The following is a 144,179-nucleotide window of genomic DNA, read 5'->3' as shown; positions in this document are numbered from 1 at the left end:
CTCCTCCTCCTCCTCCTCCTTTGGCAACACAAACTTCAATACCGAATCAACATAACTCTGGTCATCCGCACACTTCCTCCTGAAAAATAAATCAAAGCATTGATAAATAGTGTTAATCCATGTTACGATCCATAATACCCTCATCCCATTCCCACCCCACCACCCCCTAACCCCGCCACTCGCCGATCCTTCTCCATCCTCAAGAATAGTAAGAAGTGGTAATCCCAACACATGTTCATGCCTAGATTAATGGACATCGAGTGAATTTACGTGTCATTAATGTATCAGAACATAATTTGTGCACCAATATATCATCTCGTCAAAAAAGCATGAAGCGTACAAGTTCCCAGCAAGCCTGCTATGTTATATATATATATATATATATATAGATAGATATATATATATATATATATATATATATATATATATATATATATATATATATATATATATATATATATATATATATATATATATATATATTTATACCTGGTGGTGTTAATACGCTTTAGGTATATTTGTTTTATTCAAAAGAGCTTCCATGCGAATGAAAAGTGAAATAAATATGTAAACGAAGACAAAAAAACAAAACTACAACAACCAAACGAACATTATAATAGGGATAAGAATTAAGACAACCTTAACATATATCATAAAGCTACAGGTAGGGTTTTAAAAGGGGCGAAGATAGCAACAGGATGGGTGGGTGGGGAGGGGAGGGAGAAAAAGGAGAAGGATGGTTGTTCATCCCCCCTTTCATCATTTAACTAGCTCACATTTGTCTGAAAATTGTTTCATATTAGTTAAATTAAACTCCAGAAATAGTACAGTGAACTATACATACTTTGTAATGTCAGTGACATACCGGCTATTTTCTACGTCCTCCTATATATTTTGTAATCCTTACCGTGCCTCTACTGTTGCTCCCACTTTCTCTCAGGATATTACTAATAAGACCTTCACCGTGGCAAAGGATATTCACAAGATAGCTAGCGGAAGCTGTACGTCAATGGATTAAATTCATACGTCCACTGTAGACGCCCAGGCTTTTAACATGCTGTTGATTTACTAGTGTCAGTAATTCCCCTCTAGCTTCAAGTTTCGGAAACATCGAATTTAATTGAGAGTTCGAAAAGATTCATTGATCACAAAAACGAAAATTATACAAAAGTCCGGGTCAGCTGTCGGGGAAGTACCAGTTAAAACCAGTGGTTCTTGCGTTCAACAAAGGGGTATTCAGTTACGTATAGTATCATCATTACCAGTACCGAGACTCTACAGAAGACATCATGAAGATTGCCTTGTTCCTCTGTTTGGTTCTATTGCCAATGTGTGGTGAGTGATTTTGTTAATCTGGGTATATTTATGTTTCTGTTGGTTGTACATCTCTTATATCTATATTGTCAATCCAATAAATATTACATGATTATACGTGATTATACCATATCTACTACAGACTTCTTTTTCTTTAATTAAATTTCAAAGGATAACAATACTTTGCAAGTAAGAACAGCTATAAATATAACCAATTTCATAGCTATTAACATCAATGTTGTACAGTATGAAGAACTATGATATAATTAACTTCATATGTAGCTTGTATAGCTTTAATATTGTCAACTATTCGTGTGAAAAGCTGTATATAAACAATGCTGAATATGTATCTATATATACATTTCAACTGACTGCGATTTCAATTATATATATATATATATGTGTGTGTACATACATATATGTACATATGTACATACATATATATATATCAACATACATATATATATATATATAGCCGTTTGTCTACAATGTAGCTATAAATGTAGCTATAATGACCAATTTCGTATCATATGAATGTATACTTTATAGCAGATTCCATATACCCAACCGTCATTATATCCAGTAACACCCATAATACCAACAACCTGTAAAACCCTCCAGCCGTTACATCCACTTTACTGGCTAATCCCTTCAAGCCAGTGTGCTATTGCGATTACTTAAGGGTTGGGGTGTGTCTGTGAAAAGTTGTGAGTCATGCAACGGTGTGAGCGTGTGTGTGTTGGGGGGGGGGGTGTGGGGGAGGGGTTCACATAAATGTATTGGATTACTAATGTCCCGACAATTAACTAATTGAGTGATTTGATCGATTAGTGTTGTTTGCGGATAGAGGAGGTGGGGTGGTGAAGCAGTGAAGGTATATGATGGTTACCAAACCACACAAACCATTAGTTTGAAGGTTGTGGGTTTATTATGTCCGGACATTTTGGGCCTAAAAAACAATAGGCTGTATTGCTCGTAATACCTGGCATTAAATGCTTGTGATTTCCATTAACTAAAGCTAATCACGTATATATAGGTGGATGGAAAACACAAGTAAAATACTATTAATAGAGGATGTGTGTAGATCTCTGAAGGAAATAAAAACAAAACGTTATTATAAGAAAATAAAATCCACATTGAGGACTTCAGCAACGGTACCTACGTGGGATAATGGAGGTGCTTATGTCTTATATTTAATCATGGTTAAATCCCCCAATGTACCTCGGTATGGAAGGATGACTTTTTGTTTTGTTGTAAATAATTGATTGATTGATTACAATCAAATAGTGAGAAGAGTTGGTACCAAAACATTCTATAGATTTTGATAAAATAAAACATACAAGAAGTGTTTATATTTTTGTAGTAAATCGTGAGGTCGAGGGGGTCAGAGGTCAAACAGTCTGCATTGATGCATTGACACGTAGTTCTCTAATGAATGACGTAACGATGTACAATTTAGTAATTAACTGATAGAGTTGCATATAGATGTATATGAAATCATTCTTTTAGTACTCATACGCTTTCAAAATGTTAAATTGTTATACTCAAATTATAGCCTTTCCTACCCGGCGGATTTCAATATATTCATTTTTTTCCCTTCAAGAGTTGAAGCTTGCATCTATAATCTGTTTCAATGATTCACAATACTTGAAAAATACGGACTGCGTTTGGTTAATTATTTCAAGTATTAGTTGATTGCACCATTGTAGGGGGAAGAAGAAAATTAAAAAAGAGTTGTATGGAACGAACGCACTTCCGTATAGTGATCGCACTGTATAACTTTTATAGGAATATCAGGAACTTTTTAAGTTAAACAGAGAAGAGACCATGCAGCTGCCTGAATACTTTTATTTTCATATCCTGTCCCTCAAAATCCTTCGACAAAAAAAAAACACTAATTTCTGAAGGGTCTTGTTCATCAGCATCAGGAAAATATTCATTATACCTCGATTTTCACGAGACGAAAGTTGCGTGTATGATGTAGACAACGACACAAAAATTAACATAATTTCCTATAAATCTTGCGAACCATCTGTAAGATATTTATAAAATCCTAAACAATGCTTCCTCGTGTTTAGTCAGCCCAATTATAATAGAGGTACCGATCAGTGTGAGTGCTGTGACTACTTCTGACCTTTTCTGTTTCCGTGAACGGACAAAACAATTTGTGATTCCTAACTTAACCTTCCTCTATTGATTAATCAAAAATGTGAACGGTTACCGGTACGTGATATGCGCTGATTTTAATTGCGGTTAATTGCGGTTTACATAGTCACGAAGTTCGCTATCTCTGAGGCAACAGCAGGGTCGGACTGGTCGTAACGGTGCGCCACAAGTTCCGAACAAATCCGTATACAGAGCCTCTATTTACGTCTCAGGGTCCGAACCCCCGAAGGCGCAACGAGGGTGGGGCGAAGAAGACGCTGGTATATAGTCTGTTGTTTTGTCCAGTAGTTGTCTCGTGCGATGGGCTAAAAGGCGCCTTTACATTTCAAGGCCTCAGCGCGAGTGAACCGGTAGCAAATTATACTTTGTCAAAGATTGTTTGTAATGTTGTTCCACTACTTATGAAATTTGACCTACGCAGTATTATTCATAACTTGATTTGTTTGATCCAATTATGATAGTTGTTTAAAAAAAAAGCATTTCTATAACCGAAAAAATTAACGAAAACTTCATAACACCTTTCCATCATCATGTCATTTTGCCAATTATGCTTTTTTATATTTCCAACCACATCAATCAAATCGACATTGATGTACTGAACGAAAGTGAATTAGTCCTTTCACTTCCTTTTTACAGTTTAAAAATAAAATTCAGTTTAAAGTACTGTGTTAACTAGTTTCTGTGGCTTATAATGTTGCATGTCACATTAATGGATGGCAATTATTTTCGACTGAACAAGATTAGTGTTTCAAGGAAAAATATTAATTTCGTTACCTGGCTAATAATATTCTCAGAAAGTGAGTACTACTAAAAGATTTACTTTAAAGCAATGGCAATAGATATTAGTTTGATTTTTCTGAATGTATATCGGAGGTTTAGGGTGGAAGGGATGGCGGGGTAGAGGTGGAGGTAAAGGCTTAAATGTGACATTTCATGATTGTTCGTGGGTAGTATGTTAAATAGTGTGCGCTGTTGTAGTCATGAGCGCTGGTGACCAGGTCGGACTATTAATTTTTGGAAACAAAATGAATCCCTGCATCACTGCACTTTTCTCCTTAATATATACACTTTATCCCACGTTTCCCCGGCCCCAATCCCTGGCCCAGAGGAGTTCCTTCTGAACTACTCTCGTCATGCTTAGCTGTTGTTTGTAAACAGGAAGGTATTAATATATCATGTTATTTGATTGTATACAACCGAATATGCTAAGAATTACTGTCACATTCGTCACATTAAGCAAATTCAAGTCAAAGTAATGGTGACGTCATCGTAATAAAATAACTGTACCACTCGAGAAATGCTGATCACAGACATGAAAATAGGACGCCAAAACAACGCTAGACAAATAAACTGCCGTAAGAGCAACAAGAACGTGTAAATGAGATACGTAGAATTCCGTTGTTTTGTACAATTCGTCGCGATTGCATGATGTGGGCAAGGGATATGTCTGACTACATACCACGTGTCTGAAGGCGATAGAGGGGGGGGGGGGGGAAGTAGATGTTAGTGTTGCCAGTATTCTGAACTGTTGAAGTATCTGCGCACATGCATAAGGTTAACAAGAAGTGACCATGCACCTTACTCGGGTCTATTTTAGTCCCACCATTTCCTTGCTTTGATGAGGTGTAATTGTTCTGATGGGTTAAACAGGAGGGCTCCCGACCCCTCCCCCTACCAGAGATGAAAACTCTTCCTAGGTAGCGAAGTCAAGGACATATAAAGCAGTCGCAACATGCATGACGTCACAATAGACATAGATGGATATACAACCAATGACTGTCTGATAATGTCATATACTTTGTTTTTCGCTAAATAGATCTATGTCGTGCAACACGTGATGCAAGTCGACGTAAACTTACTAATTTCAAACGGTTACGTGTAGATTGAAAATTACCAAGATAGATTGGATTTAATCAATCCATGTGACTCACTGACAGTCTGATGAAGGGACAAATATGTGAATACTGCCATACTCATGTAACAGCCAAAACTATATATAGAATAATTTCGTTGCTATGATTTTCATGTACACAGCTTTGGCGCAATTTCCTCAGTCGAGCGTCGGTGCTCAGCCAGGCGGTTCGTCCAACAGCCAACAGCAAGATTCGGCGGGAACAGATTTACAGACGGACGATAGTAACGACGATACAGATGACAATGACGATTCCGATTCCGATTCTCAATCAAGCGGAATGAACTACGGTACTAGCTCCAGTAACTACGGTGCAGGCGGTCCGCAGCTGCTCAGTGGCGGTGGCAAAGCTGGTGTGGCGGTTGTTGCACTAGTTTGCGTCGGAGCGGTAATAGGGGGCGTGGCTTTCTTTCTTATAAGACGAGGATAGATGGATAGCTGAAACCCCACAGACAATTAGTTTTTTGTTTTTCTTCTCTCGGACGTCCAATTTTGAGAGAGACTTTTTGAAGATGGACATGCTGACTTGACAAAAACCAAATTGATATAAATATAAATATTATAAAAAAATGAACTAACGACTTTATTTGTATATCCATTTAGTTAGATATATTTATAACAATATTACATATAAATCTATACGAATGGTCACAATAATATATGATAGTAAGTTATATATTATTGAATATCATGTATTCAAAGAATGAAATTTATAATATATTTTTGGATACTTAGCGTTTGTTGCCAAATGCCTAGTCGCTATTGCGTTTGTCTTAATGTTTTGTTTTTGAACCAAACAAATTTTATTTTTATTATGTAGGGTTACGTTAATACTTCATTGCATTAACTGATATACTGGTAGTTCCAAATAATCCCCTTTTCTCACCTCCTCCTACGAAAATGTTTCTAATGATTTAAATTTCAATGAGGAAAAAATCAGATCACATGGTTGTAATTTACTTGTTTAGGTTTTTTAGTGTTTTTTCCAGTCAAATATTTTATTATTTAATTTCAATATGTTTACTAATATTTGAACATTGAAACAAAAGTTTTCATATGTTAAACAGTTTTAGTGCATGACTCAAAGACTTAAAGGAATGTTATAATCTTTCCTGTTAAGGACAATGTTGGCCGGGATGATGCAATATCTATTTGTAATATATAATGATTTGGAAAATGATTAAAACGTGAAAAGTGATTGGTAACTTGATCAAGTATAAAAATCCACCTTGGTTTCAGTTGTCTTCATCGATAGTCATTTCCCAAATAGCTAATATTTGGTTGTTTACTTTGTAGTAGTTTCAAGAGAAACTTTCATGTTGAGAGAAACATGTATCGAATTTACAGAAAGGAGATGTTATCTCCCTTTTGTCTTATGTTCTCATTTATGGTTTTCTAGTTTTCATTTTTGGATTTATATGAACTCAACAAACGGTTAAGCAATCTTTAATTAATGATTGGGCAACTCGTTGAATAATGAATTCCAAAACAATATACACAAACCGTTCATTCTGACCAAACATAGAAATATAATCTTGGCAAACCTATCATTTCACACAATTGACCTAGCTGCATTAAAGCAGATCTCAAAATAGTATACACATGCAACCTTTCCTCTCAGCTCTATTCTCGAACACTGCTTAATTTCCCCCGACAAGTTGGAGAAATGAAAAATCTCACCCACACCACTTTGCTGGCAACTATAGAGGTGACCTCACCGAACGCACACACAATATCAAACTAGGAAGGCACCTCAGACGACAAACCCCCTTTCATACCGAGCCCTGTGCTATAAGTAAGACTGGACGATTAATAAACAGCCATGGATAAGCATTTACACGGCATCTAGCAATAAACAATACCCTCATGCATATGCATGACATTCCCATGGAAACCACCAATTGTTAATACCCTCCTTATAATATCGTCAAACTCGGTTATACGTTTCATTTATGACATCTCCATAAATGTTAACCTAAAGATGAACACATTTGTTCGGCTTTGTAGCATCGAATACACTGCAAACTTTCAAATCACGTCCTTCTTTTAGACACCGCAGTATAGCCATGAAAATTGTACAATCGAAATATGCTAGTTCATTACAACAAGTGCAGGTACCACAATATAGCCAATCAGTTGCCCGATCCACCACAATGTTCTTACGTGTGCTCAGACGTATGGATATAGTAGTTCTCATGTGTAGTATCTGTTCCCTTTCGAGGGGAATGGTGATACAGGGGACTGGGGTTGAGAGCGGATCAGTCGTTTGGTAGTTTGGTTTTCGTGCCCAGGTTCTTTCCTGGGCGACTTTTCCTTAAAAAAAGTATGGTGATGCACACCTGACGATGATCATACAGTCACAGTCCCGATGCAGGGGAACTGGGGTTGAAAGCGGATCAGTCGTTTGGTAGTTTGGTTTTCGTGCCCAGGTTCTTTCCTGGGCGACTTTTCCTTTAAAAAGTAGTTCTCGGTTTATGTTCCCCTATAAGGGGAATCGTGATACACACCCGACGATGATTACACAGTCACAGTCCCGATGCAAGGGCACTTGGGGTTGAGAGCTGATCAGTCGTTCGGTTGTTTGGTATTTCGTGCCCAGGTTCTTTCTGGGTGACTTTTCATAAAAAGTACCATGACCTACTGGTACCACTGTGACCCTTATCCTCAATGCTGCAACATGGCCCCAATCCTCTTACATCAAGACTGCGGTCACGGGATCGTAAGGATGCCATATACCCAAATGCCATATTAGTGGAGTGTTAGCTCAGTGGTTAAACGCCGGTGCCTTCCAATCATAAGGTCCCCGGTTTGAGTCACTCCAAGATTAATGTATGTCGTCCAGTTCCAGAGTTGCTGACAATTGACAATTCATAATCATGGACGTTAAATATGAATGTAAGAGACTGACTTCGGTCAGCTTGCAGCTTTGATAAGCCAATGATGGCTTCTTCGCGAGTTCCTGCTTGCAGGAGGACCTTAAATACATACAGATGCATACATACATATACCCGATGCAGTCTCTCATTTCACAAATACGAAACCTTCTTAGAAAACTAGTGTTAGTTTACGGTACTTCAAACCGTAATTTCAAGTACGCCTTCATAATAATATTCCTTTATAACTTATAAAGCGCCTTATCCAATTAAATATTAATGTTCTAAGGGCGCTGTAGAAAAAAAAGGAAGTAAAATACAAACGAAGAAGAAATAAATAAGATAGAGATATATTCATATTTAAAAAGTACAGAAAAGTAACACACAGACGAAAAGCTAAAAATTAATATAATATAAGAGTTAAAACCCGCAGAAACAACACAAAGAAGACTTAAAAAAAATACAAACAGTTAGCAAAAAGCAGCTTTAAAAGAGACAGTTTTTACATATTTCTTAAATTCATGAATGTTTTTGGTACGCTTAGCTCCCTGAAGCAAACTGTTCCATAACGTTGCAGTACATCTATTAAAACGTCGATTTTCATAAGTGGACTTAACTGTGGGGAGCACCAATAGAGATTTGGATTGGAAACGATGAGTCTTGGATGGCTGGTGCCTATGAAGTTGTTCACCGATGTTAACTGGGGCCAAAACGTTGAGAGCTTTATAAGTGTACTAAAAAATGAGACCTGCAATGCACTGGCAGCCATGTAGGTCATGTATAGAATGTGTGCATGACACTAGTCGTGCTGCACAATAATTCTGAACCCGTTGAAGACGACTGACGAGTGTTTGAGAAAGGCGAGGGAGTAAGGTACTTTTTAAGAAAAGTCACCAGGGAAGAACCTGGGCACGAAACCAAACTACCGAACGACTGATCCGCTCTCAACCCCAGTCCCCTTGCATCGAGACTGTGACTGTGTGATCATCGTCGGGTGTGCAGTAAGGTATTACCATAATCTAATCGTGAAGTGATCAGAGAATGAATGAACTAATATCCTACACACATCAACTGATATTAACTTTCTAATATTGTACCAATATTGCGGATATGGTGATATGTTAGTAGCAGGATTTAACAACAGAGTCCACATGCATGCTTTTGCATGGTAAGGTGCATATCTAGGTGAATACCTAGGTTTTTAACAGACGCCACCGGATGTATACTATTAACCTCAACTTGGATACTTGTATCTCTGATCGAATTGGCCTGTGACTTTAGAGCAAACTGTTTTCATGACAGATTTTGCGCATGGTCGAGTAGATTTGTGTGTGAATCCCCATATCACAGTCTACGCCTATATACAGCAGCAACTGCAGAAAATTCCATTAGAAAAGAAAGATGAAAAAGTTTATTCTTCCTTACTTTCCACTTTAAAGCCAGAATAACCGATATCAAATCGGAGGCATTGGAAGCAATAACAGTAGTACAATATGAGTCTGTTCGTGTGTGGAGGATAAATACTCACCCTGAAAATGGGTTTTTTAATTCTCTATAGCGCCATGAATTACTGAGCTTTTCTGACGGTACAGTTTCATTGCCAACCGTGACTTTCAATGGCTCGTTCATGTAAAGTGCATTTCATCCTGTATTGCAGTTGTTAAGCAGATTACAATTTACATACTATTGGTCTGTCAATTGTGTTCTAGCAGAATGCTGTTATTATTAATGTTTTTGTATCGTCAGTGCTTCTAACACGGACCGACTATTAGGTTAGGAGAGCGGTTCGGCGCAAAAGTTTAGGCCATCGACCCAGGAAATTTCACACCTAACAGATACCATTCTACCTTGATGTTAAAAAACATGACTTGATCGATCTTCGTCGACAAGTTCCGGGAAACTGCGAAAACATTACCCGACGTATGGAAAAATCCCGCGATTCATCGAAAATAGTTTGCCACCCACGTTTGGGGTCGCACTACCCACAACGGTTTGCGGACCATCGGTCCACGATATACACACAGAATTACTGTATGGCATTTTAGTGACTTTAGTGTATGTATTGCACTTACATGATTTTAATATTAATATTCACCAATGATGATGTAGATAACAAGAAAAGTTTTCAGATCTACAAAAGAATTCTGTCGTTTTACCAGGTCTTGCATGCACACACACACTCTATACACACTTGCATCCGACCCTCCACTTAATTACTGTTCTATCTCCTTAGTGACGCCGTCCACCTGTCTAAAAGCAGTCTAAATAGATTAGCTGTATAGAACACAAGAGCAGTGTTAATTCCCGTATGAATGTAAAATTAGATTTGATTTTTGGTTGAACCAAGCAAAACCACATGTCCTTGAAGGAGATGTTCCTTCAACTATTAATATAATGGTGAGTGAGGCTGCGATGCCTATAGCCTCATTCTGTATATATAGCTCGTTATTTTAATTCAAAATATCCCTTTTACGTCATTGACACTGAGTCCCTAAAGATAGGACACAGAAGGAAATGGAACTTGCTGCAAATAAATTACTTAATTGCAAATATCCTTGTAATGAATTTAGCAAGCAAGCAAAAAATAAAAAATAAATAAACTAGCAAGTAGGCCTAAATGTGCATCAAAGAAATAAACACTTTCGATATTGCTTTCATTATAAGTCATCGATCCTTATTTTGCGCACATTGGGGAAGGTAAACAAAGTCTGCTGATAGGCGGCGACACACTTGGACACTTCTACGTAGGCCTACACGCAGGCCAACTGATCGAGTGTATATAAAGGCGGTGGCTGGTTTTAGCAACAATGAAACATAGCATCTAGGATATCGTGGAATCCATGGAGCACTGACCGGCTTATGTACGATGGGACTTTTCATCCAGGCGAAATCCAAGTTTTACGCATCTGAGATGGTTTTCCAAAGTATCTTAATAAAGTCCAAACTTGATCTAAGCCTGTGAACTGGATAGCGACGTGAAGTGAAATAAACCATTCAGCTTATCCCACATGCATAGCCTATATGTGGCTGCTCATATCGTAATAAACCATTCGGCTCCTCCCACTTGCATATATGTGGCTGCTCATATCGTAATAAACTATTCGGCGTCTCCCACCGACATGCATATATGTGGCTGCTCATATCTTAATAAACCATTCGGCGTCTCCCACAAGCATATATGTGGCTGCTCATATCGTAATAAAACATTCGGCGTCTCCCACATGCATATTACGTGGCTGCTCATATCGTAATGAAACATTCGGCTTCTCTCACATGAACATATGTGGCTGCTCATATCGTAATAAACCATTCGGCTTCTCCCACCGACATGCATATATGTGGCTGCCCATATCGTAATAAACCATTCGGCATCTCCCACATGCATATATGTGGCTGCTCATATCATCGTACAACAACTGCAGGCTTTCCACGACCGCTGTTACTTGGAGTGTGTCCATGTTAGTACTCGTATGATGTAGTGTAGTTGCGTGTACTCGGACTCGTGGTTTGGTACTCGTCCTGGTGGCATGTTTCATAATTAAGTACAAATACAAGTACAAGATTAGGTACTCGTACGTAGAGCTTGGGGCCCCTTTCTCATACTTATACCAAGGGGAATCGTACTTGGTGTTCTCGTACTCATGCGGTTGTTACTCGTGCTACTATAGTGGGATGCAGGGAGTATAACATAGCAGTTCCATAGGTTAAGTGAACAACATCATATCACTGGGACCAGTCTTTTATAGTAGTGACATCCGTCTAAATTTAATGTAAAAGAAAAAACGGAGGGGGGGGGGGAAGAGGGAGGGGGGTATATGATAATACAAATAAATAACGAAACGGTAGAACACATAGTTTGGAGGTTGATATACACACACCATATGAATCTTGATGTGTATTTATGTAGAACTCGGAAAGTCAGTTTTCGTAAATTTGTGTTTGAATGTAAAATGAGGTAGGTCCACCGGTAAATGCTTAAGTATATGCATCTGTACATATGTCCAGTAAAGATATGACATTAGCTAATTGTATCTATAGTTGTGTTTTGTGTACGTATATTATATGTCAGTGCACGTACGTTCTGCATGGTGGAGAGGCTCATACCTATCAAGGCTAGGACTATACCCGTGATAAAAACATGTACACGCTACATCACCATCTCGCTCTTTACCTGTCCATTACCTGACCCTGGCCTTGCTCATCTGGATCAGGTTACTCTCCTCGAATCAGCCCCTCCCTTACCCGCCTCTCCCTTCGTCCCCTAGCAAATGGGGAAACGGAAGTATAAGAGTATGAACGTACGTTGGGATATTGTGAATGTATTTTAAGTATCTGAAAGGCACTTGGCAAAAACATTTCTTGTTTGTATTATTTTGGTGCTGCACTCAGATACTGTTATAGTTTTTCCTGGAAAATGCAGTGAAAAGCAGCCCTCAAAACTCAGATTACTGGCGAGTCCTATACTGCTTATGCGGCACTTTTGACACATTTACAGTGTTGGGAATTTGTCGCAAATAGAGGATGTGTCGAAAATTCTAGATATGTTAATAGACTGAAATATTCTAGGCTTAAGTTATGACCTAGGATAACCTAAGTTAGACCAAGGGCAATGCCACGTGCATAGGCCTAAGTAAGCTTAGGCGTAGGCTATTTTCCTAGTATTAAATTGTTAGTGACCCCAGGACATCATAAGTGACCCTCATGCCATGTTATTCTGACATGTGGATCTATCGTTAGGGATAAAATTTTAAGTAAAATGAGGTGGTGATAATTGTTGTCATTAGGCTTTAGTCATATCGCATCCGGAAAGGACAGCCGTAGCCGGTCTAGGCTAACTATATCCAGGGTCCAGTGAATAACAATGCAGCAGCTGAGCAGACGACACTAGTAAAGTAATTGCTTCTACTATCGCTTCCTAAGAATCAACTGTGAAACTGCAGTCCACTGCCACATTTTTGACGATTTTGGCACGCCAATGCAGCACACGGTATCAACATTTCGAGTGATTTATGTCAACTTTATCACTTTAGTTATGTCAAAGACGTAGTGTTTGTATTACAGGCCGGTACATTCTTGCCGTACAAGCAAAACGCCACCAGTTGGATAAGTGGCTTCAGTATATGTCGCATGATGTCATTCTTCCTACTTCAATTTATATGATATTATCTTATGTACAGGATGCAGACTTTATCCGTGAACCTTTATTCCTCAGTGTCATATTAATTATTTGTCTCACCTTCCCTGTAATTAGCTACATCAATAGAGCTTCCGGTACGACTGAGACAAGATAATTACTCTAATGGTTTTTTGAACGATATACTTTTATGATGCTATTTATTCAGACAAGAACAAAGCACAGTGCAGTTTTATCAAGTGTCATGATTCGGTTACAAAATAATATACTTGCAAAACTTCACATTATAGGCTACTCCAACAACTAAATTTGTTTTCCTTTAAATGGAAATAGATATAAACATCCTTAGAAAATAATTGAAGTGTATAACAGGGGTGTTATGCTCTATTGGTATGTGGTACATACGATCAAATAACTTCATCATTATTAAACAAAGATTTCAATCGTGTCTTTTAATTGCATAGCGAATGCAAATTACGTAACAATTTATTTCTTCATGTGAACTGATTCAAATAAAAATTAGCAAATTTCAAAGTTCCAAGAACTCAGGAATCTTCTTTTTTTTTTTTGGCGAATTCTTATTTTGTAGTTGCAGCTTGGTATTGCCTAATTTTGTATATTAGTATCGGGTAGAATTGATTATTCAACAATTTGGAACTGTCCATTATCTTATTGAAAGTTAAACAGTTGCACTTGCTACATTCGGTGAGAAAATACATGAGTCATGAATTCGTGTAACTAAACAGATCCTAAGTCGAAATTTTAGCGACTCTGATAGACGTAGCGCTGAATCCAGGAAGAAATCCCCCTCCTCCCTCCTGAAAATTTAGCTATAAACATAATTTTGATCATAACAAGGGCCTCTGAATGAGTTTTGTTATAGTTTATTGTATGCAATTAGCACATTCAATAGGGCCAGTTTATACATGGAACCATGGAGCTATTTATAGCTCCATGATGCAACATACCTCTCCAGAAATAGGCTTCAAAGTTAGCTTGTCATTTTCAACAAATGTTTCGACACATATGAATTGTTTGACATTGAACCACATCAGTTATTATAAGGGCTTTGCATTTGTTATACGTTGCTAATTATTTCAGACGGTTGAATTCAAGGTTAAAAGTTACATATATAAACATGAAAGGGAAACAGAAGTTGCCTGTCCTAACTACATGTGGCGTGGACCCAATGACTCACCCAAAACTTCACATACACAGTAGGGACTTGATAATAATTAAGTAAGGCACCTGTGCATTATAAACGCCAAAGAATGCAGAAAAGAAAAAAAAAACATTTATATCGTACGATACAAGGTCAACAAATATACTAAACAACCACTTCCATGATTTCACTTATAACGTCAGAACATTTGATCTAATTTGTGACCTGAATTGAAAGTACAAAAGTTCGCATATATTCATGCTGACATTGGAATACGTTAATAATTCAAAATGGCGCAGGTATAGAGGTCTTGTCATATGAATGCATATATGGAAATGAGATGTCTTAGCTTTTTATTTTTGGGGGATTTAATAAATTGCCCGTCGATCTGAGGAAATGGAATAGGATTATTTTATTTTTAAGAAAGTATTCTGAATGCTTTGGGAAAGAATAATACTTCTACCTATATACGTTATAAGACCTGCAACCATGCAATCGATTAGCTAGTCGCAAATATTGGGATCGGCAGTTCAAAGCAGGCATAGTATAGCAGTTTAAGTCGCGTGACATCACCAGTGATAACAACTCAAATACAAAACCTTCAACCGACGAATACGGTTAATTCCATCGTTCTGCAAGTGACACGAGGAATTTGGTATAGATCCAGTTGTTGAAACACTCCTTTCTACAAACAGCAACTTGATTTGCGGTAAAAGCCTTGCTTTAAACACACCCTCCCGGGTTGTAGAATTCGGTTCACTTAGATCTAACACACCGAGACCACGCATGTGTCATAAACATAACCAGATCAAATGTTAGCGTATAGATTCTGAAATGATTTGACCATATATACAAGAGACTATAGACGTTGACACCAGGTTCCTGTTTGTTTTATTTTGTCTTTCTGCACAATGCAAAATATTCGGTTGTTCTTTATCTGTTTATAGTGCCAGGTTTTGAGGATGGTAATCTTTCCTGACAAAAGACAGTTGCCTTTGATAATGGAGAGGCCAATAATTTTGTAGGGGTGCAAGACTGTAGTCTCAAACTGCAGAAAAACAACAAGAATGCTGGGAATTAAGAAAATGTTTCAATACGTTTTCACTTTTTCTCTTAAATGTTTTTTACTATGAGTTGCGTTTAAAAACATGTGTATGATACTTTTGATACAAATCATCTTTTCATTCCCCTTTCATTCCTTTCCTCCAATATATTTTTTTTTCAATTGCACGATTCTGTTCTTACTATATAGGCCATTACTGGAGAAACAGTTGCAGCTCCTTATTCCCAGACTGCCGGCTGCAATTTGTCCGTTGTTGTCAGAATGTTAACCTCCATAGTTTATTCAAGAGCTATATTGCATGCAAAAGAACCTACCATTGAAAAAAAAATGAGAAAACTATTACCAAGTGAAAATTGCTGTACAGAGCACCATGTCCCGGGGGGGGGGGGGGCGGGGGGCGGTTGAAGTATAATGCTATAGAAATATATATATATATATATATATATATATATATATATATATATATATATATATATATATATATATAATTGCAATATGACGTATATTGTATGAAGCCTTATGTTATCATAGCTACCGTATGTAATGCATTAATGACGCATAACCTGCAGCTATACTGAAAGGGTATTAATATTGCCTCCAAAGGGAGGTTTTGATCTAGAAATACTCTGAGAGCGAGTAAATTGTAAATTTGCTGAACTTAGAACATGAGTGGCAATTATTCGACATTGTAGCTTAGAGAACTTTTTATGGGGTGCGCGGGAGTGGGGGGGGGGGCGTGGACACTGATATTGACGGTGAAGGGACTCGTGATACGGCACATGACGTAACGCCGTCACGATCACATGGTAACGATCTTACTTTTTAGGCGACTGGGGTTGAGAGCGAATCAAGTTGTCTTAGGTTGTCTGAGAAAGTATATATTGTTGACTTGCAAAACTACTTGCTGTCATATGCAATAGTGCCTTAGTAGGAGAATTAATAAGCTGCAACCGCATATTAATCAATCACTGTATTTATAACATGACGCGCCAACCGATTCAATTCCCAACCGAGCAACTTCCATTAAGCCCAAACGTGAATATTACATTATTCCCTATTGATCTTTGTCCCGTTCTTCACAATACATATAATATATATTATAATAAACGATCCTCTCGCCAAAGTCAATCAAAAAAAAAAGTTTCACTTCAACAATGTGGGCATGGTTCAAACAATAGAGATGATTTGATAAATTAAAATTGAATTGTTACATCATTATGCGAAACACAAAGCCGTAAACATTTCTCAAGTTTGTTTGAGCAACGTGCATAAACACAGCGACACATGCCATGCCAACGAATATGTGGTCGTTATTTTAGTATAGCCGCCATGTATCTTACTTCCTTCTACAATAAATCCTCTAGAGAATACATTGGCTCTTGATCTAAGAAGGAAGTCGATATAACGAATTACTATTCAAATATAGAAATGAATCATAAGTCTTAATTTAACTTTTCATAATTACGACTGTACATAGTTTTCCCTTGGCGTCATTTTTTTTACCGCCGATAAAAAATATCCATATATTTTTTATGACTACATTTAGGATAAAGAAATATAAAATGGAGAGGTGATCAATATTCTTACATCTATTCATCCGTCCAGTTCTCTTTTCTCCTATATTTTGGGGCTTGTAAATGTCAATTCCATCCCCTGACCATTTCAATTCCCCTAGTTTCTGCAAGAAGGGAAATGTTGCCAGTATTTTTAATCTTGTAGGAAATGAGAGGAAATTATATTTAATGAAGAAGGATGGGGATTGACAGATAAAATGATGACTAATAATATTTCGTTTGTATTCATTTCACATTTCTTTGGCCCCCGGTTAAATCTTTATTTAGACGGTTTTTTCGATTCGCGACAAACCTTTAAATTGTCGGGAACAAGCCGGTATCGAGCAGTCATCACCTCAAGTCTCTACTGTAAGGAGTATCGAAGAACACTGAAGAGTTTGTCTCAATCTTTACAACTATAACTGTCAAATAGACACCAACTGACACCATGAAGACCTTCATCGCTGTTCTTGTACTTTTCGGTAAGTTGCAATGTTTTCCTTTTTAAATAGAATATTATATTGTTTCTTGTTTTCCGATTTGCTAGTTTTTTTATTTGAATATTTCAATTTCGTTTCATTAGTTCTAAATTGAAGCATTTCAATCATTAGTTTGGTATTGAAATTCATTAGTTTTTGTTTTAATTAAAAGAGTTAACTAAACCTAACATACGCTGCAAGCTAAAATGGTGTCATGAATCGAATCCATTTCTATGCTTCTAATTCCAAATCTATTATTAAGTGATGTAAGTAATAGGTATTGCGCAGACGTTTCATTTGGATCATTATTGTCGATTTCATTCAATGGTTTAATCCCATTACTATAGTGCTGATTACGTCTTAACTTGTAGTCAAGCCTGATTTCAAAGGATGAAGAGAAAAAACAAATTGACAAATGTTTGGATTTTATCGTTGCATTCATTAACGTGTCTGGACGAAAAAAATGAATCGAATTATTAATTACTTTATTAACACTAATATATAAATATTAATACACTTAATAACATTATAAGTAAAAGTATCTGGAAAAACTTGGTGTCTTACTTTGATTTATAATAAATGAAATCTTACTTTAATTTTTTTTTAAACCCGGATGCAGCTGGGTATTTTTTTAAAATACTGAATCAGTGATAAAACGAAAATAGGACATGAACTAGCTGGAATTTCTCTCAATATTTAAGAAAGAATTGTTTGTTACTGACAAAGTTTCACATTTCGTCTTCTGTTCGTTACTAATGCGAAACATTATTTCTAAGTGAAACGATTGTTGACTAACTTTACCACACTCAATATCTGGGTCTAAGAAAGGGAAGGGGGAGGGGGTATAGACACTCTCCCACAGAGAGTAATTTTGAGATTTGGGGAAAGCAGTGCTCATCAGGAAATGGTTATAAAATTATCTCTCGAATAAGAAAAAGAAAGTGTCAGTTTACTTTAAAAAGAGAGAAAAGAACACAACAAACCGGACAAACTTTACAACTTCTTAAAGTTGTGTGTACAAAGTTAAAGAGGTTAATAGAGGCTAAAAGAGGTAATAAATTGTATACAAATTGTAGAGTTAAACTGAACAATATTTGATACCTTGGTATATACCCCTCTTGTCCCTCCAATAGCCCAAGTCCACCCAAGAAAAAGTCATAATGATTGTTCAAATCCTTCTCAATTAATGTAAATGTTGTTTCAGATTTTTCAATTTCAAAGATGGTCAATATGACTGTGCATTTACAATGCTAACTTCATTGGATTTCTAACTCTCTCCGAATGGATACATGATAGACATTGATATACGATTTGTTACAGTTATTCATAAAACACTCTCACACATTTTAATGACCGTATTTCCTGTAACATCAGACATCCTCACACAAAATGTCATTCAGCTTAGGCTAACGCATGACGGCTGCTTCATTGAATTAATATACCGACCCGGCCTTCGTAATATCAATCAGACCATTTAGATAACTTCATATATGTTGAAATGTGGCTATAACATTACTATGTCTCACAAAATGTTTTATTTTTCTTTGCAGCTTTGGTAAGCGCATTGGATGCCATGCCTCAAAAAATCATCCATGCAGGAGGAAATGCTCAGAACTCCGGAGAGGTGAGACCCGATTTACCACCACAGGTTGTTGGAGGTGCTGCAGGCATGGCCGGAGGTACCAGCCAAAATCACCCCAATAACCCGGGTGCAGGCATCATCCACCATTCCAGCTCATCTGGATCATCCGGCTCAAGCAGTGGCGAATCTAACAGCAACAGCGGTGCCCAAGCAGGCGGTGCCACTGGCGATATGGCCGGTGGAGATGGCGATACTCCAGATGGCACCGATGCCCCAGACACTAATGACGTAGATGGGTCTTCGGTAGGAGGTGGTGCACCTTTCGTAGCAGGGGGAGGTGTTGCATTCGGTGGAAACGGTGGACAAAAAGGGAACGCCGCTGCCTCATCAACGCCAAAGCCTAATGCTGCCGCACCTGGCTTGATCGTCTCTAATGGTTCATCGAGCGGTGCTGCGGTGGCGGTGCTCTGCGTGGTTGGTGTCGTCGGTATTGCTGCCGGTGTCGGTTTCTTCATCTACAAGAGGAAGTAAATATCAAGCCAACCAACCACAGCCAACCATCTACCATGCATGACTCAAATCCTGATGACCTACCAACTGAAATGACCACGGAACTAGAAAATGCCTATACGGCATCAAAAATATAACCCAACCTGAACCCACGTACCGGAAAGCGCAAACTGTTAAATTGAAATTACATCAAATGTCAAATGTTTTGAACTTTAAAGCAACAGGTACTTACATATATATGTGTGTGACGGGGAAGTTAAAGTGCAATATTATATATACAGATTAAAAATTTCGGTTTGGTTTTAAATTAAAAGAAAACTCAGAAAAGAAATGACAGTTTTTCACTCAAATATGAAAGTTTTATCGGCCACGACAGGAAAACAAACAAACAAACACATACTTACACACACAAATAGGCTACATTACCTGTTTACTTGTAAAGTAATGATAGTTTTTACCTCTGTTTTTTTGTTTTTGTTATCATTGACAGCAAATGTCATACCCCTTCACTCACACCTTCGAAACGTCTGGCACGTTTCGATTTTAGCACAAGTTTGTATGTAAATTGTATTCAGTTAATGACAATCTGTGACGTCATTAATAACTTATGAACATTATTCCGACTTGTTTGTCTTCTTTGTTTCATTTTGTCTCCCTCGCGATGTGAAAAGGACAAATGTTTGGAATCGGTGCAAAAAGGGGACACAAATAAAAAGCTTTGATTCGAGAGAGAGGAGAGAGAGAGAGAGAGAGGTGGAGAGAGAGGCGGGTGGAGAGAGGGGGGAGGGGAGGGGTGGTAGGGGAGGGCAATAGCATATTCTGGTGACAATGGGGCAAATACCAAATGCAGAATGGAACATGTTCATACACCCACCCTACCCTCAGAAAAGGGTTGAGACTGTATGGGTATCAGTCTCTGACGCCCTCCGGCAACGACCAACTCACCCTTAATTTTTACTTTTCCATTTTTGGAACCATAGTAGTATATAGGTGTAGGTTTGAAGACACGTGGTGGGGATGGAGAGGAATCATCATAGAGGTAAATTTTTCTTTACCATTACAAAGGATCATTTGATACAGGGTATAGATGTGATGTAGAGGGTTAAGGAGAAGGCTATCCTTTTGATGACTTCTGAGGTGTAGTCCGGTCTCACGAATATAACAGTAAAGCGTAACTGGTAACAATAGCACTGCAGATTCCCAACAAACGCTTTACACGAAGATGTCAGAAGCTTATCGGAGTCGTTCCCACTCCTGTAAAGAAAACAACAAGAAGAAGAATAAAGACAGTAGAATGCGCGCAGGAGCTCTAACCGATTAATTCACTTTTATAGTAGATTAATGGTAACCAAATGTAAAATTCAAGTCGATGATGACGTCCGGGCCGCAATGAACGTTAATTCCATACAGACTAGATATACAGAGAAGAGGGCATTGCTGCCGGGGACGCAGTGTTGCCGGTTGAGGATATAGTGTGGCGGCATGCCGGCATCAGCAATTCCAAAGTCGGGTGAGGTGGAGTAGGGGAAGCAAACAGTTTGTGGGTATGGGAATATATTTTGGAAGTGTAAAAACGCACTTGCAAAAGTCTACATCACGGTGAAGTTTAGGGGACTAGAGACACGTCCCGCCGCCCCACCCTATCACACGCTTCACCGGTGAACCAAAATGTGAATTTATAACTAAATATTCATCTTATATGAAATTCAAAATCGTGACAAAAATTTATGGTCAAATAACCAGGGTTTTACATTTCTCAAGACTGATGTTGATCTTTGTCGAAACCGACTTGCATTGACTATAGCTGAGCATCGTTTCGAAAAGTAACGAAAGCGGCAACTTTTTCTATAATTAGAACTGTACACTATTATTGACTGACATCGGAGGTGCAGCCCACTCCCCGAAGCTCCAGTACTTTCATAATAGTTCTTGATCGCCTTTGTAGCGATTTAGGAGCGCAAAGATACATGTCCGAAAGAAGAATTACACTTAGTAAACTTTCTCTGGAAATGCATCTCAGGGCCGCCCTTATGGAAAGCCATTTTAACATTTAATCGGGAATTTGAGATATCTTAAATTGTTTCTTATTTTAGATATCTAAAATTCTATTTCAGATATCTAAAATTAAATTCGAGATATCTTAAATTTAATTCGAGATATCTAAAATTTTATTTCAGATATCTGAAATAGAATTCGAGATATCTCGAATTCAATTTCAGATATCTCGAATTCAGTTTCAGATATCTCGAATTCAATTTCGGATATCTCGAATTCAATTTCAGATATCTGAAATTCTCTGGTATTTCGAGATATCTGAAATTGATTTTAAGATATCTGCAATTATTTTTAGATATCTTAAATACATTTGAGATATCTGTAATTTAATTTGAGATATCTGAAATTATTTCGAGATATCTGAAATTCCTTATTAAATGTTAAAACGGCTTTCCATACGCCCTAGTGAGGGTGAAGGCGGAACTCAAGCGTATCCAGGCTTTTTCTCTCGTAGCGATTTTAAAATACAAAATACATTTCAGAGAGAAATTCAATTTCTAGGGAATTCATTACAAAGCCCTTGTTGGGGTCCAGGGAAGAAGCCCCCGGAAGTTGTTGAATTTTGAGAAATTTCTTGTTCTCTCGTTTGAAGAAACGCTTATGTCAGAGAGAATTTAATTCTGTGTAAGGTATCCCAAGCAGCCCAAAAAGTTACAGTGCTATCAGCGACAGTTCTCTTGTAGGTATTTTAACAAATACAGTCGGAGATTCCAAACTATCCGAAAACTGAAAGAATATGAGAAATATTAGTTTTGATAATAAATTTTTATGAATAATAAATGGTCAAAGGATTGGGGGGGGGGGGGAGGTACAATGCAAATGGTGTTATTTCCATAACCATATTAACTACATCTGCTATATTTGTAAAGTATAGAAGTTAACATGTTGCCCGGTGTATACGACCCTATGAGATTGTGTAGTATGTAAGTCACTTGAAAGAAATTCTGAACTTTTTGGGGATGACAGATTCTCACTCCCCCACCCCTCCCCTGCCAAACGTACGTGACTATGTAAAGATAGTCGGCGACTGACATCATTAAATTGCACAGACAAAATGGGTTATTATGAACTTACTTGCTCCCCATAATACCCAGTAATACCCCATACGATACTATGGGCGGCCATTTGGGGGAAAAAATACAACGATGAAACAAGAGACAAACAGACAGGAACAAAGATGAAAAGGAACGATAATAAGAATGTAAATAAACGACATGACTGCACGAACTGATGAAGGGTCGACCCCACGATTGAAATTTTTCTCCATAAATCAAAATGAACGTTGGGACAGAATCAATACGAAAATTGGGACATAATCAAAACGAACAGCCTCGTCTGCCTTTGCCCCGGTTAAATATTCCTGGTAGGCACAATGATAACAGGACGATTAGCCCACACAGTTCATTGACCCTTGTGAAGCACGGTGCAGCGTAGTTGGACAGAGGTGTCGTGCATACAAGATGTCGTAACTACATTACGTAAAATAACACGGTCAAGGTAAGCAAAACAGCGGCATCTGTCCTTTTTAGTTCATAGGCATTCGTTCATTTCACGTGAACGTTCGTTTTGATTTCGTTCGAATGTCCTTTTGATTATGTTACATCTTCGTTTTTATGGTGACGCTTGTTCTTTTTGTTCTGAGCACTTGTTCGTTTCGCGTGTGAGCGTTCGTTTTGATTTCGTGCGAATGTGCTTTTGCTTACAACTCATCTTCTTTTTTCTGGGCGATTGATCTTTTTGCTCTGACAATTGGATCAATTTTGTCTTTCCGGTGCTCCTTGTTTATCCTTCGGTTGTATGTGTTTGATATATTTCGCTACATGAATCCATGATTGTCTTTCTATTTGTCTTTTTAAGTGCAGCCTTTCACAATTTTAACATTGGTATTACATATTTTTGTTCCATTTTGCATATTTCTCCTTTTTCAATTTTCTTTCTTCTTTATTTGTTGGTGGGGCTTATTCGCAGGGCAGCCCTGCGAATAGCCAGACACATACACCTTATTCGCAGGGCAGCCCTGCGAACAGCCGGACACAGACACCTTATTTGCAGGGCTGCCCTGCGAACAGCCTGATACAGACACTTTATTTGCAGGGCTGCCCTGCGAATAGCCAGACACAAGCATCTTATTTGCAGGGCTGCCCTGCGAATAGCCAGACACATACACCTTATTCGCAGGGCAGCCCTGCGAACAGCCGGACACAGACACCTTATTTGCAGGGCTTCCCTGCGAACAGCCTGACACAGACACTTTATTTGCAGGGCTGCCCTGCGAATAGCCAGACACAAGCATCTTATTTGCAGGGCTGCCCTGCGAATAGCCAGACACATACACCTTATTCACAGGGCAGCCTTAGACTGGGTTAACGGGCTCAGTAACTTTTGGGGCTATTCGAGTTTGCTTTTGGGCACCAGCTATCTTTTTGAGAGTCTTAATTGGGAGCCCCTATATTTTGAGGAATTTATTGGCCTTTGGGATACCTATCTTAATGCTGTTAGGATTGGTTTTGGGAGCCTAGGGCCTTAAGATTGAACCAGTCTAGCATTAGTACCGCCTACATAAAAAATGTCATCCCTCATTTTCACCTTTGTTTTTGCAGAGTGACTGCTCATTTGCATGTAAAGGTGTGGGAGGGGGAGGGGAGTGTCACACCCTTGACCATATTGGCTTTCAGGCAATGTCGGCTTTTGGGGAATCCCAAGATAAGCTCCCTTATAATAATTTTTTAAAAGTGAACTGCTGGGGTTCCAAAAATTAGCTTATGAAGTGGCTAAGACTATTTGGGCCTAAAAGGTTGGCTTTTTCAAGGCCCCAAACTGACTGGTATCAATAGCAAAACCTAATAATAAACCTATTTTCAAAATCGTCACAGCCCTGCGAATAAGGTGTCTGTGTACGTTATTCGCCGGGCTGCCCTGCGAATAATCACTTCGTTATTTGTTTCGTCGTTGTATTTTTTGCCAAAATGGCCGTCCATACTATACTGGCTACAAATGTCAGCTGTAGCTAGTTTAACTTGCAGCAAAAAATACTTTCGTCAACATTTGACTGATGGGAGACTGGGAGTACGCCTTTCATTCCTAAATAGTTGATAACAGATTGGCTCTATAATTGGGTGATTTTTCTCAAAAAGAATCTTACCACGGTAACTTTGTGTCCTAACTTCGCGAAGGTTAGGCCCACATTGTTATTATTAATACTAAGCCTAGCCTAGTATAACTTAAGTGTAAGTTTGGTTTGGCTATAGCCTAGGCACAGTCAAGACCTGTAAACTTTGTATTCAGAAGCGCTTTCATGAAGTATTAACTCTACGTGTGTTGTGAGGCAGGTGAGGGGGGGGGGGGGCGGAGGGCAGTGGGATATTTAATCGTCTTTTTGTTAGCATTTGAAGAAACAAAGATTAAAATAAGAATCTATGGTTTACTATATAGTAAAGCACTTGTATTGGTTGGTCACAGGCCTAGTGCAGTTTATGTTTGTCGAAATTTATTTACTTTCTCTGTTTCCTACCCTGCTCTCTACAGTATAGAGAGGATATACGATGATTTGGCGTCCCAATTTTCACACATCATACAAAAATATCATGCTGTATCGTCCAAACTCAATCTTGTCTCATATCCAAACATTACCTCCCAATATTGCCTTAGACACCTTTCCTAAGGATGAATTTTTTTGGTGGATTCATGATTAAGTGTATATTATGATGGATTGATATAAATGCTTTGCAGTCTATTATCTCTTTTCTCCTCATTGGTCTAGAGCTGTGGTATGGTATATACCCTAATTTTAACCTACCTGTAACATCAAGTTTGAACATACCAGGAGACTGGATTGGTGGGCTTTCAAGTTTGAGGTACCTGTATATACTGTACTGTATACATGTATGCATTGAGGCAGATAGTATCATTGCCCCAATTACTGTATGATGTACAATACACACGTAAAGCCTGTATCTCATAGATTTTTAAACTTGCAATGCCTTAATAGTAGTCATATAGCAGTCTGTACTTATGTTTGTTCTCTCTTCTTCTAGAGTTCTAGATCACAGACACGACAGGATCATGTCAGCAGATTTGTCAAAGTTACATAAAACATCAAAAAAGACAGTGGTCCTTGGCTGTTCTGGCAGTGTCGCGTCTATTAAAGTGCCTGGACTAGCCTGTCTCTTACAGTCAGCTGATGTGAGTTTATGTACATGTATGAAAGATAGAAAGTGCTTGATATCCTTCAGCTGTAAAATCACTGCCTCTGAAATGAATCTTGGAATATTCTCATGCTTGTTAATTGCCTCCATTTTCCCCCATGCACCTTCAATTTAAATATATAGATGCATTATTCACAACTGGTGTGCCGGATGTTTTCAATGTTATGTATAAATTACTAGCATTCGAATGCTAGTAATTTATGGTCGACCAACTCGACCAGAGTTGTAGACGAACTCTTTAAGGGACATCAATTACCTGTGTTTAAAATAAACACTTACGTCGAGTCAGAACAAGTCTGTATGGCTATACCTAACTTCGAGAAAGTGATATTGCCCAATTCTACTTCTACGTTGGTACTCGGCAACATCCACTTTAGGATATAACGCAGAGGGTGACAAACCATGAGTGCATGTGTGGCTGGAGGATGTTAATATTAAATTATTGCTACATACATTAATGTCCATAATGATATTCATGCAACAGTTTTGCAAGAGATGTACTTAATGTTTGCCCTAGTGTATGTTAAAGGGGGTAGGTGGACTTAACATTCTTAAAGGACGCCAACCAGTACTAGTCAAGTGGATAAAAGTATTAGCATGAGAAGCATCCTAACATCTTTGAGTCTTTTCTTGAGCCCAAGCTGGCTTAAGTAAGCTGGGTTTCTCATGTAGGAAAAGTCTGCAGTTTTCCAAACTTAACTGGTCTTTAAAATGTTACAAAATCAAAAAAGAACTAAACTGTCAAACAAGATAGCCAACTGATGTGAAGTGTAAGTTTCAAGCCATCTGGCTTTCCCCACATGTGGCTGTCCAGCATCCTAAAATAATTGCCTTCAATAAAAATGTAATTACTGTTTTTCATGAAGAAAAAGGACTTCTCCTCAGGGCAGACATAAATGTTGATGTTAATTCATTAGTTTATTAATCCTTAATGACCCAACCCAAAAAATGTACCTTCAACTTGATAAAAATATCATCTGAGTAACCATGGATGACATTCAATATTATTTGCCCATGTCCTAAGAGTATCGGAAATATGTCATAGGAGGCCATATAAGAGCCATACGTTTACCGATTGTGTTTCTGAGTGACTGACCTAATAGTCTGTGTATTAGACTAAATAGTCTGGTCATGTTAATTGATGAACCTCAGATGTATTTAAAGAAACATTCCTTAAAACTGAAATACTTGTGTTATAGAAATTCAACCCAGAGACAGTTCTGTGTTTGAAATGGTCTAAAACAAATCAAAATAAATTTGTGTGCCTAAATTTATCCATTAATGTTCACACATATTAGTACACAAATTACATGGGTGAACATGGAATGAGTGGATCTGAAAGGTAGCTAGTGTACTGTTGAATACGTTATCGACAAACCAAACGACGTAATGCCTGTCTATGATATCTTCTCACAGCTGGCCGTGGCAGTTGTCGCTTCTACCAATTCACTCAGATTTTTCAGTCCTGAAGACTTACCAGAAGGTGTACCTCTCTTTACGGATGATTCTGAGTGGGAGGTGAGTGGGCTTCAAATATATGTTCTCAATATAATGCCTAGGCTAAAAGTAAAGAAAGTATGTATGTGATTTGAGAAAGACTGCATATCATAACATTGTAGCCAATCTTGGAAGAATTGTCACTACATGGAACTTACTATGCTGCTGAAAACTATGTTGATAATATTTAGTGTGACACCGATGTCTGTGCATGTTGTAGGGTACAGTATGTCTATCTATTTAAACCTTCCAGTACAACTGTGCCTATTTATCATCCCCTAACCTTCCACATACCCATTTATTTGTTTAGATATGGCAGAAGATGTCCGATCCTGTCTTACATATAGAACTGAGGCGGTTGGCAGATGTGATGGTGGTCGCTCCAATGGATGCCAACACGTTGGCTAAATCTGCCGGTGGAATTTGTGATAATCTCTTGGTAAGACTTGAAAAAGCTGAATCAACTTTCTGTTTTTAATTTTAATGTGAGGATACCGCCTCAGCCTCAAGAACAGGAGCCAGGCAGGCTACCGTTGAAGAGAAGCATTAAGTAGTTGAATCAAGTTTCTGTTTGTAGTCTCTCAGACCCAATCTGAACGGAAACTCTTTCCTGATTGAGACGTCTGGCAATGTTGTCGTTGTTAAACTTGTGACATTCCCTGTGTGAGGATACTGCTTCAGCCTCAAGAACAGGAGCTGGGCAGGCTACCGTTGAAGAGAAGCATTGAGTAGTTGAATCAAGTTTCTGTTTGTAGTCTCTAATACCCAATCTGAACGGAAACTCTTTCCTGATTGAGACGTCTGGCAATGTTGTCGTTGTTAAACTTGTGACATTCCCTGTGTGAGGATACTGCTTCAGCCGCAAGAACAGGAGCTGGGCAGGCTACCGTTGAAGAGAAGCATTAAGTAGTTGAATCAAGTTTCTGTTTGTAGTCTCACATACCCAATCTGAATGGAAACTCTTTCCCGATTGAGACGTCTGGCAATGTTGTCTTTGTTAAGTAAGTTGTGACATTCCCTGTGTGAGGATACTGCTTCAGCCTCAAGAACAGGAGCCTGGCAGGCTACTGTAGAAGAGAAGACCTAAGTAGCTGTCAGGGAATAACTTAGTGTTCACATTTTGTGTAGCAGTTTTAAAGAGTTTGAAGTTTGTCTTGTATAAATTATTACAGTATAACCGTTCCTATTTACTTTGGTAGACATGAACTACTGTAATGATGAGAAAACACTCAAGTTAGACTTCCTGGATATATTAGTGGTTACTCAATCTAACAATATAGCATGGTGGGTGCACACAACAACAAATCAATCAATCATGTGTCTGGTTGTTTTCTACAGCAATATGTGGTTTAACACAGTTACAGTTCCTGTGTACAAAACTGCTGTACATCTTTGCGCTTGTATAGCGATTTGACCACTTTGCAAAGCATTTTGGGATGTGGTACCAGATAAATTATTCTTTAGCCTCTTTCTGCTCATTTTAAAACATTTGTGATACTTTACTTGTACTTGAACCCATCACAAATTCATTAGCTTTACAAGTCATGTTCACTTTGGTGACTTTGCTACCTTCGCTTACTGCTTTGTTCATAATTTACTCCCTACAAATTTCACCTTTAATTACGATATTCACAGACAAATTATTCTTTAGCCTCTTTCTGCTCATTTTGAAACATTTGTGATACTTTACTGTACTTGAACCCATCACAAAATCATTAGCTTTACAAGTCATGTTCACTTTGGTGACTTTGCTACCTTCGCTTACTGCTTTGTTCATAATTTACTCCCTACAAATTTCACCTTTAATTACGATATTCACAGACAAATTATTCTTTAGCCTCTTTCTGCTCATTTTGAAACATTTGTGATACTTTACTGTACTTGAACCCATCACAAAATCATTAGCTTTACAAGTCATGTTCACTTTGGTGACTTTGCTACCTTCGCTTACTGCTTTGTTCATAATTTACTCCCTACAAATTTCACCTTTAATTACGATATTCACAGACAAATTATTCTTTAGCCTCTTTCTACTCATTTTGAAACATTTGTGATACTTTACTGTACTTGAACCCATCACAAAATCATTAGCTTTACAAGTCATGTTCACTTTGCTACCTTCGCTTACTGCTTTGTTCATAATTAACTCCCTACAAATGTCACCTATAATTACGATATTCACAGATATAACATTATGTCAGCTTAATACCTTCGCACGTCACATTTTAGAACATTTCTCACTTAAATTTTCTGAGAATTTGTCCCAATTAGCTCTGGAATTCATTGCCACATGACATTAAAAGTTGTAGGACTGTTTCATCATTCAGCAGAAAACGAAAAAATTGTTTATCTTAAAAGTTAATTAGTTGACATATTTTCTACTTCTCTCAGCAATGCTGTTTGTTGTTTCTTAGTATTTTTTTGCTTTGTTTATATATGTTATTTGGTTATACTGTGTTATACAGGGAGTGACCCACTAGACAAGCCCACGTAGATTTTTATTTAGATTACTTCCTTTGCAATGCATGAATATGTATCCTTCGAACTATTTGAGGTACACTTATCCATATGTGTACCTTTTGATAAAACCAAATAAATGAATGTATTGTAATACAGGTAAGGCTTACAAGCAGATCCTAAACTGTGATAGCTCAGTAGGGGGAGAAATATGGTGAAAAGGAGGGATAGAAGAGGGTTTTTTATTTTGCTATTGTGATTGCTCAAATGCATTATTGGGGTATCCTCAAATGTTTTGAATTACTATCGGAATTGGTAATTTTGTCAAATCAGTTACATCTCAACTTGACTGGTCAAGCAGGTGAACATCACTGTTAACAGATTATTATTATTTTGAATGTAATTTGTTATGGGCCAGAGGCTAAGTTTAAATGATATTTTGCATCTGTTACAGACCTGTGTCATGAGGGCCTGGGATAATCATAAACCTCTACTGTTTTGTCCTGCTATGAACACTTTTATGTGGGATCATCCTATCACTGGATCTCAGATTAATATTCTCAAATCCTGGGGATACCATGAGGTGCCATGCATCAAGAAAAAACTGGCATGTGGAGATGAAGGTAAATAATATTCCAATCACACAAAAGTACTTTATAAAGATAATGCATTGGATCTATTTAGTAAGATTTTCAATGCCCCCCCCCAACTCCCTCCCCCGTCCCTTCTTATACTCATCTGATCCCCTCCAGTAAACGGGTTGTGCGTTTACCCTCCTAGGTTTGGGGGGGGGGGATTTTCAGGTTGGAGAGCAATAAGATAAAATTTCCATGCAAACCAGTTTATTGCATATCAGAGAGATGCAGGTTTTTGGTCAAACCGTGACAAAACGACTGAGACAATTAGAAACTGAATTTCTGTTTTCTTTTGTGAACCATGGCTCATCACTTACCTTGTCTATATTCACATTGACACTACACTGAGTTAACATGACTTTTACAGCTATGTGACTTATTGATGATTGATTGATTTATCTATTAATTGGTTGAGTCACTAAGATTTCTAATTAATGCATAGATCAATTTCTGTTTATTTTGTAGGACTAGGCGCTATGGCTGAGATTGAAACAATAGTGAAAGCAGTCACAGATGCCCTGGAAGTTGCAGAGCACCACCCCACAGGCCGATGAAGGTGACAGCATTGGTAGCTCACCAGCGTCTGTAAGAAGTGAGGCTGCAGTTGAAGAGGCTCTCCATGAGATGAGTATTGTATGTGTCCTACAGGAGGTACTAACACACTGCACTAGGTAGTATTGATTCAACCTGCCAGAAACATTCTTGAATCTTCGGGAACATCATAGTTAATAGATTATTCTGAGTGCAATATCTGATGGCCACAGGCTATGATATATTGAATTGAAATATTAAAGAAGTGAAAAGTCTGTCTGGATGGTGTGGCAAGTCAGGGATTCTGTATTCTTTCTTTATTAAAAACTGAGAGGTACTCTTTAGAGACAAATTCTTTAAAGATTCTTTAGTATGACATTAGAACAGTCATTGTGTAGAGTGAGGGTGTCTGTGTTATTTGCTTAGTTAAAGTAACAGATTAATGATCAACAGTGGATCTCCCATATGTTTACATTGATTTTGGCCATACAGGGTTGGTTAACTATGTCTTTCTTTGAAGCCTTTAAGGAAATATAGTTCTGCAGCGTCTGATGGTTGCTACAATGGTTGCCAGGGGTGATGTGCTGTTAAACAAATATTTGTAGAACTTCTTCTTAAGAAGTGAGAAATTTTCAAGAGTACAAAAACTCTTTATTTCTTTTAGATGTGACCCTTTTCATGTTTTGGGCCTCCTATGTCCACGTTTCATGGAATTGCCCTACAGTATACAAAAGTGGTTAGTGCTATTTAATGTACAGATGTGGTTGAAGAGCGGAAATAATTGGGATTTTATGGACTTTATCAGTGTGAGCATGGAAACTTTCAAAATTTCACTTTGTGCAATGTGTATATACATTAAAAAGTTAAAACTATGTGGATATATTTGGTATGTTTATTAAAGGATTAAAAAAATTGGAAAAATCAGAATTTGTGACCACCATCTTTTCATCATTCTGTACTTTTTTTATTTTTGTACCGGGGAGTGGTGGGATAATCTTCACTGGTGGAACGGGGGTCTGATATATGTGATTCAAAGTCTGAGTAAATCTTTCACAAGTTGTAACATTCACTTCTTACCAATCAGTTGTGGAGAAAATAAATGAAAATCATTTATCTGTTTGTTTTTGTGTTTTTTCATGAATTGACTACTTCAAAAGAAGAGTACGTATGATATGGTGACCATATTATATTTTGATGAGAATTCTTTGCAATTTGCTTCCAGTTCCTTAAATGCAAATATTATAAGGCAGACCTCAAAACTGTTTGGCTCCATATTGCAAGTGGTTTCCGAGTTACAGTCTCACATGAATAGCAGGTGGTTGTAGGGTTAGGGATTAAGACTGCAACTTTTAGAACCACTCTTGAAAAGCTAGAGCTTCACAAAATCTGACTTTGATTTGGCAAAGAAATGACATTAACAGCAAAATTAAAGTGATATCAGAAATGACAAAACAAGAAAAGAATGATTTTCATTGTATGTTTACACTTAGTACAAAATAATATAAAAGAAACATGAAACAAAATATACACAGAGTATTGTTCACATTACATTTGAATAACTACCTGTAATAAGTATTTTATTTCTTGTACATTTTCGTGTTTTTGACTTGTCTTCGGGCATACACATGACAACTGCTAATAAACACATTGACTACATGGATAGCAGACAATATAAGCCATCCTAAAATAAACCAATCATTGTCTCAACTTATCTGAGAGGGGTAGGGTCTTTACTGTGAACAGAAAGATCTCCATTACAGGGGTATAGTTTTATCATCATAGTTGCAGTAGTCTCTTTCGACCTAGTCTTGGTAAAGACATTCATGCTACCTGATTGTCACTTCACTTTGGGAGCAATCGTTCAATGACACTGCTTCACTGCAATTTCCATGCAGAGGGGTGTGCTTTCACTATATTGTTGCACTCAACGGTTTCTGTCCAACTGTACTTGTATTGATTAAATGCCTAGGAAGTCTGAGGGGTCAAAGGGCAATTATTGTCACAGGGTTTACATACATTTACTAAAGTTTTGTCCAAGACCACTCTATCCAAAGCTCTTCCAGTTGCACAACAGTACGGTGATCAAGTAAAAACGATGGAATTATATGTATGCCCGGATAAGGGTTGCAAACTCAAATGTCAAACCCCTCCTTGGAATGGGCTAATAACAGGAGAAAATGTTTTGGGTAAAAGCACACCCCTAGATGGTTGGAATTGGCACTTCCATGGATTAGACATGACTTTTAACTTCCTTTTAATTCGTCAAAATTTTGATCAATTTAAATTAAGTTTGAAGCCAAACTAAAACGTGTCAGCACGATCAAGAGCAAGCTTTATTCTTCATTTTATACCCTTAAATACTGGTAGGAAGCTTTTTCAGTGACGTGGATCTTAAATCTGTGACAAAGGCATTAGCTAGGCCCAAACATTTGAGATATGACGGCCAATCGGTTACAGTTCACAATCTTGTTAGCGGAAGGCTCGTTGCAACCACTTTTGTTGAATATCGCTGGCCAATTTCTCAATATTTTAAGAAGATGATAAATGTAACTTTAAGGCACCAAATTAAGTTAGAAACACTAGACCATTAAAAATGTAAAATGTACACTAGTCTGTTGGTTACATTTCAATTTCTGGTTTGAACTTATTGAGAAATCAACCTTTCACAGCTACAGTATAAAATTTGGCTGTTCTTGACAGATAATGTCGTAATGAGTGTAGCCTCGAGCATTATCTATCATACAACAGAGTAGCATACTAAAGTTAATGCACCATAAACAACATATCTATACAGGAAATAAATAGATAAGCTTATCATACCTTCACTCTTGCATTCTTACAGTGTAATTATTATAGTACCATTGATGGATATATTTATATGCGTAGCGGTAATTACTGACCAGTGCTTAACTGATGCCACTCAGGGATCCACGTATATAGGCAGTATATAACCAATAAGTAATAGGTGGATAGGTAATAGGTGGATTATTAATTAGATGGGCTGTATATTCTGACTACTTCTATTTCAAGCAGGATCATTTTCTACTGGCATGATCTCATTGAATTCATATCAGCACAGATCCTCAATGAATCAATTGTGGCAATTTTACTATTATAGAAGAATGGATAGTTGCTGACTTCTACCGACCTCAAAGTGAAGAACTCAAAAAGTTTCCTTTTAGTGACACAATAAAGTGTAGAATGTCAACAATGACATGTTTATATATATATATAGTTGTTTTAAATTTAACTGACGATGCTGAAGTCACAGAAGAACATCGCCACTTTCAGACAGAATTCTTCACCTTACCTAATCAGATAGCATTTGTTCAGGTAACCAATAACAACACATTCAGAGATTAAAATCACAATTATACTCTGTTCCCCATTCAAAATTCATTCAAACTCAGTAGCTAACTTTAAGATGTATTGACCACTTGACCAAACTGTGTGTTATTCATCCAGATGTGACAAGGCTGTGTGTGTATTATTTAGTTATTTCTGCAAAAATGTATCGTTTACTAAAATGTGACTCATCCTTTTACCATGCCCCCAAGTTAGTTTAAATCATAGCAATTGATTTCCATTTTCATGGTACCTGCTGATGTTTTACAAATCATTTTTGGTCAAGATATTGGAAGGATATTGAAATTTATCACTCTTTTGCCATTTCTTGCCAAACTTGTGCCATCTGAAAACACCTTGTGGAGTACTGCATTGTCCACTTCCTGACAAGCTATGTTGGTGAGTCATGCATCGTATCCTCGATCTAAAAATTATACTCTTTCTTCAGAATTGTCTTAACTATTTAAATGTTATCAAAATAATTGTACACAATTGACTCACTTTTGTCATCGGGTCAAACTTAAAGAATCATGCATCTGGACAGCCTTTCCCAGCTGTTCAGAAAACAATCATAGGCAGTGGCTACACTCTAATAAACAGCACTATTTACCTACCCCCCTCTCACCCACCCCCCCCCACCTCCCTTTTCTCTAATTCTACCCATTTCCTGTGGTACAGCATATATATGTCAATCTCAATCAACACCGTTTTAAGTTTCATGGCAAAATCACGCAATGATACATGCAATCATAAATGTTGGTAGTGGAACTTAGTGCATGTCAATGAATTCCTCCAAACTTTTTGGTACACTACCCTTGTAAGGTAAAGCAAATTTTTGGACTATCCTAGCCGATAAACATTTCAAGTTGATTGGTGTCATCGTCTTCAGAAGCACCTCTGCTACCCCTGTGCTAGCTGCATTTTCTGCCGTGTCACCGCTATGGTTAACCCTATCGACATGGCAACCTGCTTTGATCAAGTTATAAATGATTGCATGCAATGTCATGAAGTCACTGATTGGCTTGCCATGCTTACATATGACATGTAGAGGGGAATTCCCATCTATATCTGTTGCATTAGGGTCAGCCCCACACTCCAAAAGCAACTGCACCAGTGCCATGTGGGGAAACGAACAAACGTCGTTGGTGTGGAAATCGTCTACGGGGGTGTTTTGGTCAGCTGCTAGGTGGAGAGGGCTGGATCCATTGGATAAGACTGGTTTCATAGCCAGGAATTGGTATGCCAGTTTCTTGTACATGATTTCCTCGTCGTCAGTTTTCTGGATATTTTTGTGGATGATGATGCACATGAGATACAGCATAGTTAGAATAGACTTATGATAAGTGAGTTCAAAGGTTACCATTTCATCTTCGTCTAAGGAATCCGCCTTTGACTGTGAGTTGTGGACTTCCTTCACTCCCGCTCTGACGACATTGTAGACTTCTTTAAAGTGAATGACTTCTCCAATATGGAGCATTTGAGAAAATACCTGAGCAAACCTAAGCAAGTCACTTTGTATAACCCGTCCTTGTTCTTGTCGTATATGCATGGCATGCTTCCACAGGGAGATGCATCTCCTAAACTGCATATTGTCCGCACAAACCGCTCCCTGGTACACGATGGGGTGGAGCAGGTCGGGGTTTTTGTATCCTAGTATCCTCTCTCGAACTAAGAGAGCCTCAATCTGTAACTTGAACGGATCGTCCTTTTTCTCGTTAAGCTGCTGTATGTTCTGAGATTCTCTCTGACCCTCGTAAGCTTCACTCTGATTTGAAACATCTTTGGCTATCACAGAGTCAGAGTGAAGATGTCTCAGAATAAGTGCCCAGTACAAGTAATGGTAAGTCTTCTGTAAGTTCAAGTTATCTTTGCAGTTTGCGTATGACGCACCGAGCAATTCTAGGGCACTGATGTGATCCTTCCTGCTAGCATTTATACCGTTCTTGCGGTCGAGAAAATACTCAACCACTTCGGCCTGGCTGTTGTCGGCGGCGCACATGAGAGGAGAAAGGTTGTATTTGTTGGGAAGATGCTGCGTGGCGTACTTTAGCAGCTCCTTCACTATCTCTAGATGACCAAACTCAGCCGCAAAATGTAAAGCTGTTCCACCACAGAAAGCTTGAAGGTTTGGGTTAAGTCCTTTTTCTAGAAGGTATTTCACTATTTTATGGTGCCCCTTGTAACAGGCAATCATCAGACAAGAGTTGCGGAATTTGTTAGTGGTGTGGATGTCAGCACCATGGTCCACGAGATATTGCACGATGTCGATTCTACCCTCGTAGCAGGCGGCTCTGAGCGGTGTGGAACGTGTCAGTGTCGTTTGGTTGACGTCAGCCCCTCTTGATATCAGAGCCTTGACAATGGTTAGATGACCAGCGCCGGCTGCTACCCACAATGCACTGGCCTTTTCAATGACATATCCACTAAATTTGACCTTCCCTGTCTGATTGACATCGACTCTGAACTGATCGACGAGTAACTTAACTACACTGTCATGCCCGTTGAGGGTGGCGATAATTAATGGCGTACATTTCTGCTCATCGAACTCTTGTGGAGTGTTGAGAAGATTAGACACAATCTCTGTTGGCTTATCCAGCAACAATGCTCCTAAGAAAAGAACCTTGCCTTTCCTGGCCGCTTCAAAGACCCTCCTCCGTTGTTGTGCTGAGCACTTCATCATCGTCACATTACTAATTGGGCTTGCTACGGATTACTAGCTATTCATAGCAAGAGTTCCATTTGTCCATGTCTGAAATACTTTCATCTCTTGGTATTAAAGAGGGACAGTGTTCTCCTTCCCCCCCAAGAGTCTTGACATTTACTCACATTGTGACCCATACATGTAGTTTAGTAACATCTGTCTGAGGGGAAAAGGGAGAGAGAATGAATAGGTAGAACTTCAAAAATTAATAATTAAAGATAAAACAGGACAAAACAAATGCAACCAATTATTTTAAAAACTTGCACTTGAACCAAGAAAGTCTTATTAAGTCAATTTACAATTAGTGAACATGTTTATTGTTAGTATAGTTGGTACAGTAAGTTGTTCAATTGAGTGTTTAATTTACTGCTCCACAACATTTCATAAAACATCTCATAGACATATGGATGAAGACCATGCAGAGCTCTGTAAATGCTCAATGTATTCTTCTACAAAATGTATGTATTACACCACAAATTAAAGGTCAGATAACTGATTCTCCCACCTCCCCCCCCCCCCCCTCAAAAGAAGACATTACAGATCTACAGTGTAACACAAGTGCTTTATTTGTAAGGGTAGTTAACTAAGATGTGTGCCATATAAGTACTATATGAAACTTTGTACTCAAGACACTTGTTTGAAAGTATAAGCATAATTTTTGTAATACATAATAAATAAAATTTTATTAATTCTGTACGACAATAAACATTTTAACTTTGACTAGGAGTGTATGACATAGTGTGGTCATTTTTCTATCTGACATTTTGGCCAAATGCCATGGATGCACAATTCGGAAAAATTACACACACCTGTTATTTTCTTTGCAAATGTAACATCTTATAATAAAGACTGCTGGCCCACTATATTTTTCATGAAATAACAAATGATTGTATTCAATTGTAAAGTTAACTCTCACCCTTAACCTTTATCCCTCATTTGCATATCCGAAATGCTAAGACGATATAGGAATGCCCTTAATTTTGTAACAATAGTTTAATCTTTACAGTATGTTCACTGATGCATGTTAGCTGTCGGCGAGCCCTGGCTCGCTTGTGGAGTAGGCTGGTGGAGTTGGCCATAAGGTGTTACTGTTAGATAGTACGTTTGATTAAATATATGTTACGCACAAATCCAGTGTTGTACATAGTACTTTTGATTAAATATATGTTACGCACGAATCCAGTGTTGTACATAGTACTTTTGATTAAATATATGTTACGCACAGTTCACAGTGTTGTACATCTAGTATATATTTGTATCCTTCTGAACTCTACATTTACCGTAATCGGCCTCGCTTACACAAATTTACTACTACTAGCCTAGACCGGTTAAAGTCTCCAGCAAAAACTTTTCAAGCTAATTGCCCAATCCATTTGTTGTAAACATTTAAATGTAATTCAGGACTGTAATTTATGATCAGGCTAGATCTGGTCCATCTACAGACGCCTAACTTCGTACTAGCCTATGTCAATAAAAAATTAAAAAAATCTGGGTATAATTAACTTTTCATATATTGTAACAGGCTAACTACTTATTTCCTTCGCCTCTGCGAAGACGATACAATACGTACAATGTTATATTCACAGTTACACTAATCCTAGCTTAGGCTATCCTATTCGTAACGTTACGCTACATAGCCTAAATGTGTAAGCCTAGGCTTAATACTAAGTAATAGCTGAGGCCTACTTTAGGCTAGCATACGTTTCTGTCAAGAACAACGAAGAGCATAAATGTTTTTATTATCCATATAATAAGTTACTACAGAAAAATTAAACATAGCATTAGCGTCACACAGATTCTCATTTAGCGAAGGAAATGGATACCGGAATTTAACAGAATCAATACGGGAATGACTGAAGTACGGTATCACTGTACAGTACCAACGACAATCCACCTCGCAATTGCACAGAAGATCGAGACCGTCGCGTATTACACAGTTTACACACACCGGTCCAGCTGATGACCAACATTTTTGTGGCTCTGATAAGGTCAGTGTAAATTCTCTGGGATTTTTTTGCTATCGGTCGGGCTGCACAGGGCTGGTCAATGATTTTATTAAGGAGGGGTGTGATCGTGGGGTCTTTGCAGCCAACTCCCAGTTAGCAGTGGCGTCACCAGACTTTTCAATCGGGGGGGGGGCACAGGGGGGGCACCAGCATTTGCTGGGGGGGCACTTAGGTGGATACGGATCGCCGTCCTGGGGGAGGGGTCTAAGGGGAGTGGGTGGCCCTCCAGGCGCGGCGGAACGGGAAAATTATTGGGGGGGGGGGAGCTAATGTGTAGAGACTATCTAAGCGGAGCGCCACCATCGGTTGGCGCGGAGCGTACAAGAAAATTTTGGGTTTTTCAAACCCCCAGATGGCCGGAAACGGCACTTCCCGAGTGTTTTATGCTGCGAATACCTAGCCCTAAAATATGGGTCTCAAGCCTGCAATTTCTCAGATTGCACGTAAAAGTCTGTAAAAACATTGTAATTTGTATATTCGATGGTGTTTTAAGAGAGTAGCTATTACTCGTAGTGTACTCGCAAAGACGTTTTTGAGTGTAGTAAGGGGATGTTGGAGAACTGGCCATGCGCGTAGCCAAGGGGGAGGGGGGCGAAGGGGGCAGCCGCCCCCCCCCCCTTGAGCATATTTTTAACAAAATTTTTTAAGGTTTTTATGATATCGCTAGTATTTTCAAAAGAGAAAATGCTAAGATGCAACTAACAAGGCATGGGAAGTGCCATTTCCGGCGATCTGGGAGGCATTTGCAGCCAAAATTTTCTTGTACGCTTCGCGCCAATCATGGTGGCGCTACGCTTAGATAGTTTACAATGCAGAATCTACAGTTTCGCCCCTCCCTTGGCAAATTCCTGGCTACGCGCCTGGAACTGGCTGAAATGAAGCAAGTCATTGGCCTAAGACGAAGTTCCACTTTTCACGTGATGCACGTTTCGGAGCCTTGGTAAATATGGGGGGGGGGGGCTTATCATGCATTTGCCCCCTCAACTTTTTCATTGAGGGCTGAGCCCCCAAGCCCCCCCCCCCGGTTCCGTCGCCACTGCCCCCTCCCCTTTGGAAAATTTTCGCATACGGAGGATGGGCTAGATGCAAAATGCTGCCTCATTTGATGCTAAATTCGATCTGAAGATATCTCCAGAAATTGCTATTTTTGAGGTAATGATTTTAACAAGGCGCAGAATTTTGCAGAGGATATGAACCACATGCTGTCGATATTATGCCTAACCCTATCAATAGAACCTACATTTGTTGAATTAATGTGTGCATGACCCCCGACTCCTTTCTTGTCCTTCTCGTTTCCTCCCATTATCTATTAAGATGTAACAGGTTCCAGCATCGTTATTGGCTCCTATCAGGGATCTCACCATGCAATCCAAAGTTTGATCACACATCGAGTATGGCTCAGTATGCAGGTGTGAACATTCGCCATTTGTTCCTACAAGCATCTGACCTCAAATGACCTCTGCACCCCTACACAACAGGGTTAATATATGGGTCCACAAATATAGTCAAGTATGGTGCCTGCGGACCCTCACATTCTCACATTTCGTCAGCTCCTAACCTGTCAACCTCAGACCAAGGCAACATATTGCAGTACCCTCCCTTCTCACAGTCATGTAGCTCGCGAAGCGGACGTGTATATCCGCTGGTATGGCGTGAGCACTGACACATTCAATGTAAATATCGACACCTGTTGTGATGGCGCCGGTTACGACTTCGATACCCGACGTTCAAGGATAAACTTTTTTCATTTTTTCGCAGCTCATTTGAAGAAAATACGAATTACTGTGCTGCTTTGTCCTTACGAAAAACCAACTCAGATGATGGGAGTTGAATATAACAAAATATATTTATATTTTTTTACCAACCCAAATCTCAGATGGGGGGGCACTCGGGGGGGGCACTAGGTTTTCCAGGGGGGCACGTGCCCCCCTGCCCCCCCTTGGCGACGCCACTGCCAGTTAGGGGATCTGTGGGTCCTGCCCGAGAAAAACGAAATTCATGTCAATTGGTGAATTCTTGGGCATGACATATCAAGACTATGTAAACTACACTAGGTCTATATAATTACGTCTAAACGCAGGGTTGTGCTAATGTACCTACTGTTGAATTTTTGTGTGAGCTCGAGATGGGAGGGTGTCCACCCCACATACAGGCCCTGGATTCGCGCATGCAGAGCTAGAATATCACTCCCATGAATTAACCGTATCTCAGCTGGTTTCTAGCCGCTAACGCATACGTGTTATGATGCATGATCAAGTTTCTTCATATTGCTTCAAGGACCATGAAGTGCCACAAACTACAGTCATCGGCGTAGGAACAGAGGGTTTATATAGGTGGGTCAGATATGGAATGGAGCTTTCCCCTCGCTTTGAAAATTTGCGGACGGGGGGGGGGTGGGGGGTGATTCCTGCCCCTACCTTTTCTACAAGAATTTAATGCTTTCTGCAGCTTGAATCAATCAACTGAATCCATATATAGAAAAGAGTGACGTACAGACAATCAAATTATCAGTTTTAGAAATTACGGGGCTACCTAGCTGATCCGTCGAAATTTAAACTGCATGCTTTCCAAAACTGGGGGTCATTATAATGACACCATTTATTTGAAATATCTGAGGGATTGCTCCTTTCAGACGAAATGCATGATGATATCGGCGCTTGGCCTAGGTTAAACTGTGATCGCCAGCTGGGAGATTTCCAAATGGAAAATGAGGGGGGGGGGGGGGTCTAAATGATTGAAAATACGGATAAAACCGAAAGAGTGCAGCGTAGCGCACACCGCGACCGGGTGTGATCCAGGGGCCCAAGGTGGGCCCCTAGCTGCATATGGGTCCAGGCCTCAGCCCTGGCGGGGACCCATGGGGAGGATTCACACCTAGAAATCTTCAAGTTTGCTTGTTTTGTCCCTGAATTGATATGTCAGTCATAAAATATGTTAACAATAGTCACATCTGACAAGTGCTTATAAGTATCTATGCAACATCCGGGTAACTAATTGGCCTCGATCATGATTAATAAAATTGATACTCAAACCAAAAAGGAAACATTCTTAAAATCGCATAAAATCATGCGGTTATACAGATGTTTACAACAGCTACACATTATGTACATAGGCGTAGGAGCCCAACTTGGATTTGGGGGGGGGGCTGTAACGACTTGCCCGAAAAGTATAAACACAATTTTTCACGCGCGCGTTCGACATGTTAACGTGCGTATCATATAGGCTGACATAGGCGTAGGAGCCCAACTTGATTTGGGGGGCTGTAACGACTTGCCCGAAAAGTATAACCACAATTTTTCACGCGCGCGTTCGACATGTTAACGTGCGTATCATATAGGAACCGGGGGGCTGGGGGCGCCAGCCCCCCAGTGAAAAATATGGTGGGGCGGAAGTATCATTCCGCCCCCCCCCCCCGCTTCGCAAGTCAGAAAACCCCTTTATCATTTCCAAATGAGAAAAAAATCTCATATGGAGCACCAAATTGCATCTAAGGCCAGGTGAAAATGCAAAATTATTTACAAAATGGAGTGGGTGTTGATGTGTGCTATATTGCACCAAATTGCATCTGAGGCCACCTGGAAATGCAAAAAAAATCCAAAGGGGAGGGGGAACCCCCTCCCCTTAGACCCCTCCCCCAGGCCGGCCATCAGTCTTCAGCCCCCCCCCCCACTCAAAAGTACCTTCCTGCGCCACTGTATAGGCATGCATCGGTTATTACATTGCATGCCAATTAACATACAATCATTTGCCGTGTTAATACCCTTCCATATTGGTCAGAATTATTGGGGAAGTCGTTACAATAATAATGATAATATTAATATCAGTTTAACCATTGAAAAACACATTGCAAATTATTTTTCTTTCAGTAGGTGCCCGAAAAATTCTCAGCATATTGCCCGAATTTTCTCAAAAATGTTTGGTTGGTTGGAGGCTGCAGCCCTCCAGCCCCCCCCCCCCCCCCGCCTCCTACGCCTATGCATATGTACATATCCTTCCGCATTCGCTGAACTTATTTGACACCCATTATTAATTGTCACTGCTCACTGCTCGAAACACTTGGATACCGCAACCGCAACTAAACAGTCAGTGTCACAATTTCCATTGTGAGCGATTAGATCCTCAAACCAGGGAGTTCCATAACACACCAACTTCCTGCTCAAACTTTGCAGTGGGATATTATGTACGGGAGCGTTAAGTAGCCATTTAAGTTTACTTGAAGGTAATTTTATTTGAAGGAAGTTTGGGAATATTTATGCAGGAAGGTTTGGAATGTGTGGAAGGGGACGAAAGTAAATGAAATTGTTTTGACTTTTTCCAACGTAACCTTCCTTCGCACATTATGTCCCTTACTCTAACACAGCTTATAGTAAAACTGTGGAAGCTTGCATATGCTAGAATTATGATGTGCAGTCTGATTCAGTGCGTTCGGTTTGCGCCCTTGGCTTGCCGCTATTTAGTTTAGTAGTAAAATACAGGATCCGGAGGGACATACAATCCACATAAAAGGGCCTATATAAAAAAGAAGATGGATAAACTCAAGAATGAAAACTGTCACCGACATGTCGGGGACGGTGGACATCGAGTGTGATACTGATGAGACATCTAATACAATCCATCATTGTTCGTTTGCAGATAATCATGCTTCATTTAGTTGCTTATTTCCGTTGTTATGTATATCAACCGCAGATATACAAGGGGGAGGGGCAGGTGAGGGGTGTACAATTACGAAGCCTAGCAACCTCGCACGAAACTTTAAAAGTAATGTAGGACAATCAATAAGCCTAATTCCTAGTCTACATGGTAGTCGGCTTCGACGAACCAAGGTTTCTCACTCCCTCCTTTATAAAATCCTGGATCAGCCCCTGTATACCTTATCAAGTTGTTAAATGCAGTATATTCTTAATTCACAAGTCGAAGAAAACAGAATGGAATGTAGGCCTATATATGTTTGGAAGAGATGAGTGATAATCCGTAGAGAATGTAAATTTCATTCTGAACTTTCCCCAGACAGCAACCGTAGGCGGGCCGGCTCCAGCACGGTGGGCCGAGGGTGCTGGAGCCGGCGACGGGTCGGCGTTGGTCAACCCAGGGAGTTGTTATGGAAACCCAAAGATAATATATCGTATGTGATCGGCTGCGGCTGGCCGCTGGCGGCTCTGCTGCAGGTATGATACTCTTTTCATTGGCGGGCCGCCACTGGCGGCCACCGTTAGCCGGCAATGATCCGCCTATCAATAAGGGGTTAATCAACGGTCTAGCGTGCGTTACTCACAGGATTAATGCACGATCGGGGGATAATGCAAGCGATGCACGAGGGCGGAGCCCGAGTGCATCCAGCGATAGCATTAACACCCGGAGTGCATTAATCATGTGAGTAACGCACGCTAGACCGTTGATTAATCCCGTTCATTCATACACTACCATTTGCGTGGGGGAAAAAATCATAAAACAAAATTTTTGGTTACATATAACCAAAGATTTATTAAAGTGATGCCCCGTAAGTCGAATACCAGCATAACAATATACATGTGCAATTATAAAGTAATACTGAACGATAGTGAATAATTATAAAGGAAACGTCTTTGAAAGGCTGTCATTCATAAAAGATGAACCATAATAACATTTTAACTAATGTTTGGCAATATTGCGGCCATAAAACTATTTTTGAAAGGTCTCAATAACAAGGAACTACAAACAATTACTAGTTGGCTTCATCATATCAATACCCTACAGCTTCTGGTTCCCATATCGTCTGGCAAGGGTGTTGTTCAATAACAACTTCCCGACATGGACGTTAAATGGATGTGTGCCGAGAGATTGGCTTCGGTCAGCTTGCGAGTCTATAAGCCTCCATGGCTTCTTTCGCGAGTTCCTGCTTGCGGGAAGATCACATATACATACATACATACATATCAACCATTCTAGGGACAAACATGTATACGTATGGTATACAGTCATACGATAACATAGTAGGCCTTGTATTGAACACGTACGGTACGTACCGTACCGTACCTACGTACGTACACTCACTTGAACGTACACACTACACAGTGCTTGGCACTGCGGTCGTTTAACTTTAAATTTATAACACTATGAGCAACATAACGGCCTAGCTAACATTTAATTACGGACAGATACTGGATATATTTAAACTCATAGCATCCACAACTGTTTGGTGTTTTAATACGGATATAACTATGAATTTTGGAAGTAAACATTCACAGGACTTTGGAAAGAACATTTGGAAAACAGTTTGGACATGTTAGACGTTTCAGCCCTAACAGCAGCAGTAACGTTAATGTCATTGTTGGAGGCAACAGCTGTGCAGCCCACACTTTGGCCTAGACTCGAGTGCGGATCCATGTTTTCGCGTCCTTTACCTCTGATGGCATCTTGCAAGACTTTTGAACAAGATTTTGTGTTTTTGATGTATTTCGATAGCTCATCAAAGCAGACGACAAAACATGGTAACAATTGTATTCATCCGCCGGTAATTTTACCGTGCGTTACTCAGAGGATTAACCACGGTCAGCTGACCTGAATGGACCAATAGGATTTAGGAATCTTTACTAAGTATGAATGAACCGCCAATTACTCATGGGTTGGAGGTATATGCTCGCTATGTCCCACTCCTATGTTCGATCTGTTTATACGTAAATCTGCAATGCAGTGTCGTTTGTAAGCTTCCATACTGTTGTACCGTTTGTTGACATCCGGTCTTTACGCACCGACCTGAGTCGAGTCGTACGATATCTCTGCAAGCAGCCGTAGGTGTGTAGCATAAAATCATTTCAGTGTTGTGTTGCATAATATTGTTTGACGCACTGCCGACAGTATCAAACTTAATACTTTAAAGACTGGTTTCGACGTTTAAGTCAACGAAGCTGTATTCGTTTCAATTGAGAAACGACCATTTTAATCAGGAATTGAAGACAATACAAAATGAAGAAGCTGGCAAGTTTGTTCCCCACACAACATCCATGGATACTTCAGCATGTATTCATGTGTACTGTGTTCTGTGCAATATTCACGTTTGTTAACAGTGGTAAGTAAAAAATAAGTTTGTCCTACAACCTTACCTACAACTGTCCTAATATCGAGCAAAGTTTCATAACGATATTGATATGACACCTAACTTTAATACAGCGCGCTGCGTTTGTAACATAACGTTTATAAGTACCATTGGTGGCATTACTATAGGCCTAACCTACAGTACATGTAGGCTATCCGAAGTGTGTACTGCAGTGCTGGTCTCTAGTTTGTTTTGTGAATAATGCTACTGTAGGCCTACAGCCCATGTAACCGTAGGCCTAACTTTTGGTTAGGCCTACTGTAGCTTACGTAACTAACTTAGTCATTGCTGATCAAGGTTTTGACTTCTCTTACTAAGACTCTAACTTTCTAAGCAAAGTGGCGATGCTAGGACAGCGCAAACTTAATATATGCATATAAATAATATAGGCTGTCATGTTTTAGAATAGCCATAAGCATTACTGTATGGCACTGGTCAGTTACCAACCCTTCAGTTTAAGATCTAAGAAAGCCTAAACTTGATTATGCTTCTTTTTCTAAGGTGAAGGTGTTGCAAACAATTGTCCATCCTTAGGTGGCCACTGACATGATATCATCATTTAGGACACATATTTAAGAGTTAGGGTCAGGTTTGCCAGTTTTTCTGTGACACAACTGGCCAAATTTAGGGAAATTACCGGCCAAATCGTGTATAAAAAAAGGCAAAAATTGTTTGCCCAAGTTTAGTTGATGCACTCCATTGGTACAAGTAGATTGCATCTCAAGATCTATCTTTGGGTGGGACTCTGGGACAAAACATTGTACTAGACAGGGGTAAAAACATGTAAAAATATATGTTTTCGTCAAATTTTCTTATCAAGAGGTTTGATAAGAAATGGAGAGGGGTCCTGCTCAGTCCCTGCAATCTCCATGTTGGATTATTAATGCCGTTACAAAAATGAAATTGTAATCCCTTGGAGGATAAAACAGATTTATTACCTATAATAACCTTAAATAAGAACATAACTTGGAGTAAAGAACTTTGAGTATTCTGATAGATTGAGAAAGCTCAATATATGCCAACTTTAAAATTTAGGAGATTAAGAGGTGACATGATTGAAGTTTACAAAATTATTTCTGGTGTTTAACTATATGATGAAAATGTTACTAAAGGGTTGCCAGAGTTGAGTACAACGACTCATACCGGTGGTCATCGTAAGAAGCTTCAGAACTCTTGTAGACTTGATGCCAGGAAATATAGCTCTTTCTTGTAGAGTTTTTTATGTTTATCAGAGAATGTGGTTTCTGTTGGTTCTTTGTTTTAATTGTAATGGCTATAGAAATTCTGGTTTGGTCAAGACTCAATTAAAAAGCTGGCATACACATTCCATATACTGGTAGCCATAGCCAGCCATGACCTGATGACCAGTAACTAAAGTAATATAGAGGTCCACTTAGCATAGAATTCTACTTAGACCTGCATCCACAACGGATCCTTTAGAGGTATAACTAGAAAGGCAGATATAGTAATTTAAAATAGGAACACTTTCATTTAATTAATCTGGGGGAGGGGGACTGGGAGGCATGCTCCCCCGACAAAATGTTTGGTGCCTCACAAAAGTTCCCAGAAAACCTACATTTAAGCACCTTTTCACTGGTGCCCCACCTGTGCCAAACCACAAGTCAACATGGATAATGTGATAACATTGTTCTTGAATTATATACGTTTTTGCACAGTAGATATTGGAATGGTAACTTCGTGAAACATATTGCCATGTTTGACTAGACTAAGGATGACATCAGGGCAGAGTGCTGTCAGACCACTGATCACATTATTTTGATCAGGGAGTCTTTTCTCCACTTGACCGATGCATTCTTTCAACATGTCCAAGCAATGCAGTTTCATCGTTTCTAACAAATCAGAAGCTTAGGATTTCCAAATTTATTGGCATTGTGATAATAACTTAACTCCAAAGTCTATCAGAGAAATAGCCTTTTAATTCCCATTTGTGTCGTAAACTCTTGCCTTCAAACTATGAAAATGTAGATTGAGCTCATCAAAGTGCTAAGTACTGTACAAATTGATCAGTTTTGTCTGAATGCAATAATGCGTTCATGTCACACTTAAATTATGTGTTATAGGTAATGCAAGGTCAAATACAGGTGGTTTGCTTTATCAAGTAACATATATTGAGGAATTCTCTTGCTTTATATATTTGTACATCCTTTAACTTCACGGGACCTGAAAGAATCGTTGAAATGCCATAATGGCGAACTTCTTATCAACTGAAATGTCAGTTGTTTCATCAACTATTAGAGAGAAGTGTTTACCTTTGATGCCCTCTAACATACTTTCTTTAAAAACTTGTCCAATAACTTTTGTGATCAGTTTGATGCACTTGGTGATATGCAACTTAAAACTAGCAAAATCACTGTTTTTTCCATACTTGACCTTCGCCTGATGAGTCCCAAAAGGACGAAACCGTTCGTGAAGTTTTAACTTTTCTGGTGTGTTATTCTATATTGGTTTACTACAGTACCTGTATATACTGTATGCGGACACCTTAACCACTAGGCTACTGTATGGACGCTGATTGTATGTCCAGAGGTTCGAAACCGGTAAGGAAGGTCGTTATTCCACTGTAGGCGTTTTTTCACCTGTAACGAACAATATCTAGTTCTGTTTTGGTGACATATTTTGCCTTACTCATGTGATTAAACATGATGCTAACCAACTCGAAATCATTTGTGATTCCTTAAGCCGGATCTCGAAAGAGATACTTTGAACAGACTTTGTTAATGAAATGGAGGTAAACAACAAAGGCAAATGAGTATAATATATACCTGAAATCGTAGTGAGTTGGAAAATCCAGAACAGTGAAAAAACTTCCAGTCTCCGCCGGGATTCGAACCCAGGCCTCCCGCTTTATATGCAGACACCCTAACCACTAGGCAATGGACGCTGATTGTATGTCCAGAGGTTCGAAACCGGTATATTATATTTAATTATGGGTCCTTCATTTCTCAGTTTTCTTTATCCTATTATTTTCAGCCCGAAATGAGTGCAAGCCAAGAGAGTTTCCTGGGTCCAGCTCATTCACATGCGTCTGCTCAGCAACGTACTGCGACACGGTAGACAGTTACGAACCTTTGAGCTCTGGAACATTCGCCGTCTACACTTCCAGTCAGCATGGAGATAGATTAGCCAAGAGGACTTACAAGATTAGCAAAAAAAGCAATGCTTCAGGTATTTCATGTGTTATCACTTTAAAAATAAAGACTACCTGTGTGATGATAACTATGGGAACCCAGAATTGCTGAAGTGTTCTGTACAGAACATTGGGATTAAAGTCTTAATATACAGAATTTTGCATAAGAAAAAAGGTAATTTCATGGTTTCCCTAGCAACAGCTACTGTATGGTCATTCAAAATCCAAATGCTAGAAATGTACATCAATTTTTGGAAATCATGCCTAGATATCCTCAAGTTTAGCCACAAGTTTGCTAAAAGATACCAATTATGTATAAAAAACATGTATCTATAGTGTACAGCATTTGGCTACAAGGCAGTTCTCACCAGCATTTTCCTGGATAACAACACACTTCAGTCTACTAAATAGGCTTTTTGAGAGCAGCCCAATAATAGTTGCTGATAATAAGCTTAAGCAGTAAAACAGGGATTATATGACAGTAGTACAGAAGTCTTGCCAATTCTGTGACTGACGATTGTTACCCAAAGTACCATGTTGGTAATATCTACTGGCAGAAAAATGCCCAACTGGTGCCTTTTTTCCCCCTTCTGCTGGCAAAAATCAAAATCTGTAGGGGTTAAAAGCTAGTAAAAGGCCTTGAATTTCAAGGCATTAAAACTGTCTTTGCAAGATGAAACTCGATCTGATTAATTAATTGGCTGAAACCATCAAAAGTTTTGAATTTAGTGACATCATGGTCAAGGAACAGCCTTCCTGGTCAGTCACCTTCGAAAAATATACAGTACTAACTACTTTGTTTTGATAGCTTAGAGTTTACTGTAGGTTGTGAATAAAGGTTGCCATGCAAGGCAAGAGAAATAGAAGGAAAGAAAAATAACACATTTACAAGTAATAGAGCCGTTCAAAAATTAAATAAACAGTGCCATGGATATGGATTTCAGGTCAGGTTTTGAAGATTAATTTTCTTTATCAGGGGACGTAATTGTGTTTCTTCTTTCCTGTCCGATTATGGTAAACTCTTAAAAGCAGGAAGCTACAGTATATGTTTAGTTTATTTTGCAAAAATGCATACACAGCATTGAAGTATCATGCATTGTTTAGTTAGAAAGGTATCCAAAATTGAGGTGGGTTAGAACTTTGTAAATGGCCAGTTTTGTGTTTTTACAATTCTCATTGTGTGTTAAACAATACATACTGTATACTCTAGCAAAGAAAAATTTAGGATAATGAAAACAGGAATAAAGTATAAAACTGTCATCGTTGGTAATACAGTATGCTAATTTGATGTAAACATTTGAACCATGAAATGGGAAAATATGAACCCTTGTACACATACAGTAAGGACACCACATTTTATCATTTTCCTTGTGGAGGTCGTCTAGGGAGCTAACAAATTCCACAGAACTCCACACATAATAATAACACAGTAGTATAAAGTAGCATTGAAAGTTCCTATTAGTTGATATTCAAAGTTTGGTACGTAGTGTTAACAGTAAACATGTACACACAGTACGTATACCCACATAAACAAAGTTGCCCAGGACACTGCATTGTAATTTTGCGAATAATATGATTCAGAAATCGCTCAATGTAAAAAAATAAGCTAAACTCATGTTTTTGTTAAAAGTCAGTGAACATTGCATAAATATGAACATCAGTGTACTGTTCGTATGTAGATGTGTGCTGTGGGCCTGGTATATCCCGATATAAGTAAGATAAGTAAGATCCACAACTGAACACCTTACATATATATCAACATGGATATTGTAATGTAATTTAACCCCCTACATATATCAACATGGATATTGTAATGTAATTTAACCCCCTACATATATATCAACATGGATATTGTAATGTAATTTAACCCCCTACATATATATCAACATGGATATTGTAATGTAATTTAACCCCCTACATATATATCAACATGGATATTGTAATGTAATTTAACCCCCTACATATATATCAACATGGATATTGTCATGTAATTTAACCCCCTACATATATCAACATGGATATTGTCATGTAATTTAACCCCCTACATATATATCAACATGGATATTGTAATGTAATTTAACCCCCTACATATATATCAACATGGATATTGTAATGTAATTTAACCCCCTACATATATATCAACATGGATATTGTAATTTAATTTTGGAAGAAAGAATCAATTCCCTACGATTTGAAACATTTGTGCTGTACAGTATGTATGTATGAAACATGTAGTCTTAATTTAGACAAGCAACTGAGTTTCCCCCAACTAGTTTTGTAAGGTTTACTATCAAAGCATTTTGGAGTTTTTGAATGCCACAAAATTTCCTTTAATTTCATCAACACCAAATGTTACATTTATAGTTAACAATACAGTTGTTACACTTCATCCAACAGTACCTGTACAGTAAGGTTTACATGCGTGCCAAATACTCAAATGAACAATCTCCTGGAATGACCTATATATGCGATTGTATGCAAATTGTGTTGTAAATAGAGTAGTTTGTGTTAACCTTTGAATGATTTCATAGACAAGGTGGTGTGTGAACAGTTGATCCACAGTATTGTAAATCATATGATACTGTAGGTTGTAATATTAACTGTAGTACCAGCTTTGTTGTTTGGCAAGGAGCTCTGTCAGCACCATCTATTAAAAGCTATAAGGAATTATCTCTCATATCAATAGATTCCATCTTGACACAATTTCCTCATACTTACAGCATGTTTTCTGCCATGCCACCAAACAATGACAGGTCAAATTTTCAATGGTACAGTACATTAGTCCAGGTCGTCGGAGGTGACCAAATATCTATCTGTTCAGACAATAAAAATCAGCTGTGGAGGTCATCTGGCAGAGGACTAGTTGTTTACAATCAAATTCAAATTACATTGTTCTATAACTAAACTAGCTCCCAAACAGGTAATTTGCTAGATCACCCACAAAAGCTGGTGTCCTATTAAATACCAACCTACACATCTCTCCTACAGTGTACAAAATGGCCTTTGTTCTGTTGCTACATTTTTCTTCGGAAAACCAAATTTGCTGTTCAGACAACAGTACTTTGAGGGAATCTGGTGGAAAGTGGTACTCTGACAATAACAATGAGCTGCAAAAAGCTGATATAGACCCACTACTCAGACCTGCATGTCAATGTAAAATTATATTATATGATTTGAACTGTGAAACAAAACTATGGTTTATACTTGAAGGATGTTCAATAAGTATGAATGAAAAATAAAAGAAATATCATGTTTCTTTACATTTTACAACTGGAACAATTATCACAATTTCTCATGATCAAATTTATATCGGTTGAAATGTTTTTACTTTGATTTCCACAGATACCACAGTTAGGTATACTGTTAATTCAACAGCTCAGTACCAGAAGATGACTGGCTTTGGTGGTGCTTTCACAGATTCTGCCGGTTATAACATATTGAACCTCAGCAAACCAGCTCAAGATAACTTACTCAAATCTTACTTTCACCCATCAGGTATGGAACTTATTATGTGACTATTTGAGTCTTCTCCTGGGGTGAACGGATCTATGTGTATTTTGGCCCCACCTACATCATCATTCGAGGAGGGGGAGGGTCAGACCACTCAACCGGGTCTGGGAAGTCTGGGAAGGGTTAGCCCACTCAACCGGGTGTACAGTGTCCTCCCCCCCCCTCCCTTTTGAACTCCACACAAAACATGAAGAGTATTTATTAGCACAACCTTGCACCTTACACCTTATTGTAAACCTATTTTATAGTCTCAATATACCTCAGACTGGACCATTTGAGGTCTAAACTCAGACCCCCTCTCTTTCACAGGTGACCTCTTCAATGACCCCAGGGCCACCCCTCTCCTATATCAAATCCTTCATACTTCTCTGGCCCTGCCAAAATGGTTCCTGTCCCTACGTTAATCAGTCGGGGAGGGAGGGGGGGTGGGGATTTACAAACGATATCAAGCAGCAAAAATATGAAACAGGTATTTTTGTCGACAGTGAGTTTGTTGGAAATACAGTAGTATGCAAATGATTAATTATTATGTTCTATTTTCTAAGTGTTATTATTTGGTCACTTTTATTTTGGCACCTGAAAAGTGCATTGAGCAACCCATTCAGACTGGATTCTATGCTATATAATGCTAATTATTATAGTTTACTATGGCTTTACCTAAAAAAACAATTCTTTCAACAAAAATTTTCAATTCACACCATTATTTTCTTGTTTCTTTGCAATGTTTAGGTTTGTCAAGACTGTTAAGTCTCTTTGCACAGATTTCCAAGGTTTAATGTATCTGTTGGTTACTGTAGCTCTCCATGACTTTTAGGCCCACATCTCAGGAGCTTTCATGAGAGCTGAGCCTGGTCCTGCTAGACCACTTTTCCTCAGAACCATTGCTCAGAATGCAGGGAAAGCTTCCTTGGACTATGGACATTGGCAAGAAAGTTGTAGACTTTCCAGTGTGCACAAAAATCCTGCAACCCACCTAAAATTGATATTTTGTGACCCACCTTTGGGTAGGGCCCTATAGTGTGCACTGTCATTTGAGAGCAAGATGGTCAGCGACTTTACAGTCTAAATTTCATAAGTTTGTGTGTCTGTAAGAAAATCAAGTTTGTAAATCTTCTTTACTTTGTGTTGTTAATTCGTTGCAGGTATCGAGTACACATTTGGCAGAGTGCCCGTTGCCAGCTGCGACTTTTCACTACGGATATATTCCTATGACGATTACGCTAAGGATTTTTCCATGCAGAAATTTAAACTTGTTGAAGAAGACTTTCAGTACAAGGTAAAGATATGTTTGGCAAAACATAGTAATCCAAATAAAAAAAATGGGCATATTGTTACTGTATACCTATGCATTGCTATAGTGCTGTGAAAGCCTTAAAAGATGAATTGGGTGGACAAATCATAAGGTAAAACTAACAAAGAAGATTTTTTTTTTTTTGGTGACGAACCACAATAAAAGTAATTACTGTACTGTTCTATCAGTGCAGGATGCTTTTGAGAATCATCCCAAGTTTGTAAACGCCTTATTCTGTGATATTCTGCTTTTTTTTGTGATAAGCTCACCGCTTAAAGCGGTTGGACTACCACGTTAATTAACACAGATCATTAACAGTACAAGGCAGTCCCTCAGATGCAACAGAATAGTCAATTTTATGAAGAATTTATTTGACTTGTGTGCTGAAATTGCATTGACTTATTATTGAATGGTCATCAAACTTTTGGTAGTACTGCACATTAGTACATATTCTTACAGTAGATTCCATTCTCTGTACCCTAGTGTACTGTCTGTCTGTAGGTACAGTCACCTCAATAAACATCATAGCACTACTTCCAAGACCTTATTGTACTCTGTGAGACAGGTTGGTATTAATATATGCCCAGTTATCATTAAGTTTTACAAATTACAAGTTATGTATAGGTACAAACCTTGTGTAAAGGTAACAGATTACAGTATTTATGCATGAACACTGCAAACTGAATTCCTAGCCATAATTTGTACACTTCTTTACAGCATCGTAAAAGAGGAACAGACATTGGAACCTGGCCATAATGGTTCCATTATATCATCTTCATTTACAATGCCTCTGTTACCTTCCGTAAACAAACACTTGGCAGTTGATTGCTTTCTTGTTTGTCGAAGAAGGAAGTAACGTTGTTCGGTATTAAACATTGTATGTTAATGATAAGGAGTACTGAAAGGTGGGAAGTAGGCTGACATAATGCTGGAAATCCATTTGTCAATGTTTATATTTAGAATACTTAGAATACAGGGTCAGAAAGTCGAAAGTTAGGATTTAAAATGAATCTTATAGCTTTCTGATAATGGCCCACTTTTTTTTTTTGCTTTCATATGATGTCACAGATACCAATCATAAAGAGAGCACAGGCAATGAGTAAGAGGAAGATCAATTTAATCGCTTCTCCCTGGTCTGCACCGGCCTGGATGAAAGACAACAACAAAATGACAGGTGGTGGACAGTTGATCGGTCCTACCACTGGCAAATATTACGAGGCCTACGCCCTATATCTTCTCAAGTAAGTCTAAGCAGAAAGATTCTTCCAAACTTTTTCAGGAAGATGTGGAAACCCAACAACTTTCTTTCTTAGAGCCCACAATTGAATTGGGAAAGAAAGATGATTCGATATGTAGTTGTTTTGTAACATCACAGCTTATGGTAGGATGTTCTCTTCCCAGAACGAATATGAAAATATAGCTTTCTAAACCTTGTATGTCTGTAATGAAACAAGAATATGCAAAAATTGATAATTTACTATATGAGTACAAAGATTTTACATGCGATTCGTATTCACAGGAACCATAGTATATTATACAACAAAGTTCAAAACAGAATACACAACAGTTGAATCTTTCTGCATTACTTTTCCCTGTGATTATTTTTATGTAGTAGATGTATAGCATGTGTAGTAGATATCTCAATGTCAAAGTCATCTCAGAGGTGTAAACTTGTCTGTTCTTCGTTTTCAGGTTTCTCGATTCATATGCAAGTCAAAACCTGACTTTCTGGGGTTTGACCATGCTCAACGAGCCTTCCGCTGGCTTGTTCTTCAACTACTCGTTCCAGAGCATGTTGTTCTCTCCAGAAAACGAGAGAGACTTTGTGAAGTTCCATCTCGGACCAATGGCTCAAAATAGCTCGTACAAGGATGTCAAGATTATCATGCTAGACGACCAGAGGTTATTCCTTCCATTTTGGGCTCAAAAGGTGAGTCAGTTTGTGGGCAATATTTTAAATTGTATTGAACATTCTGCTCATTGCTCAACAGTTAACACAGTGTGTGTATCAATATCTGAAATTTGTTTTTAGTTACCATTTCCAAACAACATTTGGAATTTTGGAGTCCTAGCATGTACCAAATATCTGACATTTTCACTACCATGTTTGGCTTAACAGTTACAGTTAAGTTAGCATGTACCAATGTTACATGTTTTTGTTATTACCCATTTTTGGCTCTACCGATTGACCCAGTATTTGCTACTGTCTGAAGATTTTATAATTAATTGCTTTGCAACTTTGATTTGAGAAATGTAGAGTACCATATAGTTCATATTCAAGTTTATAGGACCCATGCAGACCTCCCACACTTCCACACCACCTTTCTTGTACATACATTACTACCATGCGCCCATAGTGGTAGATTGTAAAAACAATATTATGTATGCCATCCTGCAGTCATTTGGCATTTTTGGCCCTCTTCCCTTACCATATCATATTCATCCTACTGAACATGTAGGTGGAACTTGAAGGCCAAACTGGTGCAGAGTATAAATAAATGTATACATACATATATGTATGAGCCATGCATTCGTTACAATATTTGTTTAGTGCAATAGTACTCTGGTGTATATACTTGCAATAAAATAGACATCTGTAAGCTATTCTGCATTCATTTAACAATATAAACTGTGTCGCCTGCAGGCCACCTTGCTGTGTGTGAATTATATTATACATGTTAACTTTGCTAATATTTGTTAACCTGTCTGCTGTCTACTTGTATTCACCTTCCTCATCTACTGTACAGTACCCATTATCTGGTAGGGCCAACTCATCTGAGACTCTGCCATCTGAAATATATGTAATAATACACTGGTAGTACAACATTATTTTCAATCCTCTCCACCCCCTCCCCTTCCCTTTCACCCTCCTTACAGACCCCCTTTACAAACAGTGCTACTCTGATACCCTATTAGTCATCTTCAGTTTATAATGCCTGCCATGGCTGTACATATGTGATTTTTAAGTTACATAGATATTTGTCCTGGTTACAAATGACTCCTTGTTTTGACTGATAACAGTGGGAACCATTTAAATTTTGAAAGTTTCTCTTTCACTGTGTCATCATTGTTGAGTGATGCATTTTGATCTCTCTCAAGAGGTTATAAATACTTTCATATTTGCAAAAAAATTGTTATGGTATGAATTGTCAAAGTAGTGTAGCTACAGTAAGCTGTCACATGTTCACTTTCCACCAATAATAGAGTAATAGATTTTCACACTTAGTTATCACATGTTCATTTTCCACCAATGAGAGTAAAACATTTTCACACTTAGCTATCACATGTTCATTTTCCACCAATGAGAGTAAAACATTTGCATACAATAGCAATCACATGGTCACTGTTCACCAATAAGAGTAGTGTGTTCAGTATGATGACCAATGATACAGGACCCTAACACCCCTTTCTAGGGATTAGTAAAAGGTCAACATAATAGACCTGTACTATTTTCATATATACTCATATGTTCATAAGTAATCCATTACTGTGATGTCTTGCTACACAACAGATAGTTAAGATATATACAGTAACTCCTGCTGTACTCAAACAGGCAGTTGGTATAATAACAACTATACTGTCTTAGAAGTAAGTGAATGGAGATATAATAAAAAAGTAGTTTATGATCTTGTTGATTACCAACCACGCAGGGAAGGTCAAGCAGTCACTTTAAACATCATGAAAGTTTAAGTACAAAGTTTATGCCTTAGACGAAGAATATTAAAGATATTCTTTAGTCTCAATGATAATGATCACTTGTTGATTTCCAATAACTAAAACAAGGCCAAGTGGTCAATTAATATTAAGCTGTATTTACAAAGTTAATATATGCTAAGATTACCTGAGACATTGTCAGTACAGTAGGTCTGATGATGACAGCTGATGAAGGCTTCCCTGGTTTACTCTGTAATTTGTGGTGGCCGAATTGACATATTTTAAAGGTAAAGAAATCGTTAGAGTAAAATCACTTTCATAGCCTTTATCTTAAAACTTCCCCAATTAGTTCATTATATGTAAGCAGTTCCTCTTCCTCTTTTGATACATTTATACTTATTTCTGTGAAATCACAAGGGCACTGTTCTCCTTAGTGTGAGAAAATTGGGTTGAAGGTTACATCTTCCCTGGTTAACTTTGTAATTTGTGGTGGTCAAATGGACATATTTTAATGGGTAAAAAAAAATTGCAAAAGAAAAAAGTCTTTTGGTAGCCTTTATCTTAAACTTCCTCAATTAGTTCAGTTAAATGTAAGCAGTTCCTCTTTCTCTTTTGATACATTTATACTTATTTCTGTGTGATCACAAGGGAACTGTTCTCCTTAGTGAGAGAAAAATTGGGTTGAAGGTTACATCTTCCCTGGTTTACTTTGTAATTTGTGGTGGCCAAATTGACATATTTTAAAGGTAAAGAAAATTGCAAAAGAAAAAAGTCTTTCCGTAGCCTTTATCTTAAACTTCCTCAATTAGTTCAGTTATATGTAAGCAGTTCCTCTTCCTCTTTTGATACATTTATACTTATTGCTTTTGTGATCACAAGGGAACTGTTCATGTAGAAATGATCATACGTAAAGACATTTCTTGTTGTGAAACCAAAGGGGATAATATATGAAATGTGGCTGTTTGGATTAAAATGTGATTAGTTTTAAAGTAATGTTTAGTTAGCTTTTGTCAATTTATTAGCATAATCAGGGTTTAACATTGTCCAAAGAGTAAGTGTGTATCATTTTTCTGGAAAGTGTATTGTAATTAAAGAGCAAGCCAGCGGAAGGCTTGTTGATCATGGTCAAATCCCAGAAAATCAGGTTTTAATGAATGCGAATAACGTTATAGTTTGCCAAGAATTGACTTCAAGAATGATTATTTCAACTTCTTGTAGCATTTTTGAAGGTTCTAAACTTTGTTTCACATAGAATACTATATGGTTTTGCTGTGTGCATACACTGCTATACTTCTTTGTAACCGTATATCAATTTTCTGATGCGATTCCGGATAAATTATTCCCAGATAATGTTCCTTACAAATACTATAAAGTATTTCTTTTCATCCAGACAGGATTATCTAGCTGACAATTAGCAATTTAGTAGTTTATGAAAATTACAAAACTTCACCCAAAATACTTATATATAAAAAATTAGGATAAACCTACAGAAGATTTAATATCTGCTCAGAAAGATATTAAATACCATAATAAATATTGTTGATGCCTCCGTCGAAGAGACACATGGTAGAATGTATATATCCTGTGCCTAATTGCTGTGTATGTGGTTTAAGCTGTAACAATGTATTTCTCAACAGTGTACAGTGTATTTGCAATGCGGAATGATTTACCGGAATACAGTCATCGTTCAGACCTTTTAAACACAACCAGCAAATAAGTATGTAACACTTGAAGCACAAAGGAGGATCTAAAAATAACTTTTGAAAGTCTTTCTATGAGGAAGAGAAACTATGCAATACTTATCTTAAACAATGAACCATACTGATATTTATTTAAGTAGATAATTAGCCCTTGATATGATTATGAGAATCTTTTAGTAATCATGTGAAGTTTCAGTTGTGGGTATTAAAGTGTAACGAGAAGTATTGTTTGCATGATGTCAAATAGTAATAGGGTTCCTATAAATAGCTTTACTGTATAATATATACAAAACCACGGTTGGGGGAAATATGAAACTTCTGCAAAGTGAAATTATCCTGAACATACTTGAAATGAGTGTGAGGGGGGGGGGGGATGACTGAAGTGGTCATTTAAGCTGTGTAGGCAGTGCTTAAGATTTTTCAGCAAAGGGCACCAAATTTGTGACAGTACAGTACTTTATACTCTGTTATATTTTCTTTCTTTCTGTTAGTTCTTTTTACAGTGTAGATTGACCTGGAAACAGAATTGAAGTTCTTGTATTTGGCACGTTTCATATCTGTGTTTTCCAATCCTATGTAATTTTGACAAAATAGCCAGCTTTTGGAAAAGCTCTTACATTCTACATTACATTGATTTCAACTGTTTTGTACAGATGCACTGTTTTGCATTGAACTAATAACATTGTGTGTGGGTTAAAGGAGCATTGAACTTATTACTTTGTGTGTGGGTTAAAGGAGCATTGAACTTTATATCTTGTGTCTGAGTTTAAAGATGCCTTGAACTTGTTACTATGTGTGCGCATGTGCAGGTTTAAAGATAACTTAAACTTATTACTTTGTGAGCAGGTTTAAAGATGCATTGAACTGATTACTTTATGTGTGGGTTTAAAGATGCAATGAACTACGTGTGGTTTAAAGGAGTATTCAACTTATTACATTGTGTGTGGGTTTCACTTTCTTGATTATACAGATTGAGTCTAAATGCCTCGTCAAGAAGGATTTAGTCAGAAGTGAAACTTTATTTCACAATAGGGTCTGAAACCTCTCCCAATGTCCTCGTAAAACTCAGGAGAAACCTTTTGTTTTGGTTTGAGGTCATTGGAATTCAACATAGTGAGAATGTTTGCAAGATATATTTTGAAAGACAGTGTAATACAAGATGCGTTTTTGTCCAAACTTCATTGCTTTTACACAAGTACGATGTATATAAGCAAATCCTTCTTTGACAAAGGTCTCAGTATATACCATTTTATTAGTGGCCAGCCATTTGATATTAAGAACACAATTCAATTATCTGCTGGACAAGCTGATAAGGACCTCTTTAAGGTACCCCCTAGTAAAATGGTCCCAACTGATCATGCTTTGGGATTAATGTGTCATCATGCAACTCTCTAACTTAAAAACCAGCATTGCAACCAAGAACAATTATGATTAAACACTCTTTTCTTCATTCTTTTGTTAATCATGCATTCCCTTTTGATTATCCTATTGTTTATAATTTTGTCATTCACCAATATCACACCAGATGTTCTACTGTACCTTTATTCATAAGGTTAAACCTTAGTAGAGTTTGCATACTTTCCTGGTTCTGTTCCCATTGAATTCTTTACCCAAGACAATTTTAAAACTTCCATGATAAATTCTTTCAACACAAAACAACCTTTGATATTTATTTACTAATCACAGATACAGATTTGGTCATTGCTTGGAGTGTCTTCTCATTTTCCTTTTGTTGATCATCTATCCTCCCACCCCTTCCCCTTCCCCACCCCCTTTTTTCTGTTAGGTTTCTTTACGTAGCTAGAAGTTTCTCTGAAACCTCCCTGGTTTCCTTACATTTCAGTGACTAAGTTTATGGATGTGTAGTCTCATACATGTAACACTTTCTCTTAGTATAATTTACAAATTTTCTTAATAGACTGTTATTCTGAATATTCTCTCACCATGTTTAATTGTACTGCATGACTGATTTGATAAAAAAAAATTCTTGAATTGAAAATTGTTTTCTTCTCTAGATACTAGGAGATCCAGATGCTGCTAAATACATCTCTGGTATCGGTGTTCACTGGTACAGAGACACCATCAGCCCTATAGAAAAACTGGATGAAACTCACGAACAATTTCCAGATCAGTTCCTACTGTATACTGAATCCAGCAATGGCTACGAAGCTTGGAGTGTACCAGTGATGTTAGGAGACTGGCCGAGGGGAGAAAGCTACAGTGAAGACATACTATGGGTGAGGGAAGAATTCAGTGGCCCATCAGGGAATAATTTACTGTTCAAATTTTGTGTAGCAGTTGTGTAGCATTTGTTGCCATTTCTTTTTGTAAATTTGTCCATTGTGCAGAAAACAGCCTAAACCTTAATTTGTTTTGTGTGTACATTTTGAGGTTCATGTAACATATTATGTAATTTTTTGATGAGTTATTCCCTGTACAGTAGGTTCCACATCTTGTCATAAACCATGAGTTGATTTAGTCAAGGGTTTATGTCATACTACAATTGGTAAACTGCGAGGTTCGAGTATCACAATCTTCCATTTTTGAACCGTCACTGAAACACTGCAACTTACAAGGAATGTCTTTTCTTACATTTAGCCGTTCTACGATTTGTAAATCAGTATACAGTGGAAAGAATATTTGTAACTTTTGGTTTTCATTTATTTGTTGCAGGATGTCAATCACTGGGTTACAGGCTGGGTCGACTGGAATTTAGCTTTGGATGAAGATGGCGGCCCAAATTGGGCTAAAAACTTTGTAGACAGTGGGATCATAGTTAATGCCAAAGATGATGAATTCTATAAGCAACCTATGTTTTACCACATTGGCCACTTCAGGTAAGCATCTGCTGTTGTTTGGAAAGAGGACAATTTGTGAAGTAGGGATACAGATTGGTGTCAACCACCGTAACACATTAATGTCAGGAGAGGATATGTACTGTACTAACCGTAGTGGTTAAGATTGGTCTCAACCACTGCAATACATTAGTGTCAGGAGAGGATATGTAGATTGATGCAAACCACCGCAACACATTTTCAGGAGGGGATATGTAACGTTTGGTCTCAACCACTGCAATACATTAGTGTCAAAAGAGGATATGGAAATTGATGTCAACCACCGCAACACATTAGTGTCAGGAGAGGATGTACAGTAGAGGTTACGATTGTTGTCGAGCAATGCAACACATTTATATCAGAATAGGATATGTGCAGTGGAGTTTATTTGGTTTCAACCACTTCAACACATTTATTTCAGAATAGGATATATGTGCAGTGGAGTTTATTTGGTTTCAACCACTTCAACACATTTATTTCAGAATAGGATATGTGCAGTGGAGTTTATTTGGTTTCAACCACTTCAACACATTTATTTCACAATGTGATATGTACAGTGGAGTTTATTTGGTTTCAACTACTTCAACACATTCTAGTTTAGGATGGGATTAAGCTTGGTAGGAACTTAGAATTATGAAAGACAATTGACACATGACAAGGAAAGGGTACCAGCAGTACATTTTGAGATTGGTTAAACCACTGCAACACATTACATGTAAAGGGAGAGGATATACACGATAGGGATTCAGATTGATTTCGACCATTTAGACTTGCATAATAGGGAAAGATAGATATGCCATCGGGTTTCGGATGGTTAAGCGACTGCAACACATATTTTTGTTTTAAGAATTCATATCCATTCTGATGTATTTGATCTACATTCAGCCTCAACAGAATTCTTTCCACTTTTTCTTTGTAGTAAATTTATAGTTCCAGACTCGATTCGAATTGATTTTATTGCTAAAGAGATGGCCTTCCAGTTAGCACCCTCTGCTGCCTTCCTTCTGCCTGATGGTAGAAAGGCTGCTGTCATCTTGAACAAGTGAGTATTACTTCACCATTTCAAAATGGATAAGATCAACTTTTTTGCTTTTATATTAAAGGTCTATGGACACCTATGATCAGCATTGTCCTAGTCACTCTAATACGTATAAGAAATCATGAAAATTGATGCTACTCCCATCAAAATCCATCAAACATTGACCATTTTACAAGTCTTTCTTCATTCTAGTTTCATTTATGGATAAACGTTAGCTAATCTTTATGCATATTGATGACGTACAGTAAAGGGAGTGACTACCTGGTTTTCTGTTATGTCATTCCTTTGTTTTTACAACCTTCGTTTAAGGACACTGAACACAGGTTTGCAGCCTTAGGCAATTGTTTGATATACTGTATTGTCTTCTTTGAAAAGAGTTAATGTCACATTATTCAAACAATATATGTGGGCTTGTAATTAGGGGTTAACTTGTTAAGGCCTAAAATAAGAAATTTTAATGAGTGCAACACTCCACGTCATAGTTTAGCACATATTTAATGAGCTTCCCAGATTTAAAAAAAAAAAATTCAAAAGAGCTTTTAGGAAAATGTCAACAGATCTTGAATGAGATTTTCACGCACAACAAATGTACTGAAAATGGAACAAATTGGCTAGGTGTCTGTAGTACTTTAAAGGTGCTGGATAATATGAAAAGTTTTTGGCATAAGAATATACATTGGTTCAATCCTTTCCAGTGACTTTAATTGGTTTTGTGTCAACCAATGAGTGCACAAATACCTCCACAGTGGTCGTCACCAAACTTGAATTCACTGTTCTGTCTATTCATGGCTTTATTTCTTGGAGAAAATTGAGCTCAGATTGCTGTACAAGTCACCTTGAACCTGAGCCAGACACTTCAGGGCAAGGAACCACAAACCTTGTTTTTTTTCTGATTTTTGTTTGTCAACTGAGTGAGATACTTCAGGTCAAGGATATTGGGTACAACTGTTCGTATTTGAATAGCGGATTGTCGGGACAGTTAAAATAGATCGAAGAAAAAAAAAGAAATTTCATTGAGAAGAGAACATAGAAGATCAGAAAGCAATACGACTCAACATATATATATATATATGCTCCACCTCTTCCAAAAAAATTCATATGATATTTTTTATTATTTATTTATATTTTTATTTGTTTTACCAGACAAACCGTTCCAATGGATATAACAATTAAGGATAGTGATTCTGGATACTTGAATGCCCAGGTACCAGCTAAATCAATTCAGACATACATATGGAACTAAAATGGTAGGTGTGAGCTATTCAGTGGCTTTTGTATATTTACTACCAAGGGAGAATGTTAGTTCTGATCTTAGTTACAAGAAGAAAGATAACTCCGATTGCTAGTATTAATAGCTCAATACCGTTGCCTAGCTATCCTGGAAGAGTATCAATTTGTTGTCTAGAAAGTTACGGATGATTTATAATACTTTATAATAAATGATTTATAATAACACAGGCAGATTGTTTTGTTTATTTGATTATTAAACTCAAACAGTTTCAGGTGGTCTGTGCTATTATTATCTTCCTGATTGAAAATTCAGTCAAATATATTCAAGTTTTTAGTTTTTTATCCGAACGAAATCTATAGACAATGATAGGTTTGATTGTGCGATTGATAAATTTGCATACATTATGCGTATTGCATTCCAATTCATATCGTTAACCATTCATCTCCTGGAGAGCCCTACAAATCGCAAAATGGTATAAAAGTCTTGATGAAATAGAGCATTTCAACTCAATAGTCTCTGTAAAACTTAGTTTTTCCAAACATTAATTTTTTTATGTTCGTACATTTTCTTCAGGTATCCAGAACAGATCTTGGAGAGAAGGAAGAAGAATTATCGATCCGAAACTAAGAAGGATGGTAAATGAGAATTAAAGAGAACTTCATTGTTTTCCCATCATTTACTCAGGTCATTTAAGTGTGAAATGATTTGTCAAATATGACACCAGTGCAACATCATTAATTTCATACTTAAATAGCATTTTGGTAAGAATATTAAGATTTCTTCATTTCTTGATCACATCCATTGGATTTCTGCTTTTCTAGTTTTCTTTCAAGATTTCCGTGGCAAGCTATTGCACTATTAGATACTTGTTCTGTCTATGCATCAGTGTAGTCTTTTTGCTACCATATGATTATTTCCATTTCCATTTTGGCATGTGCAGCATATCTTTCAACACCAAATGGAAATATTTAATATTCCAGATATTAATTGAGTCTGATGGATTGAAATAGCTAAGAATGGAATTCTTTGGTTGGTTTTTGTCAGGTATGTAAAGTAATGAGGCTCTTTTAACTCCCACCCACATCAAAGTCACGGTTAGTCGGGGTGAATGATTCAAGTAGGAGAACCCAGGACTTCTGATTCGGAGATAAACCATCTTCATTCCACCACCAAAATTGTCCACAGCCCCCACCGCACACTGCCCGCCCACTTCACAACCCAACTCGGCTTTAGTCAGGAAAATTGAACATGTAGCGTTTCTGGTACCGGCAGTCATCAGTGTACATGGTTTGCAACTAATACTGCCAGGTATTAAGAAATTTATGCAACCATTTGACGTAAAACAACAGCACCTTTGTTGAACAGAATTGACAAAACAGAAGTTCCTTGCTTATTCTTAATTGACTTTTCACTCTTTAATCATTTATAAGTACCTTTGTGACTCAGGCACGGTTTTGTGATCTGTTCCGCTGACATGTCATGGATTCGGCACATCTTCTCTGCAGATTGGTGTCATTCATTGCTGTGACATGTTTCATGGATAATAGAGTCAAGGGACGGCATCATATCTCACAATAATCATTTTGAGAGGCTTAGATTTGCAGTCAACAACATTAGTATTAGGGTAGTTTGTAATGCTGTTCAGCAAATGGTGTCTCTTGTTTGAGGTTCATGAATATCCCCCCCCCCCCCACCTGAATTAACACAACCAGTCAGCATGCATACAGTTTACAAGAGTTGAAATTGTTAGGCTTATTTATAGGTAGCCTAACATTACATCATCATTGTTGTGTAAGCTTCATGGCAGACCGTAAGACGTGTTTTTTTCTTTGAAAAATCAGGAACTTAACTTGTTTAAAGTCATGGAAAACCATGTAAACTTGCCAGGCGCATTCCATTGATGGAACCTATGGTAGTAACCTTAGTGGAACGTTGGTGCCCAATAAACATGGGAGGTGGGAGGTAGCAAAATATCCCATATCATATTTAAGTGCCATCCCTAGCCAAGTTTGAAGATCCCATACTTATCATGCACAGTGTCGTTTATGTGATTTTGGTAAAGACGTATAGCAGTGGCTGCATGGACTTCAAAGAAAAATACCTTGGCATTTAGATTATATTATGAAAGTATTCAAGCTTTTAGTTCAAACTTGTGTGAAAAGAAATTTACATTTATTTATTTATTACTGGTATTTCAAGGATTAAAGTAATGTTAGTTTAATGAAATAGTTTAAACAAGAACAGTAAGATTGAGTTTGGTTTCTAAGTGACATATTGTTTTTGGTTCCTTGCTGGAAGCAAAGGAACTTATGCAGTCAGGTTGGCGTGTATGTGTGTGTGTGTCTGTGACACATACTTTGGTCCACGATAATTATAACGGAGTGATGGATACTTGTCATACTTGCTGTGTAGATGTATTATAGCAAGAAGGTGTGCCATATTGTATCTGGAGGGGACCTTAAGAATAGTAGTGAGATTATGGGTTCTAACGTAGAAATCTTTATATTCGCAATAACTTTGCAACCCAAAGTTGGATTGTAGCCAAACTTGGTACACAGCTGTTGGTTAATAGCTGGTATATGTAGACTAAATATATTGAGACCATGTGGGCCCCCTAGAAATTCTGTGTGCATCTTTGGCCAATATACCCAAATGTGTTTTCTACCTCAAATGCATTTTGGGAAACATTCTTTGGGCCCAATGTGTGGGGCCCAATCCTTTGGAGACTTTTCGTGCCCACATTATTTAGGGGGGTGGGCAATATATTTTTGAGCCAGTCTGTTTGGGCCAAATGTTGTTGGGACCAACTAGGTACGAAATGTTGTGAGTCCCAAGTTTTTGGGGAGGGGCCATAATTTTTAAAATTCGCAATAACTTCACAACCTTAAATTGGATTCTCTCCAAAGCATGGAATACAGTTGTTGGTTTATAGATGGTACATGTGGGCCTAAATATTTTAGGCCCATTCTTGCCCAAAATTTTGTCAGGCCCATTTTGGGAACCAAATGTTTGTTTGGGCTTTTTGCACCCAAATCTTTTTGAGCCATCAATTTTCTGGGGCCAATTGTGGATATTGCGGTTGAGCTCTTATGTTAGCCTTTACTCTACCATTGGAGTAACTGATATGGTACCTGACCATGTGCGAAGTTGATATTATGCATATTCATAAGAGACAGTGTCATATTGTATCAACTTAAGTTGGTATGATGATAATATTGGGTGATGACATATGCAACACATATATTTTCCTTTGAGCTAGGAACCGTAGAGCCCATTGGGCTCTTTGTTTACCTTGGTTTGAATCAAATACATCCATCATTTAACATACCTGAGCTTATCATTTTCTGCCTTTTAAAATGATTAAAATGATGTCATTTGGTACAATGTTTGTTTAAATTATAGTATTGAGAGAAAAGAAGGGGAGGCAGAAATAAGGTAAGATTCTGGGAAGGGAAATGGGAGCAGAGATTAAACTTTGGCTTACGATCGAGGTCTCAGTAGGTAGTCATTACTGTGATCATGTCAGCCATAAATTAAGATGCCCAAACTAACATATGTATTAGAAATGCTTGAGATGTATGTCTTTATAGCCCTTAGCAGTACTTGGCTCTCATTGAGAAATTAAAGCTAGTGGGATGGCCATTGTAACTAGGGCATGTGTGCCATCCACCCCACCCCCCTCCTCCCCACCCCCTCAATCATAGACTAATCTAAAATTTACAATTCTTGAATATCAATATGGACATAAAAAGTATCAAAGTAAGCACAGTTATGCGTTTTACCATTTATAAAATTTCTCAAAGAAGATGAGGACCCTCCCTCTCCTCCCCAGGACACATTGGTAATGGATCATTCGCCACATCTCAAATTGCCACGATTGATCTACCAATGTCTTATCCCACCTTAAGTTAATAATTCTTGACGTGCCCTTGTTTAATCATAGCACAGTGCAGTATTAACTACAGTATAACGCTTTTAGGAGTCGGCTCACTCTGTGAAGTATGAACATAGTTCAAACTTCTGGTAAAGTGGCAGTAAAAGTCTCTTGTCTTAGACGTTGCTGGCTTTCAATCACAATATCTATATTATATATAGGAACTATATCTATTGTCATGTAGTTAAGTACAACAAAACTAGAATATATATGAAATAAGTCTTCCAACACCTTTTGTACATAATTTTTTTTTTTATGGTGCATATTTGTCAGAATTTCTTTGTTTTTCTTGTATGATGAAGATGAATTTCTTTAGGATTTAAATTGAATATGAAGAAGAGCTTTAACGATATTATATGATTTACATGAAGGCCAGAGCCAAGTGGCTTGTGTGGCTGGATATTTTAATTCAATTTGACAAAATTATATTTCAAGTTTACTTCATACATAACTGAAGTTTTTATTATTATTTTTTCGTTATTATATAACATGTTTTGGATTCTTTATAACATAATTGTTTTGATGTATTACATTTAAAGGCAAGAGATCAGCTCATGATCAGTTGCATTGTTTAATCCCAGTCATTGTTAAAATAAATGACAGAGATCAAACAACAATGACTTGGGACAGCTGATCCAGAAATATAATGCATTGATTGTGCAACCGAAGATATGCTACCTCTAAATTTAAGAAATTCTATGACATTTTGATTTCAAAACTGATATTTAACTTAACATGTGTGAGCATTATCAAGCAATCTCATTACCAAAATTATAAATATGTTTATCACTCATGCCATAAAAAATTTCCTTCCTTTTACATTCTTTGTTTTACATCAATTGGAAATTCTGACACACAAATCAATAATTTGTTTTATGATAATTGATAGTATTAATAAACAAAGTGTAATATTGAATTCTATTTTTTTCCCTTTCTTTTTCTTGTGGAAGGGTTGTAAGTGGAGTGGGGTTGGCTGATCAACATTAAAGGGGAGTTAACTTCATTGATCTTAAATAACTGATTAAGTTGCCCGTATTCTAAATCGAAAAATGGGTAAAATAATCAAAAGAAAAGTTGTATCTTTAAATGATGCTTACCAAAAGTATTCAGTTGAGGTATGTTGCTCTAGCACCCTTGCCCAGCCCCATCCCCTCAAGCCCTTTTGCATACCCACATAACTTCAGAGTCTTTATTCGCACGTTCTGTGTCGATGGATGTCCTTGTAAGTCTCAAAGGGTAACATCACAACGGGTTGTTTGGGTTCACCATTTTAGATTCCTTGCTGGAGGCAAAAGGAATCCGATAGTGGTGGCGTGTATGTATGTACGTGTGTGACACCTTGTAAACACGGTAACTCAATAAAGCTAATCGTTCATTAACTATAGACTTGGTATGTGGATCCGTCTTCTTGAGTACAAGAACCCAATTTTTTTCTGTGAAGTTCTATGGTCATTTTGGGGTCAACAGAGGTCAAAGTTTGAAACCTTTGTAAACATGATAACTCAAATAGTGCACCTATGTTGAACTTCATACTTGGAATGCAGATCCAGCTTGACTATTACAAGAACCCTTTTAAACTTGGTAGAGGTGAAATGTTGTTGGAGGTCAATATAAGTCCAAGTCTGAAATACAATAACCCAAAAAGTGCATCTTTGTTTAACTTCATACTTGGTATATCGATCCAGCTTGGTGAATACAAGAACGGTATCAAAATTGAGTTTAGTTTAGTTTTGTGTGTATCAACTACAATAGGGTATTCTACAACACATAGTCATGCAGGAAACAAAATCTGCTTGAGAGAGTTGATACTCTTGGGGGGGGGGGGGGGGTTAATCACACTCACGTGACCCTTATCATTTTTTCTCACTCTGAGCTTCAAGGGGTCAACAGGTTATCTCAAATGGTCCCAAAATTGGCTCAAGGGGTCAACAGGTTATCTATAAATGATCTCAAAATTGGCCTTGTTCTCTATGATTTATACTAGCTCTGGCTATGGCAGTATATATTTCACAGTGTATAACGAGTGTCGTGTAACTCTTAATCATTAATTTCCTAGCTCAAAATTGGTAAAAGAAAATGTCCATTTGCTCATATGTAGAATATCTGTGTGTTGATATTTCACATAGGAAGACTGTTCTTTGTGGATATTGAGACATATTGGAATAACAATTCTACATTGTAGAATCCTTACCAGGGAATTAATTGGTTGATGCCCACAAGTGAGTGCTACAAATAAGAGCTGGAAATCTCTGATATTTTCCGGTTCTCACTTGATTCTTGGACAAATTTAACTCACTTGCTCTACATTAGTAAGATAGTTTAAGTTTGAAATTTGAGCAAATACATGGCAAAGATTCACAAAGCTTTCAGGCTTTATGGTTTCATAGACAATAACATTTATTCAAAGTTTAACGTCAATTCGTACAAAAATGGTTTAATTTTTTTACGAATCCTGGACTTAATATAGTATTACTTAGTATACTCGTATCAAGTTCCCACTCAGTTCCATGGTTCCATGATAACAGAATAGAAACGTTTGATTCGAACAAAGATATCTTGATGACAAAGTTTTCATCGGCCAATGACGAACAATTTGATAATCTATTCAAGTGTGACATGTTCTCTTGAATTTGTCGCTTAATCAGTTCAAAATGGCCGCCGACTCTGCACTTAACCTTTCCGGCTGTAAATCAAGTATACGTATAAATTTGCATATATATTAACAGGATTCTCAAAAGTAACATAAAAATATGTAGGAAAAAGAACAAAGTCTTTGGTAAAACTTAATTTATAGAAAAAAAAGGAGAGTTATATATAAAAAAAAAAGTAGCCTCATCAAAGCAAGATTCCAGGTTTGAACTCTGTATCTCTTCTTTTATTCTTCTTCATAATTATTATTATGATTGTTTTTCGTAAGCCTTCATGTAACTATGGTAACATTGTTGACATTGGTAACTATAAGTTTGCGGAAAAGGTCTCTCTTCTGAGACAAAAAAAGATATGAAATTGTTTTTTTTTTATAAATATTTTTAATATATTTGTTGATCCCCAACAAAAAGCATAACGGTAGGTTGTGGTATACCTCGACTGTCCTGTCTGGAATTTTGCCCTGATTCTTACTTTAAATAAAACACACATTTACTGCAGACTTATATGCATATATAGCCTGTGAGAAATATGTAACTAAACAAAACGCAGACGACAGAAGCAATGAAACAATAATCATGAGATTCACAAGACTTGTCTGGTTGTACGCTGTTACTAGTTAATTTGGCTTTCTCCGATGAATATTTACAAGGTAGTTTACACTGAAGTTTTGGAATGGCGCAATTACTTGTATCGAAAGGAAATCAATACTCCGAAATGCATTGATAAGGTTTCGGAATCTTTTTGCGTCTCATTATTATATATACGTCTCTTACACTTACTATCTTCTTTACAAACCCCTATTTTAAAAAACAACACTAAAACCTGTGGACTGAACTGTATCTAACATTCAAAAAAGAAAACACAAATCATCAAAATATTTGTCAATAAAAGGAAAAAGAGAGACAATTATATACCCTGAATGTGATAAAAGAACAAGTGTAATAAGACCCCAGGCGCCATCTTTGATAACAAAATGGCTCCCTTTAATACAATAATGATAATCGAACTGTACACCCTATTGAGGTTCAAAGATCATGCAGTTAGTCTTCTAGCTAGAGTCGCTCGGTAAGTCACTAACTGGTATAAGCTCCAGAAAAAAAATCTATACGCACAGGGATAACGCTATTTTATGAAACATCGACGCTTTGTTGTTGACCCTTTCGCTTCCTGATTAAAATAATTACGGTGACAAGAGCAACCAGAACTAGAACAAATACTACGGTAAACAATACGATCCATTGCCATTCATCAAGGATGAAATCGAAGACAGATTCAATGCCGCCCGGAGCGAACGTTGTAGCCATGTATTGCGTTGACGAAACGTTGTCATTTTCAACTGGAGAGAAAGACCAATGAAAGGAAAGAAGAATGATTGGTTGAACCTGGATTTATTCCAAATCTCTCTCGCCACCTCTCTCTCTCTCTTTCCCGCTTCCCCGTCACGCACACATTAAGTTTGGAAAGTTTAAAGAATGTTTACATGTTGTTTTACTATCTCGTCCTATTACCTGCGATTGTTGCGGGATAGTATAGGGGTGGTTAAATGGGACCAAGTGTTTGGTACCAATTTGTGCTGTATTCAGGCTTCAAAGTAAGTAGACACTGGACATATTAGTCGGAAATGGCGTTGTAATGTTGTTTTAGTTAGTCTGAATTTAGTCTAAATTTTGGAAAATGGTAAGCGAATAATCAAGGCTTAACTTAATTTTTCTGTTGAATTATATGTATCTCCATTGGGGTAAACAATTGAACATATATGACTAAACATTTTGGTAACCGCGAAGTGAAGGTTTCATTTGTGATGACGTGCCTTTCCGACCAATCATGAGCAACTACGATTTACACACAATTGCAAAAAAAAGTTAAAAAAAATCGCTGCCGGGATAGTCTTACGACCTACTCCAGGAGAGTTGCGGAGAGTGGTAGTGGGGAAAGTTGTACATTCATTGTATATATATGATAACTTACAGTGATGTTCTTTAGCCGTCGTGGAAGTAAGTGTAACCTGTTTTATTGTTGAGTTGAATACTATTTCCAAATCCTCACCAGATGTTGATGAACCGCCGTTACCACCTATATCCACATAAGGCCTTATCTAAAACAAAACAAAAACGGAACATCATCATCATCTTCATCGACATCGTCATCTTCATCGACATCGTCATCGTCATCGTCATCGTCATCGTCATCGTCATCGTCATCGTCATCGTCATCGTCATCGTCGTCATCATCATCATCATCATCATCATCATCATCATCATCATCATCATCATCATCATCATCATCATCATCATCATCATCATCATCATCATCATCATCATCATCATCATCATCATCGTGATCATCATCGTGATCATCATCATCATCATCATCATCATCATCATCATCATCATCATCATCATCATCATCATCATCATCATCATCATCATCATCATCATCATCATCATCATCATCATCATCATCATCATCATCATCATCATCATCATCATCATCATCATCATCATCATCATCATCATCATCATCATCATCATCATCATCATCATCAACTGCTACTGCTATTACTCACATTCAATACGTAGATAATGTCTTCTTTTGAAACCGGAAAGTCAGAAATAAACCTCGTTTCCAGTCCTCCATCCCATTCGATCTTTGAATACAAACAAATTTCAAAGGAATACTGAGAAGCGATATGCAGATATATTCAGAGTAACAGGTTAGTGACTTTACGAATTGAAGGTTCATGGACCTGATGCTTATGTTATTAAATTGATTGATCGATATTAAATGATAGATGAGGCTTAAGAAACAGACTAATGAACTTGCTTTATCAATTAAGTGAGTGATTGGAACTAAAACAGAGAATGTTTGGGGTTTACAGAGCTTTCGAGCAAAACTAGCTCATTAGGTGCATCATCACTGAAAGTGAGAAGGAATAGAAGGATTTAAAACTTTTGATAGAGAAGAGTGTCGGCATGTCAAGGAAGTCAATGCGGCTCACTGAATTCTGCTGGATTAGCAGAAGTTTATATATATATATATATATATATATATATATATATGTATATATATATATAGTAATTTCTTACGTTGTGGTTTCTTCCTACATAAAGTAATTTCCTACGTTGAGTCTAGATAGGAAAATTGTTTATAAAGTAAAGTTGATTTCTTTTCATTCTCTGTGGCAAATACTATAGCAACAAAATGCAATATAACTAAATCATTTAACTCAGAAGTGGTGTGTCTGATCTATGCCGAGTCATTCTCACATGCAGGGAGAGTTGTTAGCGATCTGATCTTGATGATGTAAATACCTCGCTTGGGTAGTATCTTTCAATCCCTTCATACGGTATTTGGTCTTGTGGACGGTATGATAAGGCGATGTATCGCAATGCACCATTGATTTGTACCGGCGGTAACCAAGAAACCACAACGTCAGTTCCATTTTGGTATATATTTTCTTGAACAGATTCGATCCTGGGTTCGCGAACTTTACTCGAGACGGGAATTGCTGAAGAGATATGTTTTTGGAAGTAAGAAGAAAATCAGAACCTTTTTTTGTGCTATACCAATAGTATACAGGGGGGAGGGGGTCCAGGGAGATGTCAAGAGGTACCTGGTTATCTCTCCTGAAAGCTGTTGGCATTAGAAATAAGCGCAAAACATAGTTCTGCTCCAAACATGTAACATATTGATAAAGATTTAGCAGTTTCACTTTTACTGATGGTTTGATAAGCACCGTTATTCCATATTTTAATTTCGAAATCTATCGATACTCCGTGTCCACCCCCTCACCCCCCCTCTCTCTCGCTCAATCTCGGATCCTCTCCTTGTACATATATGTAACATATGCAAATGAATGGAAACCACTTTATGGTACAAAGTTAGACATACTCATATATAAGCTCAGTTCACTCAAAGAAAATTTTAGTAGCTAAATAGTTGCTACAAAATGTAAAAAACAATCACCATATATTCTCACAAATACTAGTCGAAGAAATTTTCTTCTCCCTTTTTGGGGGATGGGAGGGAGAGAGGGGGGGTGAAGAAATATTTTCTTCCCAACAAGATGATGCTAGATGGTAATCACCAACAAGAGTATTAAAAAATAACAACTGTCAGCCGCAATTCCAATATGCTAATTCCAATATGCTAATTCCAACATGCTAAGGCAACTACGCAAGACATGGCATCTACCGTGATGATATATACTAGGGAATCAAAGCTACAAGTTTTGATATTTGTCATGGAAAGTTGTAGTTGTCCAAATATTTCGTGTTACATATTTGAAATATATGTTAGGAAATGTTCAAAATCGAATATCATTTTTATCCGTGTACTATATAGGCTTATATGACCACTTCTCAGGGGTTGGGATGGGGTTGGGTGAGTGGGGTGGGGGGGTGTTGTTTCGGACGATGGATGATCTATGGTAACTCGAGGTTAATGGTGACGTAGTAACATGAGGATAATGTAGTACTTACGTTGACTAGCACAAAATTCAACGGATCCTGTTTCTTCGTAACAATCTAGATTTTGAACAAAAATAAAGAATATTAATAGTGAGTATGTATAGCTCTTAAAACAAATAAAAACCAATAAACAAGAAACAGTTAATTAGAAAACAAATAAGAGGAGTAACTTTTCCTTGGTCCTTTATCGGAAATCTCTATCGAAAAGGGAACAATTTAACCGCACCTTTTGCTATGGTTAACTTGTATTTATGACATAAAATGATAACTTATACTTTAACTACTCTAATTAACAGCTGCTGGAACCTTTGTTTAGACTTTGTGAAGGGCCTATTATGTATAACGTCCATGTAAATGGAAAGAAGAAGGTGTCAAATGATATTATACAAATTTGCAAGGCAGAAAATGTTGACATATCTTGGGGTTCGTATTGAGACAACGAATAAAGATGGTTCCATCTGTAACGTGTTTGATTCTTCGTCGAGTATACATACAGTTATGTGTGCCACAGTTATGCCAGGTAAGATTTTTAGTAAAAGTAATTTATACGCATGCGCTTTACCTGGTGTTGACACGTGGAACGTGGTTGGCGAAAACGAGTTCTTACCAGTAGCATTGTTAAACAATTTGATCTGAATTTGAATTATAAGAAGAAAAGACAGGGAATTTTTAAATAATTTGATCTTTAAAATCTCATGAGATATGATTATAAACTGCAACAGAATAGGAAAAATCTTATATTCGATTTTCTTTGATTACACAATTATTTATAATGACCAAAAACAGTGATGTGTGCAAAAGCCGCACAAAGGTTTGGGGCCCGGCGCTAAACCGTACATGGAACAAATGCCTTTATCCGACCAAAATTCACATGAAAGAATGAATATTTTGGACAACTATTGATTGGATACCTTACATTACCTAGCAGATGGACAGTGATCACGCAAATTTCGTTATTCTTCGTGTGATGTAATATATCCATTTGTTGCGTCATGGGCCCAGTATGTACATCTATTAGTTATGAGACTCGCGGCTTAGGTATACAGCATGTCACTGTGAACCACAAGTTTACTGTCGTGCCCACCCCTTGATCTCAAGCATTATTATGGCTTAAATTATATCACAGCTGAGATGATGTTAAAATTCTTACCTTTATTTCATATTCGTGACGAAATTGATAACCACTGAAGACATACCACGGTTGAGGCTTAAAGTATAATCAAAGAGACAAAACAAATATATATATATATATATATGCGTCATGAAGTTTTTTAAATTACCCTCAAAACTAGGTTGTAACATCACCGAAATGATTTACCACAGAGCATTATATTTTGCTATCAACACATAAGTATATTGGTTGTCCTATTGTTTCACATCACAACGTTTAAAGATCATACAGTCAATAGAGTATAGATCAGTTTGGTTAAAATTTTGCGCCTACGATTCGACCCAGGTTTGTATCTATCCAAAGTACCGATAATACATCAAGACAAAATTGCAGATTTGCCAAGATCCTTACATAGATAAATAAATTAGAGTTCATATCTGAAATGGAACAAGATCTTTCTTAGATATTGGGGTCATTGGTTTATCGCAAACACCTCAAGCATTTACGAATTAAGTTTATTTGTGGATTTGTGTCTCCTTTGGCGTTCCTTACTGAGAATCAAGCGCCTTAAACGACTACATCAGGCACTCGCAATCCCTCTTATTATGCCTTAGTTTGTTAATCTCGTACGTCCGTTACTACACGCCGCTTTAAAGGTATATAAAAACGTCAACAATGCGTGTCATTACAAACGATGCACGTGCAAGTTCAGAAAGTGGCAATTGCTTTATCTCATCAACAGAACATGGTATGAAGACGGAATATGGAACGGTGTTTGATATTTACCGGTACCGTACTAATTGTTTTGTATAAAATGATTTTTTATGCCTTAATCGTTGTTATATTTGTTAATAGTAACGAATTACCGTATATTCGTAGCCGAGTCTTGCATCACAGCCGTACTGATCGAAAGCAACAGAGTCCTTCAGGAATGCATCTACGTAGTAACCGTCGTAACCTGTCAAAATTTAAAAGATCGAGACGTTATTAGAAATCGATTAAACTCAACTTTACGTTGATTTCAGGAAACAGTCACATGATAGCATATAAGAGAGTTTACTGAACGTGTCCTCCATAAAACAATTGCTTCTCTTTTCCGCTATATATATATATATATATATATATATATATATATATATATATATATATATATATATATATATATATATATATATACATATACATATATATATATATATATATATATATATATATATATATATATATATTATATATATACAATTGATGATTTAATTCTTGGCTTTTATGATGATGATAGGAAGACGATGTCCGCGGTGGTAACGACGGTGGTGCTGTTGGTGACGATGTCGACGACGATGACGACGACGACGACAACAACGGTGACAATGACAATGACGAGTATCCTTGTTCGTGTTGTAGGCTATATAGTAAAATAACAACAATTTACTGCACCTTTGTTTTCGTTTTCTTTCCCATTTTAGAAAGTTGACAGAAATTAAATTGGGTCAATCTTTACTCATATCCTGTATCTCAAGCTTACCACCAGAATAATTAAGTTTATAAAGAGCTTTTCAATATTATCAACCCCATCACGTTTACTGTTTGTTTGCTTATCTCGAGGAAATAACGAGCGCTTTTTTCCCTTTTTCTAAGGATGTGAATTTGATTGCTCGTTAAATCATGGAGATGCCTCAAACACTTTTCTGGTTAAATATTTGCATTAGATCTAGAACAAGATTTATTTTAAAGCAGCGAGGGGAAAAACTCTTAAGCAAACGACGACCAGCAGATATCTGTTTCGGGAGTAATGATCCGAAAATGAGTGACAATTCAATGTGATTAAAAGAACAAAATGATTGAACGTTTAGGTCACATTTCAAAGATCTTTCAAAAAATATCTTTAGAAGACATATCCTAACCGAACGTTAAAATGTAATTTTTATACCTTTTACTTTTTGATGTCTTCCGACATCTTAAGTTTGAATATCATATTTTTACCTCTTACAGTTATTACGTTTCTCTCCCTTTATTCTTCCAAGTTTGTTTCCCTTTTAATTTTTGTTTGTCGTAAAAGTATTTACAAATGTCTTCGAACATTATTCATAGTTAATGACATGCAGGGAACACCTCCCTGGTACCACACGACCACTGCATGTTCAAAGAGTTAGAAAGCATAGGAGCGTAGAGTGGTATCTCACATAGGCTACCTATAGAGTAAGTACAAGTTTAGCTGTAGGGCTTCCAAGTACTTCCTTTTTATACTATTGTAAAGATATCTTTGATTATAAGTTACAGTCGATGAATGTAAGTGACGTCATTCGGCGATCGTGAAATTGAAGAAGTTTGCATCTATGAGGATACCTCTGTATTTAAGAAAATTACCACTTTTGATCTAAATGTTACATAACAGACGGTTGTGATATACATGTATATGTTTTGTTTATATTCAAAGTTAATCATTCATTTAAATGATCATCGTAAAGTCCCCTCCCCCAACCTACCACTTCCTTTCTACCGATGCAGTGTTGTGATATAGGTCATAGTGTCGCTGAATTCACTTTGGGGATTTCAATTTTGTCATTCATGGATCAAAAATGAGGGATTAAAATCTACTAAAATATACAGAAACCTACACTACACTCAGGGGCGTCGATTTGGAGGGAGAGAGGGTGATGGGGTGGTGTCCCCATTGTTTCAATCAAGGTGATACTACTGTATTTCGTCCCCTCTCCAAACAGTTTGTAGCTTTGAGTCCTTAATGGGTGGTCACTAAAACAAATTTACTCCTCTCTTTGCGTTGCTTATTGGGTAATAATTACTTAACCGGCATTCGCACCCAATCAATTAGGAGTGCCAGACAATGCAATGAGGGTTCTATACCTCTTAGTTTCATATACCTGGATGAGATATGGACATTTCGTCATACAAATTAACAATTTGGTCCAAAAAAGCCGAAATAGTAAGTCGTATCTATTGCGCGAATTTCGAAATTAAACTTTCATCTCATAATCTCAAAATTAATGAGTCGAAATTTCAAGAAACGTGGCTTTTTGAGGTCAAATAGCTGGAACATTTTAAACAGAGAATGCGAAAGCATATAGTACGCTTGATTTGACAGTACTCACCTTGCCCAGACACAGTCCAAGACACGTTTATCTGAAGAGACCAGGCGTTGTCATTTTCCAATAAAATAAAGTAATGGCCGAGTTCTTGTATGCTTACATCTAGTAAGCAAAGGAAGTAAAGAAAGGGGAAAAAGAAGGAGTAAAAGACAATTCTATAATAATGTAAGAAATTAGATAATATGAGAGCTGGACCGCTGGTGTAGTAGTTGTCGGATTCGATTTGAATCTCAATATTTCGTTGCTCAGACAATTCACTCTAGGGTTTTAGGGATATTCTGGCGTAAACAGTTTAACTCCGACCTATATTACTGAGAAAAATATTCCCCTCTCTAGTTTGAAAGCCCCATCTTGAGATATAGTTGATTGAAGGTAAACTTATTTGGCTGGCTAAACCCTGGAGTCGTCCCTGGAGTGGAGCTCAGTATTCACGAAAATGTGTTTCAAAGGTTTGATTTTTCAATTATAGTCTTCTTGTTGATTGATTCCTGAAATGTGGTACATTTGGACTTTTTACTAAGCTGTCAATGTTCTCTGCATGTTTTAGGAATTTCATCAAATGTAACTTCTTTTGTAGATTTGTTTAACCCTCTTTGGATAAGTGAGTTTAATATTAGAAAGAGAGAGAAAAAACAACACTATCAGCTGAATTACCGCGCAATGACGTCATTCATTCTGTTGTTGCCAGATGCATTCACAAAATATCACCAAATTTTGAAAAATAAAATCATATCTTCGTTATAAAAAATGCTAAGAGGATCCGGTTTTGACCTAAATGTGAAGTAAATTTCCTTTATTTTCTTCTGAAGTAATCGACTTCAGCCACCGAAATATCCCTTGGAAAGGTTGCTTTATCTAGTATATATAGGTTCCATTCTAAAATGACAGAAGAGATAGCCTTCAAAATTCTATTAGTCAAAAAGGGGAGAAAAAAACCCTGACAGACCAATGATCTGTTAAGGTCGGTCTGTTTAAGGGTGATAATTTTATAACTTTCAATCAATTGCATCATCACCCTAACACCGTAACTGATAGCACAATGTATAAACAGTGTACTTGTTTTACCTTTTAAATGTTAAGCATCGAACAAAGGTGATAAATTGAGTCCTTATCTTTCCCAAACACTCTGTAACAGGAAAATGAGGGGCACAACTACAATATAAAATAAAAAACATATATATATAAAAAAAAAAAGATTCGTGCTCTAGTGGTTGTTTGCAAGTGTTTTGTCAAATAGTGACGTAGATTTCTATATGTTAATTTCATTTCCAGTCATGGTAATTTACTCTGTCTTGCCTTACGTACAAGCAATCAATCACGTTAAAAGTTATCAACTGAGGAGTACATGTCTTCCTCCACAAAATGAATGGGGTCAAATCCTTGTTGGTTTTGTTTTTCCCTTCAATTTTTGGGTTGTTAATACGTGCGTGTATAATTATGTTGTATACTTATGGAGGTAAAGGTAAATAAGTAAAGGGGAGGGGCTAAACATACCCGGAGACTTCTAAATCTAGTAAAGTTATAGAAGTTCATTGACACTTTATAATGATAGCAGATTTATCGTGCTATGAGTATGAGTCTGACTCGAGTACAATTGTCTTTACTTCTACTATAGTTTTACACATGTACTCGTACTTGTACTCCAATTTGGGATAATTGTACTTATTGGCCTATACCTGTTATATGTAGTTCCAACGATATTCACTGTTGTATAGCAGTGTTGTAGCAGTGATTAACGATAATCGAGAGCGAAAATGATACTTATATACCTCCTATATGTAGTTCCAACGATATTCACTGTTGTATAGCAGTGTTGTAGCAGTGATTAACGATAATCGAGAGCGAAAATGATACTTATATACCTGCTATATGTAGTTCCAACGATATTCACTGTTGTATAGCGGTGTTGTAGCAGTGATTAACGATAATCGAGAGCGAAAATGATACTTATATACCTGCTATATGTAGTTCCAACGATATTCACTGTTGTATAGCAGTGTTGTAGCAGTGATTAACGATAATCGAGAGCGAAAATGATACTTATATACCTGTTGTATGTAGTTCCAACGATATTCACTGTTGTATAGCAGTGTTGTAGCAGTGATTAACGATAATCGAGAGCGAAATTGATTAAAGGTCGCTGCCATTATAACATAGTACCACGTTAGCAACTTCAAATTCAAGTTTTGTAAATATTTTCTGGTGGAAATTATGAGCGACACCTCCCCCCTCCCCTCACCACCCCCCTCGTCATTTTATATCATTAATTGAATTAGATTAATTTTCTCTACATTACAATAATACACATCAATTGACGTCTCATTTCAAGGGCGTAGGAACCGGGGGGCTGGGGGGCGCCAGCCCCCCCCCGTGAAAAATGTGGAGGGGCGGAAGTATCATTCCGCCCCCCCCCCCCGCTTCGCAAGTCAGAAAACCCCTTTTTCATTTCCAAATGAGAACAAAAATCTCATTTGGAGCACCAAATTGCATCTAAGGCCAGGTGAAAATACAAAATTAAGTTTACAAAATGGAGTGGGTGTTGAAGTGTGCCATTTCGCACCAAATTGCATCTGAAGCCACCTGGAAATGCAAAAAATTCCAAAGGGGAGGGGGACACCCCCCTCCTTAGACCCCTCCCCGGGCCGGCCACCAGTCTTCACCCCCCCCCCCACTCAAAAGTACCTTCCTACGCCACTGTCTCATTTTATTTTCTACGGGAGGACTCTCAGATCCCCGTAGATGGGAGGACTCTCAGATCCCCGTAGATGGGAGGGCTCTCAGATCCCCGGAGATGGGAGGACTCTCAGATCCCCGGAGATGGGAGGACTCTCAGATCCCCGTAGATGGGAGGACTCTCAGATCCCCGTAGATGGGAGAGCCGGCTTCAACGATCACAGGGCCACTTCTGCTATACGTTATCAAGTCTGGATCCGCGCGCGGCTTAAGAATAGATAAAAAGCTGCGTATAATAAACTGAAAAACATATTTATTACACGATACGTATAGGTCATATAATACTCATGCATATACTTTAAACATGCAAGAATGAGGTCACTCTTAATCCGGGGTCACATTTGATTTGATAGCCCGTACATTACAAATATAACCCGGGTTCAACACTATGGTCTTTGCCTATACTGCAGGCTTATAGATTAAAACTTCCGAGTTCAAACCCGGTGAAAAATGTCTTCAAGCTTGCCGCAATAGAGAGAGATTTGTTCCGGAGATCCGAGTTGAACTGTCTGTTATCTCAGTCTACTGGATGCCTTCTAAATGGCCCTCTGGTAACAAAAGCTAATTAACATAATTCCAAACATTGAACTATCCTTAAACGATAGCTGTCACAAAATAGAATTACAGTCAAGAATTTGAAGTTTGCTTCTTTGTTTGGACGAATGATATTGACAGTATCGCAAATTTCGTTCACATTTCTGGCTGGGTAGTGTACGAGTAATTAAGTTATGTACCTACGATGATGCATATAATCATCTGTTATAGCCTCTCCAACATGCTCGGTTGATCACTTTGCTATAAGTGCGTGACTTGTTGTTGGAACTTGGTAGATACCTGGACGTTATGCCCTATATTACAATAAACGTAGGCCGATATTATTTACGAACACTGTATTAAAACCCCATATTAATGGTAATAAATGTTACTCTCCGTTGAAGGGGATCAATATGTTATATATATATATATATATATATATATAGATATATATATATATATAGATATAAATATGTTATATATATATATATATATATATATGTATATATATATATAGATATATATATATATGTATATATATATATATATATACACATATAATATATATATATATATATATATATATATATATATCTATAAATATATATTGCCAATACTCAGGGCATAAATCTCATGCATTAAAGGTTTATGGTAACATGTTTTAGTCAATTAGTAAATATGTATGGTAAGTTTGTGAAGGAATCGGAAATGTTAAAAGTGGGATGAAGGGGCTAGGTGACACTCATAAATTGGAAGTATTTGAAATGATGCACTCAGCACGGAATACTTAACATTTAGACATAGGGGAAGCAAGTATGTGTAAGCATGTAAGCAACATGAGACACTCATGATTAAAATATAAAACGCTACTAGCTTGAAATCAAACCACAGGCGATGCTGGTACATACCAACAGAATGTGTAACACTCATTGTGTATGGGTAAACGCTGAAGCTTTCAATTTACACACATGGAATGGAAGTATGCGTAAATATGTAAGCAGCATGAAACACTCATGATTAAAATAAAATATTTTTCTATTATATATTTTATATATTTGAAAGAATATACACGCACACTCACACACACAAAGAAGAGTTTGAAACATTGTAGACAATAATACTCTCACATTTTCGACAGGTTTCAGCTACCATTAGGCTATAACTGAAATATTAATTCATAATAATTTATGCAGTTGTGAAATACGCGTTTGCACGTTTTCTTTTACGCCAGTATACTACACTTATATCCGATTGATTCAGATATTTCAAAAGGCACTTTGCATAACGTATAAGACACACCCACGTAGAGGCGTAGGAGGTTATTACTGATTTATTATTCTTTATTAACCATTTTATTTATTTCTGATTAACAGCAAAGTATTTAGAGATGGGTATGAGAGAGAGACGGTGTGAGGGTGCGTGTGTGGGAGGGGGGGGGGGGGCAATCCACTTAACACCGACGCGGGACAGTATAATCAATTCTGATTGGAGGACTTATATATGGTTCGCTCACGTCACTGTTACAAAATAGTTTTTTAAAGAATTCTTTGATGACCAGTTTCGAATGTTTCATAACTTCCAATTGGTGAATGTTATTTCAACTAAAAGGGCACAGTGTACTTACAAGAAACCATACAAAAATATAAAAGTACAAGAAAAAATAACAACAACAGTTAATTACGAACACAGAAAAGGGGCATTTTTGAACAACCAAGTCTCATTTCAAGAAATGAAATGAAATCTAAAATTGTTTTCTAGCTCAATATCGTTTTTTGTTTGTTTGTTTGCTTGTTTATTTGTTATTCACGCATCAACAATCATTAAATGGAGTTTATGTTTGACCGTTTACAATCCGCTTATTAGACCTAACGGAAAAATCTGCTTTGTGGATTATTTAAGCATGAAAGGAGAGTAAATGCACTAACCGTCGAAACCACAAAAGGCAAAGACGAGGTCCCTCTTCAGAGCAGATATGAACAAGAGAGTCAACGTAGATCTAAATACACTCATGGTAAACCTGGATAGGTAGCAGAGGTATCTCTGAGGTCAATATCTGTGAAAGAGGGGAAATAATACAGGAAAATGAAGACAAGGTTAAAGCAACACGTCTGCTTGGAAAAACCGCTCGTCACCAGAAGATGAATCCTATCAAAGCTATAATCATGATATAGAGCTTGATATATTACCATAAATCTCATGTATTAAAGGTTTATGGTAACATGTTTTAGTAAATTAGTAAATATGTATGGTAAGTTTGTGAAGGAATCGGAAATGTTAACAGTGGGATGAAGGGGCCAGGTGACAGTCCTAAATTGGACGTATTTGAAATGATGCACTCAGCACGGAATACTTAACATTTAGACATAGGGGAAGCAAGTATGTGTAAGCATGTAAGCAACATGAGACACTCATGATTAAAATATAAACGCTACTACCTTCAAATCAAACCACAGGCGATGCTGGTACATACCAACAGAATGTGTAACACTCATTGTGTATGGGTAAACGCTGAAGCTTTCAATTTACACACATGGAATGGAAGTATGCGTAAATATGTAAGCAGCATGAGACACTCATGATTAAAATATGAACGCTACTAGATTTAGACACACAATGGATGCAAGTATTCAAATAGCATGAAACTCTCATGGTGATAGTGTGAACAACACGTTCACAGTTAGACGATGGAGCTATTACGGAATAGCTCCATGGATAGACATGGCAGTGTTGTAAGTATACATGTTGTTAACAACAACTTACATATTTAGAATATGATCATTTAGAAACAGTTTTTTAGTTGATTGTGATCACATTTGTATGTTTTCTACACATTAAGTTACCATAGCAATGTAGTTAAATAACATTGGATAATCAAGTTTCATTCCAAAATAATGTAGGAAAGCTTTGTTTTAAACTTTGTGATGAATACTGATACTGATTTAAACTCTGTGACAAAATGTTATGTTCCGATGAAGTTCAGTCAACATTCTCTGATTAATACTCACTTCATGGAAGAGCAATGGGAGTGTTTTTAAGTTGAATTTTAATTGTCACTATATTTTCAGTTATACTCTTTGGGTGTGGTAACAAAAATTTGGACAAACTCAAAACCGTTGCTTTTAACATTTTCTTTAAAAGGAGATAATTCTGTTGTTTTTTTTACGGTCAAGTTTGTCTGGTTTAAGCAAACAGCCGCACACAACTTTCACTTTGCATCAGCCGGTTGATTAAGGCATCTTTAGTAAGTGTATATGCCTATAGGAATAGTACAGACGTGAACATGATAGCTTAATGTAAAGAGCCAATATACCTGCCAAGCGCAACAGCGGTATACATTAGCAATACATCAATATCCCGACATTTTCGAAATAGGCTATTAGACGGCAATTTTTGTACTATATATAAAGATTACATGTATCTGCCAAAGCCATCTGAAGACTCGATATGGAAATCCTTTGATGAGCAACTATATGAAGAATTACCAACAGAAATAGGTGAAATGCATAATGAGCAGCTGACTAATCTGGAGACTCATGTCTACAAGAGACTCGTAGACAGATTTGGAGTCAAACCAGCAGTCCCCAAAAAGACTGATAAAAAACAGCAATGCTCAAGACAACAAAGAAAGCTAAGGCGCTTAAAGAAAGACACTAAACGGCAATACAAACAAGCCCTAAGAGATGGAAACAAAGTGCACTCAACAAATCTGAAAAAGGATTTCCTTAAGCTTGTACGCCTACACAACAAAGTAAGGAAACTAGAGCTGAAATCGCAGCAAAGAAAAACTGCCAGCAAAGAACAGCATCAATTTCGACAAAATCCACACAAATATGAAAAACGTCTACTAAATGAGAAGCAGACCAGATCTCCCTCCTTCAGTAAAACAGCTGCAGAGAAATTCTTCAAAAATGTCAACAGCGATAAAAGGCGTGACTACAAGTACCACCCTCTAAAGGGCTTGAAGAGACCACCAAAGCCGACCAAGCCATTCAAAACCAAACCCCCCAGTCTGTCAGAGTTAAATAGCTACCTTCAGAAAAGAAGAAATGCCAGTGCTCCGGGCACCAATCGCATTCCCTACCTAGTGTGGAAAAAATGCCCTAGAACAACACAGCTACTACACGAAGTAATCTGTGGTATCTGGAGAACAGCTGCAATACCTATGAGCTGGAGAACGGGAGAGACAATTCTTATATCAAAAGAAGAGAACACCAGTGACCCTTCCTGCTTCAGACCCATCACACTGAAGAACTCAAGTGGCAACCTCGGAATGGGTATTCTCGCTCAAAGAACCATCAATTACCTGACAAACAACAACTATATTGACCAATCCATTCAGAAGGGTTTCATGGAGAAGATATCAGGATGTGTGGAACACACAGAAGCACTAACTGAAATGCTCCAAGATGCCAAAAAGAATGGCAAACCGATTGTGACAACATGGTTGGACCTGCAAAATGCATACGGTACTGTACCACACAATCTTGTACAGTTCGCTTTAGACTGGTATCATGTTCCAGATCACATCAGGAAGATCATATTTAAATACTCTGATGAGCTATTCATACGTGTCAAAACAACTGACTGGACAACTGACTGGATACAGTGCACGATTGGAGTCTTCCAAGGCTGCCCACTCTCCTGCATCCTGTTCCTGGCCGTTTTCAACCTGTGCCTCGACCTCCTAGACCAGTTAAACCACCTTGGATACTGCATGAGTGGATCTGACATCACATCATCTGCCAAAGCATATGCAGATGACCTAACCCTTATAGCTAGGAGCCCAGAAAGCTGTCAAGAACTTGTTGATACAATGAACATCTTCCTCAAATGGACTCGGACCATGAAAGCTAAACCAAGCAAATGCAGATCCCATGCCATGAAGAAGGTCGTCCCCAATGCAGAACAGAAGCAACAAGGACACAAAACTCAATATGTGGCATACGACCCGGACTAGAAATAGACGGAGAGCAGATTGCCTATATCCACAGTCAACCCATGCGGTTCCTCGGGAAGATGATTTACAATGACCCGAAAGACAATAACATCAGGGACTTGGTAAAAACAAAGCTGTCAGAGATGCTGCAGAAAACCGACACAAGTCAACTAAGTGGAATTATGAAGCTGTGGATTTACAACAATGCAATCGTACCCAAAATGACATGGGAGTTCACCATCTACAACTTCCCAATTACCTACATCACAAGTCTAGAAGCTATCTGCACCAAATACCTGAAGCAGTGGGCAAGAATAAGCAGATGTACCACCACCAGCGCTCTGTATAGGAGCAGGAAACACTATGGTCTGCAACTGAAAAAGCTCACCACTTCAGTCAAATGTATGCAAGTAACCAAGTACCATCTAAATAAGCACTCTAGAGATGGAAGTACCCAGACACTCTACAGGAAATGCATGGAAAGTAAGAAAGCAAAGCCAGGTGGAATGGTATGAAAGAATTAGAACAAAAAGAACGCCACCTAATCCTGAATGAGATGGCTAGGGGCCAGACCGACAGAGCAGGTCTCGGTTACAAAAGAAACCAGAAGCTGATCAGAGACATGAGTCACCAAGAACACAGGAAATGCCTCACCGGGCTAGTGAAAGATGTAGACGAGGAGGACATGTTGGTCTACCTTTACGGATGTGCAAAACAAGGACAGTGGTTGAAATGGGAGTCTGCCATGCAGGTCGACACCTCCTGGAAGAAACTTCTGTATATCTGGACACCAGAATTGCTGTCCTTCCACATCAATGCAATTCATGATCAACTTCCTTCTCCTGCCAATCTGAAGCTGTGGGGCAAGACCAATCTAGGACTCTGCCAACTATGTCATCATCGTCATTGCACACTGTTCCACATCCTAAATGGTTGCAGCTACTCACTACAAAGTGGAAGGTATAACTGGCGCCATGACCAAACACTGAGAACAATTGCTTCAGGTCTGGCACCATACATCGTAGAGGCAAACCAGAAGAGATTCAATACATCTGAGACTCTGGATTTCACCTCTACAATAGCCTTTCGTACAGCTGATGGCACAACGTACCGAAATCCAGTCCTGCCACTTCCAAAGACAGAGCCAACCAACATCCTGAAGAAGGCCAGTGACTGGATATTCCTGATGGATGAGGAACACAAGCAAATAGTGTTCCCTCCAGAAATTACTGAGACCGCTAAGAGACCAGATATCACCATCTTCTCTAAGAAAACAAAGAATGTTATCATCGTAGAGCTTACAGTTCCTATGGAGGAGAATCTGGCAAATGCATATGCTAGAAAGAAGTGTAAATACCAAGGCCTAGTGGCTGACTGCGAGAGCAGAGGTTGGTCTACATACTACTTTCCGATAGAAGTAGGAAGCAGAGGCTTTTGCAACACATCAGTCAACAAATGTCTTGCATCCTTGGGCATCCCTAAAGGAAAGAAGAAGGCTATAACCGATACAGCAGCCAATATCACACTCAGAGCGAGCTACATCATCTGGCTATGCAGAAACTCAAAGGCATTCAGACAGATGGAGCTACAAACAACCCCAGCAATTTGCTCTGAGGGAAGTGGGATGGTCGAGCGCTCATAAAACCAGGTTTAACCCACCAAAGTCTGGTCCCAAGTCCAGAGAACTCAGAGCAAACTAGTCTAGACAGAGATATTCTGCATAAGGTGAATTTTTCCCTACTATGTCACCTTCACAGAGTGATGTACCAGGAGTGCTTATCTTCAAACGGATAAATAGGCTCCGAAGGTGACAGCGCTGGTGTTCTACCAATGAACTATTCCTCCTATATATTTATATATATATATATATATATATATATATATATATATATATATATATATATATATATATATATATATATATATATATATATATATATATATTATATATATATATATATATATATATATATATATATATATATATATATATATATATATATATATATATTGTTTTATATAGGTGTTCGTGTGACCCTCGAATCGTTAAGGTCCACTCCCATTTAAGGGTTACGGGGTCCCCCCCCCCCTCCCAGAAAAAAATCTTAGACGTCAAATAGTTCTATGATTCTGTCTGAGCGGTAAACACACTCCCCGATTACCCCAGGATCCGCTCTCAATTACAACACTGAAATGTATACACTGTGTCATGCAATCTAAGGAGGTTTTTGTTTCTCCGGAACCATCAAGGAACCAACCATAAGTTGGCACATTGACAGCCAATGTGTTGATTACAATCGTAACCACTCCGCTGCTAGAGTATATTGTACATGTACTTATTCGGTTTGATCCTAAAGTTCGACTTGGTTGGCATACGCTTAAAGTGTACAGAATGAATACTGTCAGATCTATGTATGGGAGGGTAAGAGTGTCTTCCAATCAAACCTTCCGTCTGAAACGGGAGGGGTGGAATGTGAGGGTGTAACAGGGACGTTTCAGACAAAACAAAGATAATATACCCCCTTACCCTCACTGTCCCCATATCAAGAAACTTTAATAATTATAAAGACACACTGGCATGCAGGCATAAAATCAAGTATAACAATATCAAGTGAAAGAAAATATAGTAAACGCAGAGACCACGAGCGCTGAAAGGTAATAGCGGGGGTGGGGTGGGGTGGGTGGGGGGAGGGGATGGGATGAATATGAGGCGGCCATCATTCGTGGAAGCTGAGAACAGAATCATTTCGTAATTAAAATCATAATTGGGACTTAACGAACTAAAGGAAGGGCAAGACTGAACACCCTTTGATGATAATAAAATTGATTAGGTATAGGTAATATCACACCCAAAGGAGGAACCCAGGATTTTAAGACGGAAAGGGATATGGTCCTAAGGTCGTTGAAGCAGACTCAAGTGTATTGGTATCAGGAGGGTGGGGGGGGAGGGGGTCCTCACCAGAATATTGTAAGTAAAATGGTGCCTTTTGATACATATACGGTTATGAATCTATACGTTTAGGTCTTCACGCTATGGTGTGTTAAGGATACTTTTATTTTATATGGGGGAGTGTGAAAAGATGGGTATTTGTACACCCTACAACCCCACTGCATCCGCGACAGACACCTACCTACCTTACAACAATGGACTATAATAAAGCAATTAATTGCAGTGTATGTAACCTGTTGATGTATTTTCCTGCGTGCATATGGAAAGCCGCTTTAACATTTAATAAGGAATTTCAGATATCTCGAAATAATTTCAGATATCTCAAATTAAATTACATATATCTCCAATTTATTTAAGATATCTACAAATAATTGCAGATATCTTAAAATCAATTTCAGATATCTCGAAATACCAGAAAATTTCAGATATCTGAACTTGAATTCGAGATATCTGAAATTGAATTCGAGATATCTGGAATTGAATTCAAGATATCTGCAATTCTATTTCAGATATCTGAAATAGAATTGCAGATATCTTGAATTCAATTGCAGATATCTTGTATTCAATTGCAGATATCTCGAATTCAATTTTAGATATCTGAAATAGAATTTCAGATATCTCGAATTTAATTCGAGATATCTCGAATTCAGATATCTGAAAATTCCCGATTAAATGTTATAATGGCTTTCCATACGTACGCCATTTTAACATTTAATCGGGAATTTCTGCATATGCATTTCAGATATCTGGAATTCAATTGCACATATCTGGAATTCAATTTCAGATATCTCGAATTAGAATTGCAGATATCTTGAATTCAATTTCAGATATCTCGAATTCAATTTCAGATATCTCGAATTCAATTTCAGATATCTGAAATAGAATTTCAGATATCTCGAATTCAATTTCAGATATCTCGAATTCAATTTTAGATATCTGAATTAGAATTTCAGATATCTCGAAATCTATTTCGGATATCTCGAATTCAATTTCAGATATCTGAAATAAAATTTCAGATATCTCGAATTAAATTTAAGATATCTCGAATTTAATTTAAGATATCTGACATAGAATTTTAGATATCTAAAATAAGAAACAATTTAAGATATCTAAAATTCCAGATAAATGTTAAAATGGCTTTCCATATGGATTAGTGCAATGTCTAAAATGAATTTTGTCGTATGCATATAACACTCTTATAGCATCCGCTTTGTCGAATACACTCTAGAAAAAAGGGTTAACATTTTTACAGACACAAGGAGTTCACGTTTCTTGCACTTATCCCTTCTCTTTCGGCAAATTCCCCGATGCTTTACGTATTTCCAACCTTTCTTACATTTGTCTTTTGTAAGCTTTCTATTCTTCCCAGTCTCTTCTCAGGTTTATCGTCCTTCGGGTGAAATGCAATCAATTCTTTTCTCAGTTTTTTTTTATTCACGCAAAGTCCCAAAAAACGAAAAAAAGAAGAAGAAATGATGGATTATTTAGCAGTGTCATAATTCGTGGGAGCCTAGTAACGATTAATTATTAATCGCCTTTGGTTCGCACTTAGAACAAAAGACTTGATTAATTGCAATGTGGTACGACGAGGTCGATGTTTTAGGAACCCTGGATGTTCAATAACCTACGAGAACATCATTCTAACGGAATTTGAGAAAGCATAACAACTCCTATACCCATAAGGAGGAAATTAGTACAAATTTCGTACTTTCTTTTCAAAGAAACGATCTAAAACTTTTGTTTTATTTATTTCGTTACAATAATATTTTCCTTCATTTTTCGTAGCGAACAAGTCAAACACGATGGAATATCATAATATAATTATATTAAGAACAAATGTATGATATTTTCCTTCATATTAAAATTAAGTGACTGAATTTGGTATAAAAGCTGTTGGTACATTAGTTGGCAGTTGAGAAAAGAAAAAGGTACAAATGCATGAAAACATAATTAGATACTTTGAAAACTACTCACATGAAATACAAAATATGAAAATGTATGGAACGTAAAATGTCTTTCTTTGCTCAAACTTTTGATAAATAGCTAATAGCCAAATTAGAGAAATACATCTAACTACTACTACTACTAGCCTACTACTACTACACTACTCCCGGTGGAGGCTGGAAGTTTTATCACTGCTCTAGATTTTCAAGCTAATTACAATTTCAAATATAATTATATATATAAATATATAAATATATATATATATATGTATGTATGTATATATATATATATATATATATATGTATGTATGTATATATATATATATATATGTGTGTGTGTGTGTATATAATATATATGTGTGTATATAAATATTGACTTCGATAATTTCCTAAAAGTGTTAAGTCATTCTTTTTGATATCGTACTCCTTTTATGTATTATATTATTTACGTGTATGGTCATGACAGCATTCATTGTATGTATCTTATGAAACAAAAATCTTCACTAAAAGTACAAGGAACAGAACGAAGAATAACAAATTCTTTTTAGTTCTAAATGCAAGTCATACTAGTAAGTTAGTCTAATTCGTGGCACAAAGCAGAAGAAGAAGAAAAACTGAATTGTAAATATGTATTTGAAAATTAAATTAACTGTTTTTGTCAACATTCTGATCTTCCTCTCTTGAAAATGGATGAGCGACGTTGCTTCTTCCCTGTTAATATAGCTGTACGTGAATTGTATACAGATGTTAAAACAAAACATGTAACTAAAAACAGATTCTTAGCAGATGGGATAACGTTACAGGTTAAAACTAAGTCTATTTCCCTTGGGATGAAGGAACAAGGCAATTTGAATGTTTGAATGAAAGTAATTACTAAAGTAGGATGCAGGGATTGACTCAACTTCAAGAATTACGATTATTAGTTATTTGCAACGATGACAGGTATGGTCATAATACACTCAAACTGAACATGATTTGTAATTTAATATAATGACAGCCAGAGACAGTCTGTATATCAAAATGGAAATAAAAATATAAAAATGGCGAAATAAATGAGCAATCAAGAATCTGAAAAAAAAAACTCAATCCTGAAATTAATCTCATTAAAAGACTCCAGTCAATATTTGTCGGAAATTTAAAAACAAGATTTATATTTTCTTATGTTTCTTACAAAAATAGAAACTTATCAAGCTTTCTTGTATACTTCTGTAGTTAATGTACCTTACCTTTACCTAGCAGTAAACTGCACATGAGAAACATCACATGAATCGGAAATGCCGTGATTTTATTTTCATAAATGTTAATTGTGTTTATGTCTATTTTTTTTTTAATCTCTTTCACTTGACAAGTAAAGTGCATTATCGTTCTAATACATCCATTTAAGTTGTGATAGTTATATATGAATAAATATATATACTTAACCTTTCGAGTGAATAATTTGTGAACTTGTGACTCGAAAGAGTCTACGTAATTGTGATATTTTGATCTTCAGTGTTTGTCGTCTGCGCCGCCGAGAAGATTTGATTAAGTGACTCCACGTTGTTCTGACGTTCTCATCAACTATTTTCTTGTATTGTGTGTCGGCATAAGGGCCCTTGACTAAAAGTTGCTATACTGGCTTAAAATAACGTATTAAAAACATTAACAAATTTACGTTTATCTATGGGTATTAAAAAATAGTTGACTGAATCAAACATGGGAGATGGATATATATATATATATATATATATATATATATATGTATGTATGTACAGATGCATGTATGTATGTATATATATTTCATTTCATTTCATTTCATTTATTGAAACCAGTATAAATATAGCATATTTATAAAAAGGAGTACACATGTCAAACTCAAAAATAAATAAATATGAAAACCATGATAGATAAGATGTTCAAAAGATTGCACAACAAGAAAGCGTTAAAACTATGTACATTACTAGAACTAGGTGAAACAATTAAAGAATATGAAAACCGTGATAGATAAGATATTCAAAAGATTGCACATCAAGAAAGCGTTTTAACTATATACATTACTAGAACTAGGTGAAACAATGAGTAAAATTAAATGAAAGGTTCCAAAATACCAAATTGAATGTAAATTGCAGCACGGTAGATGAAAGAGTTCTTATAAAGTTGAATTCTATATTTTGGCAAGATATGAGGGTTCCTAAGATTCCTGGTAGCTTTCACCAACAGACAATTAAGTGGCTCATGTAGTGGGTGATCTTTGTCGTCTCTAATTTTATTTGTCATCCTTACAAATTCATTCTTTGCAGCTGTGTTTACTTGATCCTTCAGTAATAGCTGGCTTACATTCAATATACGTGAAGTATACTTAAGGAATCTCATCAGTCTATGCTTGTCAGAAGATGATATAAAGTGATACCATACAGGAACAGCATAAAGTAAATGTGGCAGAATAAAGGAGCTGAACACATTTTTCCTTGCACCTTCATTAAAGAATGACACAATATAGGCAAGACTTGAAACAAAATAATACACTTTTTTCAAGATTTTCGAGATATGCGACGTGAACGTTAGATTATCATCAATGCATACTCCTAGGTATTCAGTTCTTGATGTTCGTTCTACCTCAGATTCATGTATGGTGACACCTTGTGATCTTGCAGACAGAAGACCTTGATGTTTTATATTGATGTTAGCAAAGCACATTTCCTTCGACTTCTTAGCATTTAGCAACAAATTCTTTCTATCACATGTTGAAACCACGTCGTTGACTGATTGCTGATAGTTCAGCTGATCATTGACACAAGAACTCTTGGATATTTTGCATAATATAGCAGTGTCATCGGCATATTTTGTGATTGAGATATGACCACCAGACTTGATTTCATCCGTATATAATGTGAAGAGTAAAGCAGACAATGGACCACCCTGAGGCACTCCAACTTTAATCTCTGACCTATCAGACAACCCATTCTCCAATTTAACGTGTCTTGACCACCCAGTTAAGAACTGAGCAAGCCAGTGTAGGAGCCATGGTTCAGTGATGAAACCTGACAGATCTGTAATTAATTGATTTGGTAGGACGGTATTGAAAGCACTTGAGAAATCTAAGAAAAGCACCTTTGCTATTGCGGTTTCCTTGCAATTTAATTCTGACACAACCTCGTGGATAAGTAACAGCACAGCATCTACACATGATACACCTTTTCTGTAGGCGAATTGACGCTTGTCCCCAAATTGATTGATACTGTCAGTTAGTCGTGGCAGGAGGATCCTTTGCATGCTGTTAAAAGCAATACTTGCTAGGTCAATTGGTCTAAAATCATTCACATCTTTGGGATTCGCCACTTTTGGTACAGGTGATGTTAGTGCTGTTTTCCACAGGTTAGGGATCTGACTATGTTGTAAGCTTTCTTGGAAGAGTGATGTGTATATTGGAGCTAATTCAAAAGAAAAGAATTTAAAAACCCACCACGGAATTTTATCTGACCCACAAGCAACACCCCTTTTGACCTTCCCAAACTGTTTCCTTACCACATTGACATCAAGTTCATGACAACCCTCATTCTTCTCAGGTAGGTATAACGGTATATCTTTACTTATTGAGTCATTAAACCGTCCAAAATAGTCGGATAGTTCCTTCCCAAAATCTGCATTAACCCGCCTAGGCTGGTCATCTTTAGTAGGGTCTCTTATGGATTTGACGACATCCCAGAATGCACGAGAGTTTCCTTTTATTCCTCCAAAGGTGTCACTTCGCAGATTGTTTACGTGCTTATTGATTTCCCTCTGCATCCTGTTCCTGGAGATGTTGTCTTTGTCCTCGATGGCCTTCTGTTTTTGCTTTTCCAGTTGTTTGATCTTGTTGTCTGGGGGGATTCGCTTCATCATCTCAGCAGGTGTTATTTGCTTCATTGGTATGCATACATCGCTGACGAATCCAATGTAACTTGAAATGACGTCAGTTAATTCGTCTGGGTCATCGCAGCCTTCACGAAATACATTCCAGTCGGTCGTTTGAAGCATCTCTTGCATGCTCCTGACGTTATCAAATGACAAGTCCTTCTGTGATCTACTTCGTCGTTGCTTCTTAGCACGATGCTTCTCTGTGTACTTCGGGATGAGTAGGACACTGCTGTGGTCGGATGTGGATATCGGGTGGGATTTCTTTACATGGTAGACGTCACCCGTGACATACACGGCGTCCAGGACAGAATTGGACGAAGGGAAAGTAGCAAAATTCACCAGATTCTTGAAACCCATTGTCTCAATACATGCGATGCTTTCTCGATTGCCATCTCCAGCAATTATGAAGTGAGTTCGTGGGTTTTCCTTCTGGAGCTTAGTAATTGCTGATTTCAGTTCTTTATCTGCAGTTGAGAAATTTGATGACGGCCTGGTGTATACATTCACGATCGTTACATTCGACATGTCGCTGGGGAGGTATCGTGGCCTGGCTCTCACGGCAAGAAGCTCAATATCCGGGATTGAAATACTACAACATACCTTTGGGTAGCTCACTGCCCAGTCTTTCGAGATATACGTTATCAATCCACCGCCATTTGCCGAAAATTGTCTGTCATGGCGAAACATAAAGTAATTTGCCATGCGTAACGCTTCATCTGGCACACAGTGCTGTGGGATTTCATTTAGCCACTCTTTATTCGGTGATTGCAGTTTCGTCTCTTGCAATGTAATGAAACATAGATTTCGCATGTTTGTAACAGTTTGCTCCAGGTGTAAAAACTTTCCCTGAATACTGTTTACATTTGCTGTCAGTCCATAAGGAAAGCTGAAATTATGAGACTGAGTGTTTCTAATCCGATTCTGTATACCGGCCCGCGTACCTCTGTGCTTGCGAAGAATCGATTGTTCTTTCAATATGTCCACCAACCGTGACTCTATTGTGTGGGTCTGCATACTCCTTCGAATATTGTGAAGTGTCTCCGAGCTATAGTGTAGGCTTCGAGCACCTCCCACGATATCGGTATTGTTAGGGTTCATCCTACTATCCTATGTCAATAGCAGAAGGCCTATACTATTGGCCAAAAAAAAAATAAGTAACGTAGAACACTGTGTCCTAAATTGACAGTTGTATGTCTCACCCGTTCAGTAAAAACCTTCGAAAATGGCATGAAGAGTGTTAGTAGTCCCACAACACGACAACGAATAACTTCAGAACGAAGGAAAGGTTCGTTAACACACAGAAAACGTGAAAAATACGACACTACTCATTTCAACTGTGGCAGCTCGATGCAAGCGCCGGTACACATGCATATGTACGCCGGTACATATGCATGTATGTATGTATGCATATATATATATATATGCATGTATGTATGTATGTATATATATGCGTGTATGTATGTACATATATATATATATAAAACTATATATATATATATATATACATATAAAACTATATATATATATATATATAAAACTATATATATATATATAAATATATATATATAAATATATATATATATGTGTGTGTGTGTGCGTGTGTGTGTGTGTGTAGGAAGATAAATAATGAACTCTTTTCCAAAAGATGACAAGCTACATAAATGATACAAAATATTTTGATAACTTCACACAGCTAGGTTAAAGAAACGTGAGATTGTGTGACTGGGTACATGCATGGTTACCCATGAATGAAGAAGTAACTAGTTATTTATCTACTTCTGTCTGTTCTGCGAGTGTTATATAAGTTTTATAACGGCTTACAATTCCATGTTAAACCTTTCCTGGAAGCTATATAAATGTCTACAGATGAGATCCTATTAGCTGTGATTTTGTGAAAATTCAAGTGTTCGGCAACTTGAAATCATGGCCTATTTATATAGATTTTAGTTTGCTATCGTTGAAACGAGGTTTGTATGTTTTGCTAGTTTCGGCAATATACACCAGCTAAAGGGTATTGGCATTATTATAAGGCGACAATATATAAATTGATATGAGTCGCAATTCACATTTGCCTGGTTTCAAAATACGGACTCCACGGATTGATGGAAATTGGTCAGGGTAAAAAGCCACGACATAACAAGTGGTCACTTGAAAGGTCAACATTTGTCTTCGATGCAACTGTTTTTAAAGAGAAATAAGTTTACACCGTAAGGTGAACACCCTATCTCAATATCTTCTCCCTAACTCGAGAAATTGTTGATTCCCAAATGGAACCTATTTTGATTGGCCTCAACTCGTTGTCACTGCAAGACATGGATCTCAGTAGGTGGACTGTGATAGTCTTGCTTCAAAACCTGTATATGTAGGTTAGAAATTATGTATACATACATGGGAATGTTAGATCATACTTAATTAATTAATTAATGATTCATAAAGAAAGTACAAATAATTCCAGTATGACCTATACCTTCATATATATATATATATAAATATATATATATATATATATACATATATATATATATATATATATATATATATATATATATATATATATATATATATATATATATATACATATATATATATATATATATATATATATATATACATATATATATACATATATATATATATATATATATATATTTATATATATATATATATATATATATATATATATATATATATATATATATATATATATGTATATATATATATATATATATATATATATATATATGGGCCACACATGATTCATTCATTGTACATTTGGATATCGTGGGCTAACACTTACACGTAATATGATATGTGTCAAAGTATAGGATTCCACATCAAGGGAAAATATTTCCTCTCTCACTGAATGAAAAGTAAAGGAAAGCAGAGAAATGCTTATTAAACTAAAGGCTGGCAAACTTTGTAGATGATGTATACACTCATGGGGATAGACTTGTATCAGCTTAAACTTATATCAAACATGCTCTCTTTTTTTGCAATAAATCAGTTGCTTTGTCTGTTTTTTCTTGTTTTTTACTTCGTAATAATCCGCCCACATTATGAAAAGAAAAATAGTAAATCCAAAGCGCATTGAACACACCAACGTCATTAGCTAATTACTGGGAATCTAAATCCAATCAACCATAAATGACCCCAAAAATAACAGAATAATGTATCTCCTTTTATTTTTCCGTCCCAAATACGTCTGAAAAGAAACTTTGCTTTTGTAAATGAGTTATTTTCCTTAATTAAGTGAATGATGGATGTATAAATATATATATATATATATATATATATATATATCTATATATCTATATATCTATATATCTATCTATATATATATATATATATATATATATATATATATATATATATATATTTATTTATTATTGGTAATTCCAGTATCAGTATCTTATTACCATACTTAAATGGGTTTGATCAGGTAGGTGGAGGAGGGGGAAGGGGGGGGGGTAAACCGTTCAGTCTGTGGAGGCTTTCCCATCGAGTCGGGGAGAATTATATCACTCATCCGGGCCCTTCAGTAAAGAATCATGCCTCTACCTAAATCACTCTGGAAGGAGTGGGCGAGGTTAACTTTTAAAAGCCTGTACACGGTCACTGATATACTTAATAAGATGAAATGTTAAATTTTCCAAAGATTAACAATAAAGTCTTAAAGTTATCAACAACAACAAAAACAACCAATAAAGATGTACATATGTTGTCTTCTCTCTTGGGAGGACAATCCTCTTTTATCCTCGTCTATCTCTTTTTTTCTACCAGCTGCACGGTTTCTTTTGTATGAATCCAATCGGTCATGGCTCGTGTAACCCTTGAAATCCCAGGGTTTAATTTTCAGTCTAAACATGTTCGTCGTAAGCAAGCGAGGCGATGTCCTTATGTTACGTCGTCTTTCAGTTATATATGATATTAAAACCTATATGTTAATAAGAAGTTAATAACAGGTTTCCGCTCCAGTTATATTCCTGTAACGCGTTGATGGACACGTCACTTTAGTTTCTATTCACTTCTTCCCTTTATATACTAGACTTTCGTAAAAAAGGGGTTGGTTAACTTCAGAGGATAAAGTTTTATTAGTCCCTGTAGAAAGATTGTACTAAGGTTGAAGAGTTTCCATATTTATATATGTCAAGAAAAGTTTTTTAAAAGAATCAGAAGAAAAGTCCAGGAAGATAAAATAATACATCTCCCAGGTCCCGCATCCTCCCATCTAAAGATGTTTTCATTACGTAACGATATGAATAATATGTACATAAGCACCACATATGTACTCAAGCTGTATTCTGTTGCATAAGTGTCATAACAGGTTACAGATACTGATTCACCATTGCTCAATATTAAGGAACTGCAACATTGACATTGTTGATTATTTGACTTCAGGACCATCACCTATAGTCACTTCCTTCTAGAAAGTTTTCAGAAGCTGGATCGTGGTGACTCCGGGCTCTTATTCCAGCACAGTTGCCTGGACTTGTACTAAATAAAGTGGGTTTAACTTGTACTAGTACTCGTGCTAAGGGGAATTGTACTCGTACTAATACTAAGGAAAAGGGTACTAGTACTCATACTAAGGTAAATTGTACTCGTACTAGTATTAAGGAAAAGGGTACTTGTACTCATACTAAGGAGAATTGTACTCGTACTCAAACTAAAGGGAATTACACTCGCAATTATACTAAGGGAAATTATACTCGTACTCATACTATAGGGAATTGCACACGTACAAATACAATGGAAAATTGTACTCGTACTCATACTTAGGGGAATTGTACTCATACTCAAACTAAGGGGAATTGCACTCATACAAATACTATGGAAAATTGTACTCGTACTCATACTTAGGGGAATTTTACTCATACTCATACTAAAGGGTATTGCACTCATACAAATACTATGGAAAATTGTACCCGTACTCATACTTAGGGAATTGCACTCGTACAAATACTATGGAAAATTGTACTCGTACTCATACTTAGGGGAATTGTACTCATACTAAGGGGAATTGCACTCGTACAAATACTATGGAAAATTGTACTCGTACTCATACTTAGGGAATTCTACTCGTTATACTAAGGTAAATTTTAATAGTACTCATACTAATGGGAATTGTACTCGTACTTATATACTAGGGGTACTATATAATAGTACTCTTACTAAGGGAAATGGTACTCATACTAAGGTGAATTGTGCTCGCACTAATAATAAGGGGAATTCTACTCCTAGTCATGCCTTTGCACAAGTGCAATTAGTCTGTTCAGAATTACCAATACGGTTACGAATAAAATCAACAGTTAAATTAGAATTCTACCTCGCCATCACACCACACTACGGCCTTATATGAAATATTTCAGCTGACTGATTCAGTTAGTATTGGGCACCAAATTAGGGCCTACAATCAATCATAACACCATCACACCATTAGGATCGGTCGGTTTAGGAATATTTCATATATATGTTTGTTGATTTGTTCAAGCAATGTCCCTTTGTTGCGGGAATTGTTTCCTCTTTGTTTGGAGTTATTTGCTTTAAGTGCAAGCTCCGTTAAAAGTCAAAGCCGTTAAAGCTTCCACATTAATATTTTACAATATATTTCGGTATTGATTATTCCATAAATATACTTACATTCAAATCATATATACTTAAAAATAGGTCTGCTTAGAATGCCACAGAGGTGTAAACTATAATATATATATATACATAAATGTAAATATATATATATATATATATATATATATATATATATATATATACATACATATATATATATATATATATATATATATATATATATATATATAATAATAATAATAATAATAATAATAATAATAATCAGAACAAAACTGCTTTGGGTCAACTCTTCGAATCTCTGGATTGATTATTTGTACAAGAAATGAGAAACTTTGCAAAACTGAAGTAGAAAAGCCTCTCACGTTCTAAGTCTATACCCGTTCCTATATATAGTAGCTCAAAAAAAAAAAAAAAAGCTTTGCAAAATATTTCTAACGAATACTAATCGGAAGCAACTATGTACCTCGTAATCATATAGCATATATATTGTTTAAGAATTGTTTAAGTATGTTAAAACAGCAACAGCATACCAGTACTTATAACGTCACTTTTGGGGCAAATGCCCTCAAACGTGATCCTGGGTTCAATAAACGCATTTTTTCCACAAACTCATTATAACCTTCATAAACTCACCTTTGCGACATAACTTTAAGAGTAAACCGTTGGATTTTGTTTGTTGCAGCTTAAAATTATTCCGCGAAAACAACGAAGAACAAGATATGAACGAGGTATTATGCATTGTTATAAAGCTATACCTACCAGTAATATCACGAAATATGAGAAGGGCGATGAGGTAATAATCGGTAAAATAACACGTATTCTCGACATATAGTAGCAGATTGGTACAGTATAAGTTACTGCAGCGTACAAATTGTATATGCGATCATGATAAACATCATCAATATTATATGTATATATATCACACAGACAAATAGCAGATTATTAAGGTAAAAGGTGTTATTGCATGCAAATTATGTATGTATGTACTAATCCGTATTAATATCATAATATATATATATTAATATATATATATATATATTAATATATATATATTAATATATATATATATATATTTATATATATATATATATATATATATATATTTATATATATATATATATATTTATATATATATATATATATATATATATATATATATATATGCATGCATTTTAAAATATTACGAGGTCTTAACAATGGTTTCCGACTTTGATCAGGATTGGGAAAAAAAACAGCTACGCCTTATTGATAACGGAGAGAAAGACACGGAATTTGCGAATTTGGTCAAGTTTTTAAGCGACATTGTTAATGGCTACAAAATGTTTACTTTTTGGAGACATTCTATGTATAGGCCTTAAGTACTAAATCGAACTTAAAATGTGTAACTGGCAGCCTAAGGAGGTAACTTAATCCCTCCAGAAGACAGTTAATAATTGAAAGTTTAATATGAAGTAAGTCTGTCCTTTCACTAAGGACTTTTGGCGACTAACATGCAACACTAAGAAGTCAATGATTAACTCACCAGTGAAGCACAGATCTCCAATCAAGCCTTTCTCCAAACTGAGCTCTTCTGATGTCACGTCAAACGAAGATTTGCAGTTACACGGACACGACTTATTGAGAGAAAAAAAATCACGTTATTGGAAACTGACGAGACAAAAAGGGAAAGAGGAAGGAAGGGGAAAAAAATGGCTATATATTTTCTCAAAAGAGAATCAGAAATTCCATCTTATACGTTGCTGCGATTGGATAAGGTTTCTCTTGACGAAACCATTCTGCGCATGACCGAAGGAGGAAAAAAAACGGGGGATCTAATCGCATTGATAGATTTTGCAATTATACGAAGTACCATACCGGAGACACAAGAAGTCGGGTTCATTATCAATCCACGCAAGGCTTTTCAAGAAGTCAGCCATTACCAGTCCTGTAATCGTAAGTAGAAACAATGTAGTTATTGTTCTTTTTTGTTTTCTATTGTTCTATCTCTTTGCCAAAATAAAACTGCAGTCTTTCGACCGTACCCGGGACATGACATTATTAAGATATAGATAAAATTCTATAACAAATATCTCATGTCATTTTAAAAATCATTCTTTTACCTACTGTACTATTAACAAAGTATTATAACACTTTGATGATGACATTTTGACGGTCTGATTCAGAAAGTTATAACGAACTAGATATATGGTAATGAAGATATATACTAAAATATAACCATATTATGACCGAAATATTCGGTAAGTATGAAACCGTGTGAGTGAAGATACATACACTGCCAATAAACTCGTGATGATGAAAATTATTGATGTTGGTATATGTTATATTATGATATTATATTGAAATATTTATATACTTGAAAGGATGTGTTAGTGTTTATGTATTTGCAACGACTGGACGCGTTGAAATATAACCATGATAATGCAGTAACATGTTAACACATTCAGTGAACTATAATATTGTGACTAAGAGAATTTGATAGTTTAATATAAAAACAATAGATATAGGTGGGCTGGTGATGTAGGGAGGGGGGGGGGTGCGGATGTTGCTGGCAGGACAAATTAAACACGGAACTTTCAAGTCCCAAAGAGGGCCTAATGATGCAGCCATATGTTGAATACACGCATTGTAGCATCTAATGGTCTTGTGTAGCTTATGCACGTAATTGGACTCGGAGTTTGATATTATTTTATGGGGTTTTCCCCTCTATAACATGGAATCGTTGTAAAATACAAGTTGTAGATGAAAACAAGCCGTTATTAATATTATATGTACGTTTTGCGTGCAAATAACAGATTTAAGGTACGATATTCGATACTGCAATTGATTGTTGTCTTATATAAGATGCACTTCGAACAATAACCAATATTAATTTACATACGTAGGTTTTGCAAAGGCCTACAAATAACAACTTATTAAAGTTTGACAATTACACAGGACTGTTGTAGCATATAAATTGTACTTGGAACGATAACCAGTATTGATATACTATATAATTTATGGATACAAACAACAAATGAGAACAGTATTAGTATTCGACAACTTCATAGGTCTGTGGTAGCATATAAATTGCACTTGGAACGATAACCGTTATTGGTGTTAAGTAAGGTATACATACAAACTATAGATTATTACATGTAGTAATAGGGTTCATACAATTATGCATTGTTGTTGGATACACACGGCATGTGTTTACAACAACAAACAGTATTAATATAACATAAAAATCATACAAAAAAGATGATTACAGGACTAGTATACCGCATGCGACAACTAACTATGTGAGATTGTTGTTGGACAGAAATTACAGGAAGAAACAGTATCTGAGTTAATAATAAAGAGATCACACACATACACAAAACAGATAATACATGTATAAATAGTTCACAATATGTGTGTTATTGTTGTACACCATACATACTGTATATACATTTATACACAGCATTAATATTATATACCATATAGCAAATTGTTAAAGTATAAGTATTTGGCAACTATGTGTTATTGTTGTAGCATAAAAATGGAATATACAACAATAAACTTTAGCCTTAAAAATATCATATTGTAGATCACTCGCACAAACATCGTAATATTAAAGTATAAGACTCCCACAAATATGGGTTATGTTGTAGCATACAGATTGAATATGACACAATAAACAGAATTAAGTTTATGTGTGAAGTTCACTTATAGACCAGTAGCAGATTGGTAAAATATGGTAGGCTATACGACAAACATGGGTTATTGTTAAAGCGTAAAAATTGAATATAAAACAATAAACAGAATTAATATTATATGATAAAATCACTCAGTCAAATAGCAGATTGGTAAAGTATAAGTAGTTTATACGACAAATATGGGTTATTGTTAAAGCGTACACATATGCAACAATAAAGAGTAGCACAAAAGAACATTGTTTGACAATGGGTTATTGTTAAAGCGCCCAAATTGAATATGCAATAATAAATAGTAATAATAATATATGTGAAGGTCACAATGAAAACGGTAGATTTTTAAAGTAGGCTACAGTTATCCGACAATTATAAGTTAATACTGCAGCGTACAAAGTGTATATGCGATCATGATAAACATCATCAATATTATATGTATACAGACAAATAGCAGATTATTAAGGTAAAAGGTGTTATTGCATGCAAATTATGTGTGTATATATATATATATATATAGCACAGTATTATAACTATTCGACACTTCCAGGCAATTACCTTTACTTTATGCAGCTTGAGAATAATGTAATAATGACTGCGTTTGTAATAGCTATAGTACTGAAGTTATAAAGTGTGGAGGTTTGTTTCTTACATCTACAGTATCGATATAGTAAGAACCTGTCATGAAGTTTTAAACTATGAAGGCTTGTTTCTTACATCTACGGATGAGAATTATTGACTGATATAACTAACATGGAAAACCAACTAGATATATCTTAATGCAGATTGTAGATATTCGGTTAGTATAGAGTTGTGTGGGTTACGATACATAGGAAACAGATGAGGTGGACAGTATACTAATGTAATGTATTGGCTATTCAGACAGTTATAAATTATGATATTATTTTCATGTTTTAATATTTAATGGATTGTCGTTTGTGTGACTTTCATGGCAAACTGTTGACTGGGTTTCGTTTAAACTTTCATAAATAAAAGTTATTTCGAAATGTAACACCTTCCGTCACTCGTTGCTGTGTTATATATTTACATTGATATATCGCCTTAGAAACCACTTCTATGATGTCAGAGGAATGACAGAAAAAGTGAAACGATTGCGTCTTATAAGTTTAACATTAAAACAACGTATAAAAGGATGGTTGCACGTATCACCACACGTATATAAAAATGGTTATACGTATGATAACACGTATCTAAAGATAGTTGTACGTATTAAAATACGTATTTAAAGATGGTTATACGTATAATAACACTTATATAATGCTGTTTGTACGTATTAAAACACGTTTTAAAAGATGGTTATACGTATCATAACACGTATTTAAAGATAGTTATACGTATGATAACACGTATATAAAAATAGTTGTAAGTATTAACATACTTATAAAATGATGGCTGTACGTATCATAACACGTATATATTGACAGTTGTACGTATTCCAACACGTACATAAGAATGGTTGAACGTAAGATGATATGTATCTAAAGATAGTTGTACGTATTAAAATACGTCTATAAAGATAGTTGTACGTATTAAAATACGTCTATAAAAATAGTTGTACGTATTAAAATACGTATATACTGATGGCTGTTCGTACAGTATGATAATCGTTATATAAAGATGGCTGTATAGTTACGGTTAAGGATAGTTGTACGTATGATAACACGTATATAAGGGTGGTCGTACGTATAAAAAAAACGTATATATATATATATAGACAACTGTATTGTCCATTTCAGAAAACAAAAACGTAAACTGATTTCCTGTCGACAGTAAACATAAAACATTAGTGAATACAAACAAAACCATACAAAAAACAAGCTATTAGTGAACAACTACGAATATAAAACTAAATAAGCAGAACCAGAACAGTAACAGAAGCAGCACAGAGAGCTGCAAGTGACAGATCACACACTGTTGCCAGATCTCATTGCACGCGAGTTAAACAAGTGTATTGCCTCAGGTAAGGAGGAATAACTTAACCTGGACGTTTTAGTAGGGGGCAACTGTAATCGTATCCCGGATCTGATGAACATGATAAGACCATGTAAAGGGTGTGTGTGATCTTCTTTTATATTATTTAGTTTCTTCATCAGACTCTCTTCATGTATGGATGAGTGACGGTAGGCTTGAACCATGCAATGCAGCGTTCAGCTAAACTTCCGAACACGTTCCAGCTCTGCCCTGTACTTCTTCGGCATACTGCCAAAGAAACATATAATACTAGACGCTAGAACAATTTGGATGATTGACTGGTAGAATAATTTCATGATCGAGTAATCAACTCTGCATTGTTTTAATTTTCTAAGGAAATAAAGTCGTTGGCAGGCTTTACCCTTAACAGCTTTTGTGTGAACATTCCAATTAAGTTTATTATCAATTTACGTTCCCAGGTACTTGTAGCTTTCCACCCTCTCAACTACTTTGCCATCGATTATGACTTGATCATGAACATTATTGCCTTTCCTAAAATCAAACATTAGTTCCTTAGTTTTACTTATATTTAACATCAGACTGTTACTTTTACACCAACCAACAAACTTCTGTACTTCACTAACAAAGGCAGAGCTGTCATCATTATAAAGAAGACCAGTCAGCACGGTATCATCAGCATATTTGATAATGTGATGTTATATTCTTTCTCAAAACGTTGAAATATTAACTCCCGGAAGCATAACTCATCTGTAGCAGCTTTATGATACCCGAATCCGTGTTCGATTACATTAACATTTATCGTCTCATATGCTGGTATTCGCAACATTGTATTTACACTACAAATACAGGGCTAAAGCGCCCTCTATACTCCCCCCCCCCCAACCCCTACATCTCGATAGGACCTTGTATATAGTACAGAAACGTCAAGTTTGCTTAAGTTACAAATTACCTTCTAACGTACATCATGCAATGTTATCTCTCCCACAATGCATTGGACGCAATGTTACTTGATGAGATGATATATAGTTTTTCCCAAATGGTAACTTGCTAAAGTTTCTAGTTCAGTGACATATTTAATTGGAGTTCAATGTTTCATAGAAGCATGTCCCACATTTTGACTCCACATGTCAATAGTCAATCATTAAATGCTCAAATGATATCAATAACTAAATTCTTCTTGACAACTTTGAGTCTTCAGCAATGTATTTCTTTTACAGTGATCAGAGATTCAATTACAGATACTGCTGACAACCGAAACTGGCAACATTTTACTTCTACTAGAGGATTTGGTAAACACATAAATCGAAACGTCGAAGACTCTCTAAATGATATGTTTTCTTTTCCGATATCATTTATTAAACAGGTCATGCTCGGTGGTATGTTAGTTTAGAGACAATGAACCAATCAAAATGTACAATATTTCAATTGACACACCAGAGCAACCATAACCCTTTTTTTTTGTAACATCAGGGATATAGTTAGTCCGTAGATGTGGAACCATAAACATTCATTGAACATTCTTTCTTTGGATTTGTCTGTTATCCTTAAGATAATTGGTACACAATACACTTTAGAGACTGCAGACATCAAGATTGTGTGCTGAAACAGAACCTGAGGTAAGTCACATGACTACGATAGTTCATTGGAGCTTCCTGCATGCTCTCCCTCTGTTTACTTGAATTTCCAGTAGCCCCCCACCCCCCCCCCCTCACATAGTATCCCCGGACATGAAAGTAAATTGATTTACCTATTGGAACACAGATAATTTCAGACATGGGTTAGTTCACCTGCCGTCGACCTAACGAAGTTAAAGTTTCTTGATTTGATAATCCTCCAATTGGATTCACTTAGACTAAACTCAATTTGACGAAGAGCTCGACTTCAGGTTTTTAAGAAGACAATCTGCAACTTACCTAACTTAGCGAGACATATGAATACAAGGTTTAAAACTGCTGTTACACGCATATGTGCCCATTCGATTCTCAAAGTGGGGCGGGGGAACATTGTTACCATGTGGCGAAGGAAGCTATTAAAGAGTGAATGATGAATTTGGGGGTGTTGAGGTGAGGTCGGGGGGGTGGTAGGGGGTTGTGGGAAGGCAGCAAACCGGCAGAGTTTTGGGATCTTCCCGAGCAGAATGCTAGTTTTGTAGATATTTTGATGGCCGAATTGGACACATTTCTTCTTGAAATTTGGACTAATATATCTCCCAAAGTTTTTTTTTCTCTCGAAATTTGTATCTCTTTCTCGAATCTTCGATTGCTTTAGCTATTTTAATTTCTTTTAATTCAATTTTCTTTTCATAATGCAATTTAGACTACCCGGTAAGACTTACACGTATCAAAGTTTGAGCTATTTTCTTAAAAGTTTGACACTTTTCTGAAACGTTCCACTTTTTGATATCAAAAGGTCAAATTTTGTTCGCCAACTCTCCGACTGTTTTCATTTAAAAATTTAGACTTTGCTCAATAGCCAAAATGATGACTTTTATATCGTGTCGACTTATATCTTGAAATTTCTATCTGTCAAATCAAATTTTTGACTGTTTGTCTCAACAATCCACGTACTTTATCTTAAACTTTTCACGTTTCATCTTTGACTTCACTTTCTGATGAATTTTGAGATGATTTGGACTCTTATCTTGAAATATCGACTTCTCATTTCGGCTTTTCATCGAAATTGTGACGTTTATACAGAAATTTTCAAAAGTAAACTTGCAAACCAAGAGGTACATGGAATGATTACCTGACACTCTTTTAATTGCTGGTGTGGAGATGAAGTTTAATAAACATTTAGGCGACCAAAAGAGAGGTCAAATATTCATTTGTGATGTGATCCTCCATTAATGGTTCCAGACGACAGAAAGTTAGGGTGTGTGTGCGCGAGGGGGAGGGGGGGGAGTGTCTCTCTGCAACAAAAATGGGAGGGGATGCCTCCCCTCCCCTGCAACAAATTGACACGGTAACAAGACAACTATAGCTAAACTTAAACACCTTCTTTTGACTGTACCGCCTTCTAAAGTAGCAAGTATTTACACTCATCAGCATTAACATTCATTGGTTTTGTCCAAATGCCACCATCATCCCTCCCACACATACACACCCACACGCAAGCACGCGCTCACCCACAAGGAAAATATATAACATAAAAACCCACGACAATTGGAAACTGAGCATAAAACTCTTTGAGAGGGTTATAGGAGGGTTATTGAACGTCATCCACCTCATACTTAAAATAATCCATGGGAAAATTAATACAATGCTTTAAATTGTGAAAATCGATTTCAAAAGTCACTCTCGGGTTGTTATCTCCTTCTAAAAGTCATCGCCGCTTTCATCAGTTTCCCATAGGTGCCTTAAAAATCGTTTAGGCCAAGCTTAAAGAAAGGTACTTCGTTTAGGACCAGAACTAATAATCTTTAAGGAAGTGAAATAGTCCCAGCCACGCAACACAACAATTGTTTCTCGTACGACTTAATATCAAATGTTAGATACATAGAGCGACAACCGTTGCTAATTATATACGAAAAACACTCGCAGTACAGCCCATCACTCTGGAGATTTTGGTTATCAATCTTATTAAGTATTGATGATTCTCGTCTAGGGCAACACCAACAATTCCTGTAGTCATTAATAATGATAGATTGTACACCAAAGATGTAATCGCGAGTCGTTGTAAAATATAAGCCACTGCTGTATTGCACACGAACGATGATATACGAGTTCCACGAAATCACAAGACATGAATCATTTTCAGACCATGGAAGTTAATTCGTCAAATGCGTGTGTATTCACATTACAGAAGACTCCATAAGTTTACGTAGAGTTAGTCACTGGCATCTTTACGTGTTATGTTGGATGTAGGCGAAGCTATAGGGTGCATTTGACAGGTGTGAATGTAGGGACGGAAATAATATCTCCTCCCGGCAAAACTGATATCAACAAACGATACGCTATGGTAATTCCTTTCGATGTTTCCATGCATAGTTCTAGTAATTATATATTCTTTTTTATTATTAATACCATCAATTCTTACAAACTATGACGCTATGCGCAGGCGGGATGCGGAGGCGGGCGGCAGAGGTTAACGGCCACGAGGTCACTTGGGGAAGGGGGGGGGGCAGAGGAAGAGGGGAAATGAAAGGTGTTCATAATATTTTTAAGATAAAATAAAGCAAGGTGAATCGTGGCCAAGATGTTCCACAGGGCACAATCTGATTCTCGATGCCACTGGCCGTGTGTTCGATTTCACCGCTGACTGACACCAGGATTCGTTGTTTTTTGCGTAATTCATGTCATTGCAGAGTGACCTGGCTTAGGGAAACATCAGACGCTTAAACAAACAGCAAGAAAACACAAAACAGATTGAATTATAATCAGCAAAACGTGTCAAACGTAAGATTTGAACTTTCTTGCACTCACTTGGTCTTCACCCAATCTGTTATTGACGAATATATAATTAATTAACTCAGGAGAACATTTATCATTTTCATTATTATTGAATAAATACTCACGTAGATATGAAATGTAAATAAAAAGGTTTAAACAAGTTCATCCTTTATTAAATCACGCACAAATAGATATATCACATCCTATTTTTAGAAATCAACGCTTACTAACATTATATATGTTTTCATAACAAGACGGAAAAGTAAATGCCACTTGTGAAGATGCCAAACACGTCAGGTGAAATCTTACAGTTCATTGTTCCTTTCTATATAGAAAACAATTAATCCGCAAATTCCCTTTCATTAACTAGACTAATGAACTTTGCACCTTCAACACAGCCAAGGACTTTGTGAAAAGCTAATAATTTTTTTATTATTCTCACCAGATTTAATAAAAATTCTCGATCTTTCGAAGACGCACATAATCCGGGTAATTCGTAATATAGTCATACAAGAACATTAATATCATCTTTCTTAATATTTATGCGTTGCTCATATATTTACTAAATATGATACTCTCTGCCTTTCTGCTGACATGTTTACGAGTTTCCATTGCGAGATCTTGACCTTCCTTAAGAACGTCGCTAATATTGAGAACATAAATCTCTGCTCTTGTTCGGGATATTTGAAATTGGTTTCTGGTGACGATCAAGATGTATAAACAAACTACTGCAACGTATGAGTATTCCAATAAAAGCAGACGTTAACGTCGTTAAGCTAATGAGTAATCCTCAAAACAATGAAGAAAGTCTACTTGGAGACTGACAAAATTTAAAATGAGGTAGCAGCAGCATTATTGAGCGCAAAAGATGGGATAGAAGAAACAACGACGGGATGGGGTGGCGGGGGGGGGTGTGGGGTGGAGAGGAGAGGAGAGGAGAGGAGTGCGGTTTAGATAGGTTCAAATTTACACGGAATTTTTTTCACTTTACAAAACTTTAGTCGGATAAATAGATTAACATAATTTATCACTATACGCAAATTACTGCAGACCCACCGTATATGTTCGATTCCATGTTCACTGTTCTCTTGAAAACAACAACAACAACTGCAATAAAGAAGAGCCAAATTGCTCTCTGCAGGTTTAAGATAAGTCAAGTGTTTTGACATTTCTTTGACATTATCAAAGCATGGTTCCCACTTAGCCTTAAGATTTCTTATTACTTCATACACAATAATGCAAACTTGTTGCTTGCCATATGGAACCAATTAACACGTGGAATGATCATTGTGACGTAAAACAAAAGATAATTAATACATTAAGAAAAAAAATATTGTATTGAAATAATGAATACAAAATTTAAACCACCGTCATCAACTTAAGAATGCTAGAACTTTTTTGATGGCTAACACAAATAGTCGAGTTGACCAAAAAAATACAGTATTTCGTAGAAAGTGTAGAAGTAGATAGAACAAATATGTGATTTATTAAGACACGGAAATAAAACATATCAATCAAACAAAACAATCAAACATAAATTGTTTCAGAGAGAGAGAGAGAGAGAGCTGCTGTTAAATATCAATAAATTTGATCATCGCCTTCAGGTAAAGTATATAGATATGTGCGTTCCCCCTTCTTCATCGGGTCTATTAAATAGCATCTCACGTCTGTTTATGTTTTTAGGGTAATGCTCCCTCCATCTCTCCCCCCCCCCTCCCCCTCACTCAGTGTTTTAGAACGAAATGTATATAAACTGCACTTAGTGTGTCGGCATCGTGTCCCAATGTTATATATGTTACCATGACAATAACATAAATCTCTTTATCACCACACCCGACTGCCATCTTTGAACAATGCTGATAGTAGTGTATATAGTTGTGGATACCATTACAAAGTTTGGTTTAAATCATACTGATACCTCCTTGTGCCTGCAGCTGCTGTGCGTATATATTGCATGTGAACGAACTTAAGTTTAACATATATAGTTACAACACACTATGAATTATTCATATACAAATATCCATTTCCATTAAACACTGAATATATCTGACATTTAATTGCTTTGTATTCTCTTAAGGAACTTGTTACTCTTCACAAGTTATAATTAATGACTTTATTGACATGAGCAACTGCAGTCTTATTGTTGATGTACTGTCATCTTGTAGACATATGCATGGATGCACTGAAAAGACACACGAACAACGTTATTTCAAAGGCATAACTTATTTATTACACAAATAACACGATTGTGATGAAAGGCAATGATATTCTGTAAACAAAGCTCAGCTTGCGGCTTTGATAAGCCAATAATGGATTATTCGCAAGTTGCTGCTTGCAGGAGTATCTAAAATACATACAAACAAATTAAATTCTTATTTTAGCCCTTTATAAGTTAACCCCTAATATATCATTTGAATAATGTGATGCCATACTGTTTTCAAAGAAGACAATAAAATATTACAAACAATCGCCATAGGCCCACAAACCTGTGTTCAATGTCCTTATAACGATAGGTTGTGTAAACAAAGGATAACATAACAGAAAAATACATCATCACTGGGCATAATTAGCTAATGTTTATTGATAATTAAACTAGAATTGAGAAAAGACTTGTAAAATTGTCAATCTTCGATGGATTTTGATGGGAGTTGCAGCTATTTTCATGATTTCTAATGCCTATTATAGTGATTAGGAGACTTTTGTTGATAGTCTTCCGTAGACCTATTAGGATCATGTTTCGTTGGAGTAGCTTGGGAGAGGAAGGAAATGGGAGGGAAAAGAAGCGGATTTCGTCAGATATTTTCTAATTTGAATCGAACACAAATGCTCGTACTCTTCACAAAACACATTTCAATTGAATTGTGGATTTCGTACGTAGATCTTATTGTAAATTATATACTTAATCAATGATGAAAGAGAGAAAAGAAAAAACTAAAACAAAGAGATAGATGGTTTCGGTCATTGGCTGTTTATGCACCATATACTCTGTCCCTATTGACCCGTATCAGTTAATCATATAACTTGTTGTGTAGGCTAGGCCACTAATAACTAGGCGTGACTAATGTATATCTCTGCGTAGCCTATTAGTAAAGGGATGCCATATTTGTGATTATGACCGGGTACTTCTATTAAAACCAGTCAACTGTAGATCTCTGATTGATTTGACACATTCAGAGTTAAGTTAATGATTATTGAGGAGAATGAATTACGTTTCATAAATAAACACATGTCATAGCTTGTTCACTTTGTTCTCCACGGAGTAGAGAGCCTCATGCATATGTATAGTCTTAGTCACCTGGATGTAGTTTGCTGTTGACTTAATACTCCATTTACCCTGGAGAACCACTTGATGGATAGCACTTCATCCATGCATCGTTAACGCTGGACGTCTAATCATTCTGGCGATCAATTTTCAGAATACATTATCTTTTATTGTTCTAAATCTTGCTATACGATATATTAGGGAGGCCCTGGATATACAGCTCACAATAACGTTGCACAGCTCAACAAGTGAATAACTTCCATTAAACAAGAAAAAAGAAGGGAGAAGGTATACTGTGCACAGGCCTATATAGCAGAATTATTTTACCCAGTGGAGAAAGCGGTATTCAGTAGTGAAACGAGAAACGTCCCTTTTGATTGTTAGGTTGGGCATTGGTGTCTTGGGAAGGACCTCTCAGTGTCATTTAAGATGAACATTATCCCACCCCTTATACCATACTCTTCGGAGGTTGTCATCCCCTACCTCAATCCCCCTCCACCCCCCCCCCATAATGCCTTGTTCCCTGTGACGCCACCATCATGGGAAGGAACTGAATATATTGAGATAATTTGAGCATATGCGCTGATTTCATCTTGTTAAAGTGATATTTATGTATTGTTTATATCTTATAATATATATTTATATATAATATATAATATAATATATATATATATATATCTCCACCTTTTGATACGATGAATCGACATTTATGAAACAAAGTACTATAGTGAGCCTATCCTATGCTTTTATAACTGTTGCTGGATTTAAGCTGTATTGTTTTTCGTCACGCCAATGTTTTCGGTCTTCGACCTGCTACACTAATATCAAAGCATTACCAGTTCATATGTAGTTCGTCATAGTTATTTCATATTATAACCTGCGGTTATATACATGTCTACATTCCCATATATAACTCGATGTGTTATTGTTAGTTTTTCGCTGTTGTACACTCATCAATAACGCTATATATCGCGGAATACATATCTCTACACGGTGTGCAATAGTATGGAACAGTTGGTTCTGTCAGGCCGCTTTAATGGCCTAAGGTCGTTTTTCTTTCATGTTTACTATGATCAGAAAAGGGTAGCCACAAGAAATTAATTTAGTAAAGATAGATTGATTAGCTGTATGAACCTTAAGAAAGTATGTCAATTCCTAGAAAAGCGTGCTAAATGTGGGAACAAACAGTCTGAAAAATGCGTGGGTTGTTTTCTATCCGTCGAGTGGTACTCATTTATATTTAATGAATACGGATGTCTTTAGGCCTTAAAAATGAAGAATGCATAACATGTTGTGACTCATGTTAAGATATAGAACTGTTATAATATGAGTAATAATATGAAAGTTATTAAAGTTAGAAGAAGTAATGAACTTATTGACTGTAGAACACTATGCGGACCTTGTGGTCTTTGGTTATAATAATTATAAATATTAATTAAAAATAATATTATTAATAATAATAATAATAACGTTTCCTCAGGAGTATCATATTCTCGGAAAGACAGATGAACTCCCTTTGAACTTTGAGGTAATGGCGGTTAACCAGGAATTATTGACCTGGATATGAACTATTGCTGTAATTATTATACCGTGTAATGACAGCATTTGTTACTGTTGAGATATTACCTGTCACAGAAACTGTCAATCATTTTTTCCCAATTTTATCTCATTATACAGTTATTGGAAAGATCATGCGAATCAAAGGATATTATATATTATATTATATTATATATCAAAGGTAATAACATTAATAAACGACTCCATCGTAAAATGATATTTCCAACAAAGTAAATCTTTGATTCTCACAGGTTTATTGGTGAGGCAGTGATATACCGTCACAGTTACATGTATCCGTGCCTTCCAAATATGGATTTTTAAGCGTATACTTATATTCGGGGCATTATGAAATCCAGTACAGAAACTAATACAATGTAATTACTTCACAGTAGTGCATATTGTAATCGTTCTCATACCAAGGGGAATACTATCATGCTATTGTACTCATATATCATGCTAGTGTACTCATGTATTATGCTAATATATTCATATATTATGCTGATGTACTTATAAATCATGGTGTTGTACTCACTTATCATGCTAACATACTCCTACATCACCTCTGTTGTACTCATATATCATTCTGTTGTACTCATATATTATGCTGTTTTACGCATGATCATGCTGTTGTACTCATACATAATGCTATTGTACTCACATATTATGCTGTTGTACTCATATATCATGCTGTTGTACTCACATATTATGCTGTTGTACTCATATATCATGATGTTATACTCATACATCATGATGTTGTACTCTTTATCATTCTGTTGTACTCACATATCATGCTGTTGTACTCACATATCATGCTGTTGTACTCATATATCATGCTGTTGTACTCATACATCATGATGTTGTACTCATTATCATGATGTTGTACTCACATACCATGATGTTGTACTCATACATAATGCTATTATACTCACATCTCATGCCGTTGTACCCATACATATATCATGCTATTTTACTCACATGTCATGCCGTTGTAATCATATATCATGCTGTTGAACTCATATGTCATGCCATTGTACTCATATATCATGCCGTTGTACTCATACATTATGATGTTGTACTCATTATCATGATGTTGTACTCACATATCATGCTGTTGTACTCACATATCATGCTGTTGTACTCATATATCATGCTGTTGTACTCTTATATCATGCTGTTGAACTCATACATCATGATGTTGTACTCATTATCAAGATGTTGTACTCACATATCATGATGTTGTACTCATACATCATGCTATTATACTCACATCTCATGCCGTTGTACCCATACATATATCATGCTATTTTACTCACATATCATGCAGTTGTACTCATATATCATGCTGTTGTACGCATGATCATGATGTTGTACTCATTTTACAAACCTGGAGTCCCTACGTTAGTTTTAATTTAAATAAATAAAAAGTGAATATTTAAGAGTTATATTGTTGATATTTGTAAGTACTTTGTGCATATCATCTATTGCGTAAACTTGTGATCGCACTACCAATATATATATATATATAAAACAGGCGCAGATCCAGGGATGTGGGGTTGTATCCTCTCCTCCCCCCCCTCCCCCGCCCCTCCCTATTTTTTCAACCTTGCAAAAGGGTAAGAATTAGCAAATCCTTTCATTTAGACCTAAGACTAGTCTAGATATGACTCTTAATATACCACGTGACGTCCAATATGTTCCCTTTTCCCGGCGGAGGGGGGGGGGGGTGGAGGGAGGAAGACCTCATACACACCCCACATTGCAGTCGATTTCAACGACCATAGGAGCGCACCCTTCCCCATTTTAATACTTTCCTGGACCCTTGTATCTAAAATATAATTATCGAGAGTGCTTCTATTAATACTTACAGCGGATACTTACTTAAAATATATTCTAGAAAAAATTGTACTGCGTTTGACACATACAAACAATACCGGTATATATCGTATGACAAGCCCCCCCCCCCCCCACCTCCCGCACTCCAATAAAAAAAACTGTACCAATGTGTTCACCGCTTCAAGAATGTTATAACTAGAACCAAATACTAATGTAAACATGGCGCGTAATTAACCTCAGTGTCTTATATCTACAATCCATACCGTATTTCTAATAACCAAATTTATAGGAAACGGAAGAAAGGCCACTTCTGTTAAAACATAGAACTATAATTCAAACTATCATAACCAGTACAAACCAAAAGTCATCCCCTTTTTTTTGAGGCCAGCCATAACAACAAAGACAAAAGAATGACCAATTTTCATTTTGTTGCCTGCAAAATCTGTGATTTATCGCGTGATTCGTGACCAAAAATTACTTAACTTTATTTGTAACATATATCGCATTTATGTACGAGATCGTCAGTTAACGTTTTGACGGTATCGTTTAGGCTGATTTGGCCTATTATTTATGAGGTACACTACTATATATGGGTTAACATCGTAATATATTAATATAATAAGAACACTAACAAATGCTAAATGAAGACAAGTCCGATTGTTAGGGGTATAAACGGCTTTACCTAATCCTGGACGATTTTCAACTATTTATCTTAAGGATAATGGCATTGCGTAATAAACCTTCACATCAAGAAAATATCCCTACCCCTCCCCTCCCCTCCCCTCCCCTACCCTCCCTCCCCTCCCCCTACCCTCCTCCGAGACACTGATTTAATTGTATACAGAGTCTAGTCTGCAGTTGTATGTGTGCGTGTTCATTGATCATAAAGCGTGACCAATTGAAAGCACACAAAAAAAAAACAGCTATAAGTAAATATATTTGGTATGTGTGGAGAGGTGTTATGAAGCATAAGATTTTTATTTGTTCCTTACGGAAGTTGCACGGGCTTGCTTTGTGTGTCAAAGGTTACTACAGTCTTTGCAATCAGTCAGATAAAGAACTGTAAATATCAATCATTGGATTCGTTCCTTCCTTAGTTTTATCCATTTAATTCAATTAGTTATAAATATACTGTACAAATATAAATAAATAAAAACCCTCGAAATTAAGCGATCTAATTTAATAAATATACTTGGTTGAGACAACATGATTTTATAAGTGAAGATCATGATATGGTATGAAAAATGGTGAATATAACGATATGTACTACCTTTTTACATAATAAAAGTAACATTTAGTTTGTATGGTCTTTAATGTATAGTTTGTTGCATATTACATCATACTTTGTTGCAGTTATTTCGCCACACATTTGCAAACAATGATATACGGTATGGAACAGCAACAGGTATTAATCACGACTTATTAATAAATCATTCATAATTCAATAATTCATCACTATGATAATGATGGCCGGAAGAAATTGAAATGTAGATCAAATGCGTGTGTGTGGCCGGATGAGGCGCGGGAGTGGGACAGGAGGCGTTGGGGACACAGGCGATTAATTATCGCGTGTACGTATATGGGCAACATGGGTCAGTGAACTCATAATAAATAAATGATAAACACCACATTATTAAACATTACAGTACAGTCCCATTTCCCCGCACGATATCTAGTAAACTCACACCACATCGCAGCACACCATACCACATATCTACAACACCATCACATTACACCACATGTTATTAAGTCAAATCATACGACACGGCAGCAAGACAAATACCAAACCACAGCACGTTTTCGCAGTACATCACTTTACAACACCGTCACATTACACCACTCTAGACTTGCCACAGCACATCACGATGTCGCAGTACATCATGTGACATCACTTCACATCACATCACTTTACAACACCGTCACATTACACCACTCGATACTTGCCACATCACATCACGATGTCGCAGTACATCAAGTCATATCACTTTACATTACATCACTTCACAACACCGTCACATTACACCACTCGATACTTGCCACATCCCAGCACAATGTCGCAGTACATCATGTCATATCACTTCACATCACATCACTTCACAACACCGTCACATTACACCACTCTAGACTTGCCACATCCCAGCACAATGTCGCAGTACATCAAGTCATATTACTTCACATCACATCACTTCAAAACACCGTCACATTACACCACTCTAGACTTGCCATTTCCCAGCACAATGTCGCAGTACATCAAGTCATATCACTTCACATCACATCACTTCACAACACCGTCACATTACACCACTCGATACTTGCCACATCCCAGCACAATGTCGTAGTACATCAAGTCATATCACTTCACATCACATCACTTCACAACACCGTCACATTACACCACTCTAGACTTGCCATTTCCCAGCACAATGTCGCAGTACATCAAGTCATATCACTTCACATCACATCACTTCACAACACCGTCACATTACACCACTCGATACTTGCCACATCCCAGAACAATGTCGCAGTACATCAAGTCATATCACTTCACATCACATCACTTCACATTACATCACTTCACAACACCGCAGGTGCGTATCCAGGGGGGGGCGTTGGGGGCGCGCGCCCCCCGGGTAAGAAAAAGAGGAGGAAAAAAAAAGAAAAGAAAAAAGGAAAAAAGAGGGGAAAAGAGGAGGAGGAGAGGAAGGAAGGGAAAAGAAAAAGAAGAAAGGGAGAAGAAGGAGAAAAGGAGGGAGTTAAAAAAAAACGCGAAGACACCGGGAAGAGAAAGAGGAACAGTGACATCATTACAGCGCTGAAGGGTAGCCAGTGACGGATCAATGATTTCGTAAAAGTGTGCCTCACCCTACCCCTTACACCGACAACCCCATTTTTTTGACGTTTCCATTTTCCTCTCTCACTAATGATCTATATATATACTATATATGGTCTATCATAACGCGTGTGTAGAATTGTGCTATGAATCCAACTGTGGCTGATCTCGAACTCGACCGTGTCGTCGGGGAACATGACGCATTTTGGGATGGGGGCGACCGCCCCCCCCCCATTCAGCATTTTTTTAAATGATATCGCTAAGTAATTTCAAAATAGAAAGTGCTTAGATGCAACTTACAAGGCCTGGGAAGTGTCATTTCCAGCGATCTGGGAGACATTTTCGGCCAAAATTTGCTTGTACGCTTCGCGCCAACCTATGGTGGCGCTACGCTTAGATAATTTGCCTACAGGCTTCGCCCCTCCCTTGGCAAATTCCTCGCTACGCGCCTGTTCGAATTTGTAACGCAAACAGCAGATATCACATCATATCAGTGAGCATGAAAATGGCGTTCCAGGATGAAAAGCCTCAAAACTGTCCGACTTGCCTGAAAAAATAACCAAAAAGTTTTCGCGGGCGAAGCGCGCGTTCAACGTGTCAATGTCAATATCATATAAGCAAGCATCGGTTATTACATCGCATGCCATCATGTACCGTACGGTCCGTTCAAATTGCGCAGTATACCGCGGGATGCTAATGTAAACAACGACATGTCTCATGTAGATGTATAGAAAACATGGAGGTCCAATTATGTCAAAACTCTCTTTTACATTAGTAATGGCGAATTAGGGGCTGCACCCCCGCCGCGCAGTGGCGGAGCGTCCATGCGGTCAGGGGGCGGATGCCCCCCCCCCCTGACGGACTCAAATGGACTGCTGGCGCCTTTTTCAGCTCTTTACCACTTTTTACTTATTCTAGATTATTGACTTTTTTATTGCGCTCTCATCTACTTATTGACATTTGTCACATTTTGTTGGTGTAATTTGGCGATGACACCCTATTCTTCGTTTATCTGCAAATTAGCCAGGCCCTGAAAGGGTCATTTCCGGCGATCTAGGGAGTATCTTTACTCAAAATTTGTCTGTGCGCTACGCGCCAACTAGTGGTGGCTCTCCGCTTAGATAGTGTCGAAAGCGCCCCTACAGACCATTCTCGCCCCTCCTGACCAATACCCCTAGCTCCGCCACTGCCACCGCGCCTCCTACGCCTGTGTGTAGTGTTCGGTTCGGAAATATCTGCTATTTTTCATATCCTTCAACCAAGTTTTATAATAGCCGTTATAAGAGGTTTAATATTTGTACACTAATAAATTAACTGTATCTGAATTTTCGAAAATTTCTGACCAACATTCTGCATCACACTTCCCTCTACTCGTGCAATTTTGACCGGTCTGTTAGGGGTTGAAGGTAGTTTTTCTATATTGGTTGTCCATAGATGAAAATTTGTACAACATTATGGGTATGTTTTGAAGTGAGTTTATTCACGAGAAATGTGAATTTTCAAATTCTGAACAAATTTGGGGCTTAAAACCTTAAAAAGTGGGGCTGACGGGTATTGTGGGCCGCGACGTAGAATCACCTACAAAAGCAAAGACCCACAGGACATGTGATCGGGTCGAACATGACGTGTGCCGGGTTGACAATCTTCAAAAAGGTTATGGATGGAAAAAAAACTATTAGGAAATACTTGGTTCTCAGGCCAAAAGTGTACATCTGGTTGGTCATTTCAAGCCCGAGAAGTGCCGTTTCCGGTGATCTGGGGGGGGGGGGGGGGGTATCAAAACCAGAAATTTTCTTGTACTCTGCGCGCCAACCGATGGTGGCGCTCTGCTTAGATAGTAATTCGCGCCCCCCGGGTTAGAAAATCCTGGATACGCGCCTGCACCGTCACATTACACCACACGATACTTGCCACATCACAGCACAATGTCGCAGTACATCATGTCACATCACTTCACATCACAACATATCACTACACAACACCGTCACATTACATTACACGATAGCAGGTCAAGTATTGTCACATCACAGCACGATCTCGCAGTACATCCCATCACCTCACATCATATCACATCACAAACTCACGATGTCCAGGCAAGTTTTAACTCACGGTCATTCTCTATTTAGAGAAGACTACAGATAGAGTATAAGCATAGTTGCCTCTTCCACAAGCTCCCTTCTTGTAATTATCAAAAATAGCGATGTTTCAATTAATTTCTGGATAATCGAATATTTCAACGACGTACCATGGTACGTCGTTGAAATATTCGATTATATAGAAATTAATCAGTGAAAGACATTTAGACTTATGTTGATAGGATTGTCGTTGTTTTTCTAATTAAGGAATTAAAACAGAAACAGAATTAAACTACAACTTAAACTGGATAAAATAAAAACATCGCTTGTAGAAGCGTCGCATATACCCTTGAATATTACATGTAAGCAGGTAATGTAAATCAACAAACGTAACATAGTCATGTTTATCATATAATCGAATGTTTTATATATGTATGTGAAACATATCATGTCCCAAACGGACTCGCTATCAATTGATGTCTTTCTTATTCTGTGGTCGTTTTCAGAGCTCTTACTACTAACATCATGTGTCATCATCTGTGGGAGAAGTTACTTACTGCCTCTTGTTTGGTGGCAATATTCACCGTGCTGAATCTCACCGGTTGTCGAGCTATAACATTATGTGGATTTTCTCTTTTCGGTGAGAATTGCTTCCGCATGTCCGCATATATATATATAGCCTATATATATATATAGCCTATATATATATATAGCCTATATATATATATAGCCTATATATATATATATATATATATATTTATATATATATATATGTATATATATATAGGCTATATATATAGGCTATATATATAGGCTATATATATAGGCTTTATATATATATAGGCTATATATAAGCTATATATATATATATATATATATATATATATAATTAATGTTTATATATATATATATATATATATGTATCAATTTTTTTATCGCTCATAGAGACTGTTTCTTTCCAGCGTTCAACGTGGACGTTAAAAAAAAAAATTATGAAATGTCTGAGACAGCTAATTCTATTTCCTAATGCAGACAAAATTTCTGTGGAATCCGTAAGGCAAAATCTAACTCTCAAAGAAACTGGAGAAGGCAACTTCTATTTGGAATTGAACGTTTCTTGGGATAGGCCAGATTACGGTGAGTAACATTAGTTTTTTTTTTTCTTTTTTTCTTTTGGTTTCCTGTATCAATAGTCCATTTTTACCTACTGGGAGTGGAGAAGCCTTATTAAAAGCAGTGTGCATGGGAAGGTATGCAAATAGCAGGCTCGATACTTCCACGAAGGGGTGCGGAGAAGTGGTGTAAGGTGAAATCCCTCCGCCCTTTTCCTCTACCCAAACCACTGATGAACTTAATCAGTTCATTATAATCTGACTTGGTAGTTTACTGATTATCTGCCATTCAAATTATCTTTATCAATCTAATTAAGTATATATTAAAGAAATGCCCTTTCTTGAACAATTTCTGCACAGACTTGCCACTTTATTCAGAGGCAGTCATGTGAGGTTGTATTGCTATATAAAACGGAAATGATATGTATGATGACGTCATATAAAACTACCATAGACTCTTTCAGTCATAGATATGAGTTCTTTTTATCAATTTAATCAAAAGAGTTCTTTCATATATCCATAGTTTATATAGTTTATTTTGTCGAGGTTTCATTGTTTGTTTCGCTTGAAATATTTCTTTTAAAACAATAATAACCTATAAGGAAGGTGTGAATAAAACTGAATTTGTTGAAGAGGTATTGAACTGACTTGACAAACTTCTGTTGCTCATCAAAAATCGCCATGGCCATCGCCCTTACAATCTCCTTCTTTCATTCTACAACTGGACCTGGAAGTGGGGGGGGGGTCCTTTTAATTTCGTAAATTAATATTTGGGTTTTGTCAAAAAAAGGTAATAGTTTACGAGATATAGACTTCTGATTCTGAAATTTGCTGTTTCCTTTAACTCCGGCAGATCACGATGGTTATGAAGTAAGACTTGTTTCGAGATACAGTAAAGATTTACAAGCCAACATTGGATGCAATGCAACTAAGTACACGCGTACGGTAAGTTTACTGTATAGGATAGATAGGATGTTAAGATATAGCATTGTATACTTCAAGACTAGCTACTTCTTCTGCTGACGCATTCAATGACGTTCATTCATACTTTATACAAATTCTCGAATCTGATTGGCTCATTGTAGTCAGCTGACCGTGCATTAACCTATATGGATAGTGCACGATAAACTCATCTTATCATATCTCGTCAATTCAACATTTTTCTGCAAAATGTTTAAGTGTTCACTTCATTCCTACTGAGCACTTGTACACTTTTCTGCAAAATTTGTAATTGGAAGAAGTAGATAACCTCTCTAATAATATCCAAATCTTTCCCACGTTACATCCGACCCACGAGTTGTATATTTGTTCAGTAAAAAGTCTTATTTCAATTTCTTGGAACCATAAAAACGTCGTTAAACGTGCAGTGTGCTTTCGTAGATAGGCACTGGTTCGTGTCGTTATATCCCAACAGTACAGATCGGGCAGTATAATAAACTGTTTCCTGGAACCAAGTTATTTTTTAATAGAAACATGATAAAGGTTCCGTTTGTTTTCCATTCCGCACACGTATACCCTTAGAAGTGGCTCACAATTCTGCTTTTATTCTTTCATATTTTATTAAGAATTTCTTACAATCTGGAAAGTTAACTGTGTACTTCATTGGCTAACGTTAAGACTCTATACGTAAAGTAACAGTTTAGGTTGACGCTTTTGGGAGAGCTCTTGAAATTCAATTTGCTGTAAGCGACAAGCCGGAGTTAAGTGGCTTCTATGTATAAATTTCTGTGGTCTTGACATGAACACATTTTGTTCATGTTGCTATGCCAATTGAACGCAGGCGCAGTATACCCTTGCGTCAGATCGTTAAATGCTGTACAACGTAGCGTTGTTCATATCAAAGAATAGCCTATAGTTATCGTCATTTCTTGTTATTTCATTCGCGCATTTACTTTGTTTTGAGTCGTTTAATTATAATAAAGCAAAGAACAACGGGGTACCCTTTCGAGAGATTGCTGCTTATTTTTCTTTTAAAGTTTTTATTAAATTGTAACTTTCTGAAATTTTAATAAATGTTTATTTAGTGATTTATATGTAATGAACATTGTTAAAACAATGGTCTACCGTGCGTTTTTCGCAGGATAACGCACTTACTGGGGTATATCCCTCGCATGCTTGTATGCACTCGGCCCATACGGCTTCGTGCATTGCTTGAGTCATATCCCCGTTCGTGCATTATCCTGCGATAAACGCACGGTAGACCCCTAATTATCCGTTTCTGGAGGAATATAAACTGTATAAAATATAAGAAACAATAAGTGAAACTCCACAAAACTTTCATATGCCTTCTTTTTTAATAGAAAGGGTTGTTTAGATTAACTAAGTATAATTTCTTTTCCACGATGTGTGTGTGGCGTGCGTGTGTTGGCGGGGGGGGGGGGGTTGTAATGTCATTAAAAATATGTTCATATAGGATATTCGCTGGTGTTGATATTCAACATAATCTACAACCAGGTAGATAAAGTTAGACTATTTAATTTACTTTGGTTTTAATTTGATGTAATATTGATCGTTTTTCTTTTGTCTACAAGATGGAGGAATCATTTTTCTTCCAGAATTTAACATTTGGCTATGAGTACAGTATTTGGGTAAGTATTTATGTTTTGATTGGCTGGTATATATTATATGTTTATTAAGAGATTTCGGTATTTTAGGCACAACATTAACTTTGCTGTTAACAGTCAGATACTACTAGCTATCAGTCTAGGCTCTGTTTCTACACCATGTTTTGTGTAATGTGTTTAGTGTAAGACATGAAACTTTGTAACCATCCGAGGGTAAACGAATAATGTGATCAAGAGCTTAGTCTCTCAGATGTAACTCATACACAAACACACACAAAACATAAGACTATGATTACCTAACATTACTATTACGTTACATAACAATTTGACTATTTAGGACAAACTGCATGTGTTGAAATGTCATTCAATGATGCTATGTCGTTTATATGAAGTTTAAAAGAACATGTCGTTGTTACGTTATCATAATTCATAAACAATGTATTGACATTATAACATTAATGTTTGTACTGAGAAGTTGAGAACATCCTCGATTCGGCCTTAAAGGAGCATTGCAGAGATATGGTATATTTTAAAGCTGAAAATTCTCAAAACCAGAATAGCTATATAGAAACATTATAGCACTCAATGTTTTGCTCCTCCTTGGACTATGACATATGAAGACTAAATTTCGGTCGTCCTTTGAAAATGCTTCATATATCGAAATTTGCCGATTTGAATTTCCACATTAAAATGAAAATATTACTACATTAAACGACTAGACTAAAATATTCATGAACAGCCGATATTATGATTATGATTATGATGATGATGATTATATCTATAGTCAATAATTTCCTTGCTTGTTCTAACTTGATAAAATTATTTTTCATATTACATCAGTTCTATATCTGAACATGAGTCACATGCATTTTATTCATTCTTCATTTCTCGATGCCTAAAGACATCCGTATTCGTTAAGTACATTTGAGTACTACTTAAAACAACCCACGCATATTTCAGACTGGTTATTGTTTTTTTCATTTAGCACGCCTTTCTAGGAATTGACATACTTTCGTAAGGTTCAATATTGCTAATCAAACCATGTTCACGAAATTAATTTCTTGCTGCTACCCTTTTTTATGATCATGGTAAACATGAAAATTATTATTATTATTATTATTCATGAAAAAGTGAAAAGCTTTTATGAATTCCCATGGAAACTCGAAAGGATAATTGCGAGTAAACACGTTACTGGATTGTGTTACGTTCTAAACAATTTGGCGTCCCTTTGGTAATTGGCTCAAAAGCCCTAATCTAACAAGCTTCTTCCGGCGCAGTAGACACTCTGAGCGCTTCTTCTCGATAGATGAAAAGTTCATATTCTGAATAAAAAAAAACAAAGAGCCGATTAAATGGCGATAAATTCACGCGGTTTCATTTTAATTAACGAGTCGTACAACGCAGTCTTCCACTATCTCAACTCTTTATGATTCTGTATATAGGCTTTCGTCCATCCGTTTGTTATACAGGTCTGTTCTTAGATAGCCTATATAGGCACATACTGCTTCATTGATTAGAAATTTCATAATTGGAATGAGTCTTACTGAGCCTAAAATAAGCTACACATGCTGGCGATAGTCTAGACTATACGAGGGGGAAAATAACTTTTTATACTTTTAACCAAGTAAAGATGTTAGGTTTTCAATTCGCACCTTTAAATGTTTGTTTATGTTGGAGGACGTCGGTCCCAAATTTAACAGGATACTGATATACGATATATGATATACGATATATGAGTTATGTTGCAGCATAACAGAAAGTATTGAATAGATTCTCACTTAAGTCGCCATCAAGAAGATTTCTTTTTCCCTTTCTTTCTCTACTACGTATAGGTTCTCTTATTTAATAGCACAAGGAATGAGTCATCGTACAACCCTGCACTGATAGACGTGAACACGCCTGGTAGGTTATCACCAGCGAGAAATATTTATAACAATCGAATATAACAATCGAATATAATTTATAACAATCGAATATAACTATCGAATGAAACGGTAACTTAGTCAAACTATAGCCAAACCATTTGATTAATTCAGAAGAGAACACTTCATTCTTATGGTTCGTATATTATAAATTATTATTCACAATTGTCTAATATTGGACCATTTTGCACGCACACACACATACTAACACACGCACACACACGACAGTAACAACAACAAAACATCACAGTATAATTTTTAACGTTATGTTTCAAAGATGTCATTCGTATACTTAAGTCTCTTTTACTTTATTATGCGACTCATCTACGGTTGAAGTAAATGCTTCCTGATTCGTGACCTGGGTAAAATCGATCGAGACATTAAAATACAGGGGATAAAACATACCATTTTTTTTTATTTCCATCCTTGGGCAATACATCTCTTAAGCTTATCATATATGACTTTGGATCCTCGTAACCGTGATGTTTTATCTGTTAATACAGACCTTGAAAATGTAAATTATCTTAACTTCAATGTTATAGGTCAAAGCATGACATTTTAATTAAAGTTTTGATATGTTCATTTTCCTCTTTTTTTTTATATTTTATTTTATTAAAACTTATAGATTGTTTTACGATGACACAGTCCTTGGCATTTTGTTCCTCACAACGTAAGTTTAAATCAAAGAGTGCCTCGTTACACAGGATTAAATATCTAATTATCTAATTATGCATGAAATGGGATGTTAAGGCGGGGAGCGTTGTGTGTACTTTACTCTTAAACCTTTCCCGTTACAAATGTTGTACGGGCAAAATGTCAACCACATGATGATTTGATGCTATTCTTAAAAGAATAAAGACAATTTTATGGTTACAATGTTATGATATTTGTCATTACCTAGGCTAACTAACTTGACGGTTCTTTCTTAGTGGGGGGGGGAGGGGCAGTGGACGGTAGTAGGGTTGTTGTGTGGGAGGGGAAATAATATTTTGAGGAACTAGGGCAGGGGAGGGGGAGGGGAGGGAGTTGAAGCTTGCATTTATTTTGAACCATGCTGAGGTTACGCAATGCATAATAGGGTGACCTTTCGATTGATGTCTTTCTTCGCCATTTCAAAAAAAAATTCTCACTTTTCTGTCAAACTGATTATTTTATATATACGGTCTTTGTTGTATGTAATGTCTCTAAGCTCTGGGGCAGTGGGAAGGGTTCTTGTTCTAATAAAATGATTATGTTACATTAAAAATACCGATATACCGTCAAACATTTCAACTTCATTTGAAGTCCTTCAGAGTGGGTTGAGTTTGGTTTTTGTGAATTGTTTTTAACTCCAGCCATTACAGTTGCTTCTCCGGCTCGTGAATTGCGAGCGGAATGTGCAAGTAGTAGTATTTACGGCAATACAACCGACATCGTAATATCGTGGTTACCGCCCGTACAAGTAAATGGATCGATATATGAGTTCGTCATCAGTGTGAAACAAGAATCAGATGTTGCATTCGAACAAGTTCTTTATCTGGATGTTAATGAGGTAACCAATCGCAAAATTTCTGCACTTAAAAATGTTATTTCAGAAGATTATCACTTGTTTTAAGCGTTCTTTTGTTGTAAGATACAGAGAAGTGAGATATTGAGAGAGTTGCTGAGGGTGTGGGGGTGGCTTAGGGTGTGGAGTGAGGAGGGCCTGAGAGTAAGGAAACGTTTGTGTATGGTCAAATACTTGTTTCAGAACTATGACGCAATAAGGCCATTTCCACAAACTTGCGAGTGGCAACTGTAATTTGAATCAAGGGAATTATAATTATATAAAATATATAAATTATATATCATCTATACGTAATGTTAATTTCTGGAAGATTTAAGTCTTGTGGAGTGCAGTGCCGTGCGCATCATCAGTCTCGGGGGGGGGGGGGGGGAATTGTTCAATCGGGTTTTTCTTTATTTCTTACTTTTTTGTGTTTTGTTGCATTCAGCCAGAGAAGAATTAGACCACTGCTACGAGATTGTATCCTCGTTTTGAACATCCACCCCCCCCCCCTTAAAAAAAATAGTAAATAAGTAAATAAATCAAGATAATAGATTGAGTTGATTATGGACCATTTGACGTCTAACCTTTCATACTTTCGATTGTTGATTATTATGTATAGGCCTAGGGCTAATGATTTTTGCTTCCTTGTTTTGTACAGCGTTCCACTGGCAGAAACCTCTCTCGCCGGTTTGACCAAATTATCGAAAACTTGTTACCTAACATCACGTACGATATAGAGGTACAGTTTTGTCTTTTAGATTTTTTTTTTTTTTACATTGTATATGTAATATGTAATATGTAATGTTATATATGTAAAATCTTATAGCTTCAACGAGGAGTTGTGTCAGCGTAATAATTCAGCTCTACACAGTGAGCTACATAGTAATAGCGATATGTCGTCTCTGTGTGACGTCACATTTTGTACACAAGATGCCACTTGCTTATTACTTACTAACATGGACTGCAGCGACTATACGAACACTAAGTTGCATATAACTATACTGTAACTATAGTAATGTATAAAGTCTCTGTTTGAACAAAGGCACCGTTCAATACACGTCATCACATCATTAAAATGTAAGGAAACATCTCCAGGTTACGATGTGAGCCGAGTCATCATTAAATTAATATTATGGTGTACTTTTCTGCGGTTACATTTCTCAATGGATTAATGAATAGATTTCAGGGAACAATATCAGCCGAGTTTATTCAAATCATGTATTTACAGTTATTATGATCAACTATAACTCATGGGAAAACTCTGTACACTTAGAATGAAATTCTGTCGATTGATCCCCATGGCCAGGCAATATATATATATATACATATATATATATATATATATATATATATATATATATATATATATATATATATATATATATATATATATATATATATATATATATATATATATATATATATATATATATATATATATATATATATATATATATATATATATATATGTGTATAATTGAAATTGTCGTGAGATGGAAAATCAAGAACAGTGAAGAAACTTGCAGCCTCCCACCGGGATTCGAAACCGGGCGTTTGTCACCTGTTTTGAACAATATTAGTTTTGTTTTGGTGACATAGTTGCCTAACTCTAAGAGATCAAACATGATGCTAACCAATTCGAAATCATTTATGATTCCTAATGCCGGATCTCGAAAGAGATACTTTGAACTGACTCTGTTAACTGAAATGGAAATAAACGACAAAGGCAAATGGATATATATATATAATTGAAATTGTAGTGAGTTGGAAAATCCAGAACAGTGAAAAAACCTCCATCCTCACTCCATTTCTTGGGAAATCCTAAAGCACTCTAATACACCTAAGCGCAGCTCCAACCAGTCTAATCTCTTCATGTTAAGAAGCAGAGCAGACAAAAGCTACAACTCAATCAACAAGCGTAGCGAATTTGTGTCCAAATGTCGTCATGGCAACCGTTCAAAGAAGCCCCCTGACCGCCCCAAGGAAAAAGTCGTCCTTGCGAGATTCAGTGTTCAAGATTCTATGTAATATATTTTTTATTTCATAATAAAGGTCGTTGAAGAATCAACAAGGGTATTCGTTTCATTTAAAAAAATATATATAAATATTTGCAACTGTATATTGCCTCACTGAAATAAACTTCTTGAAAAGGTTTAGTAGAAGTACTTCTGGGGGTGATGAATTGTAGAATGGTAATGAATGAATACCAAACACAACTGAGTTACCGTAGTTATGATCCTCTATGGAAGATCAATATAGATAATGGAACATTAATATTACAGAATATTATTAGCCATAAATTGGCCATCACAAAAACTGTTTAGATTGATAGGGCTAGAATAGTGATTTGTATATTTTAAAGAAATTAATGCAAGACCATTGAATTGAATTGCTCTTTTTAAAACTTCGTATGAAATCAAATAAATTACAACGAGAATTTATTAACGAAATTTTATTCAGATGTTAAAGTTATACATTATTATTATGAGGCTGTCAATTGAAAATTGGAAAGCAAAAAGGGGAAAATAAATGAAAAACAAAGCTTCTTAGAATTTAGTTAAGAAACTGTTTACTTAATAGGTAATTAAAGTTGGAAAGCCTCGTTTCGATTTCACCAGTATATGCTCCAGGCAAGATGGATTTTACAGTTTCGAAATTGGTGTTTTATACGCGAAAGGTAAATCACAAATTCAAGTTTTTGCCTTGTATTAAATTGTTTGAGGAAAAAAACTAAGCCTTTGGATAAAAATCCTTTTCAAGGAAAAAAAAATCGATGTTAATTCTGGTATAATACAACTTTTCTTTTGGTCAATTTTTTTTTTAAAGTTGAGCTCCCTTGTTCGTAAGGACACCGTGGCAGAGAGGGGGCAAAAGTTGAGAGAGAAGATTTTTCCAACAGTTGTAACCGAAGAAACGCTCGTGAAAAACAACAACAGTGTAACTGACTTGGGTAAGGTTTCATTTAAATTGTGATTTTTATTTCCACATTCTATAATATGTCAAAAAATTTGATACATCTGACTATGATAATGACTCAAAGATTAATAAAAAATTACAAAAAGACATGAAAATTAACACAGATAATCTTCGAAATAATCAGTGGCTTATAGTCAAATCGTTACCATATCGTCAGACCAAATAAAATATAATTCTTCATCTTTGCAGGTCACATATATATATACTTTTTGATTTGTAGCATGATTTCTCGCTAAAAGAGGAAAAAATCACTAGATTATCGAAAGAATTACCTGGAGAGAGGTGCACATGTAAGGAAGGCACACGCACGAAGCAGGCTGCTGAAAGACTGCCCTCTATTAGCGTTCTGCTGAAAGACTGCCCTCTAAACTGCCCTCTATATGTGCCTTGTTATAATCAAAATGTTAATCAGAAGGTTGTAATGCCGAAAACGGAGAGACAAAACCCGCGCCTCGTTCGCCTCCCCTTTAAAGGGTATAAATAACCCATAATTCAGCTTGACCTAGCCATTTATGGAAACTGTTGAACCGTCATAAGAAAATCAAAGATATGCTTAAAATGTCGATGCCAAAAAGAAACAAAAACAAGACCGTATACGTATTGGCCATATGTTGTCGATTAGGAAGTCAATTATACATTGCAACCAATTATGATTCTATTTTCTTGTCAGAATTCTACAAACAGGGGCTACTATATGAAACTACTGTACCATCGTCAGTACAGATAATAGTTATATCGATGCACCGCACCGCAGTTCATCATTGTATAGTAATAAGTTTTAACTACAAATTGAAAATGCATTTCACATTCCATTGGCGATCATATAATGTCGGAAAGGTCGAGGGTGCTGTTCATGGCATTAAATGTATGTCTTTGTTTCGTTCAGTTTATCACTATTGGACTGGTGGTGCTACACGGGTGATAAAAGTAAAAGCTGACTACATTTCGTTGTGATTAAACATATCTATCTTACTTTTTCATCAGTCGATTCAATTCGATTTTCTTTTGTTCATTTTCTAATGGTCCTATTTCTTCATCTTATTTCATTCCACCTTCAGCTCCCGTATGCATCCTGATGGAGCAGCCCATTGAAACCGATGAACAGTACGAAAGTCCTAAACTGTCCCTTTGGGCGGTCATTGGAAGTATGGCCGGAATGACGTCATTGATGGTCATTATGTGTATCGCTTTAATTATGAGCAAGAAACGATCCGTTGCCGTAAAGAGAACTGAATTTATACGGTACCCCGATGGCGTGTCTGTCATAGGAAACAGCGTCATCAAGAAAACAAGTAAGTAAATATGAAGAATATTCCAATTGCGTTTTTCCCCATCTAATTCCCAATTATCGAAATGGGGTCATCATTCTAGTCTAGACATGCAAAGGAGAGGGTAACCAATTTTCACCCCTACCCCCTGCTCCCCCCCCCCCGCCCACATACACAAGAGTAAAAGTAGTTAATTGCACAACTTTGAGTGTAGAACTAACATATAACTATATGACTCAGAACGTACTGTTTCTGAGGGACGGCTCCAACTCCCTCTCCCCTCCCCCTCCCCTTCTTGGGGGTCGGATTTAACGATTCATATCAATATCATGTACGAGTCCGTATATTGACTGTACGGATTCCACGTACAATGTGCAGTCTATATTATAATAGGCGTCCTTGTCCTCTGTTGCAGGTACCGAAATCCACCCTATGACTAAATGTGTGGACCCGGTATTCGCGGGCAAAGAGGTAGATCGAACTCATCTCGAAATTGGTGAAGAGCTTGGCAAAGGTTCCTTCGGGGTTGTCTTCAAGGGACTGGTGTACGGCCTAGACGGAAACCAGAAATATACCCCAGTGGCTGTCAAGAGCTTACGTGGTAGGCATATTACAATACATCGTTGCTTTAACATGCTTGACAGCTTGAGTACTCATTTTGAATCACATTGAGGTATTCTTGCATTCTTCTGGTCATCTTTAATATCGAACAACATTGGTGTATTTCCTGTTACAGACTTGTTGTGTGTTAAAATAGATATGAAATAGCCCCATCTTAACAAAACAGTACGGATCTGTTATTTACTGCCACAAACCTGAGTAGTAATAGCCAAAGTAAGTAGGCCTAACATTTTCAGTGGTTAGGCCCTCGAACTATAATAAACTATCTTATACAAAACGTTCCAACGGTTGTATTGAATTTTTTATGGTGATTCTGAGCATTTGACGTAATAATGATGTCATGATGATTTCTTGTCACAATACCTTGTTACATAGTTATGTGTTGTATACAAGGACGTAGCCAGAAGGAGCAACGGGAGCGGTAGCTCCCACCCCCCTCTCTGAGTACCCCGAAAATAAAATTTAACTAAAAGCAGGAAACATCATCCAAACCATCCTTTCCGGTTTGCAGGAAGCTAAGCGACTCTTCTCGATCTTTCCCCTGAAATTTCGTCTGCTACGTAATACAATACTCTTTATTTTCTGCAACGTTGGATGCATTTTGGGCAAAAACTTTAATACGTTATCATGGCGCTCCGTTAAGTGTAATAATGCTCCCTTTTTGAGAGGTGCCCCTTTTAAAATTCTACCCTTCCCCCCCCCCCCCCCCATTCTCCCTTTCAAATTTCTGGCTACGTCCCTGGTTGTATAAGTGGTTGAATAATGGGGGAAATGGGAAACGTTTTATAGCATATTCACAGTGACATTAAACTAACATTGAAGGGATTCTAACGTGGTTCAGTAACCACATTTCTTTACCTACCATGCTTGTTGTCACCGCCATTTTGAATTTTTCTTTTACTGAAGTTCTTTAGTGCAGGATTGTATTTCAGTATTATCTTAAACTTGTCCGAATTTTATCCTTTCAATCAGAAAGGATCATCTGCCCATCTGTTTTGTTTCATTTGTCTGTTCGATATATGGATATTACTCTCTTTCTTTCTTTCTCTCTTTCGCTAGTCGGGGCGAATGAAGCGATGAAACTGGAGTTTCTAGATGAAATCCGACTCATCGTAGAGATTGGGGCTCATCCAAATGTCCTACATCTTCTGGGGTGTTGTACTGTCGATGAACCATATTATCTTATCACAGAGCTAATGAAGTATGGAGACTTGTTACATTTCCTCATCAAATGCCAAGATGTAAGTATGGTTTCTTTCTTTATAGTTAAGAGGCTAAACGGGGTAGGTTAGGTATGTGTGGGGTGGGAGCGGGGTGAGCGGCTAGGTATTAACAGATAATGCGAGGGGAGGGGAGGGGGGGTTGGTGGCAAATGTTTTCGGGCGAATATATCTCCTTCTTTCTTTCTCATCCCTTGGAGACGCTGCTATTGATATGTCACTCCAGATTTTGGGTTTTATTTACATTTTCCTGCATGCTGGTGATGATTATACTTAACTTTAAGAAATTATTGTAATGATTTATTATAATTGTTATTATTACAATTATTGTAGTTATTCAAGTTCAAGTACTGACTAGATTTAAACAGTGTCCTAGCTGCTTTTTGCTGTAGTCTTAAATTTGTGGATAAATTATTTTAATGTATTTTACTTCTATTGTTTTCCAGCCAAGCAGCACAGAAGTGGATTCAATCTACAATCTGACTTCAACGATGCAGGTTCAAATTGCTATCCAGATATCACGTGGCATGGTAATAACCGATACAAAGCATGTTCATTTTTTACTCGCAACAAGAAACGTAATGTATGTATGTATGTAAGTATGTGTATGTGTGCGTGTGTTTGTATGTGTGTAGGTATGTATGTAAGTAGGTAGGTAAGTATTTATGTATGCCCATACAGTCTAAAAGTGTGAAATTGAGAATGTAATTTGTTTTATTTTTGCAGGAGTACATATCAAGTACCAGGTACCACCACGGTGATCTTGCTGCCCGAAACGTTCTTGTTGGGGATCACTTGGTGGTGAAGATATCTGACTTCGGGTTAGCTGATGACATTTATCAAAGAGGATATAAGCGACTAGCGCCATCTAAAAAGAGACCAGTGAAATGGGTCAGCTTGGAAACAAACTTAGAAGGGCGATGCAGCATTGAGTCTGATGTGTAAGTACAAGCTTAACGGGATAACACATTAGTGAAATATTGCTACAGAGGGCGGGTGGTGTTTGGAATGGGCAAGGGGGTGATTGGGAGAAGGGATGTGTAAGGATTCGTTTGTGTTTATATCTGAAACGTTGGTACTGACGAATCAGATCTTAAGAAAGCTGTATATAAGAAAAAGGCATCTATTCAAGCTATCAAAAAAATATAACGAAGGCATGCATTGTGAAGGTTGCCTGTAGCTGTTATAGAGCGGTATCATACAAGTTTGATCTTCACAAAAGCTATAGAGAACAAGAAAGTATGATCCAATACTTTCACAGAGGTCCAAACAGATGCATGCTGGGAAAGTTTTGAAGTGATGGCGCCATTTAAGTATAAATAACTATTTTTTTAGTCACTGAGAGAACCTTTAACTTCTAACATTTTGTTCTGATACAGGGCAGCAGATTCGATGACAACGTAAACAAAGCTAGTGTCTCCGTTGCATTTGTCATATGAAGTATCGGCATAGTTATGACTAATACTTATCTTATGACTAATAATAGATCATAATTTCGATCAAGGTATTGCTACATTTAAAATAACCAATATGTGTCTTTATTGCTCTTCATGTTATAGATGGTCCTTTGGTATTGTCTTGTACGAGATTTACACTCTTGGGAAAACCCCTTACGAGAACATCGACGGACAGGTAGTCATTACAAAACTCAAGGAAGGCTATCGACTTCAGAAACCAGATGGATGCCCGGATGATATGTAAGAAGCCTAATACTCAATATTAAAAAAATGATAGTAATAATTTATACTATATTAAAACACGGATATATATTAAATATTTATTATGTATATATATATATATATATACACTAATTATCTTCTTTCCTTTCTCACTCATGTTGAAGCAATAATAAACTCATACAGATAAACATCCTATTCTTCAGACGTTTGATTTGAAACTCTTCTATTTTGTCCCCCCCCCCCATCTCTCCCTGCATAGGTACACGTTAATGCTCCATTGTTGGCAGGAGAGACCCTCTTCACGCCCTACTTTCACTGACATCTACAATACACTCGACACGATCCTGTCGGAATCCAGCGATTACCTCACAAACTTAGATCCACCAGACAAGATGCCTTTTGAGGGCGGTATTACAAATCCTTCGTGCTTTACAGATGAAACGGATATCGGGAGCGTGAACAGTGTGGACCAGGACAGGTACTCCAGTCTTCTGATAACGTCCCCATCACATATGGACACGGATTCGGACTACAGCGAGGAAGGAGTAACAACATACGTAAGTAGAAACTTTCTATCGAAAGGTTCCATAAACATTGTCTGAAACCTAAATTATTGAATGCATAATTTATTTAGGTTCGTGATGATATGAAAATAATTAAAATGTTATAAATAATTACATTTGGAAAAAAATATAAATAAATTAATGAGTGCAAATGATATATGCAGATCTATCAGAATCACTGTAAATGGTAACATATGGCAAAGGGAAGGTGGGAAGGGACGGTGGATGTGGTGGGGCTATTTAAAAACAGAATGTTTGCTCTTTGCATTTCAATTATAGACACGGCTGTTTTCATATAGTGCAAAACCGGACAGCTAAACAAGGTATTCTCGTATAAATAACTTGAGTGAGCAGATAAAACAGAATTTAATCAAAGGAGGGGGGAGGGGGTGTGACTCTGAGGTTGTTGCAGCCGACTCCAATTTAGGGGTTCTAGGGTCCTACCTCCAGGTGAACGTTAAATTTTAGAAATGAAATTATGCATCCTGATGCATATTTAGGTATATAGGGGAGAAAACATTATTGTTTATACAATATTTTAGAGATGTATCCCACATGTCGATCTATATGAAAAAGTGGAATATCTCTAGAAACGAGTACAAGTTTTCATTTCAAAAGCAAAAAGTGAAGGAAGCAGTGATGAGTTTGACCAATCAATTTTGGGTCGAGGTCAAAGGGTAAAAGTTTGTCCAAAATGGCATAAGAATATGAAATGTTTTAATTTTATTCGGTGAGGGGAAAATGTGATAACGTGATACTCATTGAATACATCAAGTTAATGCAAATCAAAAAGCCTAAGCTATAGATTGTGTTTCTTATGTTAAACGTGTATATAGCGAGCGTGTATAATAGAAGTAAAGTCAGTTTGAGATTGCACGTGCAACTGGTCAGTTCGTTTCTATACTTCACTGCTGGTCATCACAATTCCTTAGAAACACAATGCGAAGCCAATTACTTTTTTAACATTTTCTCTGCAGGAGATAGAGCAAATTACGTCATCGATGGACCCTAGACACATCGTTTCTGTTCCAACCATCATAGTGAATAGCTCGACCCCTGCAGATGAACGCAAAAGATCTACAGCTTTCATAAACGAGTCTTACGAATCACACCCTGTATGAGGGATTTCCTTGGATATGACAGTCGATTTGTGAAAAGAGGGAGGGGTTGTGCATGTGAAAGTGTGTGTATGAGGTGTGTGGGGGGGGGGGGGAGGAAGGTGGGGTAGAGAATGAATTGAGGCGATATCGTTTGTGTGGATTGAGCAAAGCGTGTAGGTGAGAACCGTTATATGATTTTATATCGAATCCCCTACTCACTGCCGCACGTAACAGAAGAGGAATTGTTTTTGGGGGAAACATGACTAGCTTGTGAATCTCAGTGTTTAAAAGACGCCTATCGGAACTATGATGAACTTCTGCTAAATACGAACGAACTGTTTTGATATTCTTTGTTAATTAAAAAAAGAGTTTTCTTTATACGATTATCATGTGATACGGAGATGTTACTATAGTGACATGATATGGTCAATGCAGAAGTAATGTACATTTACGAGATAAACATTATCCTATAAGAAATATTATATAACAATAATCGGACTTTGAGAACTAACCATGTAACAGTATACGATCCGTATTTGTTTAGTTTGGTGGCGCTGTGTACTGTCTGCCACAACAACAACAACAAAATCATCGGTGAACAGCACGCTAGTGAGCATTCGGTAAATGGATAAAATTAAACAAAACAAATGAGAGGAAATGATGGGGTTTTCTTATAAAAACAAATAAGTAAAAGGTAAAAGATAGATATAAACTCGGCGGGTAATGAGCACTTTAAATGCTCAATCCATTCTCCTGTATTTGGAATTCTGTTGTGCGCAGAATCCTCCCTATACGCTGACGGAAAACTAGACGCTCTTCTTTAGTGTATTTCTCACTCCCTCTGTAAATACCTACAACACAAGACAACAAGACAGACAGATAGATTTAGCCACAGAGTACATTTGACGTATTTGGCTGTTATAGGGCAAATGACTTTGGCGAAAACCGTGGAACTACAATCCACATGATATGATATGATTTGATTTGATTTATTTTTCCATTTTCATGCATAAATTGCAATGTGTACAATGAAAATTACATATAACAATCGATAAGAAAATGGTGGAAGGGCTTTGAAACCGAAGCTTTTACAAGAAGCCCACCGTAACATAATTAATTAATACAAATTGAATGTAAATAAAGGGAAAATAGAAGGATTAGAACTTTAGAAGAGGATCTGCCCCCCCCCCCACCCAGCATATTGACCAACCCGGTAACTTGCATAGAGTAAAAGAAATGGAGCAGTCAGTTGGGATAAATAGAAAGATGTCAAATAGAAACATAAACAAAATGGAAATGAAAATACATAAGGATAACCTAGAAGTGTTCATATTTAGATATTATTGTCTTTTTTAACTTATCAGAAAATAGCTTTACGGAGTTTGCGTTTTTATTGAATCACCAAATTTGATTCCAGAATTTAATACCATCAGATACAATTGATAGCCTTTGCATACGCGTACATTTACTTTGCATAGTCTTTTGTGATTGCAGGGGTTAACGTCAAAGGTTAAATTCATTTGTCTATCATATATATATATATATATATATATATATATATATATATATATATATATATATATATATATATCTATATATATATATATATATATATATATATATATATATATATATATATATATATATATATATATATATATATATGTATATATATATATATATATATATATATATATATATATATATATATATATATATATATATATATATATATGTATAGATACAAGTTTTGTTTTCAGTTTCTTACTCTTAATATCCTGGAAACTTCTTGTAACATTAAATTACACAAATATACAAGTATAAAATGATGGAATTTGTTTTGTGACTCTCAAGAAGAAAGCAGGTTAGAAGAATGGGATTAAAAAAAAAATCATTAAAGTACAAACAAAACAATGTCCGGCATCCATGACTTCAAGTGAAGTGCATCATTTAAATGTGGAGAAATGCATCACTGCACTACCACTGGGACACACATAGATTAAATGATAAATTACGAAACTGGGTGTGCTTTAATTTTAGAGCCAAATCTATCTAAATCACAAAGGACCAAATTAGATTTCAATTGGTAGAGTTGTTCTAGCGTTATCGAGCTTAAGCCTCTTTCTATGGTAAAGTTTGATGTTATTGTTTTCATTCTCTTTCTATAGTACGTAAATAACTTGCTGGAACCTCTCTTACACATCGTTGTACCATTTAGGGATAATTTCAAGTGGTACACATGAGTTGCTTCGATAAATGTTATTTGAGGGAAAACTAGCATTTCAACTAACATTTCCCCACTAACCGAAAGTTGTAGCCGAATTAATGAGCTGCTATATGGTTACGATAAAATCGTTTGTACTTAAAACCTTAAACGTGCCCGTAGAGGTCTTACCTTTTGAATAAATGAAGTAGTCCATGGTCACTGTGATTCATACCATGGAGATAAAAGTGCATCTTGCTTCAGGTATTCTTTTCATCAAGCTTTAGGTATTCTTTTCAGCACAATTTGTATGGCCTTAATTACGGCTAAAAATTGTTAAGGCTTCCTTAAATGATGTTCTACTTCAATTAGTGACTCCCCCACCCGCTACCACTCCTCTCCGTCTCCCCATGAAAGAATCATTTTTTGGATTCATTTAATCCTTTTTGTACGATTTCCAAGGACGCTGATTGTATGTCCAGAGGTTCGAAACCTGTAAGGAAGGTCGTAATCCCACTGCGGGCGCCTTACACCTGCATCGAACAATATATATATATATATGTATATATATGACTTTATGTTAATGCAATGGAGGTAAACGACAATGGCAAATGAATATATACAAATGAAAATCGTAATGGGTTGGAAAATCAAGAACAGTGAAAAAACTTTCAGCCTCCACCGGGATTCGAACCACGGGCCTTCCGCTCTGTACGCGGACACCCTAACCACTAGGCTATGGACGCTGATTGTATGTCCAGAGGTTCGAAACCGGTAAGGAAGGTCGTAATTCCACTGTAGGCGTTTGTCACCTGTATCGAACAATACTAGTTCTGTTTTTTGGTGACATATTTTGCCTTACTCTAGAGATCAAACATGATGCTAACCAACTATATATATTTATATAAATTATATATATATATATATATATATATAGATATATAGATATATATATATATATATATGTATATATATATATGTATTATATATATATATTTATATCATCAAGTTGCCAAAGTTAAATTTTTCATTCTTTTAAAATATGTTGATTGACCAAATGTGGAGAGCCTACACAGTAAGACCACGTGTGGTAATTAGTGGGATGTTCATTATCCTAAAGTACAATAGGTATATAAGTGAAACCTGAACAGACAAGGTTATACCAACGGAGAGTGACTTTGGTTAAGACACATGATGTTTGATATTACAGTCATAATTATTATAGAGTGCATCTTTGACTCCTATAAAGGTATACCGTAATTTGTATACTATGACTGTCAGTCCTGACCAGTATCGGAAATATATATATATATTTATATATATATATATATATACATATATATATATATATATATATATATATATATATATATATA

At 36.8% G+C, this 144,179-nt stretch overlaps 10 protein-coding genes across 13 annotated transcripts; 7 read left to right on the top strand and 3 right to left on the bottom strand.

Annotated features, from left to right (window-relative positions):
- The first annotated feature begins 1,074 nt into the window (after window positions 1–1,074).
- LOC139979138 (uncharacterized) lies at window positions 1,075–6,747 on the top strand. Its single transcript, XM_071989837.1, has 2 exons — window positions 1,075–1,335; window positions 5,515–6,747. The coding sequence occupies exons 1-2, from the start codon at window positions 1,290–1,292 to the stop codon at window positions 5,820–5,822; spliced, it is 354 nt and encodes a 117-aa protein (XP_071845938.1). The 5' UTR covers window positions 1,075–1,289; the 3' UTR covers window positions 5,823–6,747.
- A 10,752-nt stretch (window positions 6,748–17,499) lies between these two features.
- Window positions 17,500–20,365, top strand: LOC139979137 (uncharacterized). Its single transcript, XM_071989836.1, has 2 exons — window positions 17,500–17,659; window positions 19,207–20,365. The coding sequence occupies exons 1-2, from the start codon at window positions 17,626–17,628 to the stop codon at window positions 19,767–19,769; spliced, it is 597 nt and encodes a 198-aa protein (XP_071845937.1). The 5' UTR covers window positions 17,500–17,625; the 3' UTR covers window positions 19,770–20,365.
- Window positions 20,366–24,789: 4,424 nt separating this feature from the next.
- LOC139979135 (phosphopantothenoylcysteine decarboxylase-like) lies at window positions 24,790–32,241 on the top strand. Of its 3 annotated transcripts, none has more exons than XM_071989833.1 (6): window positions 24,790–24,976; window positions 25,838–25,985; window positions 27,425–27,526; window positions 27,816–27,944; window positions 30,417–30,585; window positions 31,063–32,241. In XM_071989833.1, the coding sequence occupies exons 2-6, from the start codon at window positions 25,866–25,868 to the stop codon at window positions 31,149–31,151; spliced, it is 609 nt and encodes a 202-aa protein (XP_071845934.1). In that variant the 5' UTR covers window positions 24,790–24,976; window positions 25,838–25,865; the 3' UTR covers window positions 31,152–32,241. The 3 variants fall into 3 exon arrangements, with proteins under 3 accessions (XP_071845934.1, XP_071845935.1, XP_071845936.1); XM_071989834.1 differs by having other exon boundaries at window positions 24,791–24,949; XM_071989835.1 differs by having other exon boundaries at window positions 24,795–24,919.
- A 348-nt stretch (window positions 32,242–32,589) lies between these two features.
- LOC139979130 (protein fem-1 homolog B-like) lies at window positions 32,590–37,359 on the bottom strand. The gene has a single exon (XM_071989827.1). The coding sequence runs from the start codon at window positions 37,151–37,153 to the stop codon at window positions 35,243–35,245; it is 1,911 nt and encodes a 636-aa protein (XP_071845928.1). The 5' UTR covers window positions 37,154–37,359; the 3' UTR covers window positions 32,590–35,242.
- Window positions 37,360–45,945: 8,586 nt separating this feature from the next.
- LOC139978261 (lysosomal acid glucosylceramidase-like) lies at window positions 45,946–69,509 on the top strand. The gene is made up of 11 exons (XM_071988289.1): window positions 45,946–46,225; window positions 49,244–49,438; window positions 52,743–52,895; window positions 54,053–54,186; window positions 55,270–55,442; window positions 55,894–56,131; window positions 61,571–61,792; window positions 62,229–62,392; window positions 63,309–63,431; window positions 64,572–64,675; window positions 65,233–69,509. The coding sequence occupies exons 1-10, from the start codon at window positions 46,123–46,125 to the stop codon at window positions 64,669–64,671; spliced, it is 1,605 nt and encodes a 534-aa protein (XP_071844390.1). The 5' UTR covers window positions 45,946–46,122; the 3' UTR covers window positions 64,672–64,675; window positions 65,233–69,509.
- On the bottom strand, window positions 66,510–104,159 carry LOC139978262 (uncharacterized). Of its 2 annotated transcripts, none has more exons than XM_071988290.1 (11): window positions 104,007–104,159; window positions 85,119–85,246; window positions 79,930–80,028; window positions 77,689–77,780; window positions 76,862–76,918; window positions 76,274–76,343; window positions 75,724–75,768; window positions 74,554–74,750; window positions 73,809–73,889; window positions 73,211–73,337; window positions 66,510–72,578 (listed from the first exon to the last, which is right to left on the bottom strand). In XM_071988290.1, the coding sequence occupies exons 2-11, from the start codon at window positions 85,201–85,203 to the stop codon at window positions 72,370–72,372; spliced, it is 1,062 nt and encodes a 353-aa protein (XP_071844391.1). In that variant the 5' UTR covers window positions 85,204–85,246; window positions 104,007–104,159; the 3' UTR covers window positions 66,510–72,369. The 2 variants fall into 2 exon arrangements, with proteins under 2 accessions (XP_071844391.1, XP_071844392.1); XM_071988291.1 differs by lacking the exon at window positions 104,007–104,159 and adding an exon at window positions 92,416–92,526.
- On the top strand, window positions 86,606–88,150 carry LOC139979011 (uncharacterized). Its single transcript, XM_071989649.1, has one exon. It carries the CDS (start codon window positions 86,606–86,608, stop codon window positions 88,148–88,150), a length of 1,545 nt encoding a protein of 514 aa, XP_071845750.1.
- On the top strand, window positions 88,686–89,771 carry LOC139979010 (uncharacterized). The gene has a single exon (XM_071989648.1). The coding sequence runs from the start codon at window positions 88,686–88,688 to the stop codon at window positions 89,769–89,771; it is 1,086 nt and encodes a 361-aa protein (XP_071845749.1).
- Window positions 93,971–97,708, bottom strand: LOC139979009 (uncharacterized). Its single transcript, XM_071989647.1, has 2 exons — window positions 95,618–97,708; window positions 93,971–94,030 (listed from the first exon to the last, which is right to left on the bottom strand). The coding sequence occupies exons 1-2, from the start codon at window positions 97,706–97,708 to the stop codon at window positions 93,971–93,973; spliced, it is 2,151 nt and encodes a 716-aa protein (XP_071845748.1).
- Window positions 104,160–104,275: 116 nt separating the features above from the next.
- Window positions 104,276–141,859, top strand: LOC139978260 (uncharacterized). The gene is made up of 18 exons (XM_071988288.1): window positions 104,276–104,416; window positions 124,554–124,687; window positions 125,080–125,184; window positions 126,013–126,104; window positions 127,691–127,747; window positions 129,556–129,625; window positions 130,271–130,315; window positions 130,980–131,176; window positions 131,832–131,912; window positions 134,000–134,123; window positions 135,208–135,441; window positions 135,833–136,018; window positions 137,098–137,279; window positions 137,705–137,788; window positions 137,985–138,199; window positions 138,818–138,955; window positions 139,197–139,494; window positions 140,478–141,859. Exons 2-18 carry the CDS (start codon window positions 124,573–124,575, stop codon window positions 140,619–140,621), a joined length of 2,367 nt encoding a protein of 788 aa, XP_071844389.1. The 5' UTR covers window positions 104,276–104,416; window positions 124,554–124,572; the 3' UTR covers window positions 140,622–141,859.
- The last annotated feature ends 2,320 nt before the right edge of the window (window positions 141,860–144,179 follow it).

The sequence above is a fragment of the Apostichopus japonicus genome, chromosome 13 (genome assembly GCF_037975245.1).
Source record: "Apostichopus japonicus isolate 1M-3 chromosome 13, ASM3797524v1, whole genome shotgun sequence".
Lineage (NCBI taxonomy): Eukaryota > Metazoa > Echinodermata > Holothuroidea > Aspidochirotida > Stichopodidae > Apostichopus > Apostichopus japonicus.
This window is presented reverse-complemented; position numbering and strand designations above follow the sequence as displayed.

Bases quoted from the DNA above. Each gene is read 5' to 3' on its own strand.
- LOC139979138 (XM_071989837.1), top strand. From the start codon at position 1,290: ATGAAGATTGCCTTGTTCCTCTGTTTGGTTCTATTGCCAATGTGTG. The intron at 1,336-5,514 runs GTGAGTGATTTT...TCATGTACACAG, and splicing joins GGTTCTATTGCCAATGTGTG to CTTTGGCGCAATTTCCTCAG.
- LOC139979137 (XM_071989836.1), top strand. From the start codon at position 17,626: ATGAAGACCTTCATCGCTGTTCTTGTACTTTTCG. The intron at 17,660-19,206 runs GTAAGTTGCAAT...TTTTCTTTGCAG, and splicing joins CGCTGTTCTTGTACTTTTCG to CTTTGGTAAGCGCATTGGAT.
- LOC139979135 (XM_071989833.1), top strand. From the start codon at position 25,866: ATGTCAGCAGATTTGTCAAAGTTACATAAAACATCAAAAAAGACAGTG. The intron at 27,945-30,416 runs GTAAGACTTGAA...CATCTGTTACAG, and splicing joins GAATTTGTGATAATCTCTTG to ACCTGTGTCATGAGGGCCTG. The intron at 30,586-31,062 runs GTAAATAATATT...TTTATTTTGTAG, and splicing joins ACTGGCATGTGGAGATGAAG to GACTAGGCGCTATGGCTGAG.
- LOC139979130 (XM_071989827.1), bottom strand. From the start codon at position 37,153: ATGATGAAGTGCTCAGCACAACAACGGAGGAGGGTCTTTGAAGCGGCC.
- LOC139978261 (XM_071988289.1), top strand. From the start codon at position 46,123: ATGAAGAAGCTGGCAAGTTTGTTCCCCACACAACATCCATGGATACTT. The intron at 52,896-54,052 runs GTATGGAACTTA...AATTCGTTGCAG, and splicing joins ATCTTACTTTCACCCATCAG to GTATCGAGTACACATTTGGC. The intron at 55,443-55,893 runs GTAAGTCTAAGC...CTTCGTTTTCAG, and splicing joins TACGCCCTATATCTTCTCAA to GTTTCTCGATTCATATGCAA.
- LOC139978262 (XM_071988290.1), bottom strand. From the start codon at position 85,203: ATGAGTGTATTTAGATCTACGTTGACTCTCTTGTTCATATCTGCTCTG. The intron at 75,769-76,273 runs GTAAAGCGCATG...TTCAAAATCTAG, and splicing joins GTTCCACGTGTCAACACCAG to ATTGTTACGAAGAAACAGGA. The intron at 72,579-73,210 runs GTAAGTTATCAT...CTTTCTCTCCAG, and splicing joins GACGGCTAAAGAACATCACT to TTGAAAATGACAACGTTTCG.
- LOC139979011 (XM_071989649.1), top strand. From the start codon at position 86,606: ATGTATCTGCCAAAGCCATCTGAAGACTCGATATGGAAATCCTTTGAT.
- LOC139979010 (XM_071989648.1), top strand. From the start codon at position 88,686: ATGGCTAGGGGCCAGACCGACAGAGCAGGTCTCGGTTACAAAAGAAAC.
- LOC139979009 (XM_071989647.1), bottom strand. From the start codon at position 97,708: ATGCGAAATCTATGTTTCATTACATTGCAAGAGACGAAACTGCAATCA. The intron at 94,031-95,617 runs GTAGAACGAACA...TTTGATATACAG, and splicing joins TCACCATACATGAATCTGAG to ACTGTCTCTGGCTGTCATTA.
- LOC139978260 (XM_071988288.1), top strand. From the start codon at position 124,573: ATGTGTCATCATCTGTGGGAGAAGTTACTTACTGCCTCTTGTTTGGTG. The intron at 126,105-127,690 runs GTAAGTTTACTG...TTTGTCTACAAG, and splicing joins CAACTAAGTACACGCGTACG to ATGGAGGAATCATTTTTCTT. The intron at 136,019-137,097 runs GTAGGCATATTA...CTCTTTCGCTAG, and splicing joins GGCTGTCAAGAGCTTACGTG to TCGGGGCGAATGAAGCGATG.